The sequence below is a fragment of the Triticum aestivum genome, chromosome 2D (assembly GCF_018294505.1).
Source record: "Triticum aestivum cultivar Chinese Spring chromosome 2D, IWGSC CS RefSeq v2.1, whole genome shotgun sequence".
Classification (NCBI taxonomy): Eukaryota; Viridiplantae; Streptophyta; class Magnoliopsida; order Poales; family Poaceae; genus Triticum; species Triticum aestivum.
This window is the reverse complement of record NC_057799.1, coordinates 650,845,642-650,989,820: the sequence shown is the minus strand read 5'-3', so window position 1 is coordinate 650,989,820 and position 144,179 is coordinate 650,845,642. Positions and strand designations below refer to the sequence as shown.

At 44.0% G+C, this 144,179-nt stretch overlaps 6 protein-coding genes and 1 long non-coding RNA gene across 7 annotated transcripts; 5 read left to right on the top strand and 2 right to left on the bottom strand.

Annotated features, from left to right (window-relative positions):
* The first annotated feature begins 32,809 nt into the window (after window positions 1–32,809).
* LOC123050834 (RHOMBOID-like protein 10, chloroplastic) lies at window positions 32,810–35,152 on the top strand. The gene is made up of 9 exons (XM_044473563.1): window positions 32,810–32,993; window positions 33,119–33,405; window positions 33,546–33,600; window positions 33,763–33,843; window positions 33,944–34,040; window positions 34,291–34,358; window positions 34,446–34,544; window positions 34,667–34,711; window positions 34,815–35,152. Exons 1-9 carry the CDS (start codon window positions 32,886–32,888, stop codon window positions 34,941–34,943), a joined length of 969 nt encoding a protein of 322 aa, XP_044329498.1. The 5' UTR covers window positions 32,810–32,885; the 3' UTR covers window positions 34,944–35,152.
* Window positions 35,153–47,308: 12,156 nt separating this feature from the next.
* Window positions 47,309–51,793, top strand: LOC123050832 (RHOMBOID-like protein 10, chloroplastic). The gene is made up of 10 exons (XM_044473561.1): window positions 47,309–47,464; window positions 48,963–49,183; window positions 49,430–49,716; window positions 49,841–49,895; window positions 50,000–50,080; window positions 50,186–50,282; window positions 50,396–50,463; window positions 51,071–51,169; window positions 51,285–51,329; window positions 51,426–51,793. Exons 2-10 carry the CDS (start codon window positions 49,061–49,063, stop codon window positions 51,612–51,614), a joined length of 1,044 nt encoding a protein of 347 aa, XP_044329496.1. The 5' UTR covers window positions 47,309–47,464; window positions 48,963–49,060; the 3' UTR covers window positions 51,615–51,793.
* A 611-nt stretch (window positions 51,794–52,404) lies between these two features.
* LOC123050833 (RHOMBOID-like protein 10, chloroplastic) lies at window positions 52,405–55,755 on the top strand. Its single transcript, XM_044473562.1, has 9 exons — window positions 52,405–52,550; window positions 52,652–52,941; window positions 53,143–53,197; window positions 53,342–53,422; window positions 53,523–53,619; window positions 53,714–53,781; window positions 54,997–55,095; window positions 55,179–55,223; window positions 55,337–55,755. The coding sequence occupies exons 1-9, from the start codon at window positions 52,464–52,466 to the stop codon at window positions 55,523–55,525; spliced, it is 1,011 nt and encodes a 336-aa protein (XP_044329497.1). The 5' UTR covers window positions 52,405–52,463; the 3' UTR covers window positions 55,526–55,755.
* Window positions 55,756–81,230: 25,475 nt separating this feature from the next.
* Window positions 81,231–90,757, top strand: LOC123055392 (DDB1- and CUL4-associated factor homolog 1). Its single transcript, XM_044479402.1, has 14 exons — window positions 81,231–81,542; window positions 82,357–82,447; window positions 82,548–82,664; window positions 82,791–82,969; window positions 83,074–83,884; window positions 83,998–84,095; window positions 84,199–84,622; window positions 84,729–85,328; window positions 85,421–85,603; window positions 85,717–86,190; window positions 86,715–86,825; window positions 87,196–87,311; window positions 87,392–88,958; window positions 89,686–90,757. The coding sequence occupies exons 1-14, from the start codon at window positions 81,304–81,306 to the stop codon at window positions 90,382–90,384; spliced, it is 5,709 nt and encodes a 1,902-aa protein (XP_044335337.1). The 5' UTR covers window positions 81,231–81,303; the 3' UTR covers window positions 90,385–90,757.
* A 15,073-nt stretch (window positions 90,758–105,830) lies between these two features.
* Window positions 105,831–108,275, bottom strand: LOC123050831 (F-box protein At5g18160). Its single transcript, XM_044473560.1, has 3 exons — window positions 108,126–108,275; window positions 107,510–107,709; window positions 105,831–107,427 (listed from the first exon to the last, which is right to left on the bottom strand). Exon 3 carries the CDS (start codon window positions 107,399–107,401, stop codon window positions 106,799–106,801), a length of 603 nt encoding a protein of 200 aa, XP_044329495.1. The 5' UTR covers window positions 107,402–107,427; window positions 107,510–107,709; window positions 108,126–108,275; the 3' UTR covers window positions 105,831–106,798.
* Window positions 108,276–114,999: 6,724 nt separating this feature from the next.
* On the top strand, window positions 115,000–116,650 carry LOC123050830 (uncharacterized acetyltransferase At3g50280-like). The gene has a single exon (XM_044473559.1). The coding sequence runs from the start codon at window positions 115,055–115,057 to the stop codon at window positions 116,393–116,395; it is 1,341 nt and encodes a 446-aa protein (XP_044329494.1). The 5' UTR covers window positions 115,000–115,054; the 3' UTR covers window positions 116,396–116,650.
* Window positions 116,651–135,330: 18,680 nt separating this feature from the next.
* Window positions 135,331–137,555, bottom strand: LOC123050829 (uncharacterized). The gene is made up of 3 exons (XR_006423855.1): window positions 137,273–137,555; window positions 136,173–136,429; window positions 135,331–135,974 (listed from the first exon to the last, which is right to left on the bottom strand). It is a non-coding gene; the product is annotated as an uncharacterized lncRNA (long non-coding RNA).
* Between the last annotated feature and the right edge of the window lie 6,624 nt (window positions 137,556–144,179).

Sequence of the window (144,179 nt, the reverse complement as noted above, 5' to 3'; positions counted from 1 at the left end):
CTCGATATGGGTTGTAGTCGATCGTTTGACGAAAGTAGCTCATTTCATGCCAGTGAAGACCACTTACACCAGTGCTAAGTGGGCAAAGATATACATGACCAGGATCGTATGTTTGCATGGAGTTCCGACGACCATTGTATCAGATAGAGGAACCCAGTTTACCTCAAAGTTTTGGAATCAGTTGCATGAAACTTTGGGAACCAGGCTAGAGTTCAGTATAGCTTTTCACCCACAGACAGATGGACAGGCTGAGAGAGTCAATCAGATTTTGGAGGACATGTTGAGAGCTTGTGCGCTAGATTACGGATCTAGTTGGGACGACAATTTGCCTTACGCGGAGTTCTCTTACAACAACAGCTATCAAGCCAGTTTGAAGATCGCCCCTTTCGAAGCATTGTACGGAAGGAGGTGCAGGACACCGTTGTTGTGGGATGAAGTTGGAGACCGTCAGTTGTTTGGACCAGATTTGATTAAAGAGTCTGAAGAGAAGGTTAAGCTGATTCACGATAGACTCAAAGTAGCCCAGTCCAGGCAGAAGAGTTATGCGGATTCTAAACGCAAGGAGACAGTTTATGAAGTTGGAGACATAGTGTATCTTCGTGTATCACCACTCCGAGGAGTGAAGCGCTTTGGAGTTAAGGGAAAGCTAGCACCACGTTTTGTGGGACCATGCAAAGTTTTGGAACGTATGGGAGAAGTTGCTTACAAGTTGGAATTGCCCGAAGGATTGTCAGGAGTTCATGATGTGTTCCACGTTTCTCAGTTGAAGAAGTGCCACGCAGAGATGGCTGATATTCCTCTGAGAGATACAGTGCCACTGGAAGCAATTCAGTTGGATAGCGATTTGACCTACTAGGAGAAACCAGTCAAGATTCTCGAGTTCGCCAGCCGAGTTACACGCAGCAAAGTTACCAAGTTTTGCAAAGTTCAGTGGAGCCACCATACCGAGGATGAAGCCACCTGGGAACGAGAGGAAGACCTACGGAAAGATCACCCTCACCTATTTTCTAGCCAACCCGAATCTCGAGGGCGAGATTCATCTTAAGGGGGTAGGTTTGTAACATCCCAAATTTTCAATTTGGAATGTTATGCATTAGATCATCATTGCATATCATATTTTATTGCATTTTGGCCTGATCCTAGAAATTCTACGCAACTCAAGGACCCACGGAGAGAGTTGGGATTTTCGTTATTTTCATATTTGAGTTTTCTCAAATTTTGAAAAGAGGATCGTTTGATTTTAATTATTTTCTTTTCATATATTTCTTTTATGAAAATAAAACAGAGGGGATAACATGACTTCCTCAAAATAAAGAAATATTGGAGATTTAATGTTAAAATCAAATAAGAATTTTATTCGGAGTTTTATCGCTATTTCATTTGAATTACGAAAAATATGTGTTTTTCAAAATTGCATTAGAGTCTCAAATAAATGTTCACCTTGTCCGGTAGAGTTTTAGAGGACGGGGAAAATTTATTTCAGGATTTGTTGAGTCAGTTTAGTATTTCTTTTCTTTGTTTTTGTGCGCGGAATTATTTAAAAAAAACTAACAGACATAACCGGGCCGTGTCCGACCTGGACACTAGCCCGGCCGGCCCTTTAAAGCCGCAGAGGACCGAGGCAGCGCCACCCGAAACCCGCCGCCGCCGCCGGAACCGCGCGCCACCGCCGCCGCGTCGCCGTCCCGAGCCGCCGCCGCACCGCCCGCGCCTCCCCGCAGCGCCGCCCCGTTCCGCGCCCCGCCGCCGCCGGATCCCCTCGTCACCGTCGCCGTTAGCCGCCGGAGCCGCCGCCGACCTCGCTGGACCCCGCCGGAGGTAGCCGCCGCCGCCACCCTCGGTTTTCGTGAGAAAACCGATCGGTTTTTATTTCAAAACCCTAGATCCCTTTTGTTTAGTTATTTAGCGAACGCCCGTTCGTACGTTCAGTTTAACGAACGGTTTTCACTCGTTAACCGCAGACAGCGAACGTTCGTTCGTTAGCCTGTTCGTCAGTTTTTCTTTTTCTCGGATTTTTCGCGGTTATTATCGATCGCGATTTCTGATCTGATTTTCGTTTTAGTTTATCTTTTCGCTCGTTTATCGGAATCAGGCGATTCAAGTGCCTAGTTCTTCGTCTCGAAGCCCTCTTTCTGGTTAATCAACTTAAACAAGTTTTTGCTACTGTAAAATTTGACTTTAGTCCAGATTAGTAATCGAAGCTTGTTTCTTTCGCAGTTTGAGTTTCGTTGCTTCGTTTGATTTGATTCTTTTTGCAAACCGGAGTTCTTAAGTTGAACTTTCTGGTTAGATATTCTTATTTGAGTTTTACCCGTGCATCTTTGCTTGATTGCTTATTGTATGCTTGTTTGCTTGCGATAGAGTACCCGGAGTGCGAAGCGTGCTACTACGAGTCTCTAGGTTTCACGGATCATCAGCAAGGCAAGTAACACTTTGATCATACCTCTTTACTACCCAGTTTTATTGCATTAGATCAATCCTCAAAACAATTGCATGGTTAGGATTTAAATTAAATTGTGGGTTTGGGAAGTAGATGAGGTAGTACCTATTCACCTGTTTATTATCAAACCTATGGGAGTTACTTCTACGTTGCTTATATTGCTATGTTATGCTCGTAGACGTGGTTTGGGTTTGAGTGTATTCATGACAGATGTGAGTATTGTTAATTAATGGTTAACTTAAGGTGGCAACTTTAATACACATCTGGGTGGATTGAGGCACCTGGGGAACCCAGTGTTGCCTGTATTTTTAGAAATCCCGGGGTACCGTGTGATTCTCCTATGGACTGCCACCCAGGCTCAAAGGGGTCATAAGATTATTCATGCTAGAAACTTCTTTGTGCAGCCACATGCCATTATGGGCTCTGGCATAGTTGAGTAAGTTGTGGGAAACCTTTCCATGATGGGCTAGCAGATGTAGGGGATTGTAGGTGTACAGGCCTATCTATCGGTTAAGGGGAACTCTTCGGAAAGACTGTGTCTCGGTCATCCGTTTCTCAAACATTTATGAAGTGCAAGAAATCCAACGGAGGAGATCGAGTCTTGTGAGGAAAAGTGCGCAAACCTCTGCAGAGTGTACAAACTAATCATGGTTAGCCGTGTCCCCGGTTATGGACATCTTGAGTATCTAGTTCTTGGATTATCATGTGGATCTCATCACTCTTAATATAATTTGATTGGGTTTAATGATGATGCTTAATTGGGATTGAGTTGGGTGAACCTTCTCAATGTTTAACAACCACCATGATAGTTAAATAAAATGTATTCATTTTTTTTGGGAAAAATTGGCTTTTCGCAAAACATATTAACCATACAGCCTCCACCAGCCATATATGCATGTAGTGATAGTATTATTCTGTTCATTACTCTCTTGTGTTACCTTGCCAGCATATTCCATGTGCTGACCCGTTTCGGGCTGCAACGTATCATGTTGCAGACTTTTCAGACGACGAGTAAGGTGCCTTAGGTCGTGGTCTTTCACTCGGTGATGCCGTTGGAGTTGATGGACTCACTTTATCTTCCAAACCTTCCGTTGTTATCGTATTAGATGGCCTTAAGCCATATTTATTGTAATAAGTTCTCTTTTGAGACATTCGATGTAATAAGTGTGTGATTGCTACTCTGTTATAAATCCTCAAGTACTGTGCGTGTCAGCATTACCGATCCAGGGATGACACTGATACACAGAGATCAGACTGTTTGAGGTCTGGTCGCTACACCGTGGGTATGATTATACAATATGCATCACACAATCTCAGATTCATCTATTCAACCAACACAAAGAACTTCAAAGAGTGCCCCAAAGTTTCTACCGGAGAGTCAAGACGAAAACGTGTGCCAACCCCTATGCATAAGTTCACGAGGTCACGGAACCCGCAAGTTGATCACCAAAACATACATCAAGTAGATCATGTGAATATCCCATTGTCACCACAGATAAGCACATGCAAGACATACATCAAGTGTTCTCAAATACTTAAAGACACAATCCGATAAGATAACTTCAAAGGGAAAACTCAATCCACTACAAGAGAGTAGAGGGGGAGAAACATCATAAGATCCAACTATAATAGCAAAGCTCGCGATACATCAAGATCGTACCATCTCAAGAACACGAGAGAGAGAGAGAGAGAGAGAGAGAGAGAGATCAAACACATAGCTACTGGTACATACCCTCAGCCCCGAGGGTGAACTACTCCCTCCTCGTCATGGAGAGCGCCGGGATGATGAAGATGGCCACCGGTGAGGGTTCCCCCCTCCGGCAGGGTGCGGGAACAGGGTCCCGATTAGTTTTTGGTGGCTACAAAGGCTTGCGGCGGCGGAACTCCCGATCTATTCTGTTCCCCGATGTTTTTAGGGTATATGGATATATATATATATAGGCGAAAGAAGTCGGTCAGGGGAGCCACGAGGGGCCCACGAGGGTGAGGGGCGCGCCCAGGGGGGCAGGCGCGCCTCCCTGCCTCGTGGCCACCTCGAAGCTTCCCTGACGTCTACTCCAAGTCTCCTGGATTGCTGCCGTTCCAAAAATAACTCTCCCGAAGGTTTCATTCCGTTTGGACTCCGTTTGATATTCCTTTCCTTCGAAACACTGAAATAGGCAAAAAAAACAGTAATTTGGGCTGGGCCTCCGGTTAATAGGTTAGTCCCAAAAATAATATAAAAGTGTATAATAAAGCCCATAAAACATCCAAAACAAAATATATAATAGCATGGAACAATCAAAGATTATAGATACGTTGGAGACGTATCAAGCATCCCCAAGCTTAATTCATGCTCGTCCTCGAGTAGGTAAATGATAAAAACAGAATTTTTGATGTGGAATGCTACCTAGCATATTCCTTAATGCAATTCTCTTATTTGTGGTATGAATATTCAGATCCGAAAGATTCAAGAGAAAAGTTTAGTATTGACATAAAAATAATAATACTTCAAGCATACTAACTAAGCAATCATGTCTTCTCAAAATAACATGGCCAAATAAAGTTATCCCTACAAAATCATATAGTATGGCTATGCTCTATCTTCATCACACAAAGTATTTAATCATGCACAACCCCGATGACAAGCCAAGCAATTGTTTCATACTTTTGATGTTCTCAAACTTTTTTCAATCTTCACGCAATACATGAGCGTGAGCCATGGACATAGCACTATATGTGGAATAGAATGATGGTTGTGGAGAAGACAAAAAAGGAGAAGATAGTCTCACATCAACTAGGCGTATCAACGGGCTATGGAGATGCCCATCAATAGATATCAATGTGAGTGAGTAGGGATTGCCATGCAATGGATGCACTAGAGCTATAAGTGTATGAAAGCTCAACAAAAGAAACTAAGTGGGTGTGCATCCAACTCGCTTGCTCACGAAGACCTAGGGCAATTTGAGGAAGCCCATCATTGGAATATACAAGCCAAGTTCTATAATGTAAAATTCCCACTAGTATATGAAAGTGACAAAATAGGAGACTCTCTATCATGAAGATCATGGTGCTACTTTTGAAGCACAAGTGTGGTAAAAGGTGTTGGAAATATTCCCTAGAGGCAATAATAAAATGGTTATTATTATATTTCCTTGTTCATGATAATTGTCTATTGTTCATGCTATAATTGTGTTATCCGGAAATCGTAATACATGTGTGAATACATAGACCACAATATGTCCCTAGTGAGCCTCTAGTTGACTAGCTCGTTGATCAACAGATAGTCATGGTTTCCTGACTATGGACATTGGATGTCATTGATAACGGGATCACATCATTAGGAGAATGATGTGATGGACAAGACCCAATCCTAAGCATAGCACAAAGATCGTGTAGTTCGTTTGCTAGAGCTTTTCCAATGTCAAGTATCTTCTCCTTAGACCATGAGATCGTGCAAATCCCGGATACCGTAGGAGTGCTTTGGGTGTGCCAAACGTCACAACGTAACTAGGTGGCTATAAAGGTGCACTACGGGTATCTCCGAAAGTGTCTGTTGGGTTGGCACGAATCGAGACTGGGATTTGTCACTCCGTATGACGGAGAGGTATCTCTGGGCCCACTCGGTAATGCGTCATCATAATGAGCTCAATGTGACCAAGTGTTTGGTCACGGGATCATGCATTATGGTACGAGTAAAGTGACTTGCCGGTAACGAGATTGAACAAGGTATTGGGATACCGACGATCGAATCTCGGGCAAGTAACGTACCGATTGACAAAGGGAATTGTATACGGGATTGATTGAATCCTCGACATCGTGGTTCATCCGATGAGATCATCGTGGAACATGTGGGAGCCAACATGGGTATCCAGATCCCGCTGTTGGTTATTGACCGGAGAGTCGTCTCGGTCATGTCTGCATGTCTCCCGAACCCGTAGGGTCTACACACTTAAGGTTCGGTGACGCTAGGGTTGTAGAGATACTAGTATGCAGTAACCCGAAAGTTGTTCGGAGTCCCGGATGAGATCCCGGACATCACGAGGAGTTCCGTAATGGTCCGGAGGTGAAGAATTATATATAGGAAGTCCAGTTTCGGCCACCGGGAAAGTTTCGGGGTCACCGGTATTGTACCGGGACCACCGGAAGGGTCCCGGGGGTCCACCGGGTGGGGCCACCTATCCCGGAGGGCCCCATGGGCTGAAGTGGGGAAGGGAACCAGCCCCTGGTGGGCTGGTGCGCCCCCCTTGGGCCTCCCCTGCGCCTAGGGTTGGAAACCCTAGGGATGGGGGGGCGCCCCACTTGGCTTGGGGGGCAAGCCACCCCCTTGGCCGCCGCCCCCCTTGGAGATGGGATCTCCCAGGGCCGGCGCCCCCCCTATATAAAGAGGGGGGAGGGAGGGCTGTGAAGGAAATATGCCCTAGAGGCAATAATAAAGTATTATATATTTCCTTGGTAGACCCGTTGACTAAAATTATCTCACAATCAAAATATGATCACACCTTAGTACTCTTTGGGTGTTAATCGCATAGCGATGTGAACTAGATTATTGACTCTAGTAAACCATTTGAGTGTTGGTCACATAGAGATGTGAACTATGGGTGTTAATCACATGGTGATGTGAATTATTGATGTTAAATCACATGGCGATGTGAACTAGATTATTGACTCTAGTGCAAGTGGGAGACTGAAGGAAATATGCCCTAGAGGCAATAATAAAGTATTATATATTTCCTTATATCATGATAAATGTTTATTATTCATGCTAGAATTGTATTAACCGGAAACATAATACATGTGTGAATACATAGACAAACAGAGTGTCACTAGTATGCCTCTACTTGACTAGCTCGTTAATCAAAGATGGTTATGTTTCCTAGCCATAGACATGAGTTGTCATTTGATTAATGGGATCACCTCATTAGGAGAATGACGTGATTGACATGACCCATTCCGTTAGCTTAGCACCCGATCGTTTAGTATGTTGCTATTGCTTTCTTCATGACTTATACATGTTCCTATGACTATGAGATTATGCAACTCCCGTTTACCGGAGGAACACTTTGTGTGCTACCAAACGTCACAACGTAAATGGGTGATTATAAAGGTGCTCTACAGGTGTCTCCAAAGGTACTTGTTGGGTTGGCGTATTTCGAGATTAGGATTTGTCACTCCAATTGTCGGAGAGGTATCTCTGGGCCCACTCGGTAATGCACATCACTATAAGCCTTGCAAGCATTGTGACTAATTATTTAGTTGCGGGATGATGTGTTACGGAACGAGTAAAGAGACTTGCCGGTAACGAGATTGAACTAGGTATCGAGATACCGATGATCAAATCTCGGGCAAGTAACATACCGGTGACAAAGGGAACAACGTATGTGATGTTAATCCTTTATGCATCGGTGCTTCGGAGATGGAGATCACAAGCACGGTGCTTCGGAGATGGAGATCACAAGCACAAGATGATGATGGCCATATCATATCACTTATATTGATTGCATGTGATGTTAATCCTTTATGCATCTTATCTTGCTTTGTTTGACGGTAGCATTATAAGATGATCCTTCACTAAATTATCAAAGTATAAGTGTTCTCCCTGAGTATGCACCGTTGCGAAAGTTCTTCGTGCTGAGACACCACGTGATGATCGGGTGTGATAGGCTCTACGTTCAAATACAACGGGTGCAAAACAGTTGCACACGCGGAATACTCAGGTTAAACTTGACGAGCCTAGCATATAAGAGATATGGCCTCGGAACACGGAGACCGAAAGGTCGAGCGTGAATCATATAGTAGATATGATCAACATAGTGATGTTCACCATTGAAACTACTCCATCTCACGTGATGATCGGACATGGTTTAGTTGATATGGATCACGTGATCACTTAGAGGATTAGAGGGATGTCTATCTAAGTGGGAGTTCTTAAGTAATATGATTAATTGAACTTAAATTTATCATGAACTTAGTCCTGATAGTATTTTGCAAATTATGTTGTAGATCAATAGCTCGCGTTGTTGCTTCCCTGTGTTCATTTTTGATATGTTCCTAGAGAAAAATTATGTTGAAAGATGTTAGTAGCAAAGATGCGGATTAGATCCGTGATCTGAGGATTATCCTCATTGCTGCACAGAAAAATTATGTCCTTGATGCACCGCTAGGTGACAGACCTATTGCAGGAGCAGATGCAGATGTTATGAACGTTTGGCTAGCTCAATATGATGACTACTTGATAGTTTAGTGCACCATGCTTAACGGCTTAGAATCGGGACTTCAAAGACGTTTTGAACGTCATGGACCATATGAGATGTTCCAGGAGTTGAAGTTAATATTTCAAGCAAATACCCGAGTTGAGAGATATGAAATCTCCAACAAGTTCTATAGCAAAAAGATGGAGGAGAATCGCTCAACTAGTGAGCATGTGCTCAGATTGTCTGGGTACTACAATCGCTTGAATCAAGTGGGAGTTTATCTTCGAGATAAAATAGTGATTGACAGAATTCTCTAGTCACCATCACCAAGTTAGTAGAACTTCGTGATGAACTATGGTATGCAAGGGATGACGAAAGTAATTCCCGAGCTCTTCGTGATGCTGAAATCGATGAAGGTAGAAATCAAGAAAAACATCAACTGTTGATGGTTGACGAGACCACTTCAAGTGTTGATGGTTGACGAGACCACTAGTTTCAAGAAAAGGGCAAAGGGAAGAAGGGGAACTTCAAAAAGAACGGCAAGCAAGTTGCTGCTCAAGTGAAGAAGCCTAAGTCTGGTCCTAAGCCTGAGACTAAGTGCTTCTACTGCAAAGGGACTGGTCACTGGAAGCGGAACTACCCCTCCTATTTGGTGGATAAGAAGGATGGCAAAGTGAACAAAGGTATATTTGATATACAGATTATTGATGTGTACTTTACTAGTGTTTATAGCAACCCCTCGGTAATTGATACTGGTTCAGTTGCTAAGAGTAGTAACTCGAAACGGGAGTTGCAGAATAAACAGAGACTAGTAAAAGTGAACAAAGGTATATTTGATATACAGATTATTGATGTGTACTTTACTAGTGTTTATAGCAACCCCTCGGTAATTGATACTGGTTCAGTTGCTAAAGAGTAGTAACTCGAAAACGGGAGTTGCAGAATAAACAGAGACTAGTAAAAGGCGAGGTGACGATGTGTGTTGGAAGTAGTTCCAAGATTGATATGATCATCATCGCACACTCCCTGTACTTTCGGGATTAGTGTTGAAACTAAATAAGTGTTATTTGGTGTTTGCGTTGAGCATGAATATGATTTGATCATGTTTATTGCAATACGGTTATTCATTTAAGTTAGAGAACAATTGTTGTTCTGTTTACATGAATAAAACCTTTATGGTCATACACACCAATGAAAAATGGTTTGTTGGATCTCGATCGTAGTGATACACATATTCATAATATTGAAGCCAAAAGATGCAAAGTTAATAATGATAGTGCAACTTATTTGTGGTACTGCCGTTTAGGTCATATTGGTGTAAAGCGCATGAAGAAACTCCATACTGATGGGATTTTGGAATCACTTGATTATGAATCACTTGATGCTTGCGAACCGTGCCTCATGGGCAAGATGACTGAAACGCCGTTCTCCGGAACTATGGAGAGAGCAACAGATTTGTTGGAAATCATACATACAGATGTATGTGGTCCGATGAATATTGAGGCTCGTAGCAGGTATCATTATTTTCTGACCTTCACAAATGGTTTGAGCAGATATGGGTATATCTACTTGATGAAACACAAAGTCTGAAACATTTGAAAAGTTCAAAGAATTTCAGAGTGAAGTGGAGAATCATCGTAACAAGAAAATAAAAGTTTCTACGATATGATCGCAGAGGTAAAATATTTGAGTTACGAGTTTGGCCTTCAGTTAAAACAATGTGAAATAGTTTCACTACTCACGCCACCTGGAACACCACAGTGTAATGGTGTGTCCGAACGTCATAACCGTACTTTATTGGATATAGTACAATCTATGATGTCTCTTACCAATTTACCACTATCGTTTTGGGGTTATGCATTAGAGACAGCTACATTCACGTTAAATAGGGCACCATCAAAATCCGTTGAGACGACGCCTTATGAACTGTGGTTTGGCAAGAAACCAAAGTTGTCGTTTCTTAAAGTTTGGGGTTACGATGCTTATGTGAAAAAGTTTCATCCTGATAAGCTCAAACCCAAATCGGAGAAATGTGTCTTCATAGGATACCCAAAGGAGACAGTTGGGTACACCTTCTATCACAGATCCGAAGGCAAGACATTCGTTGCTTAGTATGGATCCTTTCTAGAGAAGGAGATTCTCTCGAAAGAAGTGAGTGGGAGGAAAGTAGAACTTGATGAGGTAACTGTACCTGCTCCCTTATTGGAAAGTAGTTCATCACAGAAATCTGTTCCTGTGACTCCTACACCAATTAGTGAGGAAGTTAATGATGATGATCATGTAACTTCAGATCAAGTTACTACCAAAACTCGTATGTAAACCAGAGTGAGATCCACACCAGAGTGGTACGGTAATCCTGTTCTGGAGGTCATGTTATTTGAACATGACGAACCTACGAACTATGAAGAAGCGATGGTGAGCCCAGATTCCGCAAAATGGCTTGAGGCCATGAAATCTGAGATGAGATCCATCTATGAGAACAAAGTATAGACTTTGATTGACTTGCCCAATGGTCGGCAAGCCATTGAGATTAAATGGATCTTCAAGAGGAAGACAGACGCTGATAGTAGTGTCACTATCTACAAAGCTAGAATTGTCGCAAAAAGGTTTTCGACAAGTTCAAGATGTTGACTACGATGAGAGTTTCTCACTCGTATCTATGCTTAAGTCTGTCCGAATCATGTTAGCAATTGCCGCATTTTATGAAATCTGGCAAAGGGATAAACAAAACTGCATTCCTTAATGGATTTATTAAAGAAGAGTTGTATATGATGCAACCATAAGGTTTTTTCAATCCTAAAAGTGCTAACAAAATATGCAAGCTCCAGCGATCCATCTATGGACTGGTGCAAGCATCTCAGAGTTGGAATATACGCTTTGATAAGTTGATCAAAGGATATAGTTTTATACAGACTTGTGATGAAGCCTGTATTTACAAGAAAGTGAGTGGGAGCACTACAGCATTTCTGATAAGTATATGTGAATGACATATTGTTGATCGGAAATAATGTAGAATTATTCTGCAAAGCATAAAGGAATGTTTGAAAGGAGTTTTTCAAAGAAAGACCTCGGTGAAGCTGCTTACATATTGAGCATCAAGATCTATAGAGATAGATCAAGACGCTTGATAAGTTTTTCCATGAGTACATACCTTAACAAGATTTTGAAGTAGTTCAAAATAGAACAGTCAAAGAAAGAGTTCTTGCCTGTGTTACAAGGTGTGAAATTGAGTAAGACTCAAAGCCCGACCACAGCAGAAGATAGAAAGAGAGTGAAAGTCATTCCCTATGCCTTGGCCATAGGTTCTATAAAGTATGCCATGCTGTGTACCAGATCTATTGTATACCCTACACTGATTTTGGCAAGGGAGTACAATAGTAGATCACTGGACAGCGGTCAAAATTATCCTTGGTGGAATAAGGATATATTTCTCGATTATGGAAGTGACAAAAAGGTTCGTCGTAAAGGGTTACGTCGATACAAGTTTTGACACTAAATCTAGATGACTCTAAGTCTCGGTCTAGATACATATTGAAAGTGGAAGCAATTAGCTAGAGTAGCGCCGTGCAGAGCATTGTAGACATAGAAATTTGCAAAATACTTACGGATCTGAATGTGGCAGACCCGTTGACTAAAATTATCTCACAATCAAAACATGATCACACCTTAGTACTCTTTGGGTGTTAATCGCATAGCGATGTGAACTAGATTATTGACTCTAGTAAACCCTTTGAGTGTTGGTCACATAGAGATGTGAACTATGGGTGTTAATCACATGGTGATGTGAATTATTGATGTTAAATCACATGGCGATGTGAACTAGATTATTGACTCTAGTGCAAGTGGGAGACTGAAGGAAATATGCCCTAGAGGCAATAATAAAGTATTATATATTTCCTTATATCATGATAAATGTTTATTATTCATGCTAGAATTGTATTAACCGGAAACATAATACATGTGTGAATACATAGACAAACAGAGTGTCACTAGTATGCCTCTACTTGACTAGCTCGTTAATCAAAGATGGTTATGTTTCCTAGCCATAGACATGAGTTGTCATTTGATTAACGGGATCACCTCATTAGGAGAATGACGTGATTGACTTGACCCATTCCGTTAGCTTAGCACCCGATCGTTTAGTATGTTGCTATTGCTTTCTTCATGACTTATACATGTTCCTATGACTATGAGATTATGCAACTCCCGTTTACCGGAGGAACACTTTGTGTGCTACCAAACGTCACAACGTAAATGGGTGATTATAAAGGTGCTCTACAGGTGTCTCCAAAGGTACTTGTTGGGTTGGCGTATTTCGAGATTAGGATTTGTCACTCCAATTGTCGGAGAGGTATCTCTGGGCCCACTCGGTAATGCACATCACTATAAGCCTTGCAAGCATTGTGACTAATGAGTTAGTTGCGGGATGATGTGTTACGGAACGAGTAAAGAGACTTGCCGGTAACGAGATTGAACTAGGTATCGAGATACCGACGATCAAATCTCGGGCAAGTAACATACCGGTGACAAAGGGAACAACGTATGTTGTTATGCGGTCTGACCGATAAAGATCTTCGTAGAATATGTGGGAGCCAATATGGGCATCCAGGTCCCGCTATTGGTTATTGACCGGAGACGTGTCTCGGTCATGTCTACATAGTTCTCGAACCCGTAGGGTCCGCACGCTTAACGTTACGATGACAGTTTTATTGAGTTTTGATGTACCGAAGGAGTTCGGAGTCCCGGATGAGATCGGGGATATGACGAGGAGTCTCGAAATGGTCGAGACGTAAAGATCGATATATTGGACGACTATATTCGGACTTCGGAAAGGTTCCGAGTGATTCGGGTATTTTTCGGAGTACCGGAGAGTTACGGGAATTCGTATTGGGCCTTAATGGGCCATACGGGAAAGGAGAGAAAGGCCTCAAAAGGTGGCCGCACCCCTCCTCATGGTCTGGTCCAAATTGGACTAGGGAAGGGGGCCGCACCCTTCCTTCTTTCTCCTTCCCCCTTCCCTTCTCCTACTCCCACAAGGAAAGGAGGAGTCCTACTCCCGGTGGGAGTAGGACTCCCCCCTATGGCGCGCCTCTCCCCTTGGCCAGCTGCCTCCCCCTTGCTCCTTTATATACGGGGGCAGGGGGGCACCCCAGAGACACAACAATTGATCCTTGAGATCTCTTAGCCGTGTGCGGTGCCCCCCTCCACCATATTACACCTCGATAATACCGTTGTGGAGCTTAGGCGAAACCCTGCGTCGGTGGAACATCATCATCGTCACCACGCCGTCGTGCTGACGAAACTCTCCCTCAACACTCGGCTGGATCGGAGTTCGAGGGACGTCATCGAGCTGAACGTGTGTAGAACTCGGAGGTGCCGTACGTTCGGTACTTGATCGGTCGGATCGTGAAGACATACGACTACATCAACCGTGTTGTGATAACGCTTCCGCTGTCGGTCTACGAGGGTACGTGGACAACACTCTCCCCTCTCGTTGCTATGCATCACCATGATCTTGCGTGTGCGTAGGAAATTTTTTGAAATTACTACGTTCCCCAACAGGCAGCCGCACCACAGCCCCTGGCGCCTCCCTCTCCCTCCCGTAACACCTCTCCCTCTCCCTGAGCTTGGCGAAGCCCTGCCGAGATCCCCGCTACTTCCACCACCACGCTGTCGTGCTGCTGGATCTCCATCAACCTCTCCTTCCCCCTTGCTGGATCAAGAAGGAGGAGACGTCTTCCCCAACCGTACGTGTGTTGAACGCGGAGGTGCCGTCCGTTCGGCGCTCGGTCATCGGTGATTTGGATCACGACGAGTACGACTCCATCAACCCCGTTCACTTGAACGCTTCCGCTCACGATCTACAAGGGTATGTAGATGCACTCCTCTCTCTCGTTGCTAGATGACTCCATAGATTGATCTTGGTGATGCGTAGAAAATTTTTGATTTCTGCTACTATCCTCAACAGTGGTATCAGAGCCAGGTTTATGCGTAGTTTCTATGCACGAGTAGAACACAAACTTGTTGTGGGCGTAGATGTTGTCAATTTTCTTGCCACTACTAGTCTTATCTTGTTTCGGCGGCATTGTGGGATGAAGCGGCCCGGACCGACCTTACACGTACGCTTACGTGAGACAGGTTCCACCGACTGACATGCACTAGTTGCATAAGGTGGCTAGCGGGTGTCTGTCTCTCCCACTTTAGTCGGAACGGATTTGATGAAAAGGGTCCTTATGAAGGGTAAATAGAAATTGGCATATCACGTTGTGGTTTTACGTAGGTAAGAAACGTTCTTGCTAGAAACCTATAGAAGCCACGTAAAAACTTGCAACAACAATTAGAGGACGCCTAACTTGTTTTTGCAGCATATGCCTTGTGATGTGATATGGCCAAAAGGATGTGATGAATGAAATATATGTGATGTATGAGATTGATCATGTTCTTGTAATAGGAATCACGACTTGCATGTCGATGAGTATGACAACCGGCAGGAGCCATAGGAGTTGTCTTTATTTTTTGTATGACCTGCATGTCATTGAATAACGCCATGTAAATTACTTTACTTTATTGCTAAACACGTTAGCCATAGAAGTAGAAGTAATCGTTGGCGTGACAACTTCATGAAGACACGATGATGGAGATCATGATGATGGAGATCATGGTGTCATGCCGGTGACGAAGATGATCATGGCGCCCCGAAGATGGAGATCAAAGGAGCAAAATGATATTGGCCATATCATGTCACTATTTGATTGCATGTGATGTTTATCATGTTTTACATCTTATTTGCTTAGAACGACGGTAGCTTAAATAAGATGATCCCTCACAATAATTTCAAGAAAGTGTTCCCCCTAACTGTGCACCGTTGCGAAGGTTCGTTGTTTCGAAGCACCACGTGATGATCGGGTGTGATAGATTCTAACGTTCGAATACAACGGGTGTAAGCCAGATTTACACACGCAATACACTTAGGTTGACTTGACGAGCCTAGCATGTACAGACATGGCCTCGGAACACGGAAGACCGAAAGGTCGAGCATGAGTCGTATAGAAGATACGATCAACATGAAGATGTTCACCGATGTTGACTAGTCCGTCTCACGTGATGATCGAACACGGCCTAGGTGACTCGGATCATGTTTCACTTAGATGACTAGAGGGATGTCTATCTGAGTGGGAGTTCATTGAATAATTTGATTAGATGAACTTAATTATCATGAACTTAGTCTAAAATCTTTACAATATGTCTTGTAGATCAAATGGCCCACGTTGCCCTCAACTTCAACGCGTTCCTAGAGAAAACCAAGCTGAAAGATGATGGCAGCAACTATACGGACTGAGTCCGGAACCTGAGGATCATCCTCATAGCTGCCAAGAAAGATTATGTCCTAGAAGCACCGCTAGGTGAAGCACCAATCCCAGAGAACCAAGACGTTATGAACGCTTGGCAGCAGCGTGCTGATGATTACTCCCTCGTTCAGTGCGGCATGCTTTACAGCTTAGAACCGGGCTTCCAAAAGCGTTTTGAGAAACACGGATCATACGAGATGTTCGAAGAGCTGAAAATGGTTTTCCAAGCTCATGCCCGGGTCGAGAGATATGAAGTCTCCGACAAGTTCTTCAGTTGTAAGATGGAGGAAAATAGTTCTGTCAGTGAGCACATACTCAAAATGTCTGGGTTACACAACCGCTTGTCCCAGCTGGGAGTTAAGCTCCCGGATGACGCGGTCATTGACAGAATCCTTCAGTCGCTTCCACCGAGCTTCAAGAGCTTTGTGATGAACTTCAATATGCAGGGGATGGAAAAGACCATTCCTGAGGTATATTCAATGCTGAAATCAGCGGAGGTGGAGATCAAAAAGGAACATCAAGTGTTGATGGTGAATAAAACCACTAAGTTCAAGAAAGGCAAGGGTAAGAAGAACTTCAAGAAGGACGGCAAGGGAGTTGCCGCGCCCGGTAAGTCAGTTGCGGGGAAGAAGCCAAAGAATGGACCCAAGCCTGAGACTGAGTGCTTTTATTGCAAGGGAAGTGGTCACTGGAAGCGGAACTGCCCCAAATACTTAGCGGACAAGAAGGCCGGCAACACCCAAGGTATATGTGATATACATGTAATTGATGTGTACCTTACCAGTACTCGTAGTAGCTCCTGGGTATTTGATACCGGTGCGGTTGCTCATATTTGTAATTCAAAACAGGAGCTGCGGAATAAGCGGAGACTGGCGAAGGACGAGGTGACGATGCGCGTCGGGAATGGTTCCAAGGTCGATGTGATCGCCGTCGGCACGCTACCTCTACATTTACCTACGGGATTAGTTTTAAACCTCAATAATTGTTATTTAGTGCCAGCTTTGAGCATGAACATTGTATCTGGATCTCGTTTAATGCGAGATGGCTACTCATTTAAATCCGAGAATAATGGTTGTTCTATTTATATGAGAGATATGTTTTATGGTCATGCCCCGCTGGTCAATGGTTTATTCTTAATGAATCTCGAACGTGATGTTACACATATTCATAGTGTGAATACCAAAAGATGTAAAGTTGATAACGATAGTCCCACATACTTGTGGCACTGCCGCCTTGGTCACATTGGTGTCAAGCGCATGAAGAAGCTCCATGCTGATGGACTTTTAGAGTCTCTTGATTACGAATCATTTAACACGTGCGAACCATGCCTCATGGGTAAGATGACCAAGACTCCGTTCTCCGGAACAATGGAGCGAGCAACCAACTTATTAGAAATCATACATACTGATGTGTGCGGTCCAATGAGTGTTGAGGCTCACGGTGGCTATCGTTATGTTCTCACTCTCACTGATGACTTGAGTAGATATGGGTATGTCTACCTAATGAAACACAAGTCTGAGACCTTTGAAAAGTTCAAGGAATTTCAGAGTGAGGTTGAGAATCAACGTGACAGAAAAATAAAATTCTTACGATCAGATCGTGGAGGGGAATATTTGAGTCACGAATTTGGCACACACTTAAGGAAATGTGAAATAGTTTCACAACTCACGCCGCCTGGAACACCTCAGCGAAATGGTGTGTCCGAACGTCGTAATCGCACTCTATTGGATATGGTGCGATCTATGATGTCTCTTACCGATCTACCGCTCTCATTTTGGGGCTATGCTTTAGAGACTGCCGCATTCACTTTAAATAGGGCTCCGTCGAAATCCGTTGAGACGACACCGTATGAATTATGGTTTGGGAAGAAACCTAAGCTGTCGTTTCTAAAAGTTTGGGGATGTGATGCTTATGTCAAGAAACTTCAACCTGAAAAGCTCGAACCCAAGTCGGAAAAATGCGTCTTCATAGGATACCCGAAGGAAACCATTGGGTATACCTTCTACCTCAGATCCGAAGGCAAGATCTTTGTTGCCAAGAACGGGTCCTTTCTGGAGAAAGAGTTTCTCTCGAAAGAAGTAAGTGGGAGGAAAGTGGAACTTGATGAAGTACTACCTCTTGAACCGGAAAGTAGCGCAGCTCAGGAAGATGTTCCTGTGATGCCTGCACTGACTAGAGAGGAAGCTAATGATGATGATCAAGGTACTTCGGATCAAGTTACTACTGAACTTCGTAGGTCCACAAGGACACATTCCGCGCCAGAGTGGTACGGCAACCCTGTCTTGGAAATCATGTTGTTAGACAACGGTGAACCTTCGAACTATGAAGAAGCGATGGCGGGCCCAGATTCCGACAAATGGCTAGAAGCCATGAAATTCGAGATAGGATCCATGTATGAAAACGAAGTATGGACTTTGACTGACTTGCCCGATGATCGGCGAGCCATAGAAAATAAATGGATATTTAAGAAGAAGACGGACGCGGATGGTAATGTGACCATCTATAAGGCTCGACTTGTCGCTAAGGGTTATCGACAAGTTCAAGGGGTTGACTACGATGAGACTTTCTCACCTGTAGCGAAGCTGAAGTCCGTCCGAATCATGTTAGCAATTGCCGCATTCTATGATTATGAGATATGGCAAATGGACGTCAAAACGGCATTCCTTAACGGCTTTCTTAAGGAAGAATTGTATATGATGCAGCCAGAAGGTTTTGTCGATCCTAAGAATGCTAACAAGGTATGCAAGCTCCAGCGCTTCATCTATGGGCTGGTGCAAGCATCTCGGAGTTGGAACATTCGATTTGATGAGATGATCAAAGCGTTTGGGTTTGCACAGACTTATGGAGAAGCCTGTGTTTACAAGAAAGTGAGTGGGAGCTCTGTAGCATTTCTCATATTATATGTGGATGACATACTATTGATGGGAAATGATATAGAATTCTTGGAAAGTATAAAGGCCTACTTGAATAAGTGTTTTTCAATGAAGGACCTTGGAGAAGCTGCTTACATATTAGGCATCAAGATCTATAGAGATAGATCAAGACGCCTCATTGGTCTTTCACAAAGTACGTACCTTGACAAGATATTGAAGAAGTTCAATATGGATCAGTCCAAGAAGGGGTTCTTGCATGTATTGCAAGGTGTGCAATTGAGCACGGCTCAATGCCCGACCACGGCAGAAGATAGAGAAAAGATGAGTGTCATCCCCTATGCCTCGGCCATAGGGTCTATTATGTATGCCATGCTGTGTACCAGACCTGATGTAAACCTTGCCGTAAGTTTGGTAGGAAGGTACCAAAGTAATCCCGGCATGGAACACTGGACAGCGGTCAAGAATATCCTGAAGTACCTGAAGAGGACTAAGGATATGTTTCTCGTTTATGGAGGTGACGAAGAGCTCGTCGTAAAGGGTTACGTCGATGCTAGCTTCGACACAGATCTGGATGACTCTAAGTCACAAACCGGATACGTGTATATTTTGAATGGTGGGGCAGTAAGCTGGTGCAGTTGCAAGCAAAGCGTTGTGGCGGGATCTACATGTGAAGCGGAATACATGGCGGCCTCAGAGGCAGCACAAGAAGCAATCTGGGTGAAGGAGTTCATTACCGACCTAGGAGTTATTCCCAATGCGTCGGGCCCGATGACTCTCTTCTGTGACAACACTGGAGCTATTGCCCTTGCCAAGGAGCCCAGGTTTCACAGGAAGACCAGGCATATCAAGCGTCGCTTCAACTCCATTCGTGAAAGTGTTCAAAATGGAGACATAGATATTTGTAAAGTACATACGGACCTGAATGTAGCAGATCCGTTGACTAAACCTCTCCCTAGAGCAAAACAAGATCAACACCAGAACTCTATGGGTGTTCGATTCATCACAATGTAACTAGATTATTGACTCTAGTGCAAGTGGGAGACTGTTGGAAATATGCCCTAGAGGCAATAATAAAATGGTTATTATTATATTTCCTTGTTCATGATAATTGTCTATTGTTCATGCTATAATTGTGTTATCCGGAAATCGTAATACATGTGTGAATACATAGACCACAATATGTCCCTAGTGAGCCTCTAGTTGACTAGCTCGTTGATCAACAGATAGTCATGGTTTCCTGACTATGGACATTGGATGTCATTGATAACGGGATCACATCATTAGGAGAATGATGTGATGGACAAGACCCGATCCTAAGCATAGCACAAAGATCGTGTAGTTCGTTTGCTAGAGCTTTTCCAAATGTCAAGTATCATTTCCTTAGACCATGAGATTGTGCAACTCCCGGATACCATAGGAGTGCTTTGGGTGTGCCAAACGTCACAAGGTAACTGGGTGGCTATAAAGGTGCACTATGGGTATCTCCGAAAGTGTCTGTTGGGTTGGCACGAATCGAGACTGGGATTTGTCACTCCGTATGACGGAGAGGTATCTCTGGGCCCACTCGGTAATGCATCATCATAATGAGCTCAATGTGACCAAGTGTTTGGTCATGGGATCATGCATTACGGTACGAGTAAAGTGACTTGCCGGTAACGAGATTGAACAAGGTATTGGGATACCGACGATCGAATCTCGGGCAAGTAACGTACCGATTGACAAAGGGAATTGTATATGGGATTGATTGAATCCTCGACATCGTGGTTCATCTGATGAGATCATCGTGGAACATGTGGGAGCCAACATGGGTATCCAGATCCCGCTGTTGGTTATTGACCGGAGAGTCGTCTCGGTCATGTCTGCATGTCTCCCGAACCCGTAGGGTCTACACACTTAAGGTTCGGTGACGCTAGAGTTGTAGAGATACTAGTATGCGGCAACCCGAAAGTTGTTCGGAGTCCCGGATGAGATCCCGGACGTCACGAGGAGTTCCGAAATGGTCCGGAGGTGAAGAAATATATATAGGAAGTCCAGTTTCGGCCACCGGGAAAGTTTCGGGGTCACCGGTATTGTACCGGGACCACCGGAAGGGTCCCGGGGGTCCATCGGGTGGGGCCACCTATCCCGGAGGGCCCCATGGGCTGAAGTGGGGAAGGGAACCAGCCCCTGGTGGGCTGGTGCGCCCCCCTTGGGCCTCCCCTGCGCCTAGGGTTGGAAACCCTTGGGGTGCGGGGGTGCCCCACTTGGCTTGGGGGGCAAGCCACCCCCTTGACCGCCGCCCCCCTTGGAGATGGGATCTCCCAAGGCCGGCGCCCCCCCCCCCCCGGGGGGGGCCTATATAAAGAGGGGGAGGGAGGGCAGCCGCACCACAGCCCCTGGCGCCTCCCTCTCCCTCCCGTAACACCTCTCCCTCTCGCTAAGCTTGGCGAAGCCCTGCCGAGATCCTCGCTACTTCCACCACCACGCCGTCGTGCTGCTGGATCTCCATCAACCTCTCCTTCCCCCTTGCTGGATCAAGAAGGAGGAGACGTCTTCCCCAACCGTACGTGTGTTGAACGCAGAGGTGCCGTCCGTTCGGCGCTCGGTCATCGGTGATTTGGATCACGACGAGTACGACTCCATCAACCCCGTTCACTTGAACGCTTCCGCTCGCGATCTACAAGGGTATGTAGATGCACTCCTCTCTCTCATTGCTAATGACTCCATAGATTGATCTTGGTGATGCGTAGAAAATTTTTGATTTCTGCTACGATCCTCAACAAAAGGATAGTAACATTGTCCCTTCTCTCTTTTTCTCTCATTTTTATTATTTGGGCCTTTTCTCTTCATTTTTTATGGCCTCTTTTTTTCGTCCGGAGTCTCGTCCCGACTTGTGGGGGAATCATAGTCTCCATCATCCTTTCCTAACTAGGACAATGCTCTAATAATGAAGATCATCACACTTTTATTTACTTACAACTCAAGAATTACAACTCGATACTTAGAACAAATATGACTCTATATGAATGCCTCCGACGGTGTACCGGGATATGCAATGAATCAAGAGTGACATGTATGAAAGAATTATGAATGGTGGCTTTGCCACAAATACGATGTCAACTACATGATCATGCAAAGCAATATGGCAATGATGGGGCGTGTCATAATAAACGGAACGGTGGTAAGTTGCATGGAAATATATCTCGGAATGGCTATGGAAATGCCAGAATAGGTAGGTATGGTGGCTGCTTTGAGGAAGGTATATGGTGGGTGTATGATACCGGCAAAAGGTGCGCGGTATTAGAGAGGCTAGCATTGATGGAAGGATGAGAGTGCGTATAATCCATGGACTCAACATTAGTCATAAAGAACTCACATACTTATTGCAAAAATCTGTTAGTTATCGAAACGAAGTACTACGCGCATGCTCCTAGGGGGATAGATTGGTAGGAAAAGACCATCGCTCGTCCCCGACCGCCACTCATAAGGAAGACAATCAATAAATAAATCATGCTCCGACTTCATCACATAACGGTTCACCATACGTGCATGCTACGGGAATCACAAACTTTAACACAAGTATCTCTCAAATTCACAACTAATCCACTAGCATGACTCTAATATTACCATCCTCATATCTCAAAACAATCATAAGGAATCAAACTTCACATAGTATTCAATGCACTTTATATGAAAGTTTTTATTATATCCCTCTTGGATGCCTATCATATTAGGACTAATTTCATAACCAAAGCAAATTGCCATGCTGTTTAGGACTCTCAAAATAATATAATTGAAGCATGATAGTTCATATATTTCTTCAAAATAAAACCACCGCCGTGCTCTAAAAGGATATAAGTGAAGCACTAGAGCAAACAACAAACTACTCCGAAAGATATAGGTGAAGATCAATGAGTAGTCGAATAATTATGTAACTGTGTGAAGATTCTCCCATTTAATAATTTCAGATCTTGGTCTTTTATTCAAACAGCAAGCAAAACAAAAGAAAATAAAATGACGCTCCAAGAAAAACACATATCATGTGGTGAATAAAAATATAGCTCCAAGTAAAGTTACCGATGAACGAAGACGAAAGAGGGGATGCCATCCGGGGCATCCCCAAGCTTAGGCTCTTGTTTATCCATGAATATTACCTTGGGGTGCCTTGGTCATCCCCAAGCTTAGGCTCTTGCCACTCCTTATTCCATAGTCCATCAAATCTTTACCCAAAACTTGAAAACTTCACAACACAAAACTCAACAGAAAACTTCTAAGCTCCGTTAGTATAAGAAAATAAATCACCACTTAGGTACTGTTGTGAACTCATTCTAAATTCATATTGGTGTAATATCTACTGTATCCCAACTTCTCTATGGTTCATACCCTTCGATACTACTCATAGATTCATCAAAATAAGCAAACAACACAATGAAAACAGAATCTGTCAAAAATAGAACAGTCTGTAGTAATCTGTATCAAACGTATACTTCTGTAACTCCAAAAATTCTGAAATAAATTTGTGGACCTGACTAATTATTCTAGTAATCATCTGCAAAAATAATCAACTAAATAGCACTCTCCAGTAAAAAGTTGTATCTAATCTCGTGAGCGCTAAAGTTTCTGTTTTTTACAGCAAGATCATAAAGACTTCACCCAAGTCTTCCCAAAGGTTCTACTTGGCACAAACACTAATTAAAACAATAAAACCACATCTAAACATAGTCTAGATGGATTATTTATTACTAAACAGAAGCAAAAAGCAAAGAACAAAAAATAAAATTGGGTTGCCTCCCAACAAGCGCTAACGTTTGAGGCCCCTAGCTAGGCATGATGATTTCAATGATGCTCACATAAAAGATAAGAATTGAAACATAAAGAGAGCATCATGAAGAATATGACTAGCACATTTAATTCTAACACACTTCCTATGCATAGGGATTTTGTGAGCAAACAACTTATGGGAACAATAATCAACTAGCATAGGAAGGCAAAACAAGCATAACTTCAAAACTTTAAGCACATAGAGAGGAAGCTTGGTATTATTGCAATTACTACAAGCATAAATTCCTCCCTCATAATAATTTTCGTAGCATCATGAATGGATTTAACAATATAACCAGCACCTAAAGCATTATTTTCATGATCTACAAGCATAGAAATTTTATTACTCTCCACATCAGCAAAATTCTTCTCATTCAGAGTAGTGGGAGTATCATAAGAAACTCGAATACTATAAATTGTTTCCACATAAAAAGGGTAATGTTCAGAAAAAGGGTAATCATAATCATGACAAGTTTTATGAATATAATCATCACTAATTTTTATAGCATAAGTGTCATCACAATAATCATCATAAGTAGCAACTTTGTTCTCATCATAATCAATTGAAACCTCTTCCGAAATAGTGGATTCATCACTAAATAAAGTCATGACCTCTCCAAATCCACTTTTATAATTATCACAATAAGATTCAACATCCTCCAAAATAGTGGGATCATTACTTCCTAAAGTTGACACTCTTCCAAACCCACTTTCATCAATATAATCATCATAAGTAGGAGGCATGCTATCGTCATAACAAATTTGCATATCAAAACTTGGGGGACAAAACATATCATCTTCATCAAACATAGCATCCCCAATCTTGTGGCTTTGCATATCATTGGCATCATGGGTATTCAAAGAATTCATGCTAACAACATTGCAATCATGCTCATCATTCACATATTTTATGCCAAGCATTCTATGTAATTCTTCTTCTAGTACTTGAGCACAGTTTTCCTTTCCATCATACTCACGAAAGATATTAAAAAGATGAAGCGTATGAGGCAAGCTTAATTCCATTTTTTTGTAGTTTTCTTTTATAGATTAAACTAGTGATAAAACAAGAAACTAAAAGATTTGATTGCAAGATCTAAAGATATACCTTCAAGCACTCACCTCCCCGGCAACGGCGCCAGAAATTGCTTGATGTCTACTACGCAACCTTCTTCTTGTAGACGTTGTTGGGCCTCCAAGCGCAGAGGTTTGTAGAACAGTAGCAAGTTCCCCTCAAGTGGATGACCTAAGGTTTATCAATCCGTGGGAGGCGTAGGATGAAGATGGTCTCTCTCAAACAACCCTGCAACCAAATAACAAAGAGTCTCTTGTGTCCCCAACACACCCAGTACAATGGTAAATTGTATAGGTGCACTAGTTCGGCGAAGAGATGGTGATACAAGTGCAATATGGATGGTAGATATAGGTATTTGTAATCTGAAAATATAAAAACAGCAAGGTAGCAAGCGATAAAAGTGAGCGTAAACGGTATTGCAATGCTAGTAAACAAGGCCTAGGGTTCATACTTTCACTAGTGCAAATTCTCTCAACAATAATAACATAATTGGATCATATAACTATCCCTCAACATGCAACAAAGAGTCACTCCAAAGTCACTAATAGCGGAGAACAAACGAAGAGATTATGGTAGGGTAAGAAACCACCTCAAAGTTATTCTTTCTGATCTATCTATTCAAGAGTCCGTAGTAAAATAACACGAAGCTATTCTTTCCGTTCGATCTATCATAGAGTTCGTACTAGAATAACACCTTAAGACACAACTCAGCCAAAACCCTAATGTCACCTAGATACTCCAATGTCACCTCAAGTATCCGTGGGTATGATTATACGATATGCATCACACAATCTCAGATTCATCTATTCAACCAACACAAAGAACTTCAAAGAGTGCCCCAAAGTTTCTACCGGAGAGTCAAGACGAAAACGTGTGCCAACCCCTATGCATAAGTTCACGAGGTCACGGAACCCGCAAGTTGATCACCAAAACATACATCAAGTAGATCACGTGAATATCCCATTGTCACCACAGATAAGCACATGCAAGACATACATCAAGTGTTCTCAAATCCTTAAAGACGCAATCCGGTAAGATAACTTCAAAGGGAAAACTCAATCCATTACAAGAGAGTAGAGGGGGAGAAACATCATAAGATCCAACTATAATAGCAAAGCTCGCGATACATCAAGATCGTACCATCTCAAGAACACGAGAGAGAGAGAGAGAGAGAGAGAGAGATCATAGCTACTGGTACATACCCTCAGCCCCGAGGGTGAACTACTCCCTCCTCGTCATGGAGAGCGCCGGGATGATGAAGATGGCCGCCGGTGAGGGTTCCCCCCTCCGGCAGGGTGCCGGAACAGGGTCCCGATTGGTTTTTGGTGGCTACAGAGGCTTGCGGCGGCGGAACTCCCGATCTATTCTGTTCCCCGATGTTTTTAGGGTATATGGATATATATAGGTGAAAGAAGTCGGTCAGGGGAGCCACGAGGGGCCCACGAGGGTGGGGGCGCGTCCAGGGGGAGCAGGCGCGCCTCCCTGCCTCGTGGCCACCTCGAAGCTTCCCTGACGTCTACTCCAAGTCTCTTGGATTGCTTCCATTCCAAAAATAACTCTCCCGAAGGTTTCATTCCGTTTGGACTCCGTTTGATATTCCTTTCCTTCGAAACACTGAAATAGGCAAAAAAACAGCAATTTGGGCTGGGCCTCCGGTTAATAGGTTAGTCCCAAAAATAATATAAAATTGTATACTAAATCCCATTAAACATTCAAAACAGAATATATAATAGCATGGAACAATCAAAAATTATAGATACGTTGGAGACGTATCAACGGCTAGGGTTTAGAACCCGGAAACTGATACCATGTTAGAAGGGAGAGAGAGGTTTGGTGGAATAGTTGTTGTATTGCTTGAGCCTCGTGGGCATACATATAGGAGTACAATCATCTACTTGGAGTACAAGACAAGCCAGAACAAATCCTAGTCTATCTCGTCTTTCCTAATAAACATTATACTCAACAGTTACGATGCAGTAAAGCAGTTCTTCCAGTCTCACCAGTCTAGACTTGCTCTCTGAACTCTTGGGGAATTTTGTAATGTTTAAGGATTTTGAATTTTGATCTCATGAACAAAGCCTTGTTAGCTAAATGGTTTTGGAAACTAGAAACTGAAGAAAGTGTATGAATTGATCTTCTGCTTAATAAATATGTGAAGGAAAAATGCATTTATTTGATTAACAAAAGAGTGGGGGACTCTCAATTTTGGCTAATCTCCTGAAAGTTAAAAATTCATACTGTCAACATGTTAAAAAATGGGGGATCGAAGAAACACCAGATTTTCGGAGGATTGGTGAGTATGATCCAAACCACTAAAAGATGCTTACCCCAGGTTGTACAATATAAATTTTGATCATGAGATATTTGTTGCCAAGGCCATTAATAAGGGATGGGACAATTTTTTCCTGTACAAGAAATCTTATTGGTGATTCTGCTAACTTGTGGGCTAGTCTTAAAAGTAGATCTGAGGAGGTTAGAATGTATGGGGGGAGGGCAGGAAAAGAATTATATGAGACCAGGTCTCAGGGCCTAGCATGTGAGACCCACCCTGATGGATGACACGTGGCATTTACAAATCACAAAGCATCTACCCCACCCACCCCCACTTGAAATTAGGGGGGAGAGATTAGATGCTTTATGATTTGTGAATGCCACGTGTCATCCATCAGGGTGTGTCTCACCTGCTAGCCCGTGAGACCTGGTCTCATATAATTTTTTTCGGAAGGGCAAACCCCAGTGGATGTTAATTAGTGATAGAATCTTTTCTGTTAAATCTTTATACATGTTTCTGTTAAAACTGAGGTGGGTTTTCCACACAAATTTCTTTGGAAGGTGAAATCTCCAACTAAAATCAAAATGTTCTTCTGGTTGATTGATCGCAGCACCTTTGTTAGTAAAGATAATCTGGTTAAGAAACGATGGAAGGGAGGAAAAGAATGTGTACTTTGTGGGCAGGATGAGAATATAAATCACGTGCTTTTTGAATGCTCTGCTGCTAGACTTGAATGTCCAGCTAAATACATTCCAGAAAACTTACAAAAGACTTATTATGGTTGGAATTTCTGCTATGTTTTGTTATTTATGGAAAGGTAGAAATGATATTATTCTCAAAGCAAAAAAAGATTCATGATCCCATGATCCTTGTGAGACTGACGTGTAATTGGATCGTGGGCTGTTCTGTTTTGCAAAAGAAAAAACACAGAGCAAAAAATACTAATGTTGGGGGCAAAGCTAATCGAGGAGGTGGCAAGTGAAGTTTATAGAGTGTTGGAGGGATGGAGACCGGCGTTCAAAGACTACGGGCTTGAAAAATGTATGAAGTAGGTGTTGTGTTACTGGGCAACTCCTCTATTCTGGCCTCCAGACCCTGACTGCGCGGGCGATGTTGCTGGTGTGTCGATACCTGCCTATTTACGTAGATTTGAAATAAACTCAAAAGGCCACGGTGAAACAAATAAAAATGTTATTAATGCATTGTGGAGTAGTTATTAGATGATGGGTTGCTAGAGTGACAGAAGCTTAAACCCTAGTTTATGCGCTATTTCGTAAGGGGCTGATTTGCATCCATATGTTTAATGCTATGGTTATATTTTATCTTCATACTTTTCTCGTAGTTGCGGATGCTTGCGAGGGGGTTAATCATAAGTGGGAGGCTTGTTCAAGTAAGAACAGCACCCAAGCATCGGTCCACACATATCAAATTATCAAAATAGCGAACGCGAATCAAACCAACATGATGAAAGTAACTAGATGAAATTCCTGTGTGCCCTCAAGAATGCTTTGCTTATTATGTGAGACCGTACCGGCCTGTCCTTTGCCGTCAAAAGGATTGGGCTACCTTGCTGCACTTATTGTTACTATTGTTACTTGTTACTTTTTACAAATTATCTTGCTAACAAACTACCTGTTACCGACTATTTCAATGCTTGCAGAAATTACCTTGATGAAAACCACTTGTCATTTCCTTCTACTCCTCGTTGGGTTCGACACTCTTACTTATCGAGGGGATACATGATGACAGGAAATGCAGCCCTACCTGTTCAATTTCTCCTCCTTGTGATGTTGATCATACTATATAAATGCAGAATTTAACTTATATTTGTCTATGTACTATTGTAAATCTTCACTTCTGCTTATTTATTTTAGCTTCAAATGTTGTTGGTGAGACCAGGGGTAATTTGGATTGCTTGTGTCATTTTACCAAGTCTTGGTTTTGCTTCGTGCCCCGTTGTTATATTTCCTTTATGAGCAAACAATTTCATTTGTACAGTGAGAAGAGAACATTGATTAACATCTTGATGCCTCATAATATGACAGCAAGTTCTGTTAGTGTATTTTGATAAAGAAACTTGATGAGGATCTCGGAATTTGCATGTGGAAATTGATATAGACTTTAGATGTTAGGGATTGTAAGAGATCTTATATTGTATATATGTAGTTAGTAGCGTCGGATAGATATACGAAAACTTGTTGTTCGACCAATCTCTCGGAGAAAGAGAGGTCATTTCTCTTTATATATGTTCATGACGATCTTGTGTAATTAATGGTTCCTTCATTTGCTTACTAGCTAGCGTGTTGAGTTCTCTCTATATGTATAGTAGATAGCGTCGACCAAGCACGGAGAAAGAGAGGACACTTCTCTCTATTAGCTAGCTAACACAATATGAAACCCCTAAATTAACCCTCCAAAACCCCCTAACCCCCCCCCCCCCCCTCTTCAAAAAAACAAAAACCCCAGCTCCTGCCAGCTGCTGACGCATGGATGCCTTTTGGTCCCGGTTGGTGTTACCAACCGGGACTAAAGGACCTCTGACTGGGCGCCCCGCTGCGGCCACGTGGAGCCCCTTCTGTCCCGGTTCGTAAACGAACCGGGACTAAAGGTTTTGGGCTTTAGTCCCGACCTTTTTGTCCCGGTTCCAGAACCGGGACTAAAGGCCCTCTGGAACCGGGACTAGTTCCCTGTTTTCTACTAGTGTGATCATAGGATCCGCCTCATCAATTACAAGATCATCAAACTCCTCCTCTATGAGATCTAACTGGCCAAAGAAATCATCCAGATCGCTCGTACTACCATCCTTCGCCCCGTAGCTTGTCGTCGAGTTTGCGTCCGAGACCGATGCCATTGTTCCCAGGGGAAGAAACAGCTGCGGGGCGGCGATAGGGACTGGAGGTCGACGAGATCGACCGAGGAAGTGAAACCCTAGCCGCCACCAGGAGAGAAGTTTTTAGTCCTCTCATTTGTATTCGCCCATTCATTGTCACTAGTCTATCGCACGGTTGCTACACATGCAAAGACGTGTTAGCTTTTGTAAAGTGGGGATTAGGGATCACGTAGAGACAGAAACGACTGCATGCAACCTCCCAAACTCTCTCTCTCTCTCTCTCTCTCTCTCCATGCAAAAAGGCATACCTTTTCTTATTAGGGATATTTTAGATGATTGACATTCTTAACTAAAATTTAGTTTCGAAAGTTTTACATATTTTAATTTATGACGACAAGACATATAGAACAAGACCAATCTTGAATATATTTTATAATAATTACAATTTTAAGGTTTCAATCATATATTTAAAATGGAGTATGTGTTAAATATTGTTTGAAAACTGTTATCTTATAAATAAAATATTACAACTTCGGAAAAAAGCTGCAAACACATTTCACACATATCTAAATCACTTCAATAATTTTTAGTGCTTATTTATGAATTGACTAAAATATGATACAAATCCAAACTTTGAAAGAAACTTCAATTACTTGACTCGTATTTCAATAAAATTTATAAGTAAGCACTTAAATTGTGTACAAAACTGGAAGTAGGTGCTAGATGTTTTCTGAAATTAATAAAAAAAATAGAACCGGAATTTTCAATTTTCTTGAAATATGTCACACAGACATTTCAATTATATCATTCAATTGTGGAAAAAGTTTCACACAAACTTCATGTATTTCAATCAACTTCATAATTTCAAAAATCTTTCAAAAAATCTAGTATAACTTATAAATACACACATCACTTTCATACCTTTCATTTGATTGAAACCGTGACATGCAAGACATTTTAAACCATATCTAATTTAGTTGTTTCCATTATATTTGAGGACATGAAACATGTGCTAAATATATTCTAAAATTGAGTGTTATATTTGAAAATAGTTTTTAAGTGTGTTCTAAAATTGATTGAAATCTAACTAAATCATTTAATTTCATAAAAATCACATACATTTCAATTGCTTCACTCAATTTCAGGAAACAATTTGCGCAACATTAGCTATTTCACTCAATTTTGGAAGAATTTTAACACAACCATTTTTGGTTAGTTATAATTTTGTTGTTTAAATGTTTTAGAATAGAACTTAAATATGTATTAAAAATCCCAAATTGACTATAATAACTGTAAATATATGTTGAATGTGTTTTTGATTTTTTTGAATTGTAGGTAAAATAATTTAATTTCAAAAAATATTTCACATACATTTTAAGGGTTTTACACAATTTCCAAACAGAAATTTTTAACTTGCTTCAACCGAGTATAAAAAATATGACTTTTTTCAATTGAATTTGACAAATAGTTTGAAGTTGGAATGTAAACTTTTGAGTTTTTAAAAATATCAACTATTCAATCATATTTGTGAACCAACAAGTGATTGGATGGTTAGGTGGACAGTGCTATCCTCAACCCACCAGCGTTTAAGTCCTAGACTTGACATTAATGCCCGCATTTTCTGAATATATTTCAGGCCTTCCGGAGATGCGCGCTCAATGGTCCCATTGAATATGAAGACATCTTTTTTTAATGAAAAAATATATTCATCATCAATCATGATAGTACAACGGATACAAGAAATAATAAAAGTTACATCCAGACCCGTAGACCACCTAGCGACGACTACAAGCACCGAACTGAGCCGGAGGCATGCTACCGTCATCTCCCCTCCCTCCCTGGAGCTGGACAAAACATCTTGTAGTAGACAGTCGGGAACTCGTCGTGCTAAGGCCCTATAGAAACAGTGCATCAAAACAGCAACCGCATCCGTTGAATAGAAGGTTAGATTGGAAGGATCCAACTTGTAGACACATGAACACATAGGAACAAATACCGAATCCATGTGAATCCACCGTAGACAAATGCCGACCGAATCCAGTGAGATCTGCCGGAGACAAACCTCCACACGCCCTCCGATGACATGAGAAGCACCACCGGATAGGGGCTAGGCAGGGAGAACCTTATTCTATCTTCAGAGGGCCGCCGCCGCCTCATCTATCTGAGCAAGACACATACCCTAAGAAAACTTAGAAAAAACATCAAAAAACGAAGCCCTCCCGCCCGCAAGGGCCGAGATCCACCACGCCTCCATGGCCCTAAGGCTACAGGAGACGAGGCAGACAGGCGCCGGCGCCGGCGGGAAGCAGGAGGAACCCTAGCGGCAGCTCGGTACGAGCGCTCTTTCCCTGGCGGCTTCTGAGATTGGCTGAGTATCTCAAGATAATGTGTCGGCTCAGTCTCTCAGAGATGTTCATACGGGTAGGGTATGCATGCGTGCGTTCATAGGGTGAGTGTGTGTGTATGTATGAGCATCTACGTTTGTACTATGTTAAAAGAAAACTATTCAATCATGTGTGAATCAATTAGAAATCATTTAGCACATATTTCAGTTAATTCACTCAACTTCAGAATAATATTTTACATATCTAACCTCATGTTCACTATGTTTGTGGTTTTTTTTTTGTCTCAACTAATATTTTTTGTCCCTTGTTGCTGCGTTATTTATGGGAGCTTAGATGTGACATCCTTATAAAATATCTAGATGCGAATTAGACAAACTGTTATCCAAAAGGCGTTAGAAATGTTTTTCTGTGGGGCATCGTTCTGCACGTCCGGCCTATTCAGACCATGGCACAATCTCCTTTCCTGTTAGAATATGGAGAACTTTTTGTTTCCCTCTTCCTCGATCGGACTGACACGGCCGGAATCATGTTGGAAACAGTCAGTCCGAACCTTTATCTGAATCATAATCCCGGCCGGTCTCCGCATTGATCACGATGATCGAGTCCATGACTCCTCCTCCGATCCCCAAGAAGGCAAAGCCGGACCGACCTACACAATCTCCATCGTAACGATCAAAACGAAAAAGGCCGACCTGCTAGTACGATCGAAAGTTCGAAACGATCTTGCGCCCATGGCGTCACGGTTGCTGCTCCGGCTCCGCACCTTCCGCCGGGCTCCTCCTTCTCCCGCGCTTCCTCGCCTCGCCGGCGCTGGCGGTCTCCACCATCGCTCGCCGCTGGTACGTGCAGTTCCCCAAACTGCAAAGCCTACGCCATAGCTTTTGTAAATTAGCAAAAAAAAGGTATCTTACTTTCGAGCTCGATCTTTCATCTTCTTATGTTCCCGCGCGGTTGGCATGCGTAGGAGGTGCGGCATCATCTTCATGTCATGTTGCCGCCGAGAGTAGCAGCCAACGGCAGGCGGTGGTTTGGAGGAGGATCACATGCCCATTCGTGGTCGTCTTCCAAGTCAAAGCCACTCGGCCGCCTCATCGTTGGGAACGTGATCTCCGCCGCGTCCTTCTCCGCCGCCGGCCTTCTCACTGCCAACAAGAAGTCAGACAAGGAATCGCCGCCCATGGGGCCAAATAACCATGGAAGCAACAAGGACAAGAGGAACTGCACCGACGCTCTTATCGCCATCAATTTCCTGTACGTACGTGAGCCAATGCATGCACCATGCATCGTTTGGTTTCCCTCCATTAGAATTTATGTAGGGTCAAAGTACCCAGCTTCTTTATATAATCTGTGCATTTATTGATCTTTTTGTGTTTTGCTTGCTTGCGCCCAAGGGTTCATCTGGTGGACGTAGCAACAAAACGAAAGCTATGTATGCTGGGAGCTAAGGTACGTGCAAGCCCTCTATATCGGTTGAAAAATAAATTACAGTGCACCTATATTTATCTCTAAATCTATATATTCAGTAACTATTTTTTTGCGGGGTATATATTAAGTAACTAATTAATTAATGCTAAACTAATGCGACGATCATTTCACCATGGATCGCAGAGCAACGACTTGATAAAAAAGGGGGAGATATGGCGTCTGGCAACAGCAGCCGTTCTTCATAAGGATTTTACTCACTTTGCTGTACGTGTTCGATGGTCCTGTTTTTGGTTTTCAGTTCTACCGAATTAAAAGCGATCGCTGACTTGCTAGCTATCATCATATATACTACGGGGTGATGCAGAATAACAATCGCGCTTTGGAGGAGCTTGGGCCTATGGTGGAAGAGGTTACCGGAACTAGAAGATTTCTAGCTATTTATTGCACCTCGGCATTATCAGGTCTGCATTTTCTTACTCCCTCCGTTCGAATTTAGAAGGCTCGCACACATTTATGAGGAAACACTTTGATCGTTAATCTGGTCAAGAAAATATGAGTTGTGTCCATAAAATGTATATCATTAGATTCCCATTCAAGAGAAATTTTCAATGGTAGGATTTCTGTTGTATCTTACTCATATTTTGTTGACAAAATTAATGGAATGTGTGTGAGCCTTTTCAATGGTATAGTAACTAACAAACTATGTAACAGGTTCGCTGATGAGTTACTGGTTTAACCCCGCACGTTCTATTGGTGCATCCGGTGCTATTTGTGGATTGGTATGTCCATTTACCTTACATCCCTAATGAATTTATTTAGGACTTATTCACCATTGATCATGGTTGAACCTTTATCTTGATGATCAGATTGGTGCAAAAGCAGTTTATATGTGGAGGCACCGGGAGTTTGTGGACAAGGCAAATGAAACTCTAGTGGATATTGCACTTGTGGTTCTCATTAATCTGGTCCGTATACTGATTTAAGCCTTTACTCGTTTTATTTTTATCTTAATTTGTTACTGTTTTTGCCAAGAAAAATGTTGCATTCCGCCTGTAGAGGGATTTCATATGTTTTGTTTGGCATGCAGGCAATTGGCCTCTTCTTAAAGCACGACATTGACAACTGTGGACATGTAGGTCTCCTAATGAACTCTCGACACAATTGATTTCATCATTTGGCAACAAAAAATAACAAAATGCTTCATTAGCTTACCTGGATTGATTTGCATGATGCAGTTGGGAGGCTTGCTTGGGGGAGCGGCTGTCGAATGGTTTGTAGGTCCACATTGGAAGAAGCATGCTGGGCCGTATGCACGGGAGGCGTTCCAAGATAGGGCACCCCTTGTTTGGTTCACGAACAATTAGAAGACCATAGTTACTTCTTGGCTTGTACATTGAATCAACATGCCCCTACACAAATACCCATATTAATTAAGCAGTTGGAGTGTCGTTTACAAAGTGCAGACATCTCCTAGTAGTCTCCAGAATCTAGCTAGATTCCACACTTGCAATGGAGCCTACTGTACTAGTGTTTAGATGCAGTTGTGGCCGTTTTTTGTTAACCAATACTACAAAGTCACATGCAATTGTTGTATTTACCTTGTTTAAAAGTGTAAATAATGTCTGATGTTTTGTTTCATGGTTCACACGGCTAACTATTTGTTATCAAGTACATCCATTCTCAAAAGAACATTGTTAACATTAATGTACATCATAGACTGTCTATATATGCTGGCTGTGAGCTATCCAAAACACAATCTTTTATCTGCTCAACCAACTCAAATAAAGAGAACTCAGGGGCGATTTGACTCCAAGGCCAAGTGTATGTATGTCATCTTTTTGAATGACAGCCAAAATTAGATCAAGTTTTGGGCCTGTTTTCTCTGGACCCAAATAAATCACATGAAACGCATGCCCAACTTCCCCATGATTGAAGATGGCCTTTAAAATGTAAATCACATATGGTCATGGGTTGATGTGGTGTGTAACATTGTTTTTCACCATGCCATGCAATAAATTAATACCAACTCAACTAAGCTCTACAAATTCAAACTGTGTGATTTGTGTTATAAAACGTACATGGAGCCAAAATCAAATTTAAGAATGGAAAATCTTGCGGAAAAGCAACATATAGGGGAAAAAGTGTAGTCTCACTAGTAGAAAAAAGGGCTTTCGTTCGGGCCTGGCCAGCCCATTAGTCTCGGTTCTTATACGAACCGGGACCAATGGGTGCATTCGTCCCGGTTCGTGAGCCCAGGTGGCCGGCCGGGGCCTCGTGGGCTTTGGTCCCGGTTCATCTGGACCCATTTGTCCCGGTTCTAGGCACGAATCGGGACCAATGGGCCTCCACATCCATTGGTCCCGATTCCAGCCACGAACCGGGACAAATGAGTTGCCTATATATAGCCCATCGCCGGCGAGCAGAGCACTCCATGCTGCTCTGTTTTTTGCTGGCCGGCAAGGGGAGGGCATTTGGGTGCTCTAGCTCACCTCCTATGCAAATGAGGTGTTCTATGAAATGTCCGAGCCACACTAGTTAATATTTCTTCTCTCGAAAGTCGACCTCCGAGCTCCATTTTCCCCGAGATTTTTCTAGGTTTAGCGGTCCGTCACGTCCCGTCCCCGTCTTCACCGCCGTCGATCGCCCGCGCCGATCTCGTCGCCGGCACCACCGTGGTGAGCCTCTTGTTCTTATCTTCTTTCTGAAAGAAAAAAATTCTTACTTCAGATAGATACTTGTCTAATTTTCTTACTTTTATTATTCCTTGTTATTATATAGTGCGATGGTTCTGGTATCCGCCCCCGTCGGCCCTCGTCCTGTCTATGATTCGGATGTGGTATATATTATCTTTTTATAACTATTTGGTTCATTTATTGTTTATGACAATTATGCCGACCAACATGACATAGATTTTATTTATGTAGGAGGTGGTTGAACCAGAAATTCCAACTGACCCTATTGTCTAGAGATTAAATTTAGTTGAAGAAGAAAACAATTACTTGAAGGAAAAAATAAAAAAATTGAGGAGGAGGAGATGATATTGGAGTTGCATGTTGCGGATGTCGTCGATGATCACAAGATCAAGATGGATGCAATGCGGTTGAAGATTAGAAAGATTAGAAAATATGCCATTCATACCGAGGCTTGGTATCATTATGCCGTTGGATCAATTGTTACCTTAGTTGTGATTATGATCGCATTTGTTGTTGCATTGAAAGGTTTTACATAGTTTCAATGTATGGTTTAACTAGATGCTCTGGAGAGCTATATGTTGTTCAATTTGAACTATGTATGTACTTTGGTTTTAATGTGATGATGAACTATTATTAATTTGGTCACTTATCTATCCATCTTCATTTGTAGTGCTTTTCAATTTCAGGGTCTTATAGCTGGAAAAAATCAGTAAATGCATGAAAAATAACAAATGAAGTCAGAAAGGGTTGACAATTGATGATGTGGCTTTGAAGCATTTTGAACACAGAAAAACTATGGACTTCAAATAAGTTCAAAAAAATGAAATCCCTTTGTAACAGACGAGTTTCCGTATGAAACCCTGATACTTCGAAAGAGATTGTCCGTTTTGTACACGAAGTGCATACAGTTTTTGCCGTAAGCCTCTCTACTTTCTTGCACATGCTATGTGGGTCAAATGATGATACCATGCCAACTTTCAACCTTTTCAGAGTTTATTTGTAGTGCTTTTCAATTTCAGGGTCTTATAGCTGGAAAAAATCAGTAAATGCACGAAAAATAACAAATGAAGTCAGAAAGGGTTGAAAATTGATGATGTGGCTTTGAATGGTGCATTTTGAACACAGAAAAACTATGGAGTTCAAATAAGTTCAAAAAAATGAATCTCTTTGTAACAGACGAGTTTCCGTATGAAACCATCATACTTCGAAAGAGATTGTCTGTTTTGTACATGAAGTGCATCCATTTTTTGTCGTAACCCTCTCGACTTTCTTGCACATGCTATGTGGGTCAAATGATGATACCATGCCAACTTTCAACCTTTTCAGAGTTCATTTCAAATGTTTTTCAATTTCAGGGTCATGTAGCTCAAAATAATCAGTAAATGCATGAAAAATAACAAATGAAGTCAGAAAGGGTTGAAAATTGATGATGTGGCTTTGAATGGTGCATTTTGGACACATAAAAACTATGGACTTCAAATAAGTTCAAAAAAATGAAATCCCTTTGTAACAGATGAGTTTCCGTATGAAACCCTGATACTTCGAAAGAGATTGTCTGTTTTGTACACGAAGTGCATCCAATTTTTGTCGTAACCCTCTCTACTTTCTTGCACATGCTATGTGGGTCAAATGATGATACCATGCCAACTTTCAACCTTTTCAGAGTTCATTTGAAATGTTTTTCAATTTCAGGGTCCTATAGCTCAAAATAATCAGTAAATGCATGAAAATAACAAATGAAGTCAGAAAGGGTTGAAAATTGATGATGTGGCTTTGAATGGTGCATTTTGAACACAGAAAAACTATGGACTTCAAATAAGTTCAAATAATGAAATCCCTTTGTAACAGACGAGTTTCCGTATGAAACCCTCATACTTCGAAAGAGATTGTCCATTTTGTACACGAAGTTCATCCAATTTTTGGCGTAACCCTCTCTACTTTCTTGCACATGCTATGTGGGTGAAATGATGAATTATCAAAGTATTTTCTATTCAAAATCATTAAAAGCAAAATGAATTTTCATAAACAACTTTTTTGTTACAAACTTTAATAGCAAAAGGAATTATCATAAAATAAAATAACTGAGTAATTAGAAACAAAATAATAAAACTATAATAAAATATATAAGTAGAAACAAAATAAAATAAAATAAAATAAATTTTAATAAAATAAATGAAATTTATGAAACTAAAATTATCAAAGTATTTTCTGTTCAAAACATTATAAGCAACCTCTACTAAAATTATATAAAATTCATGCAACTAAAATTATCAAAGTATTTTCTATTCAAAATCATTAAAAGCAAATAGAATTTTCATAAAGAACTTTTTTTGTTAGAAACTTTAATAGCAAAAAGAATTATCATAAAATAAAATAAATAAGTAATTAGAAACAAAATGAAATAAAATGAAATAAATAAGTATTTTGTTGTAAGTAGAAACAAAACAAAAAAAGCAAAAAAGAAAACAAAAAAACTGGGGAAAAAATTTGCCACCTACTAGGCCACCACGGCCCGAATACGACTAAAAACCCATCAATGTGCCAGGATTCAGGCCCGCAGAAGGCCGAGTAGGCCCATCTGGCATAGCAGTGACAATTAGGCCCGTAAGCCTGCAATAGAGAGGAGTTCGAGAGGGGTGCGGCAGTGGGGCTTATAAACCACTGCGCGCCCTCTCAACTAGCGAGGTGGGACTAAACTCCCACCACCACGCCGCTGTGCGCGGCCTTTAGTCTCGGTTGGTGGCACCAACCGGGACTAAAAGGGTGGCATTGGTACCGGTTCGTGCCACCAACCGGAACCAATGCCGCCCTTTAGTACCGGTTGGTGCCACCAACCGGGACCAAAGGCCGCCGCTTCTCGCCCTTTGGGCTGCTGAAAAGAGACCTTTGGTCCCGGTTGGTCGCACCAACCGGTACTAAAGGGGGCATTGGTTCCGGTTGGTGGCATGAACCGGTACTAATGCCCTTGGTATATAAGAAAACACTTTGCGTTTTTCACACTCATCTCTGCAGTTGCCCCGCCCCGACGACGCCGCCAGGCTGCCCGAGCTCGCCCCGTCGACGTCATCGCCGCCCTCTGCCCCGTCGACGCCGCCGCCCCTCCCCCGACCACGCCGCCGTCGGCCCGCCCGACCACGCCGCCGTCGCCCCGCCCCGAACACGCCGCCGTCGCCCCTGCCCCGACCCGACCACGCCGCCATCGCCCCACCCCGACCACACAGCCGTCGCCCCTGCCCCGGCCCGACCACGCCACCGTCACCCCTGCCCCGCCCCGACCACGCCGCCGTCGCCTCTGCCCCTGCCCCGACCACGCTGGTCAGGCCGGCGCCGCCCCCTTCCTCCCTGTTTTTTCCCACATTTATATGATGTTTTTTCTAGATTATATGTATATGTGTGAGTATATGTATGTGTGTGTATATGATTATATGTCCTATTTTTTTCAGATTTTTTGTTCATATATATGATGATTTGTTTTTTGCTTTTTTATAAAAATGTATATATGTATGTATGTTCTCTGTATATGTTCATATATGCAAAAGTTAGATTTTTAGAAAAGTTTTATCTATATATGTTCTCTGATTTAGTACATTTTAGGTTAGTTTCATTTTTAGAAAAGTTTTATATATTTAGGAAGAAGGAAGCGAGAAGGAAGAAGGAGAAGATGAAGAAAAAGTTTTATATATGCACAGAAAAGTTTTATATATATGCAAAAGTTACATTTTTAGAAAAGTTTTATATATCTAGCTAGGAAGAAGGAAGAAGGAAGAAGAAGAAAAAGAAGGAGAGAAAAAAGGAAAATAAGAAGAGGAAGAAAGGAGAAGAAGAGGTGAAATACATAAGAAGAGGAAAAAAGAAGAAAATTCTATTTTTTCTTCTTCTCTTCTATCCTGATAACTTCAACACGAGGGGGGTCGATATACCCCCTCCCTGATAACATTATTTTCCCATGTATGTATGTCGTCGTTGTCGATATAACCCCCTCCCGGATAACTTCGACATGAGGGGCGGTCGATATATATACCCCCTCTCGACCGTGATAACTTATACCACGGGAGCACCCCCCGGCCCTCTCGCTCGACCAAAACTCTCGAGGACACCCAAACCCTAGAAAAAAATGATGTCGGTCTCCTACCCCCTCCCGCCGCGCCCCTACCCAATCAACAAACTCTCTTGAGGCCACCCAAATTTACCAAGTTAAAAGAGCGTTGTCGTCGAGGCCACCCCAAACCCTTGAAGCGTTGTTGAGGCCACCCCAAACCCTTGAAGCGTTGCCGAGGCCATCCCAAACCCTAGAGAAGCGTCAAGGCCAGGCCACTAATATGATTCCTTATTGTGCTGCTAGCTAGTTCTATGTTTGCCACTAATATATCCATCTGTCATGTTTGAATAATAATTGCCATGTTGTAAATATTTGCAGAAACTATGGATCCGCACCCCCGAGACGAAGCAAAAGAAGCGGTGTTGGGGGAGATAATCGCACACGGAAGTGATGCCGTCTTGTCGTTTCTCAACGACACATGCACCGATGGTCTGGAAAGACAGGATGAAGAAGCAGGCTACGACGATGATCAAACAATGGAGGAGGAAGGACACCGTGATGACAGCTCCAGTGACCGAATGGAGGAGGAAGGACACCGTGATGACGGCTCCAGTGACCGAACGGAGTCTGGCCAGGTATATATATTAGTTAATTAAGCATGTGCTGACTATAGAGCTAATTGATGCATTAATTGTTTTTGGTATGTACACATATTAACTCTCTTCTTTTTTTTCTTTTCTAGCCCTCCGGATCGAGCAACACTTCGGTAACGAGACGAGGCCCGAAGAGAAAGTTGCGCACGGATGAAAGGTACACGATCATCGGAATTGATCGCGCTGGCCAACCGATTGAACCCCTCCGGACCAAGCAAAAATTTAATGCTCAGTGCGGGGTTCTAGTTAGGGACATGATCCCGATCAGCATCGAGCAATGGTTGAAGCCTAAGGACATAGACTCTCAGGTGTCTTATGCCAGCGATAGGCAGAAAGCTGATCTTTGGACCGCGCTGCAGGAAAATTTCACCTTCCCGCCAGAGGAAGATCCGGAGAATCCAGTTAAAAAGCCAATGATCAAGGCTTATGCTCTTAGGAAGATGGCTGAGCTATTCAGGAGGTGGAAGAATGAGCTAAAATCATCGTTTGTCGACCAAGACAAGACTCCAGCATTCATCGGCCGATTTGAGAAGATCAAAGATCAGTGGCCCGCATTTGTCACCAAAAAGAAATCTGAGAGAGCAGCGAAGATGTCAGCGACAAACAAGAAAAATGCTGCAAAGAAGAAGCATCACCATCGCACGGGGTCAGGTGGCTACCTGAAAGCCCGGCCATTGTGTGACAAGGCTGAGAATGGCCTCATTGATAAAGGGATCGAACCAGCGACGCGACGCTGGCCAGACCGTTGTAGGACTTGGTTCTTCGGGGTTGGGGGAAAATTGGACCCTGTAACAGGGAAGTGCGTTTGGACCAACGAGCAGCTGAACACACCCATCGAGAAGCTTCAGGAGTATATCGAAAAGGCGCAGCAAGGGACGTTCATTCCGGACAGAGAGAACGACGAGCTCATAAAGGCCCTCGGGAATCCTGAGCACCCCGGACGGACACGAGGCACGCCAGGCTCCCTTTCGTGGAAGGCTGGATTTCCCGACGCAGGCGGTTACAAACGCTGGGAGAGGAAGAAGAAAAAGGAGTTGACCCAACTAGAGGTGCTGCACGCAAGGGTACAAGCGCTAGAGGAATGAGACGTGGTTCGCAGCACGCGACCTGCCGAAGCTACACCCGAAGCTACCCCGCCATCTCAGCGGAGAAGCAGCGTGGCTTCCACGGAGCTGCTTCAGGAGCCTGTCTTCACGGCTCCTGCTAGCTACCCCGTGGATGCTATCACGGAGTCTCAGCATTGCCACCTTATGACGCAGTGGATGGAATTGAAATTCAAGGCGGCTGTTGGCTCTGTTGCACCTCCTGAACCTGGCGCAACTTTTCACTGCCGGCCGATTCCAGAAGGATATGCTAGGGTGATGGTGGATGAAATCACAGAAGGATTTGAGGACCTCCAGCTTGACCACCCTACGGGTGACGGGGAGACTCGGCTGGGTTCTTGTTTGAAGACTCCATGCCTATGGCGGAAGGAGCTCATCAACCTTCCGAACTGGACGCCTCCGCCTCCTCCTCCTCCTCCAGCGAGTCAGGGCACTCCGCCTCCTCCACCGACTCCTCCTCCGGCGAGTGATCAGGGCACTCAGCCTCCTTCTCCGGCGTGGGGCGGCACTCCGCCTCCTTCTCCGCCTGTGCCGGCGCGCCCGAGCAGCCACCAGCCTCCTCCTTCTCCGCCTCGCCAGCAAGGGCGGAAGAGACCCGCCGCCGCCCCGGCTGCTCCGGCGCGTCGTAGTCCTTCTCCTCCACCTCGTAAGCAAGCACGAAAGAAGACAGCCGCAGCCGCTCCGTCTGCTCCGGCGTCTAGCAGTACAGCCAGAGGCGGGGGGCAATACAGATACGGTCCACCTCTCAAGCCTCTAGAGAAGTTACCGTACGAGAGGACCGTGGAAGAAAACAAGAAGATCGTGGAAAAAGAAGTGAAGGACTTCTTTGAAGGGGTGAAAGCAAAGAGACATCCACCTCCGGAGGAGAAGGTAGATCCGGTGAAAGCAAAGCGCACTATCGATGCCCTTAGGAAACCACCAAAGTCTACGCCGAAAACCAACTATGAGCGCGTTACTGAAAAGGTATATCTCAAAGCGGAGCGGTCGGGAAGTACTGTCAGTGACCAAAGGTTAAAAGAACGACGAGCAGCTGGGAAAAAAATTGCCCAGCTCGGCGAACAAGCGAACCAATCGTGCCTCCCGCTCAATGTGTCTAGCGACATCGTCGCTAATGATCCGGGGATGGTGCCCGGTTATAGCAATCTTGGAGATTACCTGCCCGACGATGTACATGATGCGAAGATTCCATGATTGGTACATGAAAACCTGCAGAGAGTCTGGGGGGCGGATACTTTGTATCTGAGAGTTAAAGAGGAGCACGACCTCGTTGAAATTGATCTGTTGTATGTTCCATTTGAGGAGTTCTTCCAGTTCTTCAATCAAAAGGCCCTCGATAAATTAACGTTCACTTGGTACTGTCTGTAAGTACTACTTCTGTCATTAAGTCTCTATATATAGCTCAGCTATTTCATTGCATGTATTTATAATTATCCTCACTATATTATGCAGATTGAAGATCGTCGAGTGCAGAAAAGTAGAAATGTATGGTATTGGGTTCATTAACACAAATCTCATAGATGAATTTCAGGTTAAAAAGAGCGCCAAAGATGTCGAGGCCAACTTGCTCAAATCATTGATAATAAATCAAAACAAAGATTGAATACTCTTTTCTTACAACTTCGAGTGAGTGTTACTGTCATGTGCATATTCGGTTTCCCTTTTACTCGAGCGAGGTTATAGTAATGTAATTGATGAGTTATGCATGCGTGTGCAGCTTCCACTATATTCTCCTGAAGATTAAGCTTGAGCAGGGACTAGTAACCGTCTTAGACTCGAGACGAAAAGATCCCGAGACCTATGCGGACATGACTAAAATTCTCAACAAGTAAGTTCAATCGATCATTATCACACCATATCGGCAACTTTTTGTTCATTTCCTGATATCTCAAGTAATAATTATTTTCTTTGTCTTGCAGGGTTTGGAAAAAGTTCACCGCAGAAGCTCCGGGACTGCCGAAGCAGCTGCGATATACATACCCGAAAGTAAGTACTACTAGCTAGCTAGTTGTGCGCATCTCCCATTGATTCTAGCTACTTTCATCAATGCCATTTATAATGCTTCATTATCAGTTTGATTGACCTCTATTTCTCGTAAAGTGCTTGTGGCAGGAACAAGGGAATGATTACTGTGGATACTACGTGTGCGAGTTCATCTATAACGCGCCTTGCAAAGATAAGCGGGGCTACTCTAAAAGACAATATGAAGTGCGTAAGCAATAATATTCACAATTTCATTTTATTACACCATCATTTCTGTTGAGTTTTATTCATATATATGTATTAACCCCCTTCTTCAAATTAGACGTGGCAGATGCGGAATGAACTCCTACCACAAGATCGCATGAAAGCAATTCAAGAGGAATTGGCGGGATTCTTTCTTGGCCACGTCATCAGTAAAGCCGGAGAATACCATGTGGAACTTGAGTTCAAATGCTAGGGGATTGTAAGAGATCTTACATATTGTATATGTATGTAGCCAGTAGCGTCGGATAGATAATACGAAAACTTGTTGTTCGACCAATCTCTCGGAGAAGGAGAGGTCGATCACTTCTCTCGGTATGCATGACAAACTTCTGTACTTAATGGTTTCCTTCATTTTCTTACTAACTAGTGTGTCGAGGGCCTCTCTATACGTATAATACGTAGCGTCGACCAAGCACGGAGATAAAAGAGGACACTTCTCTCTATTAATTAATTAGCTACCTAACACAATCATCAAAACAGCAATCCATTACAAATATGTGATTTATTTACCATGTCGAAGCTATTTGGAGAGATGCCACTGATACGTCTCTGTCGTATCTATAGTTTCTAATTGTTTCATGCCATTATCCTACTACTTCCACATACTTTTGGCCAAAATTTACATGGTTTTTTAGACTAACATATTAATCCAGTACCCAGTGCCAGTTCTTGTTTGTTACATGTCTTTTGTTTCGCAGAAAATATATATCAAATGAAGTCCAAACGCGAGAATTTTCTATACTGCGCTCTGCGCACTGGTAGAAGACACACCGTGCATGTTATGGTAAGCCCAAGTCAGGGCGGCCTTTTTTAAATTTGTTTTTTATTTTTTGTTTTCCTTTTCCGTCTTTGTTTTTTTATTTAAATAATTTGGGACTTTAAGAAAGTTCCAAACATTAACAAATGAATTTTGAAATAAAATATTGGATAATTCATAAATGTGGATGGATTCAGAAAATATTCATGATTTTTAAAAATGTTCGCATATTCAAAAAATGTTCGCACTTTTGAAAACAAATGTTCGGGAAATCATAAAATGTTGATGATTTCTTAAAAAAGTTCGTGTATTAAAAAATATTAATGAAATTGAATAAAATTTCGCCAATTCATAAAATCTTCATGAATTGAAAAGTATCCTAGAAATTAAAAAAAATATGTGGCGTATAAAATAGTTTGTTGATTCATAAAATGCTCACAAATTGAAAAAAGATCATGCATTTCAAAAATGTTCGTTAAATCAAAAAAATGTTCGTGAATTTCCAAAATTGTTCCACCTATTTTCAAAAAAATGGTCGTCAATTCTAGAAATATTCACAATTTAAACAAAATGTTTGCAAATCGTATAAAATGTTCATGAATACAATTCCTTTTTCATGATTTTAGAAAATGTTCGAAAATCTGTAAAAATCTGCATGAATCTGAAAATTGTTTACAATTTCAGATATGTTCACGACTTTAAAAATTGTTCACAATTTCACGAAAATGAGAATGAGTGTATCTCGGTGATGCAGCAAAATATGGTCATGACGATTGAAGATTATAATTTTTTTTTCTTCCGTTACAACATACGGGCCGTTTTGCTAGTCTGGATTATAAAACATGCTGACAATCGATTGTGGTTCTGATTCATGAGGGTCAATTACCGGAGCGGGTCGGAAGGGTGCAATTACACGTGTGTAGTGCGCACGCGCACCATGCATGCACGTACAAGCGTGGGGCTGCTCGATGGATGGATGTATCTATATTCTCGTAGCATCATCATGTTCCATATGCATGGAGTGAGATGCTCTTTGGTTTGCTCATTGGTTCATCCAAATATGCATATGCAGCAGGTGATGTCGCATTTGTTCATCTGCATAACCTAATTAATGATGCCCTTGGGCTGTGGTCATAGCAAACAGAAGGCAATTAGTAAGGGCATTTTCAAGGCTGACCCACAAATTCTTTCCCGCATCCGTCTGAGGACCCGCGGGGGGGGGGGGGGGGGGGGGGAGTCCACGGACACAAATGCGGGAGCCGGCCATCAAACGCTAACCACATGCATTTCAAACCGGGTTTCAACTAAGCGGATGAAATTCATGCGAACCGGCTGGTTTTCGTATAAACCGAATGAAATTCATTAAATTTTGGATAATTTTTAACTGAATCATACTCTAAACTTAATCTAAATGATCATCGGCGCCCGTTCGCATGTCCAACCGTGAGCCTCGAGAAGTGAAGCCTCCGGCTCTTGCCTTCACCTTCTCCAGTTCCGCCGCGGCGCTCTCCAGTTCTGCCTCCACCACCGCAGCCTGACCGGCTAATCGGTCGGCGATGATCAGTCCGCCAAACTTAGTTTCAGCGGGAGGGAAGGAGCGATGGCCTTATTGGGACCTAAGCGACGGCGACCTACCATGCACTACTCTTCCTTGCTGCCAACGGCGCTGCACACGTGCTGGCTTCGTGGTCGTGATGGCAGGTTGCGGCCGTTGTGGAGCTGAAGTTGTCCTCCTCGTCATCGTTCTTGCCGAATACCTCGTCCGCCGCCTCGACAATCTCCCTGTAGGCGGCCTGTAATAATTCCGCCAGATGTGGTACCGCCAGCGGTAGCGATGGATGTCGAGTGCGGAGCGGTAGGATTCGAGCAGCGCCTTCTGTTCCGCCACGTCCACCTATGGCGCGATGGTCGTGCCCAGGGGTGGAGCCAGCGCAATTCGACCCAATGGATTTTTCACGCCACGTACATGCATACACCTTGTCGCTGGTATGAACCCAGTAGAAAATCTTAGTTCAACCCATCAAGCTAGCACCACGGCCAGAAGCCTCTCAGCCCATAAATTCTTTTTTTTTACTGGCTCCGCCCGTAAACTCTTTAAAACATCAATGGTCCAACCAAAAGCCCACAGCTATTTCTCAAAAAACAAAAGAAGCCCACAGGTAAATGTGAAGGCATAGGATGCCATCCGCCGCGCAGCAGGCTCGGCCGTTCGATTACATACCATGTATACGCAAGTAACGCAACAGGCTACACGCCTCGCGTCTCCTTCTCGTCTCTCCCATTGCGGCGGCTAGCCGGCAGGCCGAGCCGACCGCGGCCGGCAACTGAAGTACAAACTGAAGAACGAGGTTACATCGGCCCTCTGCGCATGTGTTTTAGCCCAGTACACCTTTACGGTATTACTCTTTGCCCTAAGTTTCTTACTGCGTTTTCCCTGAACTGATCTAGGTTTTGAAACGATGTTTTTCAAAGAGAAATTGATCACCACGTTCAGATAATGATGCAGACTCTTCAAGGCCACCCGTTAGATGTAAACAAACTGCATCAAAAGTCATTGCTTCAAATAATCTTCCAAGGCCTTCTGTGTAGAGAGAAACTAATTTAGATGCTTGGCCGATCGGAAGAGAATCTAATATTAGACCAGAAATCCTAAGATGCTCGTCGAGGAGATGGAGGTTGTAGCTAGGCCTGGTCGGCCTGCACCTGCCGGAACTTGGCCTCCCGCTCCTCCCGCACCATGTCCGTGTAGTGGGCACGGGCCTCACCGATGGTGATGCCGGCCTGCACAGGCGAGGAGGATGGCGCCGGCTCATCCTCGGCCGCGTCCTCCATTTGGACGTCGTCGGCCTCCGTCTGCCTGCCGGCCTACCAGCCGGCAACAATGGCCGTCGTCTCCCTCTTATGCTCAGACGAGAGGCTGTCCCAGACGGCTTTGAGTGTGAGGAGACCATGGCAGGCGTGGTGCCGTGAGGAGAAAGAGACCGGAGGAGGATGACTGTGGCTATGGCCGGGGATGGAGTTTATATAGCGGGCGGATTGCAATGGGTCGCGGTAGTATGGTTAATGGTGGGCAGCAGACAGACGGACGGGTGGCACCAGAGTAGGTTCCTCGGCACCGCATATCATTAATGTAGGGCGGCGGATCGACGGGGTGTCGTTTGACGCAGAGCAGTCGCCTGCATCGGGAAGCGGCACGGGCGGCGCTCTCGGTCGGTGTGCCACTTTAATGCCGGCGCACTCAGAGGTCGCGGCCGCTCTGACCGGTCATGAATTTGGCATTGACGCTCTAGAGTAGCGCCGTTTTGGGAGGGAAGCGCGCGCGGGCGAGGGAGGGGTTAATGGTGGGCCAAGGCAGTCAGAAACGGACGTGGTAGCGGTCCGGACGCCCGCAAAGCCCCCTAGTTTGTCTTGGTTTATGAGGAAAAGTGTGTCCGGACCATCGAATGGGCCGATACAAAACCGTGTTGGATGGCACAACACATTGAGACCGCATGGTCCGAACAGTTATAGATGGTTTAAGGGTCTGCGTTGGAGATGCCCTCCTAGTAGGAGTAAGTTGGCTAAAGATGGCATATATAAAGAAAATAAAACCAAACAATCAGACTGTCCTCTCCGATGGAAAGACAAACTACTATTCGTAAAGTGAACAGTCCCGTTCGAAACGCTTATGGAGTATAACTTTTTGGATCTGTTTAGGACATATCTAGATGTGCTCCTGCTATTGCACATCTAAATGACTCAATCAAATATAAATAAAATGGGAAGAGAATAAAGAAAAATACCTACATGAATTGTTGCGTAAGATCAATGATGTTGAATTTAAATGTACAATATTTATAGCACATCTAGACGTGCTTTAGCAAAACTTTAACTTTTTCATCCTTGACTTCCAAGCTAAGCGAGATACACAACATATTAATTGATCTCCGTCAAAACGAGAGGCCTGCCTGCACGTACGTGGTATTCTTGTCTACAACGCCGTCCCCATTGCCATGGCGACGCGGCTGCTGCTCCGACTCCGCTCCATCAGCCAGCCTCTTCCTCCGGCACATATTCCCGTCTCCTGCTCTTCGGCTGCCCAACTCGGAAATTGTGTCCTTCACTGCTCGCCGCCGGTACGTTTCTACTAAAGCAAAGACACTTTTTTGAAACTCATTTTGAGACGGAGGCAGTATATGCCTTACATATTTACTGTTACATGATTGCTTGCACCGGGCCACATATGGACCTATAATATATATATTTGGGGTACATTACTTGTCATGCAACTTAATTTCATGCTCTTTCACGCTTTCATGTGCATGGTTGCTTGGTTTATTTACTTTTATGGGCGTTTTTATTGATCATCTGTTTAATCATAGGGCATGCGGGAACTTCATGTCTTGCCAAGAGCAGTACCCAACAACAGTCGGTGGTTTGGAGGAGGATCACGTTGGCATTCTTCGTCGTCCAAGCCACCCCGCCCTCGCCGCATCCTCACGAATGTGCTCTTTGCTGCGTCCTTCTCCGCTGCCGGCCTTCTCATCGATGACACATCATCGGAGGATAAGCAGAAATCGCCGCCCATGGGCCCAATTGATACTGGAAGCAACAAGAAGAAGACTCACAAGAGGGACTGCACCAACGCTCTTCTCGCCATCAATGTCATGTACGTGACCCAGTGTTAAACTTTAGTTATCCTTCTATTTTTTGAATCAAAGTGGCTTCTTAATTTAGGCATCCGCTTGTTGAAATCTTGTTCCTCCTTTTTTGCTTGCTCGCTCGCGTCGAAGGGTTTACGTCATGGATGTAGCAGCAAGAGGGAGGCTTTCTCTGTGCGGAGCTATGGTAGGTTTGTACAATCTGTGGGTTCAAACTCCATTCAAGTGTATTTGCAGGTCAATATTAATTAATGCTGAACTAATCCGAGATGATTTTGCCATGGATTGAAGGTCAACGAGATGGTCAAGAAAGGGCAGATCTGGCGTTTGGTGACACCATGTTTCCTTCATGGTGGTCTTATTCATCTTGGGGTACATGTTCCTGCTTGTTTCAGTTGGCATTAATGTTACACTCTTAGATAATTCATTGCAGCTGCTAACTAACTACATATATATCATCGTGATGATCCATGCTAGGTAAATAATCTCGCTTTGCATGATATTGGGCCTATGGTGGAAGAGGTCACTGGCCCTGCAAGATTTCTAACTATTTATTTCACTTCGGCATTGGCAGGTAGGTGTTTCTTCATCCTTTACCTCTCCCCTTTGGATAACGCATAATATTTGCTATTTTTGTAGTATTCATGTGATAACCGACTCTTTGTATTGTCAAAATTGTTATAACAGGTTCATTCATGAGTTACTGTGCTGGCATCGGATCTTCTGTTGGTGCGTCCACTGCTATTTGTGGATTGGTATGTTCGTTTATTGGAAAGCATACATCTTTAGAAATTTGTGCTTAACCGCTTAACCCCATAGTGATTTATAATTTGCCTAGGAATATGACATTATTGTGAACTAGCCACTTACAGATGAGAACATGGGCTTTGTTTCCACAGTTTTCTATAATTAAGCTTCTATTGACTAAAACCGTCACATCAAGGTGCATGATTCAACTGATCAGAGATTGCTCTCGTCCTCTACATAGATAGAATGCACATTATCAAAAGCATGGAAATAAAGTGTGAGCCCTCTTGTTCTATTGAACCAAATATAGTGCCTTGGAACCTAAGTAATTTGTTCTGCATTAATAGGTATTGCCACACCACACATTTAGTCAACAACCTAAAACCCACATGCATAATATAGATATATTCTGAATGTCAAAATCTTGTATCCCTCACATGGTTTTTTTGTATGACATATTTTTCTTCTAAAGGTAAATGTTAAAAGAATTATGTGACCTACATATACAACATATTTCCTACTTGTGATTACCACCATTGTATTTTGTAACCGGGCCAAGTCATTAAGATGGAATTTCTTGCTTCTCACTACACTACCTTCTATCTTGATGATCAGATTGGTGCACAAGCTGTTTATATGTGGAGGCACCGAAACCATTTGGAGAAAACAAATGTAACTTTAGGGCGAATTGCATTTGATGTTGTAATCAATGCGGTACGTAGTGATTTACTTCTTCGATCATTTGATTATAAGCTTAGTTTGTCTTCTCTTTTCTGCCATGCGTTTGTTGAATTTCATGTGCAGATCTCATATGTTTGTTTGTGTGCAGGGCGTTGGCCTCTACGTAATGAAACGCATAGACAACTGGGGTCATGTAGGTCTCCTAATTAATAACTCTATCCATGTAATCCATGCAGCGATATTGTATGAAATGCTTAATTAGTTTATACTTGGGTTGATTCACATGCAGTTAGGAGGCTTGCTTGCGGGAGTGGCTGTTGAATGTTTTGTCGGTCCACATTGGAAGAAGCTAGGTGTTGCAGAGGATAGAACGAAGGTGATCCAAGACAGGGCACCTCTTGCTCGGCTAACCAATGGTGGTATAAGACCACAAAAAACAGTCTTTACTGAGACAGAAGAAGGGTTGTTCGCAAAGTGAAACACATGCATATTCCAGCCTCGAAAGTTGACTTGTTTTGGTGAGACTAGTCGATGGATTGGAGCTAACCCATTGTACTGCTTCGGAAGAGTCCAGACTACTTATGATATTGTTACTAGTCCAAAGTCACCTGATATATATAGTATTTACCTTGGTTAACTATGTAGGAGTAACTAAAGCCTGCTTTTAGTTCATGAATAATTCATGGTTCATACAGCAAATTGTGTGTCTATCTATGTTCTTCAAGTACACCAGTTCTCAAAAGGAAGAGTTAAAATGTGCACCATATAGAGTGAATTATGGAAAACACGATCTTCTATATATCCATCTAAAGTAGACACTGGTAACAGATAAATATTTCACTGTCGATACCCAAGTATGTTGAGAATAACATCTCAAAAAAAGTATGTTGAAATAACATACCCTGATTTCACCCGAAAACATTAGATCTATGTGTTTTGGGTCTATTTAGTTCGTGGCCAGATATAGGGAACGGGTATCGGCACTGAAAAAAAAACAAATTGCTTGCATTTGCGGATTTCTAGTGTCTAGAGGAGTGCCCATGGCAAGCGTGCACTCGCCGCTGCCCAGAAGGAAAGGCCGGCGCTGCGTGTATCGATTGATGCAGAGCCCGAGATGATCTCCTTTTTTCTGAAAGAAAAATAGGGCAGCGCAGATATGACTACTCTAAGCGGAAATACCCTTCCTAGACAAAAGAGTCCCGTTGGAAACGGTCCTAATAAAACCATCTCTATCCGCCGACATTACATTATTACCATGATGATAATAATCATAACGAACGGCCTGCGGGCACACACGTAGGCTATCTCGTCTACTTCGCCCGTGGCCATGGCGACGCCGATGCGGCTGCTGCTCCAGCTTCACTACTTCAGACGGCCTCCTCATGCCGCCCATCTCCTCCGCCGCTCGTCGCCGGTACGTACCGTTTCTTCTTTCTATACGCATGCCCGCTCTTTCACTTTAACCGATCTGGACCCATGGTTCGCGGCTGAACTTTGCACTCCATGGATGCGCAGGCCATGCGGCACCTTCACGTCGCCTCGCCGCGGGCAGCAGGCAACAGCAGCATCCGGTGGTTCGGACGATCACATGCCCATCCGCCGTCGTCGTCGCCGCCGCCACTGCCCCACAACCGCATCCACAGGGCGTTAGCGAATACCTTGGCCTGCACTTCTGCTGCTGCCCTCCTTGCCGGGAGCGGGAACGGGAACGACGACACATCAGATGACCAAGAGCTACCACACGACCATGGAGGTGACAGGGAGAAGAGGCGGTGGACCGATGTTCTCATCGCTGTTTGCATCATGTACGTTAGTGATCGAGTCAGTCAATGCTAAATATATTGTGCATACACGATGGTTTCATTTTCCTTTTTTACATGCATGCATGGTTTCCAATAGCATTGACTCTCAGCATCCTCTCAATCTTCTGCTTTCTCATCACCAAATAAATGAAAGGAGCTTATTTCTTACGTTGATATTTTTTTCCTGCTTACCTCGAATTGAAGGGTTCATGGTGTGGATGTCGCAACAAAAGGAAGGCTTGATGTGTGGGGAACTAAGGTAGGTTTGTCATGTCCGTTTTTCTTTCTGATCAACCGGAATTAGCGTTGAAAATTCATTCTAGTGTATTTACTATGTGTATTGTATGTGGATTGTCATGCACCAATGATGCTGAATGCAACAATTAATGATTAATAATTGAAGGACAACGCCCTAATCAGAAAAGGGGAAATATGGCGTCTGCTCACATCATCTTTTCTACACGGGGGTATTATCCACATCGGAGTACGTGTTCCTTCCTCTTTATTTTTGTCCAACTGAGAGTACAGACATGGCGCCCCATTGCTAACTTCATCTATATCATCGCGATCGGTGATGGATGCAGTTAAATATGTTCTCTTTGGATGATATCGGGCCTCTGGTGGAAGAGGCTATTGGCCCTGCAAGATTTCTAGCTATTTATTGCACTTCAACACTGGCAGGTACTCCTATTTATTTGTCCTTCACCTGTTTTCAATAATCTTGTGTCAAAAAGAATCCATGAATGTACTTATGTTTCTCTCTGTATTCATACAGGTTCACTGATGAGTTATTTGTTTACTCCCAAACCCTCTGTTGGTGCCTCCGATGCAATATGTGGATTGGTATGCCTCTTGTTGCCAAATGCAATTTTTAGCTTTTTCGTTTCTTGTTGCAGTACGAAAATCGTATGTGCTTAACTCTACAATGCTTCATAATTTAATATGAATAGGACATTATCATGAACTAGCCGCTTACAGGTTGTAACACTGATGGATAATCTATTGATTGTTGTTTCACGTTTTTGGGTAATGGAAGCTTCAATCGACTTAAATCGTTACGTTCAAGGTGATGCAACTGACCACTGATCACTCCTGCAACCCTGCCTTCTGCATAGCTAGATTGAATGTTGCCAAAAACAAGTAGAGAGTTTATTACATGATAATAATCCCATCAAGGAGAAAAAATATCTTCACCTGGTTACTATTTCGACTGAACACAAGGCAGAACCTGCACCACATGCACATATCTGCACTAGCGTATGTCTTTGACATCAATCACAACACCACCCTCTTCGAGATTTCGACCCTTGGAAATTCATTCCACCAAATAACTTTGAACTTCAACTGTGCAATCATATCCTACTTAAGGTGTTCTAAAAATTTTGGGATGCAAGAAATGCAATAGTCATCTGCAAAGTGGGTCAACATAGCTATCGTTAATCAAGAACATTTTACAAGGTTTTATTCTCTACCTCATTGATATAGATAACAAAGCCATAATGATGTTGCCAATTCTTAGCTAACGTACCTCTCATCACGCACAAGCGTACCTATGTTATTCTTGGTTGTGTGCCCGCGTTGATTTTTTAAAAAGGTTCCAATCTACTAAAGTAGATTATATGGATGCAGAAAAAGCTTTTTATTTTAGGATTAAGTCATTTATGCTTTGCTAGATCTACATAAGGTGGTAGAGCACCAATACAAAGCTACTACCACCATCCATGATATATAAGACACACTCCTTAACTAACCACTGCATGCTGAAGGGCACGTAAGATGGTTATTTTGATGGATTTAGTTGTATGATGAAACACGAATGTTTGGTTAAGCATATGAGGACTAAATCGAAAAATATGGTTTACTGTATTAGTTATTGTAGTGGGTCTTTTACTATGCATAATAATGTTTGCATTTTGAGGTGGATCTTTTCTATGCATGCTTGCATGTTGAGGTGGCATGTGTGCATGTTGAGAGAATTAGTTTACTGGGAAACTATTTAGTTTTATACATATATAGGATCTCATTGTTTCATCCACCTTTGTTTCTCTCGATGGCCAGATTAGCGCGCACGCTGTTTATATGTCGAGGCATCGAGGGCATTTGGAAAAGGCACAAGAAAATCTAGAGGAAATCGCATTTGTGATTTTCATGAACCTGGTACATGCCGATTTATTCACAATTTCACTTGATTGATTTTGATATTTGTCCCCCATATGCCGATCTCATGTGTTTTTTTACAGTGCATTGGCCTCCTCTTACGGCGCATCATTGACAACTGGGCTCATGTAGGTCTCCTTAATGATTAATCTTTTCTCTACACAATTTATGATTCATTCGGCAACAATTTAGATGAAATGAAATGATTGATTAGCTTATACTTGGGTTGATTCACATGCAGCTAGGAGGCTTGCTTGGGGGAGCGGCCATGGGATGGTTTGTCGGACCAAATTGGAGCGGCGGACCAGTGTATGTTGCAGAGGATGGAGCAATTGTGTTCCAAGATAGGGCGCCTCTTGCTCAGCTAATCAAGGGTACTAGAAGGCTAACCAAATGGAATGATGCATGTAACGAACAACCTGACACCTAATTTGCTCCGATGTGTGCAAATACCTAATGTATATCAGGAAGATAGAGACCTAGCAAAGTGCAAACAGTCGTTACATACTCTAGATTTCTCCCAGTAGAACAGTTGGAGCACGTCGCAGTCTCCTAACCAAGTCTATACTTGCTGCGTGACAACACCGGGGGATTGTTGTACTTTTGTTTTGGACGGCCATCTTGTACCTATTAAAGCCACGTGACATATTTTTGTTAGTCAACAATGTAGTCACCTCCGCACGTGGTGTGCTATTGTATTCACCTTGCTTATAACAATATAACCAACACATGTCTTTGTTCATCGATAATTCATTGGCCGTACAGTGTTTGCGAGGACTGCTATTACGCTCTTCACGTATATCACGCATGGTCAAGAATACTGGAAGTGGTATGTTGACAAACCACACCAATCACCTGAGAACAACAACAACAACAACAACAACAACAAGATGAGAGAGAGAGAGAGAGAGAGAGAGAGAGACTAGTAGAAAAAGGCCCATTTGTCCTGGTTCCAGAGGCCCATTTGTCCCGGTTCTGGAACCGGGACTAAAGGGTCGGGACTAAAGGCTATGACCTTTAGTCCCGGTTCGCTTACGAACCGGGACAGGTGGGGCTCCACGTGGCAGGAGGGCCTTTGGTCCTGGTTGGTAACACCAACCAGACCCGAAAGCATCCACGCGTCAGCAGCTCAGGAGCTGGGATTTTTGTTTTTTTTTGAAGGGGGGGTGGAGGGTTAATTTAGGGGTTTTATATATTGTGTTAGCTAGCTAATAGAGAGAAGTGACCTTTCTTATCTCCATGCTTGGTCGATGCTACGTACTATACGTATAGAGAGAACTCGCGACACGCTAGCTAGTAAGCAAATGAAGGAAACCATTAAATATACAAGATTGTCATGAACATATACAGAGAGAAGTGATCGACCTCCTCCTTCTCCGAGAGATTGGTCGAACAACAAGTTTTTGTATATCTATCCGATGCTACTAGCTACATATATACAATATAAGATCCCTTACAATCCCTAACATCTGAAGTCAAGTTCCACATGGTATTCTCCGGTTTTATTGATGACGTGGTTAAGAAAGAATCCCGCCAATTCCTCTTGAGTGCTTTTATGCGATCATGTGGTAGGAGTTCATCCCGCATCTGGCAGAGCTAAATTGAAGAAGAGGGTCAATACATGTGTATGAATGAAACTGATCAACACAAATGATGATAATAAAATAAAATTGTGAATATTTTTGCTTACGCACTTCATATTGTTTTTCAGAGTACCCCCGCTTATTAGAGGCCGTCGCGTTGTAGATGAACTCGCAAACGTAGTATCCACAGAAATCATTTCCGGATTCCTGCCACAAGCACTTTATGAGAAATAGAGGTCAATCAAACTGATAAGCAAGAAGGCTAAATGGTATTGATGAAACTAGCTAGAATCAATGGGAGATGCGCGGAACTAGGTAGTAGTACTTACTTTCGGGTGTTTAAATCGCAACTCGGTCGTAGTCCCGGAGAAATTGTGGTAAACTCTTTCCAAACTCTGCCAGACAAAGAAAATAATTACTTGATATCAGGAAATGAACAAAGTTGCTGATATGGTGCGATAATGATCGATTGAACTTACTTCTCGAGCATTCGAGTCATGTTTGCATACTCATTGGGATCTTTTCGTCTGGAGTCTAAGACGGTTACTTCTCCCCGCTCAAGCTTAATCTCTAGGAGAATAAAGTGGAACCTGCGCACGCATGCATAACTCATCAGTTACATTACTATAACCTCGAGTAATAAGGGAAACCGAATATGCATAAGACAGTAACACTCACTTGAAGTTGTAAGGAAAGAGTATTTTATCTTTGCTTTGATTTTTGAGCAGCGATTTTTAGCAAGTTGTTCTCGGTTTATGAGACATTGTGTTTAACCGTAAATTCATGTATGACATTTGGGTTAATGAACCCAATGTCATAGATTTGTGCTTTTCTCCATTCGACGATCTTCAATCTGCATAATATAGTGAGGATAATTATATATACATGCAATGAAAGAGCTGAGCTATATATAAAGACTTGATTACAGAAAGTGTACTTACAGACAGTAGCAAGCCACGAGTGATTTGTCGAGGGCCTTTAGATTGTAGAACTGGAAAAACTCGTCAAAATCAACAGTTAACACATCTTGTCCAATGAAGTCGTGGTCATCTTTAATTCTCATCGTCAAAGCATCCTTCCCAGACTCGCTGCAGGTTTTCATGTACCATTGATGGAATCTTCACATCATCGTTGTTAGAGGAGGACTTCCATCTTTGACGAGAGGCTTCCCGTAATGGTATCTGAATTCGTCCACCTCCCTTGTATCAAAATGTGCATCGTCGGGCAGGTAATCACCAGGATTGGCACCGGGCACCATCCCCGGCAGATTTGCGATGATATCGCTAGACACATTGAGCGGGGGGCACGATTGGTTCTCCTGTTCTCCGAGCTGGGGAATTTTTTTCCCACTTCTTCATTCTGCTAACCTTTTGTCACTTGAAGTAGTTCCCGACCGGCGCGCTTCTTGCAATGTCTTTTTAAGACAGCGGGCATGGTTGTCATTCGGTGGAGGCGGTGGTGGTCGCTTCAGGGCACTGATAGTGCGCTGAACTTTCACGGAATCTATCTTCTCCTCCGGAGGTGGATGTTTCATAGCTCTTCGCATTTCAAAGAAGTCCTTCACTTGGGCTTCACCGATCTTCGCGTTTTCCTCCACGGTCATCTCGTATGGTAACTTCTCTAGAGGCTTGAGATATGGATCGAATCTGTATTGCCTCCCGCCTCTGGCTGTACTGCTAGACGTCGGAGCGGCGGCGTCTCTCTTCCGTTGCTGCTGGCGAGTAGTAGAAGGAGGCGCAGTGCTCCGACGCGCCGGAGCAGCCAGAGCGGCGGCTTTTGTCTTCCGCCGTTGCTGACGAGGCGGAGGAGGAGGCGGGCTGCTCGGACGCACCGGAGCAGGCGGAGTGCCGCCCTCACGTGCCGGAGAAGGAGGCGGAGTTCCCTGATCACTCGCCGGAGGAGGAGGAGGCGGAGTGCCCTGACGTGCCGGAGGAGGAGGCAGAGGCGTCCAGTTCGGAAGCTTGATGTGCTCCTTCCGCCATAGACATGGAGTCTTCAGAGCAAGACCCAGCTGAGTCTACCCTTCACCTTAGGGTGGTCAAGCTCGAGCTCCTCAAATCCCTCTGTTATTTCATCCACCATCACAACAGCATAGCCTTGTGGAATCGGACGGCAGTGAAAAGTTGTGTCAGGTTCAGGAGGTGCAACAGAGCCGACACCGCCTTGACTTTGAGGTTCTGCCATTGCGTCATAAGCTGGCAATGTTGAGCCTCCGTGATAGCATCCACGGGGTAGCTAGGAGCCGTGAAGTCAGGCTGCTGAACGAGCTCGGTGGAAGCCACGCTGCTTCTCTGCTGAGATGGCGGGGTAGCTTCTGGGGTAGCTCCGGCAGGTCGCTAGCTCTCAACTTGTGCCTCTAGCTTTTAGTACCCTTGCATCCAACTTCTGCAGTTCGCTCTGCTCCAGTTTCCTCTTCCTCTCCCGGGTTTTGTAACAGCCTGCGCCGGGAAACCTAACCTTCCACACAACGGAGCCTGGCGTGCCTCGTGTTCGTCCAGGGTGCTCAGGATTCCCGAGGGCCTCGGTGAGCTCGTCGTTCTCTCTGTCGGGAACGAACGTCCCTTGCTGCGCTGCGGCAATATACTTCTGAAGCTTCTTTACGGGTATTTCAAGTTGCTCATCCGTCCAAACACACTTCCCTGTTTCAGGGTCCAAGGTTCCCCCAACCCCGAAGAACCAAGTCCTTGAACGGTCTGGCCAGTTGAATGTCTCTGGTTCACCCCTTTAGCAAGCAGGTCATTCTCAGCCTTGTCCCACAATGGCCGGGCTTTGAGGTAGCCACCTGACCCCGTGCGATGGTGATACTCCTTCTTTGCAGCATTTATCTTGTTTGTCTCTGACATCTTCTTACTCTTCTCCGATGTCTTGTAGGACACAAATGCAGGCCAGTGATCTCTTATCTTCTCAAATCGGCCGGTGAATTCTAGAGTCTTCCCTTTGTCGACATACGTTGATTTCAACTCATTCTTCCACCTCCTGAATAGATCTACCATCTTCTTAAGAGCATGAGCCTTGACCAATGGCTCTATAACTGGCTTATCTGGATCCTCCTTTGGCGGTAGGGTGAAATTTGCCTTCAGCGTGGTCCAAAGATCATCTTTCTATCTATCTTTGACATAAGAAACTTTAGGGTCTTCGTTCTTAGGCTTATTCCATTGGTGGATGCTGATCGGGATCATGTCCCTAACAAGAACCCCGCACTGAGCAGAAAATGCTTCCTTGGTCCGGCTGGGTTCAATCGGTTGGCCATCGTTCGCGATTGCTGTGATCGTGAACCTTTCATCCTGGCGCAACCTTTTCTTCAGGCCTCGTCTCGTTACCGAAGTTTGGCTCGATCCGGAGGGCTAGAAAAGAAGAAAGAAGAGTTAATATGTGTACATACCAAAACAATTAATGCATCAATTAGCTAGTCAGCACAGGCTTAATTAATATATATACCTCACCGGACATTGCAACAGCTCCCTCCTCCGTTCGGTCACCGGAGCCGTCATCACGGTCTCCTTCTTCTACCGGCATTCAGTCACCGGAGCCATCATGATCATGTCCTTCCACCTCCATTGTTCGATCACCGGAGCCTGCTTCACCCTCTCCTTCCAGGCCATCGGTGTCGTTGAGAAACGACAAGACATCACGTCCGTCGCGGATTATGTCCCGCAACAACTCTTCTTGTTCTAAGTCTCTTTGATCCATAGTTTCTGCAAATATTACAACATGGCAATTAATATACAAACATGGCAGATGGATATATTAGTGGAAAACATAGACCTAGCTAGCTAATCACAACAAGGAATATTAATTAGTGGCCTCGACGCTTCTACGGTTTGGGGTGGCCTCGACAACGCTTCTAGGGTTTGGGGTGGCCTCGGCAACGCTTCTAGGGTTTGGGGTGGCCTCGACGCTTCTAGGGTTTGGGGTGGCCTCACGGCAACGCTTCTAGGGTTTGGGGTGGCCTCGATGCTTCTAGGGTTTGGGTGGCCTCGCGGCAATGCTTCTAGGGTTTGGGCCGGACTGCCTCTCTCATGAATGTCCGACGTCCGGACCGACAAGGCATTTAACAAAATGGCACCATTCTGGATGTGCAGAAAATGGTCCCTATTTTTCCTGATCTCATCTACCCTTCTATATGTCACGTTGTCTAGTGTCAAAGGATTCAAGAAAACCATGGCTTCATCATTAGCCGGAAGTAACAGGCGCATGATGGTATGAAGCTCTCCAACATTATTTTGGAACAGAGTCCTGATAGGATAATTCGCTTTTTGGCACGAAGTTCAGCAAGAGCCTTTCGAATATCGCTATTTGGAAGACCTTTGCTGAACTTCGTACCAAAAAGAGAATTATCCTATCAGGACTCTGTTCCAAAATAATTTTGGAGAGCTTCATACCATCATGCACCTGTTACTTCCGGCTAATTATGAAACCATGGATTTCTTCAATACTTTGACACAAGAGAACGTGCACATATAGAATGGTAGATGAGATAAGGAAAAATATGGATCAACTTAATTATGCACATCCATAATGGGGGCATTCTTGATAAATCTCTTATAAATCTCGAGAGAGTTTGTCGGGTAGGGGCGGGAGGGGGTAGGAGATCGATAATGTTTTTTTCTAGGGTTTGGGTGTCCTCGAGAGTTGGTCCAGCGAGGGGGTGCTCCCGTGGTCTAAAATCGGTCTATGCACGATAGAAACATTTTACCTTAGTAACTTAGAAAAAATGTTATCGGGGAGGGGGTATATCGACCCCCCCTCATGTCGAAGTTATCGGGGAGGGGGTATATCGACAACGACATACCCGATAAAAAATAAGAAGATGAAGAAGAAGAAAAAAAGAGAGGAGAAGAAGAAGGGATAGATCTATCCCTTCTTCTTCTCCTCTTTTTTTTCTTCTTCTTCCTCTTCTTATTTATTTCTCCTCTTCTTCCTCTCCTCTTCTTCTCCTTCTTCTTCTCCTTCTTCCTCTTCTTATTTTCCTTTTTCCTCTCCTTCTTTTTCTTCTTCTTCCTTCTTCCTTGTTACTCTTTTCTTCTTTTTCCTTATTTTCCTGTTTCCTCTCCACTAACCTAAAATGCACTAACAGTACAACTAACCTAAAATGCACTAAATCAACTATCATCTATCATATGAACAAAAAAAGCATATATATATGGAAAAAATCATCATATGAACAAAAACATTTAATACATATATGAAAAAAATCATCATATGAACAAAAAAAGCATACATCATCTATCATCAACATCATCATATCTATCATCAACATCATCTAACAAAATCTTATGAAAAAATGCATATATGAACAAGTAGGGTCAGACAAGGAGGCCGGTCGGACCGTAGCGCGGCGCGGCGCGGACCGGGGCGGTGACGGCGAGTGGGCGGTGACAGCGCGGGGCCGGTGACGGCGTCGGGCGTGTCGGCGAGGGCTCGGGCCGGGCAGGGGCGGCGTGGCGACGGCGTCGGGCAAGGGCGCGCGCGGCGACGAGAGCTCGGGGCAGGGGCGCGGCGACGGCGTCGTTGGCAGGGGCGCGGCGACGGTGTCGGAGGCAGGGGCGACGACGGTGACGGTGGGGTAGAGGGGCAGCCTGGCGGCGTCCTCGGAGGGATCAAAGAATTGAAACGAAATTTTTACAAGTGCTGCTTATATAGACAAAGCATTGGTCCCGATTCGTAGCACCAACCGGGACCAATGCACTCCTTTAGTCCCGGTTGGTGCCACCAACCGGGACCACGGGAAACAGAGACCTTTGGTCCCGGTTGGTGCCACGAATCGGTACCAATGCTCCCCTTTCGTCCCGGTTGCTGCTACCTGAAGGAAATATGCCCTAGAGGCAATAATAAAGTTATTATTTATTTCCTTCTATCATGATAAATGTTTATTATTCATGCTAGAATTGTATTAACCGGAAACTTGATACATGTGTGAATACATAGACAAACAGAGTGTCACTAGTATGCCTCTACTTGACTAGCTCGTTAATCAAAGATGGTTATGTTTCCTAGCCATAGACATGAGTTGTCATTTGATTAACGAGATCACCTCATTAGGAGAATGACGTGATTGACTTGACCCATTCCGTTAGCTTAGCACCCGATCGTTTAGTATGTTGTTATTGCTTTCTTCATGACTTATACATGTTCCTATGACTATGAGATTATGCAACTCCCGTTTACCGGAGGAACACTTTGTGTGCTACCAAACGTCACAACGTAAATGGGTGATTATAAAGGTGCTCTACAGGTGTCTCCAAAGGTACTTGTTGGGTTGGCGTATTTCGAGATTAGGATTTGTCACTCCAATTGTCGGAGAGGTATCTCTGGGCCCACTCGGTAATGCACATCACTATAAGCCTTGCAAGCACTGTGACTAATGAGCTAGTTGCGGGATGATGTATTACGGAACGAGTAAAGAGACTTGCCGGTAACGAGATTGAACTAGGTATCGAGATACCGACGATCGAATCTCGGGCAAGTAACATACCGATGACAAAGGGAACAACGTATGTTGTTATGCGGTCTGACCGATAAAGATCTTCGTAGAATATGTGGGAGCCAATATGGGCATCCAGGTCCCGCTATTGGTTATTGACCGGAGACGTGTCTCGGTCATGTCTACATAGTTCTCGAACCCGTAGGGTCCGCACGCTTAACGTTACGTTGACAGTTCTATTGAGTTTTGATGTACCGAAGGAGTTCGGAGTCCCGGATGAGATCGGGGATATGACGAGGAGTCTCGAAATGGTCGAGACGTAAAGATCGATATATTGGACGACTATATTCGGACTTCGGAAAGGTTCCGAGTGATTCGGGTATTTTTCGGAGTACCGGAGAGTTACGGGAATACGTATTGGGCCTTATTGGGCCATACGGGAAAGAAGGAAAAGGGCCTCAAGGGTGGCCGCACCCCTCCCCTTGGTCTGGTCCGAATTGGTCTAGGGAAGGGGGGCGCCCCATTCCTTCCTTCTCTTTTTTCCTTCCTCTTTTCCTATTCCATATGGGAGGTGGAATCCTACTAGGACTAGGGAGTCCTAGTAGGACTCCACACTTGGTGCGCCCCCTCCTAGGGCCGGCCTCCTCCTCCCTTGTTCCTTTATATACGGGGGCAGGGGCACCCCATGGACACAACAATTGATCCTTGAGATCTCTTAACCGTGTGCGGTGCCCCCCTCCACCATATTACACCTCGATAATACCGTTGCGGAGCTTAGGCGAAGCCCTGCGTCGGTGGTACATCATCATCGTCACCACGCCGTCGTGCTGACGAAACTCTCCCTCAACACTCGGCTGGATCGGAGCTCGAGGGACGTCATCGAGCTGAACGTGTGTAGAACTCGGAGATGCCGTACGTTCGGTACTTGATCGGTCGGATCGTGAAGACGTACGACTACATCAACCGCGTTGTGATAACGCTTCCGCTGTCAGTCTACGAGGGTACGTGGACAACACTCTCCCCTCTCGTTGCTATGCATCACCATGATCTTGCGTGTGCGTAGGAATTTTTTTGAAATTACTACGTTCCCCAACAGTGGTATCAGAGCCTGGTTTTATGCGTTGATGCTATGCACGAGTAGAACACAAGTGAGTTGTGGGCGATATAAGTCATACTGCTTACCAGCATGTCATACTTTGGTTCAGCGGTATTGTGAGATGAAGCGGCCCGGACCCACATTACGCGTACGCTTACGCGAGACTGGTTTCACCGTTGCGAGCACTCGTTGCTTAAAGGTGACCGGCGGGTGTCTGTCTCTCTCACTTTAGTTGAACCGAGTGTGGCTATGCCCGATCCTTGCGAAGGTTAAAACAGCACCAACTTGACAAACTATCGTTGTGGTTTTGATGCGTAGGTAAGAACGGTTCTTGCTAAGCCCGTAGCAGCCACGTAAAATATGCAACAACAAAGTAGAGGACGTCTAACTTGTTTTTGCAGGGCATGTTGTGATGTGATATGGTCAAGACATGATGTGATATAATGTGTTGTATGAGATGATCATGTTTTGTAACCGAGTTATCGGCAACTGGCAGGAGCCATATGGTTGTCGCTTTATTGTATGAGATGCAATCGCCATGTAATAGTTTTACTTTATCACTAAGCGGTAGCGATAGTCGTAAAAGCAATAAGTTGGCGAGACGACAACGATGGTACGATGAAGATCAAGGTGTCGCGCCGGTGACGATGGTGATCATGACAGTGCTTCGGAGATGGAGATCACAAGCACGGTGCTTCGGAGATGGAGATCACAAGCACGGTGCTACGGAGATGGAGATCACAAGCACAAGATGATGATGGCCATATCATATCACTTATATTGATTGCATGTGATGTTAATCCTTTATGCATCTTATCTTGCTTTGATTGACGGTAGCATTATAAGATGATCTCTCACTAAATTATCAAAGTATAAGTTTTCTCCCTGAGTATGCACCGTTGCAAAAGTTCTTCGTGCTGAGACACCACGTGATGATCGGGTGTGATAGGCTCTACGTTCAAATACAACGGGTGCAAAACAGTTGCACACGCAGAATACTCAGGTTAAACTTGACGAGCCTAGCATATAACAGATATGGCCTCGGAACACGGAGACCGAAAGGTCGAGCGTGAATCATATAGTAGATATGATCAACATAGTGATGTTCACCATTGAAACTACTCCATCTCACGTGATGATCGGACATGGTTTAGTTGATATGGATCACGTGATCACTTAGAGGATTAGAGGGATGTCTATCTAAGTGGGAGTTCTTAAGTAATATGATTAATTGAACTTAAATTTATCATGAACTTAGTCCTGATAGTATTTTGCAAATTATGTTGTAGATCAATAGCTCGCGTTGTTGCTTCCCTGTGTATATTTTTGATATGTTCCTAGAGAAAAATTATGTTGAAAGATGTTAGTAGCAAAGATGCGGATTGGATCCGTGATCTGAGGATTATACTCATTGCTGCACAGAAAAATTATGTCCTTGATGCACCGCTAGGTGACAGACCTATTGCAGGAGCAGATGCAGACGTTATGAACGTTTGGCTAGCTCAATATGATGACTACTTGATAGTTTAGTGCACCATGCTTAACGGCTTAGAATCGGGACTTCAAAGGCGTTTTGAACGTCATGGACCATATGAGATGTTCCAGGAGTTGAAGTTAATATTTCAAGCAAATACCCGAGTTGTGAGATATGAAATCTCCAACAAGTTCTATAGCTAAAAGATGGAGGAGAATCGCTCCACTAGTGAGCATCTGCTCAGATTGTCTGGGTACTACAATCGCTTGAATCAAGTGGGAGTTAATCTTCCAGATAAAATAGTGATTGATAGAATTCTCTAGTCACCATCACCAAGTTAGTAGAACTTCGTGATGAACTATAGTATGCAAGGGATGACGAAAGTAATTCCCGAGCTCTTCGTGATGCTGAAATCGACGAAGGTAGAAATCAAGAAAAACATCAAGTGTTGATGGTTGACGAGACCACTTCAAGTGTTGATGGTTGACGAGACCACTAGTTTCAAGAAAAGGGCAAAGGGAAGAAAGGGAACTTCAAAAAGAACGGCAAGCAAGTTGCTACTCAAGTGAAGAAGCCCAAGTCTGTACCTAAGCCTGAGACTAAGTGCTTCTACTGCAAAGGGACTGGTCACTGGAAGCGGAACTACCCCAACTATTTGGTGGATAAGAAGGATGGCAAAGTGAACAAAGGTATATTTGATATACAGATTATTGATGTGTACTTTACTAGTGTTTATAGCAACCCCTCGGTAATTGATACTGGTTCAGTTGCTAAGAGTAGTAACTCGAAACGAGAGTTGCAGAATAAACAGAGACTAGTAAAAGTGAACAAAGGTATATTTGATATACACATTATTGATGTGTACTTTACTAGTGTTTATAGCAACCCCTCGGTAATTGATACTGGTTCAGTTGCTAAAGAGTAGTAACTCGAAAACGGGAGTTGCAGAATAAACAGAGACTAGTAAAAGGCGAGGTGACGATGTGTGTTGGAAGTAGTTCCAAGATTGATATGATCATCATCGCACACTCCCTGTACTTTCGGGATTAGTGTTGAAACTAAATAAGTGTTATTTGGTGTTTGCGTTGAGCATGAATATGATTTGATCATGTTTATTGCAATACGGTTATTCATTTAAGTTAGAGAACAATTGTTGTTCTGTTTACATGAATAAAACCTTTATGGTCATACACACCAACGAAAAATGGTTTGTTGGATCTCGATCGTAGTGATACACATATTCATAATATTGAAGCCAAAAGATGCAAAGTTAATAATGATAGTGCAACTTATTTGTGGTACTGCCGTTTAGGTCATATTGGTGTAAAGCGCATGAAGAAACTCCATACTGATGGGATTTTTGGAATCACTTGATGCTTGCGATCCGTGCCTCATGGGCAAGATGACTAAAACGCCGTTCTCCGGAACTATGGAGAGAGCAACAGATTTGTTGGAAATCATACATACAGATGTATGTGGTCCGATGAATATTGAGGCTCGTAGCAGGTATCATTATTTTCTGACCTTCACAGATGATTTGAGCAAATATGGGTATATCTTCTTAATGAAACAGAAGTCTGAAACATTTGAAAAGTTGATATAATTTCAGAGTGAAGTAGAAAATCATCGTAACAAGAAAATAAAGTTTCTACGATTTGATCGTGGAGAAGAGTATTTTAGTTACGAGTTTGGCCTTCAGTTAAAACAATGTGAAATAGTTTCACTACTCACGCCACCTGGAACACCACAGCATAATGGTGTGTCCGAACATCGTAACCGTACTTTATTGGATATAGTGCAATCTATGATGTCTCTTACCAATTTACCACTAATCGTTTTGGGGGTTATGCATTAGAGACAGCTGCATTCACGTTAAATAGGGCACCATCAAAATCCGTTGAGACGACGCCTTATGAACTGTGGTTTGGCAAGAAACCAAAGTTGTCGTTTCTTAAAATTTTGGGGTTGCAATGCTCATGTGAAAAAAGGTTTCATCCTGATAAGCTCAAACCCAAATCGTAGAAATGTGTCTTCATAGGATACCCAAAGGAGACAGTTGGGTACACCTTCTATCACAGATCCGAAGGCAAGACATTTGTTGCTAAGTATGGATCCTTTCTAGAGAAGGAGTTTCTCTCGAAAGAAGTGAGTGGGAGGAAAGTAGAACTTGATGAGGTAACTGTACCTGCTCCCTTATTGGAAAGTAGTTCATCACAGAAATTTGTTCCTGTGACTTCTACACCAATTAGTGAGGAAGTTAATGATGATGATCATGTAACTTCAGATCAAGTTATACCAAACCTCGTAGGTAAACCAGAGTAAGATACGCACCAGAGTGGTACGGTAATCCTGTTCTGGAGGTTATGTTACTAGACCATGACAAACCTACGAACTATGAAGAAGCGATGGTGAGCCCAGATTCCGCAAAATGGCTTGAGACCATGAAATCTGAGATGAGATCCATGTATGAGAACAAAGTATGGACTTTGGTTGACTTGCCCGATGATCGGCAAGCAATTGAGAATAAATGGATCGTCAAGAGGAAGACGGACGCTGATAGTAGTATCACTATCTACAAAGCTAGAATTGTCGCAAAAAGGTTTTCGACAAGTTCAAGATGTTGACTACGATGAGAGTTTCTCACTCGTATCTATGCTTAAGTCTGTCTGAATCATGTTAGCAATTGCCGCATTTTATGAAATATGGCAAAAGGATAAACAAAACTGCATTCCTTAATGGATTTATTAAAGAAGAGTTGTATATGATGCAACCAGGAGGTTTTGTCAATCCTAAAGGTGCTAACAAAATATGCAAGCTCCAGCGATCCATCTATGGACTGGTGCAAGCATCTCGGAGTTGGAATATACACTTTGATAAGTTGATCAAAGCATATAGTTGTATACAGACTTGCGGTGAAGCCTGTATTTACAAGAAAGTGAGTGGGAGCACTACAACATTTCTGATAAAGTATATGTGAATGACATATTGTTGATCGGAAATAATGTAGAATTATTCTGCAAAGCATAAAGGAGTGTTTGAAAGGAGTTTTTCAAAGATAGACCTCGGTGAAGCTGCTTACATATTGAGCATTAAGATCTATAGAGATAGATCAAGACGCTTGATAAGTTTTTTCAATGAGTACATACCTTAACAAGATTTTGAAATGGTTCAAAATGGAACAGTCAAAGAAAGAGTTTCTTGCATGTGTTACATGGTGTGAAATTGAGTAAGACTCAAAGCCCGACCACGGCAGAAGATAGAAAAAGAATGAAAGTCATTCCCTATGCCTCGGGCATAGGTTCTATAAAGTATGCCATGTTGTGTACCAGATCTATTGTATACCCTACACTGATTTTGGCAAGGGAGTACAATAGTGATCTAGGAGTAGATCACTGGACAGCGGTCAAAATTATCTTTACTGGAATAAGGATATGTTTCTCGATTATGGAAGTGACAAAAGGCTCGTCGTAAAAGGTTACGTCGATGCAAGTTTTGACACTAAATCTCGATGACTCTAAGTCTCGGTCTAGATACATATTGAAAGTGGGAGCAATTAGCTAGAGTAGCTCCATGCAGAGCATTGTAGACATAGAAATTTGCAAAATACTTACGGATCTGAATGTGACAGACCCGTTGACTAAAATTATCTCACAATCAAAACATGATCACACCTTAGTACTCTTTGGGTGTTAAGCACATAGCGATGTGAACTAGATTATTGACTCTAGTAAACCCTTTGAGTGTTGGTCACATAGATATGTGAACTATGGGTGTTAATCACATGGTGATGTGAATTGTTGATGTTAAATCACATGGCGATGTGAACTAGATTATTGACTCTAGTGCAAGTGGGAGACTGAAGGAAATATGCCCTAGAGGCAATAATAAAGTTATTATTTATTTCCTTATATCATGATAAATGTTTATTATTCATGCTAGAATTGTATTAACCGGAAACATAATACATGTGTGAATACATAGACAAACAGAGTGTCACTAGTATGCCTCTACTTGACTAGCTCGTTAATCAAAGATGGTTATGTTTCCTAGCCATAGACATGAGTTGTCATTTGATTAACGAGATCACCTCATTAGGAGAATGACGTGATTGACTTGACCAATTCCGTTAGCTTAGCACCCGATCGTTTAGTATGTTGCTATTGCTTTCTTCATGACTTATACATGTTCCTATGACTATGAGATTATGCAACTCCCGTTTACCGGAGGAACACTTTGTGTGCTACCAAACGTCACAACGTAAATGGGTGATTATAAAGGTGCTCTATAGGTGTCTCCAAAGGTACTTGTTGGGTTGGCGTATTTCGAGATTAGGATTTGTCACTCCAATTGTCGGAGAGGTATCTCTGGGCCCACTCGGTAATGCACATCACTATAAGCCTTGCAAGCACTGTGACTAATGAGCTAGTTGCGGGATGATGTATTACGGAACGAGTAAAGAGACTTGCCGGTAACGAGATTGAACTAGGTATCGAGATACCGACGATCGAATCTCGGGCAAGTAACATACCGATGACAAAGGGAACAACGTATGTTGTTATGCGGTCTGACCGATAAAGATCTTCGTAGAATATGTGGGAGCCAATATGGGCATCCAGGTCCCGCTATTGGTTATTGACCGGAGACGTGTCTCGGTCATGTCTACATAGTTCTCGAACCTGTAGGGTCCGCACGCTTAACGTTACGATGACAGTTTTATTGAGTTTTGATGTACCGAAGGAGTTCGGAGTCCCGGATGAGATCGGGGATATGACGAGGAGTCTCGAAATGGTCGAGACGTAAAGATCGATATATTGGACGACTATATTCGGACTTCGGAAAGGTTCCGAGTGATTCGGGTATTTTTCGGAGTACCGGAGAGTTACGGGAATACGTATTGGGCCTTATTGGGCCATACGGGAAAGAAGGAAAAGGGCCTCAAGGGTGGCCGCACCCCTCCCCTTGGTCTGGTCCGAATTGGACTAGGGAAGGGGGGCGCCCCCTTCCTTCCTTCTCTTTTTCCCTTCCTCTTTTCCTATTCCATATGGGAGGTGGAATCCTACTAGGACTAGGGAGTCCTAGTAGGACTCCACACTTGGTGCGCCCCCTCCTAGGGCCGGCCTCCTCCTCCCTTGCTCCTTTATATACAGGGGCAGGGGGCACCCCATGGACACAACAATTGATCCTTGAGATCTCTTAGCCGTGTGCGGTGCCCCCCTCCACCATATTACACCTCGATAATACCGTTGCGGAGCTTAGGCGAAGCCCTGCGTCGGTGGTACATCATCATCGTCACCACGCCGTCGTGCTAACGAAACTCTCCCTCAACACTCGGCTGGATCAGAGCTCGAGGGACGTCATCGAGTTGAACGTGTGTAGAACTCGAAGGTGCCGTACGTTCGGTACTTGATCGGTCGGATCGTGAAGACGTACGACTACATCAACCGCGTTGTGATAACGCTTCCGCTGTCGGTCTACGAGGGTACTTGGACAACACTCTCCCCTCTCGTTGCTATGCATCACCATGATCTTGCGTGTGCGTAGGATTTTTTTTGAAATTACTACGTTCCCCAACAAATTTTAGTTTCAATAATACTAGAGGTTTATAAAAGCTTTTTAGTTGATTCCTTTTGCTATTAGAGTTTCATTAAAGTTTTATAGTTCATTCTTTTTGCTATTAGAGTTTCATTAAAGTTTTCTAGTCCATTATTTTTTCTATTAGAGTTTCATAAAAGTTTTCTAGTTCATTCTTTTTATATTAGTTCATTCTTTGAGCTAAATGACCCTGAAATTGAAAAGCACTTCAAATGAACTCTGAAGAGGTTGAATGTTGGCATGGTATCATCATTTCACCCACATAGCATGTGCTAAAAAGTTGAGAGGGTTACGGCAAAAACTGGATGCACTTCGTGTACAAAATGGACAATCTCTTTCGAAGTATCAGGGTTTCGGACGAAAACTCATCTGTTACAAAGGGATTTCATTTTTTTGAACTTATTTGAACTTCAGACTTTTTGTGTGTTTAAAATGCATCATTCAAAGCCACATCATCAATTTTCAACCCTTTCTGACTTCATTTGTTATTTTTCATGCATTTACTGAGTTTTTTGAGCTATATGACCCTGAAATTGAAAAACACTACAAATGAACTCTGAAAGGTTGAAAGTTGGCATGGTATCATCATTTCACCCACATAGCATGTGCTAAAAAGTTGAGAGGGTTACGACAAAAACTAGATGCACTTCGTGTACAAAACGGACAATCTCTTTCGAAGTACCTGGGTTTTATACGGAAACTCATCTGTTACAAAAGGCATTTCATTTCTTCACATGTAACTGCAGTGATATTCTAGATCAAAGGCATCATCATAATAGTTGTGGAGAGAAAGTCTTCACTTTTTCTTCGCTTGTGTCCTTTGCTTATTGCGCTGTAACCATGGACAATCTTCATCGTTTAACAGGGTGCTTGGGTCAGCCTTGACTTTGAAGGGAGGAATTTCATGAAACTTTTCATAATCTTCAGACATGTCTGTCTTGCCCTCCAATCCCACGATGTCTCTTTTTCCTGAAAGAACTATGTGGCGCTTTGACTCATCATATGATGTATTCGCTTCCTTATCTTTTCTTTTTCTCGGTTTGGTAGACATGTCCTTCACATAGAAAACCTGTGCCACATCATTGGCTAGGACGAATGGTTTGTCTGTGTACCCAAGATTGTTCAGATCCACTGTTGTCATTCCGTACTATGGGTCTACCTGTACCCTGCCTCCTGACAGATTGACCCATTTGCACTGAAACAAAGGAACCTTAAAATCATGTCCGTAATCAAGTTCCCATATGTCCACTATGTAACCATAATATGTGTCCTTTCCCCTCTTGGTTGTTGCATCAAAGCGGACACCACTGTTTTGGTTGGTGCTCTTTTGATCTTGGGCGATCGTGTAAAATGTATTCCCATTTATCTCGTATTCTTTGTAAGTCAATACAGTCGAAGATGGTCCCTTGACCAATGAGTACAGCTCATCAGAAACAGTGTTGTCACCTCTGAGACGTGTTTCCAACCAACTGCCGAAAGTCCTGATGTGTTCACATGTAATACAGTCGTCACACTGCTCTGGGTGTTTGAAGCGCAGAATGTTCTTGTGTTCATCGACATACGCGGTCACCATGGTAGAGTTCTGTAGAACTGTGTAGTATGCTGGAGACCAAGAATGCCCGTCCCTACATATTATTGAGTCCCCTCCTAGCATGCCTTTTCCAGTCAATCTCCCCTCATACCGCGATTGAGGGAGACCAATCTTCTTAAGGTCAGGAATGAAGTCAACACAAAACCCAGTGACATCCTCTGTTTGATGGCCCATGTAGATGCTTCCTTCTGGCCTAGCGCGGTTATGGACATATTTCTTTAGGACTCCCATGAACCTCTCAAAGGGGAACATATTGTGTAGAAATACAGGGCCCAGAATGACAATCTTGTCGACTAGATGAACTAGGGCGTGCGTCATGATATTGAAGAAGGATGGTGGGAACACCAGCTCAAAACTGACAAGACATTGGGCCACATCACTCCTTAACCTTGGTAGGATTGCTGGATCGATCACCTTCTGAGAGATTGCATTGAGGAATGCACATAACTTCACAATGGCTAATCGAACGTTTTCCGGTAGAAGCCCCCTCAATGCAACCGGAAGCAGTTGCATCATAATCACATGGCAGTCATGAGACTTTAGGTTCTCGAACTTTTTCTCTGCCATATTTATTATTCCCTTTATATTCGACGAGAAGCCAGACGGGACCTTCATACTGAGTAGGCATTCAAAGAAGATTTCCTTCTCTTCTTTGATAAGAGCGTAGCTGGCAGGACCTTCATACTGCTTTGGAGGCATGCCGTCTTTTTCATGCAAATGTTGCAGATCCTCCCGTGCCTCCGGTGTATCTTTTGTCTTCCCATACACGCCCAAGAAGCCTAGCAGGTTCATGCAAAGGTTCTTCGTCACGTGCATCACGTCGATTGAAGAGCGGACCTCTAGGTCTTTCCAGTAGGGTAGGTCCCAAAATATAGATTTATTCTTCCACATGGGTGCGCGTCCCTCAGCATCATTCAGAACAGATAGTCCGCCGGGACCCTTTCCAAAGATTACTTGTAAATCATTGACCATAGCTAGTATGTGATCACCGGTACAGATGGCGGGCTTCTTCTGGTGATCTGCCCCGCCTTTGAAATGCTTGCCTTTCTTTCGACATTGATGGTTGGCCGGAAGAAATAGACGATGCCCCAGGTACATGTTCTTCCTGCATTTGTCCAGGTATATACTTTCGGTGTCAGCTAAACAGTGTGTGCATGCGTGGTATCCCTTGTTTGTCTGTCCTGAAAGGTTACTGAGAGCAGGCCAATCATTGATGGTTACAAATAGCAACGCATGCAGGTCAAATTCCTCCTGTTTGTGCTCATCCCACACACGTACATCGTTTCCATTCCACAGCTATAAAAGTTCTTCAACTAATGGCCTTAGGTACACATCAATGTCGTTGCCGAGTTGCGTAGGGCCTTGGATGAGAACTGGCATCATAATGAACTTCCGCTTCATGCACAACCAAGGAGGAAGGTTATAGATACATAGAGTCATGGGCCAGGTGCTGTGATTGCTGCTCTGCTCCCCAAAAGGATTAATGCCATCCACGCTTAAACCAAACCATACGTTTCTTGTGTCACCTGCAAACTCCTCCCAGTATTTTCTCTTGATTTTTCTCCACTGCGACCCATCAGCGGGTGCTCTCAACTTCCCGTCTTTCTTACGGTCCTCTCTGTGCCATCGCATCAACTTGGCATGCTCTTTGTTTCTGAACAGACATTTCAACCGTGGTATTATAGGAGCATACCACATCACCTTGGCAGGAACCCTCTTCCTGGGGCGCTCGCCGTCAACATCACTAGGGTCATCTCGTCTGATCTTATACCGCAATGCACCGCATACCGGGCATGCGTTCAAATCCTCGTACGCACCGCGGTAGAGGATGCAGTCATTAGGGCATGCATGTATCTTCTGCACCTCCAATCCTAGAGGGCATACAACCTTCTTTGTTGCGTACGTACTGTCGGGCAATTCGTTATCCTTTGGAAGCTTCTTCTTCAATATTTTCAGTAGCTTCTCAAATCCTTTGTCAGGCACACCATTCTCTGCCTTCCACTACAGCAATTCCAGTACGGTACCGAGCTTTGTGTTGCCATCTTCACAATTGGGGTACAACCCTTTTTTGTGATCCTCTAACATGCGATCGAACTTCAGCTTCTCCTTTTCACTTTCGCACTGTCTCTTTGCATCAACAATGACCCGGCGGAAATCATCATCGGGCACATCGTCTGGTTGCTCTTGATCTTCAGCTTCCCCCATTGCAGCATCACCGTATTTAGGGGGAACATAGTTGTCATCATCCTCTTCTTCTTCGTTGTCTTCCATCATAACCCCTCTTTCTTCGTGCTTGGTCCAAACATTATAGTGTGGCATGAAACCCTTATAAAGCAGGTGGGTGTGAAGGGTTTTTGAGTCAGAGTAAGACCTCGTATTCCCACAGCTAGGGCATGGACAACACATAAAACCATTCTGCTTGTTTGCCTCAGCCACTGCGAGAAAATTATGCAGGCCCTCAATGTACTCGGAGGTGCGTCTGTTACCATACATACATTGCCGGTTCATCTGCGTGCATTATATATAATTAAGTGTGTCAAAAACCATTACAGAACATGATGAATAGATAAGTGACCAATCTTACAAGTAAGAATTTTTTTCTTTTAGAAAGAAGATAAGAACAAGAGGCTCACCACGGTGGTGTGCCGGCGACGAGATCGGCGCGGGCGATCGACGGCGGTGAAGACGGGGACGGGACGTGACGGACCGCTAAACCTAGACAAATCTTGAGGAAAATGGAGTTTGGAGGTCGAGCTTGGAGAGGAGAAAGCTTAAGTAGTGTGGCTCGGGCATTTCATCGAACACCTCATGTGCATAGGAGGTGAGCTAGAGCACCACAAAGCTCTCCCTCGCTGGCCAGAAAAAACAGAGCAGTGGAATGCTCTGCTCGCGGGCGAGGGGGTATATATAGGCACCTCATTGGTCCCGGTTCGTGGCTGGAACCGGGACTAAAGGCCCCCCTTTGGTCCCGGTTCCAGACATGAACCGGGACCAATGGGCCTCGCTCCTGGCCCACAACCATTGGTCCCGGTTCGTGGCTGGAACCGGGACCAAAGGGGACAGATGAACCGGGACCAATGCCCCACGAGGCCCGGCCGACCCCCTGGGCGCACGAACCGGGACCTATGCCCCCATGGGTCCCGGTTCATGACTGAACCGGGACTAATGGGCTGGTCAGGCCTGGACCAAAGCCCTGTTTTCTACTGGTGGAGAGAGAGAGAGAGAATGGGAGTCAGAGGCGGTTGTGGCAGCTGGAGGACAGCATCTATTTTGGTCAAAACCATCTAACCCATTTACCACATCAACTAAAAAAATGCTTAAGGGGGCGATTTAAATGTCGTTGCATGTACACTCGCATAAACCAGACTAAATTTCACTCCAGGAGTTATTTATCGGCTTCAAATAGACTTATCTTTACTGTTAAAGGGGGTTTGCGGTTGTGATGGTAGGTTTGATGTTTATACGTTCGTTGGTCACCCCTCCTCCTATCAGTGTTGTCCTTTCCTTGGAAACAAACATTACCAGCAACTGCCACCGTACCGACCTAAAATGCTTTAGCGATGCGTATGGCAACCAACACACCTCGTACCCCCGCTAAAGCCACTGTATCCCCCTCCAGGAATGCGCATGGCTACTGTGAAGGAGGCGCAGTGCTTCCGCCCGCTCGATGAGGCTACATCTGGGCCATCTGGCTCTCCCTGCCACGACGCGCTCACTTTCAGGGAGGCTCGGCGACAGCAACCTCAACTTCATGTACAACTCACCTCTGACCCTGGCGTCGTCGTCACAAGTAGGTTTGTGCCTCTGCCCACCGGTGCGCCACCGTCTGCTCCTTGCCCATGTCTTATCAACCTCTTTGATCCCATGCATGGTCGCGCTCACACCCGTCCTTGTCGTCGTAGCGTACATCTTCCACGTGGACCCCACCTCCGTCATCAGGGGTGATTGGTCAACGGTGCTGCGCAAGCATGTGCAAGCTAATGTTGTCGTGTACTCCCTCCGTTCCAAATTACTCGTCGCAGAAATGGATGTATCTAGAACTAAAATACATCTAGATACATCCGTACCTGCGACAAGTAATTCGGAACGGAGGGAGTACATCCCAGTGATTCCCCGACATCAAGTCCGGTGATGCACATTGGAGTTCGCGGTTGTCCGCCTATGTGTTGCACCAAAGGACACAATCGCTAGGTGATGTACTAATGTCCACTGTACCTATAAAAACTGGACTGTATTTGAAGTTAGAAGTAATTGAACCCAATCTGTTACTTGCACCTTACCTAAGTTTTGTTCTTGCATTTTGTCCTTCGTTTCCCTTATCATCTACTCCCTCCGTTCCAAAATATAAGTCTTTCTAGAGATTTCAATACGTGACTACATACGGAGCAAAATGAATGAATCTACACTCTAAAATATGTCTTCGAAATGTCTAAAAAGACTTATATTTCGGAACGGAGGGAGTAATTATCTGTAGAAGCTACTACATCAAATTAAGTAAGTACATCCTTCTTTCTTCTCCAAGTTTGTTCTATTATGTTCATCGGAAGTCTGTAAAGTGGAGTTGGGACCAAGAGAGTGGCGTAGATTTGCTTGAGGTTTTGAATTATTTTCTACTGTCATATTTGCATGTTATATTGTTTGCATAATGATTAGTGTCAAAAAGTAGTGGCAACCATTTGGTTGAGTAAGCTCATGTTTTTACTCAATCCAGAATTACCGGTAAAACACAGAAGTTTATTGTGATATGATTTGCATGAAAACGCTCATTTGACTTTGGTGAATGCTTCATCTAATGTATATTCCTCCATACAAATAATTTAATTTAATTTGAGCAGAATACTTTATGGATGGATGCAAGAAGAGGACTACTAAACATGATTCTTTTATAGTTAGTTGGCTCTTTTATTTGGAGTGAAATATAAGTTGCAACCCAATTAGTTATTTTATCTGCTATCACATGCTTCATGTGAGAAATTGCAAAGAATATGTTTTGAATTAGCACTTTAGCTCTTGATGCACCGTCATTCATTGCCACCTCATAGAGATTATTGGCAAGATAGCTGAGAGGAAGAGAGTGAAACTATGATAACATATATTATAGAGATTTCAGACCCAATAGTATTTGCAGTCTTGTTGTGGATCGTTTGCAAGTTTTTTGGCTAATAAGTGTCAGCATTGCATGCCTGATTGGGTTAGTCAACCCCAATGTTCTCTATTGCAAGTTAGAAGAATTTAAGATGATGATCCTAAGCTATGAAATCAACAACGTCAAGCATAAATATAATATCGATGTCGTCAATAAATGTTCTTGACAAAGCCTTTTCAGATAACATAATGGAGCTTTATTTGCAAAGTGGTAAATGGATCTAGTAAAGGTTTTTTGGACCATTATTCGTTTGATACAATTTTGTAATCTACACATGGTCGCATTTAAAACAACACTACGTTTGAGTGAGGTGAGCATTAGTGAACAATCATAGCTGACAAGGAGGAAGATGGGACAACTATGAGGAGCTCGTCATAGTGGGATCTAGGTTGTCGGTTGGCCTTGGTCAGGAGGTCGGAGGAAGGGGCGAGAGGCACCGATGATGGAGGTGTACATCCTGCTTCCCCCTCGTCTCCCTAGACATGGAAGACCTCCTTGACAAGAGCCATGGTTAAATTTGTAAATTGCAAGACATTGTGCATCAATGTGCACATATCATAATGTACTGTGAGAAGTTTAAAGAAAGAGGGGAGAGTGTAGCTAATCATGTTTTTTTTCACTTTGATTTTCTTAGCTACGCATCATGTTTGTTTTTCTTTATATTCCTTTGGTGAGTGTAGCTCATCATGTTTTTTTTTACTTTGATTTTCTTAGCTACGCATCATGTTTGTTTTCCTTTATATTCCTTGTGGTCACTAAATGATGTCAAAGAATAAGGAGGGACAAACATCATTACGTGCATACGTCACCAGACAATGTGCCACCATCTCTTGGTGAGTCAGAACCTTTTTCACTTGTATGACACGTACAATACAGCAGCATCTCTCGCCGAGGACCATTTCATAGAGTTGTTATTAAAGTTATAAAAATGTGCCCACTCAATGGTAAGCTGAGATGGCCAACTTTTGAAACGACAATGTTGTGCGTCAAATGTAACACCCCCCCCCCCCCCCCCCCCCAAAACGCAACACCTTCCCTATCTGGTTTTCTCTTTTTTGGTTTTGTTTGCAAGGTTTTTCTTTTCTCTTACTATTTCATTTTCTTTTTTTTTAAATTCATGAACCTTTTTCTCAAATTCATGAACCTTTTTCAAATCCATTGACATTTTATTAAATCCATGAACTTTTTTTCAAATGCATGAATGTTTAGCAGATCCATGATCTCTTTTCAATCTGCATGAACATTTTCCAAAGTCCATGAACATTTTCAAATTCGTAATCAGTGAAGTTTTTCAAATTCTATGAACTTTTTTCAAATGTCATGAACTTTGTCAATATTTTGAACTTTTCTTACATTTGTAAACTTATTTTCAAATTTCATTTTTTTTCAAATCTCACAAAGTGTTTCAAATTTGTGGAGCCTTTTCCAAATTTGTGAATTATTTCAAGTTCTTGATGTTTTTCTCAAAATAGTCATTTTTTTGTAATTTTTTTCCATTCTTTGTGATTTTTTTCGAATTCAGTTTTTTTGCAACTTCGAGAACTTTTTTGAAAACCGCAAAGTTTTCTCAAATTCATGAAATTCTTTTAAATTCATAAACTTTTTTCAAATCCACAAACTTTCTTTCAACTACACGAAACTTGTGATTGTTTTCAAATTCATGAACTTTTATGAAAGCAACCGAAATCCTCAAAAAAGTCAAAATTGCACGGTTTTTTAAATTCATAATTTTTAGATCTTTTTTGTGCTCAAATTTTAAACTGTATAAAACCAATGGTCATGCCAGTAACATTAGGAAACAGCTAACCTAAAAGAACAACCAATGATCCTCATTTTTTTGAGGAACAATGATCCTTGTTTTTCTTTTTGAGCGGTACCAATGATCCTCTTTTTTTTAGGAAGCAGCTATCCTCGCGTGAGGGAGAGGTGGGATAGTGGGTTGCGTCCTAACCCAACGAGACACATTTTTTTTTCAAATGGCTGAAGTATGGGAGCAACTAACCAAGGGGTACCCCTTGTGGGAGCCCCATAAGAGTCACTAGTGGTTGAGGGGCCACCCTGTGGCGCCGCTTAAGAGGAAGTTATGTGCATGTTTTCATTTAAGAAAAGCATGTGGTCCTCGCCTCTATCTAAAAAACATCTCAGAAAAAAAATCCTCACTTCCATGTAAAAGAAGAAAAGAAAAGAAAAATACCACCGTAGCCTACCGGCGAGCGCCACTTTGCATAACCCTTCATTTTAAAAAATACGTGGGTTTCTGACCACCATCCAAAAACATTTCAGAAAAAATCTTCGCCTCTATCTAAAACATATTCCAAAAGTTTTCTCATCGCGGTCAACCAGCTTGCGCCATGTGGCATGGCTGGTTGGCCGCCAATCTCGCGATGCTTAATAGGTTTAATTTTTGGTGGGCAGAGAATGCGTCACTTGGCGCGCTTTCAGCAGTTGCCATGTGTCGCGTGCTAGACGTTACCTTGTGTTTTTTATATTTTTTGTATGTGTTTTTGGGTATTAGATTTTTTTGGTTTCTTTTTGAATTTTTGATTTTCTTCGGTTTTTCTTAGGTTTTGGTGAGAAAGAAAACGTGTTTTTTTATGAGAGACACAGATTTGATTCTCGTGAAGGCACTGGTTTGCTTCCGCTAGAGGCACATATATTTTTCTCATGGAGGCATTGGTTTGATTCCTCGACAGGCACCGATTTGCTTCTGGTGTAGGCACATGTTTTGCGTGGAATTTTTTTTCGTCAAAACATATCAACGTGGGATACAGTTTCGAAGATCTCGACGCTAGAAATCCATCGATAAAAATGATTCGTAATTTGGACCCATGGTTTAAGAAATAAAATATTTTAAATAAACGAATCTATGAAAAAAAACTAGCAGGTTGTACACATATATTGCGTTCCTTGTGGCAACCTGAGAAGAAAGGTGGGAGTGCGCGAACGTCTTGGACGCAGCAGCAAAGTCTCTGTGGAGGACGTTGCTGCTGGGCCTGCACGCGCCCGGCCCCGAGACTTCGGGCCTGCGCACAGCCGGCCCACGCAGCCCATGGCCCGCGGGCGATAAGAGAAGGGAAAACCTGGCCCTGGCCGCTAGAAAGTTGCGTGTCCGGCTCCCCCACCTGCGCCGAGCCGCGCCGCAACGCCACCTCGCCTTTCCCTCCCCCCCTTCCCTTCTTCCTCCTCCCTTTCTCTCTCGCCCGCCACCATTACCGCCGCCGCCCCCCCACGCAACCCTAACCCTACCCCGCGCCCCCGCCCACCGCCGGTACCCCGGCCGGTGCCCGAACCCGCCCGCGCCCATGGAGCCCGAGCAGCCGGCGGCCGACCCCGCCGCCGCCGAGCCGGAAGACGAGGAGGAGGAGGAGGAGGAGGAGGAGACGGAGGCGCCCGACGCGGAACAGGAGGCCGCGGAGGACGAGGAGGACGCGCTGCTCGACCGCGCGCAGGCCCTGATCTCCCGCGTCGTCGAGCAGGAGAGCAACCCCAACCCGCGCCTCATCCACACCCTCGCCACCATGTGCGAGGTCCAGGAGGCCAGGTACTCTCTCACCCATCCCCTTCCTGCCCTTCCGCCCGCCGCGGCGGGGAATTCGGCTCCGCCCCGCCGCGCCCCGCCTGTGTCGAATTGATCGATTGGTTGGTGTCTAGGGCTTCCCCTCCCCGCGTTCGCGACACGGCTTGTTTCTCTCGCGGGAGAGAGGCATCAGGTGTTCTTGGGCGCCTTCTCGCAAAGTCTTGATACTATTTTTTTTGTTCTGTTCATACGACATTTATGCCGTTTGCTTGCGGGCTAGGAAGCCGATGTAGTGAAGAAAGGCATAAAGATGGAGTGGCTATGCAAGTCAAGCCCAGCGAGTGGAGTGGATTGTAGTGGTTGATAAATAAAAACAAAAAAAATAATAGTACTGTCGTGTGCTTGCCAGTGTGTCATCATGCGTACAAAGCAGTTGGGGTTGACCCTGTATTTTTGTCTGATTTGATCTCGGCAAAATCAGTGATATGTTGTCGAGGTTTTCAGAACCCGGTGCAAGTTTAATCTCTCTGTCTTTTTTTATATAATCCACAGTAAGTACATATATGAAAGCACCTGTTTGATTGAGATTTGTAGGCTTGTAGCACATAGTGTTTGCCGAGTCACATTGCTCCTGAGACATTCCTTATAAATTCCTTTAGATGGTGCTCAGTTCGAATAACATTGATGAGCTAAGAAGCTGTATGAAATCTGCTATGTGGTTTACAGTATGGAGCCTCGTGCTTGATCGAGATGTATAGCTCATAATGTTTTTGGTGAATCACATTGCTCCTAATATTTCTCATTTCGCTCATCATAACCATGCCTATGTCCCCTGCAGGCACCTGCAGGAATGCGCTAGTGATCCGTCCTTCAATAACACAAACACAAGGGGCTCCCATACTATAGGCAAGCTGGCGAGTTTGATCAGGGTGCGTCTTCTGCTTCTTTTCTGCGTCCATCGGCCTAATAACCCGAGTCTTACCTGTTTATTGCTGAGATTAATCGTTGCTGCCTCGACTGTGTCTGCAGGAGAATGATGATTTCTACGACCTAGTGTTTTCTAAGTTCTTGTCAGATACATCGTACCCTTTGCCAGTACGCTGTGCTTCTGCTAGGCTGCTCCTAAGCATCCAGGATGCATTTTCGGTTAGCTTACTGCCCCTACCTCCCTCCCTTCATGCATGCACACTCTTTTGCATTGCGATCATACTTCAGTCTTCTTCTGTTTCCTACACTACATTCTATTAACTTGACGCGTGTTTGTGTCCTCAGCCTCAGTTTTCTCATCCTTTTGAAGATGCTACCCTAGAAAATATAAAATCCTGGATAAAGGAAGATGGTGAAGCATCGGATGAATGTGATTGGAAGCATCTAGGAAGTGGTAAAAAACCCACAGATACTGAGATGATGAGAACATATGCTATTGGGTTGCTCTCGATGGCGTTGTATGGGTACTGTCATGTCTTACCAATATGAGATCTTATAGCATTCTTCTTTTCTTCATCAGCCTTTCTGTTATCAGTAATCTGATTGTTGCACTTTGTTCTTTTGCCAGTGGTGGGCGTTTGGTAGAAGATGTCTTGAACATGGGAGTATCAGCCAAGCTCATGCGTTTTCTGCGAATACGAGTCTTTGGTGATGCCACATCTCCAGAGAAAGATGCCAATCTTCCACTAGATACCAAGCATCCTCGGGGTAGAGATGAGAATAGGGGCAAAGTACGATTGCTTCAAGACAGTTCTATACTGGACGGAACAAGGGCTGGAGATGGAATATCGACTGACCCAACTTTGGAAAAACAGTTTGATCGTGATGTTGGGATGAGGCAAGCACACGGAGAACAGGGGATGGATGACACTGGTTACCTGCTACGTGATGATGTTGATTCTACAATGGATCCTTTTGATGCAAAGTCAGTCGATGGGGAAAAGTATCCTGCAGGTGAAAGCCTGAGAGATGAACTCTTGAAGAGAAAGTTCAGCCGTACAGGATCTCGACTAAGAGGGAAAATCAAACCAGGTGAAGGCTTGCCTGAAAGTGAACGGACACCTTTATCGCCAACAGGATTGAGAATGGGAAGTCGGACTAGCAAAGAAAAGAATGCGGCTAAGGTCGAGGACCCAAAGAAAGCAATCGATTTGAACAATAGCTCTGCAGCCCCCGAGTCTGATATTCTTAGTATTTCTAAAGAAGAGTATGAGGACCGGTTCAGGGATTGCATTATCGGCTTGAAGGATATAACTGACATTGTCTTGAAGGCAGTGAGAGCTGCAGAAGCGGAAGCCAGATCAGCGAATGCTCCTGAGGAAGCTGTGAAAGCAGCAGGTGATGCTGCTGCTGAGCTTGTGAAATCTGCTGCTTTAGAGGTATGGAATAAGACATCTCTGCACCTCCCACAATAGGAATACTTATACTTGACACTGATTCATTTTCTGCTTCACTATATGTTAGTAACTTTTGAGACGCTGTGTTTTTGAAGGCTTGGAAGAGTGAAAATAGTGGCGATGCCGTTGTATTAGCCGCTGAGAAAGCTGCAGCTACTGTAGTCGATGCTGCCATGTCCACTAGCGTCTCAAGGTAATGGAAGAAACACATCCTCTCTGTGTGTGTCTGTTTGTGTTTGTGTCGTCTTATTTCATTATATTATTGTTCCTTTTCTGAGTTTTGTTTGGTATTGCAGAAGCTCTGACCAGGTTAATGAGGAGCATGTTGTTGAAGAAGCTGTGAAAATTAGTGAGGACCAGGATCTGGAAGATTTTGTTATCATTGACCAGGAGCAGCTCTTGCTACTTAGGGAAAAATATAGCATTTTGTGCTTGCAGTATCTTGGAGAGTACGTTGAAGCTTTGGGTCCTGTTCTTCATGAAAAAGGTGTTGATGTTTGCCTCGCATTGCTGCAACGGGGAATCAAAGACCAGGAGGGATGTGGCCACGTTTCACTACTTCATGAAATTCTTAGATTGATTTGTGCCCTGGCCGCACACCGGAAATTTGCTGCGCTATTTGTTGACCGGGGTGGTATTCAGAAGATCCTCTCTGTCCCTAAGATTACTCAGACATACACTGCTCTGTCTGCATGCTTGTTTACTTTCGGTTCTCTCCAGGTAAACATATAAACCTAAACTGGCTGGTCATGCATTCTGTTGATCTATCCATGGTTTCCCTTGACCGTTCATTTATCTTATTGCTAAGCATCCTCTGTTCTTGCAGTCTACCATGGAACGTGTTTGTGCGCTTTCACCTGACACACTCAACAATGTGGTTGAACTAGCGCTGCAACTCTTAGAATGCCCACAAGATGCAGCTAGAAAAAATGCAGCCATATTCTTTGCTGCTGCATTTGTGTTCAAAGCTGTTCTGGATTCATTTGATGCACAGGATGGGATGCAAAAACTTCTGAATATATTACAAGTTGCTGCATCCGTAAGGTCGGGTGGTAACTCTGGAGCATTAGGATCCTCCAATGCGAATCAAGGGAATGACCGATCGCCTGCTGAAATTCTGACTCAGTCAGAAAAGCAGGTCGCGTATCATTCATGTGTTGCACTACGTCAATATTTTAGAGCTCATCTCCTTCAGCTTGTTGATTCCATCCGGCCAAGCAAGAGCATCCGTAGTATTGCTCGGAATACTTCCAGTGCAAGAGCTGGTTACAAACCTTTTGACATCGGCAACGAGGCTATGGATGCTATTTTTCGTCAGGTCCAGCGGGACAGAAAGTTAGGACCTGCTCTCGTAAGAGCTCGCTGGCCCGTGATGGATAAATTCTTGGCCTCTAATGGTCATATTATCCTGCTAGAATTATGCCAGGTAAAAATATGGTATTGTTTTTCTTTTCTACTTCCTCTGAGAAATAGAATGTTTGCAGTTAAGCTGATTTGATTTACAACAATCTGTTTCAGAGTCTACCTGCTGATCGGTATCTTCATGACTTGGCTCAGTATGCATTTGGAGTTCTTCACATCATAACTCTTATGCCACACAGCCGCAAATTGATGGTGCATGCTACATTAACTAACAACCGTATTGGTATGGCTGTTATACTAGATATAGCAAACAGTGTTGTTGGCTATGTTGATCCTGAGGTGTGTTTTTCCTTCTCAAGCTATGCATTAACTAAGCTTTACAAATCCAACAGTATTTGCCTTGCTGAAATTCTTCCAAATAATGTATCCTTTTACCATCTTTTGTGCATTAGGTGATTTGTCCAGCATTGAATGTGCTTGTCAATCTTGTATGCCCCCCTCCATCGATCAGCAACAAGCCGTCCTCAGCTGTTAATCAGCAGCCTGCAGGAAGTTATTCAGAGAGCAGAGACAGGAATGCTGAAAAAAGCACTTCAGAAAGAAATGTTGCAGCGAACCAAAGTGAATCTCGGGAACGATATGGCGATGGCACACCTGTTGTGTCATCTGGAGTTGTTGGTGACAAGAGAATATCGCTAGGTGTAGGAGCTGGGGGTCCTGGTCTTGCTGCTCAATTGGAACAAGCTTATCGCCAAGCTCGAGAAGTAGTCAGAGCCAATAATGGTATAAAGATTCTTTTGCAGCTTCTTGGCACTCGGATGGTTACACATCCTTTGGCTATTGATCCTATTCGAGCCCTTGCCTGTCGTGTACTGCTTGGCTTGGCTAGAGACGATGCTATTGCACATATACTGACGAAGCTCCAGGTATCGTGGACATCAGATCAATGCACTTCTTTTCATGCTCTAGCTATGACCTGTAATGTAGAAACTTTATCTTACTATTGCATGACTACTATCTCAATAATGAGCAACTGCTAGTGACTACTCCCTCTGTTTCACATATAGGGGTCTATCCCTTCCCCCCTCTTGCCTTGTTTCGAAATGTAAGTCTACTACAGAATTAGTAGTGTAGTTAATGAGGTATTGCTGTCTTACAAAGGTTGAACACTACCTATTCAAACTAAATCATGGGATAGTTGGCTAAACATGTTCACCTTTCCCTTTCCCCCTCAATTTCTCTTCCTTTGTCTGTGTGAAAAATGCCATGAGATGAAAGGGAGTGAGTGGCAACCAAGCCTATTCTTTGTTCTGATAATAGGGCTGGCAAACTGCCCCTCTCTGATATCCTTCTTTTATCATCTCTTTACACGTCTCCTATTCCTGGGCAACTTTGTTTTTGCGGATGTGCCTCCTAGGTCAGTAACTTAATTATTAACATGTTATTTCAGGTAGGGAAGAAATTATCAGAACTTATTCGTGATACGAGTACCCAGTCATCTGGAGGTGATAATGCAAGATGGCTAAATGAACTGACCCAAGTGGCAATTGAGCTCATTGCGGTAAGGAACACATATTGTATTGTGTTACTTTGAGTTGCCCAAGATTTAATATTTGTTGAGTTTTTTGCTGGTATTTTGCTGTTCATCAAGTCAACGAACACACTGCTTGTTTTATCTGTTTGATATTCCTTGGTTACTATGGATATTGTATAATCAAGCATGCTTATTAAAGGTAAAAGTAGTGCTGATGTGGGAGTACAACTTGTGGTCCTTTGACGTTATCCAGTTATGCTTGCTTCCAGTGGGATGTTTTATGTGATAGACTTCCCTAATTTAAGATTTTAATGTGTGCCTAACATACTGTGTTTTGAATTTGCACAGCTGAAATGGGAAAGATGAGCTGAATGAATGTTTTTTTTTCTCCTGATAGGTCTTGACTAATTCTGGTAAAGAAACAACCTTAGCAACTGATGCTGCTGCTCCAGCGTTGAAGCGCATTGAGCGAGCTGGCATAGCAGCTGCTACTCCTGTCTCTTACCATTCCAGGTTTGACTTCGTGTGATATTTTCCTTTTTAATTACCTTTCCAGCTTCAGAATCCTACATTTGCTCTTCTTTTGTGTGTAGGGAACTGATGCAACTGATACATGAACATCTCGTTGGATCTGGTTTGGCTGCTACTGCTGCCATGTTGCAGAAGGAGGCTGACCTTGCACCTTTGCCATCAACTGCTGCAGTGCTACCTGTCCACCAGCCCGCTGCCCTGGAACCATCATCTGTTCAAGTTCAACAACAGTGGCCTTCTGGCCGTGTTCAGGGATTTCTGTCCGACAAAACAATGATTGCTGCAGATCAAGCTGGCCAACGATCAGATTCTGTTGTGCCTTCGTCTAAGAAGAAGGCACTGGTATTCTCATCCAGTTTCTCTAAACGAAATCAACCCTTTGTTTCGTTTTCTGGTAATAGAGCAAGCAATAGCCTGAAAAGTCCTGTACCTGCCGGAAATGTGGACGGTATGACTTGCTCTGCCTCTGCTGCCAATACTGGAGATGTGGAGACATCGCATAAAACACCAATGCCCTTGCCACTTAAGAGGAAGCTTGCGGATATGGAGTTTAGTTCTGCATCAGCAGCAAAGCGCCCTGCAATAATGGATCAAGCATCCCAATCTCCTGTGTTCCAAACTCCTGCTCCTACTCGCAGAGGCCTCTCTGTGGCAGTGGATTCTCCTACTGCAGCATTTCATCCAGGAAGGACAAACTTCAACAACATTTCCACTGAGAACTTTGAAGATTCTCAATGCACACCTGGAGTGGTAACAGGCACACCACATCTTGGTGTAAATGATCAACAACCAGGAACTTCGGAGCGCATGACGCTCGACTCATTGGTTGTACAATATTTGAAACATCAACACCGCCAATGTCCTGCTCCAATAACAACTTTGCCGCCAGTCTCTCTGCTGCACCCTCATGTTTGCCCCGAGCCTAGCCGCAGCATTAGTGCACCAGCAAATGTAACTGCTCGCATGGGAAGCCGTGAGATAAACAGGGAGTTTAGCGGGATCAAAGTGCCCCGCAGGGATCGCCAATTTATATACAGCAGGTTCAAGCCATGCCGTGTTTGCCGTGATGAGGCCTCGCTGTTGACTTGCATGACTTTTATTGGAGGTGCATCAAGGGTGGCGGCTGGGAACCATAGTGGTGAATTAAGAATATTTGACAGCAACCTTGCAAATCTCATAGAGACGCACACTTGTCACCAAAATCTTGTTACTATGGTGGATTCAACATCTATTGGTGGAACTGAGCTGATTCTCTCATCTAGCATAGATGAGGTTAAGCTCTTTGATGCTTTCTCACTGCATACGGGGCCTTTGCACACATTTGAGAACTGCAAAGCTGCCAGGTTTAACCATGCTGGGACTTTATTTGCCGGCCTTTCTACGGATGCAAATCACCGGGTGGTTCTATTGTATGATGTCCAGACGCATAATGTTGATATGCAGCTTCCTGATAACTCCAGCCTGCCAGGTTCAGGCCGGGGTGTACAACCCATTATACATTTCAGTCCTTCAGATGATATGTTGCTGTGGAACGGGGTCCTGTGGGATAGACGAAGTCCCACTCCTATCCATCAGTTTGACCAGTTCACAGACTATTGTGGCGGTGGCTTTCATCCAGCTGGAAACGAGGTAATCTTTTTCTTTGACTGCAGTAATTGATTATTCTTTCAATTTATATTCCTTCAAACTTGTATCAGGCATGCATTTTTGCCCTCACTAGGCCACCACTTTTCTTGCCATGACGTTTGTGTCAGTTTGCCGTTCTCAAACCACAACAGTCGTAGATGGAAATTAAGTTATTTTATTATGCTCACGAAGTTACATTTATGCATATATTTTGGATGCACTATTTGTGTTTCTGGGATTCTACACTAACAAGTTACAGCCGACACAAGTCCAATCAAGTGTGGTGTGAGATCTTCTGAGCAAACTTGTTGGCCTTTCCTTAAAACAATAAAATTTGCTGTTAAGTTCAACAACATGACCAGCTGAAGTCTATTCCAACTCAGCCACTGTGCCATTTATACTGCAAGAATGCCTAAGCATAGTAAGAGAAGCATGGTAGTCAGATATTTATCGCCTGTAGGTTTACATGCACTGAAAAGTGTAAAAAAATATGACATGGCTCGGGAACGACGCATAAGAGTACTTTCTTATAGTATTTGTGTCAAATAGGATGTTCAGCATTTGATTGCTTATTCAGAAGTGTATGACCGTACTTGTTTTGATGGAATACTGCTGTGAATAAATTTGGTTTCCTGAATGTCACTGTAAAATCTTCCTTTACTCTGTTGTTTAGGGGGGAATTCGTGTCTACTGCACACATCTTCTCATCTCTGTCCACATTGTTTTGCAGGTGATTCTAAATTCAGAGGTGTGGGATCTGAGAAAGTTTAAGCTTCTGAGGAGTGTCCCATCCCTGGACCAGACAGTAATCAAATTCAATGGAAGTGGTGATGTTATCTATGCTATCCTCAGGCGTAACCTTGAGGATGTAACATCATCCATCCAAACCCGGAGGGTCAGACATCCCCTGTTCCCTGCATTCCGCACGATCGATGCTGTCACTTACGCAGACATTGCAACTGTCCAAATAGACCGTGGCGTCCTCGACCTTGCCACTGAGCCCAATGATTCCCTTCTCGGAGTTGTTGCCATGGACGATCCTGACGAGATGTTCTCCTCTGCTCGCATATTCGAAGTTGGCAGGAAACGACCAACTGATGATGACTCGGACCCGGAGGATGGAGGGGACACGGAGGATGAGGATGATGACGACGACGACTCGGACGTGGATGTCCTCCTCGGGACCGATTTAGGGCTTGGGGACACGGATTCTGAGGATGATCCAAGTAACAGCAGCGGTGATGATGGCGGTGACGATGAAGACGAGGAGGATATGGACAGTGGGGATGAAAACGATGACGACGATGAGGAAGGTGACTTTGATGTGGGAGGGGGCTTGCTGGAGATGATGGGTGGCGGGGATGGTGATGAGAGTGGTGACATGATTGAGTCCTTCAGCAGCGGTGAGGATGAAGGGTGGCTCATGTGAGAGCAGATGATGATTCTCTTTTCTTTCTACGCATGGTCGCATCGCGGTGGCGAGGGCGTCGTGTGGGGATTCAGGAGGCGAAGGAGGCAAGGCAAGGCTAGGAGCTGGACGAGAAACGGCGTCTTTGGGTCACCGACAGGGCGCAAACAACAAATGCAAATCTGTATGCTCAGATTACAGTTGTAAATTATTGCCTTGTTGGGAGAAAGTTTACGTTACGTGGGTTGGGAGTAGTAGCTGTTGTTACCTGTGAGAGCGCAACGCAAGTCTGAGGCATTAGGTGTTGTATGTAAAAGCAAGCTGGTAATTTTTCGCTGTTTCTCATCAGTTGAAAATTTTGGAAATATCATGTGTTGATGCTGTGCTGTCTGAAGAGTTCTGTTCCTTTTTACTGTTTACTTGGGTTGTTTCATTTCATGGCAATTGTTCTGAGACGCTTTTTATAATTGCTGCACACCAAGTGACTTCAAAAGCTCTTGACCCAGAGCCAGAGCCATACTTGATTTTTATATGGTGTTTGTTACTAGGAGCATTATTATCTACATGTATGTATGTACCAGAGCCAGAGCCATACTTGATTTTTATACGGTCATCAGTCCAGTGGGCTGCTGCCACCCAAATCCTTTCTTTACAATCTCTCTACCTTCAAACAACACAGAAAGGGATTCAAAATATCTATTAAAAACTGTAGAAAGGAATGTCGGTACAACCCAACAAGTAAATAAATGTACTGAAAGCTGATACATGCACACACAAACACAATGCTTTAGTTTAAAAGAAAGAAAAGCGAGACACTTTGCACAAGCATCAGGTTCTTCGCAGCTGACGAAGACCTGAAAGCGGGTGAACAGAACACTCAACAATTTTTTGAAGACAAACATTCTTTTTGAAATGCATGAACATTTTTCAAATTTGTGAACATATTTTGAATCAACAAACAATTTTTGAAGCGGTGAAATTTTTTGCATTTTTTGGAACATTTTTGAATTTTGTGAATATCTTTTTACCGTTCATGAATATTTTTTAAATTCATGAACATTTGTTCAAATTCACAAACATTTTTTTGAATCCACGAACAATTTATGATTTCCCAAACAGTTTTCAGAATCATGAACAATTTTTTAATTCAGAAACATTTTAAAATATCTTGATTTTTTTAGAATTCAAATTATTTTGAAATTTGGAACTTTTTTAGTCCCTAATTATTTTAAAATCATATCTGAAAATAGAGAAAGGATTTTTTAAAGAAAGTATGAAAAAACCAAAAATAAAACCACACACAGAAAAATAAAAATAAAAGCCAAAGCGAAAAAATGGAACAAAAATCCCCAAAAGAAAACATATCTACCGAATGGGCCGGCCCATTTGGTTGCGGCATGAGAGAAGCCTCGCTTGGAAAATAGGGTTGGCCAGTCCTAGCGACCCAATGGGTCGAGGCCTGATCCGCGCTACAATGTACGCCCCGGATTGGAGTAAGTTATCGGCTGCCTTCACTAAGGGCATGTACAATGGTTGATAAGATAGTCTTATCTTAAGTCTTGCATGTAAGTTAGAGATGACAAAAAAACATGTCTACACTAGGTCATCTCTTAGCTTTCTCTTAAATAAGAGAAGACAAGCCTTTTCTTATGATTTCTCTCTCCTCCCCCTCGTTATTTATCCTACAGGATACCGGAGGAATACCTTCTGTGCTATCAAACGTCACAACGTAACTGGGTGATTATAAAGATGCTCTACAGGTATCCCCGAAGGTGTTTGTTGGGTTGGCATAGATCAAGATTAGGATTTGTCACTCCGAGTATCGGAGAGGTATCTCTGGGCCCTCTCGGTAATGCACATCATAAGAAGCCTTGCAAGCAATGTGACTAATGAGTTAGTTGCGGGATGATGTATTACGAAACGAGTAAAGAGACTTTTCGGTAACGAGATTGAACTAGGTATGAAGATACCGACGATCGAATCTTGGGCAAGTAACATACCGATGACATAGGGAATAACGTATGTTGTCATTACGGTACGACCGATAAAGATCTTCGTAGAATATGTAGGAACCAACATGAGCATCCAGGTTCCGCTATTGGTTATTGACTGGAGAGGTGTCTCAGTCATGTCTACATAGTTCTCGAACCCGTAGGGCCCGCACGCTTAACGTTCGATAACGATTTTGTATTATATGAGTTATGTGATTTGGTGACCGAATGTTGTTCAGAGTCCCGGATGAGATGACGGACATGGCGAGGAGTCTCGAAATGGTCGAGAGGTAAAGATTGATATATATAGGACGATGGTATTGGGACACCAGAAGTGTTCCGCAGGGTACCAGGTACATATCGGGTCACCGGAAGGGGTTCCGGGCAACCCCGACAAAGATATGGGCCTTATTGGGCCAAGAGAGGGACAGACCAGCCCACAAGGGGCTGGTGCGCCCCCATATAGGCCGAATTAGGAGGAGAATGAAAGGAGGGAAGGGAGAAGGAAAGGGGAGGATTCGGCCTCCCCCTTTCCTTCCCTCCCCCTCTCTTTCCTCCCCCCTCCGATACTTATGGAAGGAGGGAGGCCGACTTGGAGGAGGCACCCAAGTAGGATCCCTCCTACTTGGGGTGCCCCTTGCTGCTCCCCTCCCTCTCCCACCTATATATATGTGGGCGGGGGGCACCGCTAGAACACACAACATTGATTCCTAGCCGTGTGCGGCGCCCCCCCTCCACAGTTAACGCCTCCGGTCATATATTTGTAGTGCTTAGGCGAAGCCCTGCGCGGATCACTTTGAAGGAAATATGCCCTAGAGGCAATAATAAAGTTGTTGTTTATATTTCCTTATATCATGATAAATGTTTATTATTCATGCTAGAATTGTATTAACCGAAAACTTAGTACATGTGTGAATACATAGACAAACAGAGTGTCACTAGTATGCCTCTACTTGACTAGCTCGTTAATCAAAGATGGTTAAGTTTCCTAGCCATAGACATGAGTTGTCAATTGATGATCGGGATCACATCATTAGAGAATGATGTGATTGACAAGACCCATCTGTTAGCTTAGCACTATGATCGTTTAGTTTGTTGCTATTGCTTTCTTCATGACTTATACATGTTCCTATGACTATGAGATTATGCAACTCCCGAATACCGGAGGAACACTTAGTGTGCTATCAAACGTCACAATGTAACTGGGTGATTATAAAGATGCTCTATAGGTGTCTCCGATGGTGTTTGTTGAATTGGCATAGATCGAGATTAGGATTTATCACTCCGATTGTCGGAGAGGTATCTCTGGGCCCTCTCGGTAATGCACATCACTATAAGCCTTGCAAGCAATGTGACTAATGAGTTAGTTGCTGGATGATGCATTACGGAACGAGTAAAGAGACTTGCCGGTAACGAGATTGAACTAGGTATGATGATACCGATGATCGAATCTCGGGCAAGTAACATATCAATGACAAAGGGAACAACCTATGTTGTTATACGGTTTGACCGATAAACATCTTCATAAAATATGTGGGAGCCAATATGAGCATCCAGGTTCCGCTATTGGTTATTGATCGGAGATGAGTCTCGGTCATGTCTACATAGTTCTCGAACCCGTAGGGTCCGCACGCTTAACTCAATGACGATCGGTATTATGAGTGTATGTGTTTTGATCTACCGAAGGTAGTTCGGAGTCCCGGATGTGATCACGGACATGACAAGGAGTCTCGAAATGGTCGAGACATAAAGATTGTTATAATGGAAGACTATATTCGGGCATCGGAATAGTTCCGAGGTGTATCGGGTATTTTCCGGAGTACCGAGGGGTTACCGGAACCCCTCAGTGGGTTATTGGGCCTCATGGGCCTAGTAGTGGAAGAGAGGAGGCAGCAGCCAGGGAGGCGCGCGCCCCCCAAGCCCAAACCGAATTGGACTAGGGGTTGGGGGGCGGCCCCCCTTTCCTTTCTCTCCTCCTCCTCTTTCCCCCTTCTCCTAGTAGGAATAGGAAGGGGGGGGGGAATCCTACTTGGAGTAGGACTCCCCCCCTTGGGAGCGCCTCTTCCTGGCCGGCCTCCTCCTCCCTCCCTCCTTTATATACGTGGGAGTGGGGCACCCCAAAGACACACTCAAGATTTGTCTTAGCTGTGTGCCCCCCTCCACAGTTACACACCTCGGTCATATCATCGTAGTGCATAGGCGAAGCCCTGCGCCGGTAACTTCATCATCACCGTCACCACGCCGTCGTGCTGACGGAACTCTCCCTCGGCCTCAACTGGATCAAGAGTACGAGGGACGTCATCAAGCTGAACGTGTGCTGAACACGGAGGTGCCGTACGTTCTGTGCTAGGATCGGTCGGATCGTGAAGACGTACGACTACATCAACCGCGTTGATAAACGCTTCCGCTTTCGGTCTACGAGTGTACGTGGACACACTCTCCCCGCTAGTTGCTCTGCTTCTCCTAGATAGATCTTGCGTGATCGTAGGAATGTTTTGAAATACTACGTTCCCAACAATGGCATCCGAGCCAGGTCTATGCGTAGATGTTATATGCACGAGTAGAACACAAAGAGTTGTGGGCGATAATAGTCATACTGCTTACCAGCATGTCAAATTTGATTCGGCGGTATTGTTGGATGAAGCGGTCCAGACCGACATTACATGACCGCGTTCATGAGACTGGTTCTACCGCCGTGCTTCGCACACAGGTGGCTAGTGGGTGTCTGTTTCCCCAACTTTAGTTGAATCGAGTGTGAGTACGCCCGGTCCTTGTTGAAGGTTAAAACAACACACTTGACGAAAAATTGTTGTTGTATTGATGCGTAGGTAAGAACGGTTCTTGCTAAGCCCGTAGCAGCCACGTAAAACTTGCAACAACAAAGTAGAGGACGTCTAACTTGTTTTTGCAGGTCATGTTGTGATGTGATATGGTCAAGATGTGATGAGATATAAATTGTTGTATGAGATGATCATGTTTTGTTAAAGTTATTAGCAACTGGCAGGAGCCTTATGGTTGTCGCTTTATTGCATAAGATGCAAGTGCCATATAGTTGCTTTACTTTATCGCTATGCGATAGCAATAGTTGCAAAAGCAATAGTCGGCGAGACGACCATGTGACGACACGTTGATAAAGATCAATATGATGGAGATCATGGTTTCATGCCGGTGATGATGGAGATCATAATGGTACTTTGGAGATGGAGATCAAAGGCACAAGATGATGATGGCCATATCATGTCACATATTTTGATTGCATGTGATGTTTATCCTTTATGCATCTTATTTTGCTTAGTACGACAGTAGCATTATGAGATTTCTAAAATTTCAAGGTAGAAGTGTTCTCCCTGAGTATGCACCGTTGCGACAGTTCTTCGTGCTGAGACACCACGTGATGATCGGGTGTGATAAGCTCTACGTTCACATAAAACGGGTGCAAGCCAGTTTTTCACACGCAGAATACTCGGTTTAAACTTGTCGAGCCTAGCATATGCAGATATGGCCTCGGAACACTAGAGACCGAAAGGTCGAACGTGAATCATATAGTAGATATGCAGAATACTCGGTTTAAACTTGTCGAGCCTAGCATATGCAGATATGGCCTCGGAACACTAGAGACCGAAAGGTCGAACGTGAATCATATAGTAGATATGAATATATGATAAACATAGTGATGTTCACCATTGAAAACTACTCCATCTCACGTGATGATCGGACATGGTTTAGTTGATATGGATCACGTGGTCATTAGATGACTCGAGGGATGTCTATGTAAGTGGGAGTTCTTAAGTAATATGATTAATTGAACTTTAATTTATCATGAACTTAGTCCTGATAGTATTGCATAACTATGTTGTAGATCAATAGCTCGCGATGTAGCTCCCCGTTTATTTTTGATATGTTCCTAGAGAAAAATAAGTTGAAAGATGATAGTAGCAATGATGCGGACTTGGTCCGTGATGTGAGGATTATCCTCATTGCCGCACAGAAGAATTATGTCCTTGATGCACCGCTAGGTGATAGACCTATTGCAGGAGCAGATGCAGACTTATGAATGTTTGACAAGCTCGGTAGGTAAGAACGGTTCTTGCTCAGCCCGTAGCAGCCACGTAAAACTTGCAACAACAAAGTAGAGGACGTCTAACTTGTTTTTGCATAAGATGTGATGAGATATAAATTGTTGTATAAGATGATCATCTTTTGTTAAAGTTATCGGCAACTTGCAGAAGCCTTATGGTTGTCTCTTTGTTGCATACGATGCAAGAACCATATAATTGCTTTACTTTATCGCTATGCGATAGCAATAGTTGCAAAAGCAATAGTTGGCGAGACGACCATGTGACGACACGTTGATAGAGATCAAGATGATGGAGATCATGGTGTCATGCCGGTGACGATGGAGATCATGATAGTACTTTGGGGATGGAGATCAAAGGCACAAGATGATGATGGCCATATCATGTCACATATTTTGATTGCATGCGATGTTTATCTTTTATGCATCTTATTTTGCTTAGTACGACGGTAGCATTATGAGATGATCCCTCACTAAAATTTCAAGGTATAAGTGTTGTCCCTGAGTATGCACCGTTGCGACAGTTCTTCGTGCTGAGACACCACGTGATGATCGGGTGTGATAAGCTCTACGTTCACATACAACGGGTGCAAGTCAGTTTTGCACAAGCAGAATACTTAGGTTAAACTTGACGAGCCTAGCATATGCAGATATGGCCTCGGAACACTGAGACCGAAAGGTCGAGCGTGAATCATATAATAGATATGATCAACATAGTGATGTTCACCATGAAAAACTACTCCATCTCACATGATGATCAGACATGGTTTAGTTGATATGGATCACGTGATCACTTAGATGATTAGAGGGATGTCTATCTAAGTGGGAGTTCTTAAGTAATATGATTAATTAAACTTTAATTTATGATGAACTTAGTCCTGATAGTATTTGCATAACTATGTTGTAGATCAATAGCTCGCGATGTAGCTCCCCGTTTATTTTTGATATGTTCCTAGAGAAAAATAAGTTGAAAGATGTTAGTAGCAATGATGCGGACTAGCTCCGTGATCTGAGGATTATCCTCAATGTTGCACAGAAGTATTATGTCCTTGATGCACCACTAGGTGACAGAACTGTTGCAGGAGCAGATGCAGACGTTATGAACGTTTCACAAGCTCGGTATGATGACTACTTGATAGTTCAGTGCACCATGCTTTACGGCTTAGAACCGGGACTTCAAAAATGTTTTGAACGACATGGAGCATATGAGATGTTCCGAGAGTTGAAATTGGTATTTCAGACTCATGCCCGTGTTAATAGGTATGAGACCTCTGACAAAATACTTTGCCTACAAGATGGAGGAGAATAGCTCACCTACTGAGCATGTGCTCAGAATGTCTGAGCACTACAATCACTTGAATCAAGTGGGAGTTAATCTTCCAGATAAGATAGTGATTGACAGAATTCTCTAGTCACTATCACCAAGTTACTAGAACTTCGTGATGAACTATAATATGCAAGGGATAACGGAAACAATTCCCAAGCTCTTCGCGATGCTAAAATCGGCGAAGGTAGAAATCAAGAAAAAGCATCAAGTGTTGATGGTTAACAAAACCACTAGTTTCAAGAAAAGAGCAAAGGTAAAGAAAGGGAACTTCAAGAAGAATGGCAAGCAAGTTGCCACTCCCATGAAGAAGCCCAAAGCTAGACCCAAGCCTGAAACTGAGTGCTTCTAACTGCAAAGGAAATGATCAATGGAAGTGGAACTGCCTTAGATACTTGGCAGATAAGAAGGATGTCAAAGTGAACAAAGGTATATTTGATATACATGTTATTGATGTGTATTTTACTAGTGTTTATAAGCAACCCCTCGGTATTTGATACTGGTTCAGTTGCTAAGAGTAGTAACTCGAAACGGGAGTTGCAAAATAAACAGAGACTAGTTGAGGGCGAGGTGACGATGTGTGTTGGAAATGATTCCAAGGTTGATAAGATCACCATCGCATACTCACTTTACCTTCGGGATTAGTGTTGAACCTAAAATAAATGTTATTTGGTGTTTGTGTTGAGCAGGAATATGATTGGATCATGTTTATTGCAATACGGTTATCCATTTAAGTTAAAGAATAATTGTTGTTCTATTTACATGAATAAAACCTTCTATGGTCATACACTCGATATAAATGGTTTATTGAATCTCGATCGTAGTGATACACATATTCATAAATATTGAAGCCAAAAGATGCAAAGTTAATAATGAGTGCAACTTATTTGTGGCACTGCCGTTTAGGTCATATTGGTGTAAAGCGCATGAAGAAACTCCATGCTGATGGGCTTTTGGAATCACTTGATTATGAATCACTTGATGCTTGTGAACCATGCCTCATGGGAAAGATGACTAAGACTCCGTTCTCCGGAACAATGGAGCAAGCAACTGACTTATCGGAAATAATACATACTGATGTATACGGTCCGATGAGTGTTGAGGCTCACGGAGGGTATCGTTATTTTCTGACCTTCACAGATGATTTGAGCAGATATGGGTGCATCTACTTGATGAAACATAAGTCTGAAACATTTGAAAAGTTCAAAGAATTTCAGAGTGAAGTGGAAAATCATCGTAACAAGAAAATAAAGTTTCTACGATCTGATCGTGGAGACAAATATTTGAGTTACGAGTTTGGTCTTCATTTGAAACAATGTGGAATAGTTTCGCAACTCACGCCACCTGGAACACCACAGCGTAATGGTGTGTCCGAACGTTATAACTGTACTTTATTAGATATGGTGCGATCTATGATGTCTCTTACCGATTTATCACTATCGTTTTGGGGTTATGCATTAGAGACAGCTCCATTCACGTTAAATAGGGCACCATCTAAATCCGTTGAGACGACACCATATGAACTGTGGTTTGGCAAGAAACCTAAGCTGTCGTTTCTTAAAGTTTGGGGCTGCGATGCTTATGTGAAAAAGCTTCAACCTGATAAGCTCAAACCCAAATCGGAGAAATGCGTATTCATAGGATACCCAAAGGAGACTCTTGGGTACACCTTCTATCATAGATCCGAAAGCAAGATATTCGTTGCTTAGAATGGATCCTTTCTAGAGAAGGAGTTTCTCTCGAAAGAAGTGAGTGGGAGGAAAATAGAACTTGATGAGGTAATTGTACCTTCTCTGGAGTTGGAAAGTAGTTCATCGCAGAAATCAGTTCCGGCGATGCCTACACCAATTAGTGAGGAAGCTAATGATGATGATCATGAAACTTCAGATCAAGTTACTACCGAACCTCGTAGGTCAACCAGAGTAAGGTCCACATCAGAGTGGTACGGCAATCCTGTTCTGGAGGTCATGTTACTTGACCATGACGAACCTACGAACTATGAGGAAGCGATGATGAGCCCAGATTCCGCAAAATGGCTTGAGGCCATGAAATCTGAGATAGCATCCATGTATGAGAACAAAGTATGGACTTTGCTGGTTGACTTGCCCGATGATCGGCAAGCCATAGAGAATAAAATGGATCTTCAAAAGGAAGACGGACGCTGATAGTAGTGTTACTATCTACAAAGCTTGAATTGTCGCAAAAATGTTTTCGACAAGTTCAAGGTGTTGACTACGATGAGATTTTCTCCCTTGTATCTATGCTTAAAAGTCTGTCCGAATCATGTTAGCAATTGCCGCATTTTATGAAATTTGGCAAATGGATGTCAAACCTGCATTCCTTAATGCATTTCTTAAAGAAGAGTTGTATATGATGCAACCAGAAGTTTTTGTCGATCCTAAAGGTGCTAACAAAATGAGCAAGCTCCAGCGATCCATCTATGGACTGGTGCAGGCATCTCGGAGTTGGAATATACACTTTGATGAGTTGATCAAAGTATATAGTTTTATACGGACTTGTGGTGAAGCCTGTATTTACAAGAAAGTGAGTGGGAGCACTACAACTTTTCTGATAAGTATATGTGAATGACATATTGTTGATCGGAAATAATGTAAAATTTTCTGGAAAGCATAAAGGAGTATTTGAAAGGAGTTTTTCAAAGAAAGACCTCGGTGAAGCTGCTTACATATTGAGCATCAAGATCTATAGAGATAGATCAAGATGCTTGATAAGTTTTTTGAATGAGTACATACCTTGACAAGATTTTGAAGTAGTTCAAAATGGAACAGTCAAAGAAGGAGTTCTTACCTGTGTTGCAAGGTGTGAAGTTGAGTAAGACTCAAAGCCCGACCACGGCAGAAGATAGAGAGAGAATGAAAGTCATTCCCTATGCCTTAGCCAGAGGTTCTATAAGGTATGCCATGCTGTGTACCAGACCTATTGTATACCCTGCCCTGAGTTTGGCAAGGGAGTACAATAGTGATCTAGGAGTAGATCACTAGACATTGGTCAAAATTATCCTTAGAGGACTAAGGAAATATTTCTCGGTTATGGAGGTGATAAAGAGTTCGTCGTAAAGAGTTACGTCGATGCAAGCTTTGACACCGATCTGGATGACTCCGAGTCTCGATCTGGATACATATTGAAAGTGGGAGCATTTAGCTAGAGTAGCTCCGTGCAGAGCATTGTAGACATAGAAATTTGCAAAATACATATGGATCTGAATGTGGCAGACCCGTTGACTAAACTTCTCTCACAAGCAAAACATGATCACACCTTAGTACTCTTTGGGTGTTAATCACATAGCGATGTGAACTAGATTATTGACTCTAGTAAACCCTTTGGGTATTGGTCACATGGCGTTGTGAACTATAGAGTGTTAAATCACATGACGATGTGAACTATTGGTGTTAAATCACATGGCGATGTGAACTAGATTATTGACTCTAGTGCAAGTGGGAGACTGAAGGAAATATACCCTAGAGGCAATACTAAAGTTGTTATTTATATTTCCTTATATCATGATAAATGTTTATTATTCATGCTAGAATTGTATTAACCAGAAACTTAGTACATGTGTGAATACATAGACAAACAGAGTGTCACTAGTATGCCTGTAGTTGACTAGCTCGTTAATCAAAGATGGTTAAGTTTCCTAGCCATAGACATGAGTTGTCATTTGATGAAAGGGATCACATCATTAGAGAATGATGTGATTGACAAGACCCATCCGTTAGCTTAGCACTATAATCGTTTAGTTTGTTGCTATTGCTTTCTTCATGACTTATACATGTTCCTATGACTATGAGATTATGCAACTCCCGAATACCGGAGGAACACTTAGTGTGCTATTAAACGTCACAACGTAACTGGGTGATTATAAAGATGCTCTACAGGTGTCTCCGATGGTGTTTGTTGAGTTGGCCTAGATCGAGATTAGGATTTGTCACTCCGATTGTCGGAGAGGTATCTCTGGGCCCTCTCGGTAATGCACATCACTATAAGCCTTGCAAGCAGTGTGACTAATGAGTTAGTTGCGGGATGTTGCATTACAGAACGAGTAAAGAGACTTGCCGGTAACGAGATTGAACTAGGTATGATGTACCGACGATCGAATCTCGGGCAAGTAACATACCGATGACAAAGGGAATAACGTATGTTGTTATGCGGTTTGACGGATAAAGATCTTCGTAAAATATGTGGGAGCCAATATGAGCATCCAGGTTCCACTATTGGTTATTGACCGGAGATGAGTCTCGGTCATGTCTACATAGTTCTCGAACCCATAGGGTCCACACGCTTAACGTTCGATGACGATCGGTATTATGAGTGTATGTGTTTTGATGTACCGAAGGTAGTTTGGAGTCTTGGATGAGATCACAGACATGACGAGGAGTCTCGAAATGGTCGAGACATAAACATTGATATATTGAAAGACTATATTCGGACACCGGAATAGTTCCGAGGTGTATCGGGTATTTTTCGGAGTACCGGGTGGTTACCGGAACCCCCCGTGGGGTTATTGGGCCTCATGGGCCTAGTAGTGGAAGAGAGGAGGCAGCAGCCAGGGAGGCGCGCGCCCCCCAAGCCCAAACCGAATTGGACTAGGGGTTGGGGGGCGCCCCCCTTTCCTTTCTCTCCTCCTCCTCTTTCCCCCTTCTCCTAGTAGGAATAGGAAGGGGGGCGGGGGCGAATCCTACTTGGAGTAGGACTCCCCCGCCTTGGGCGCGCCTCCTCCTGGCCGGCCTCCTCCTCCCTCCCTCCTTTATATACGTGGGAGGGGGGCACCCCAAAGACACACTCAAGATTTGTCTTAGCCGTGTGCGGTGCCCCCCTCCACAGTTACACACCTCGGTCATATCGTCGTAGTGCTTAGGCGAAGCCCTGCGCCGGTAACTTCATCATCACCGTCACCACGCCGTCGTGCTGACGGAACTCTCCCTCGGCCTCAACTGGATCAAGAGTACGAGGGACGTCATTAAGCTGAACGTGTGCTAAACACGGAGGTGCCGTACGTTCGGTGCTAGGATCGGTCGGATCGTGAAGACGTACGACTACATCAACCGCGTTGATAAACGCTTCCACTTTACGTGGACACACTCTCCCCGCTCGTTGCTATGCTTCTCCTAGATAGATCTTGCGTGATCGTATGAATTTTTTGAAATACTACGTTCCCAACACACTTCACCATCATTGTCACCACGCCGTCGTGTTGACGGAACTCTCTCTCGACACTTTGCTGGATCAAGAGTTGGAGGGACGTCATCGAGCTGAACGTGTGCAGAACTCGGAGGTGCAGTACGTTCGGTGCTTGATCGGTCGGAACGAGAAGAAGTTTGACTACATCAACCGCGTTGTCAAACGCTTCCGCTTTCGGTCTACGAGGGTACGTGGACACACTCTCCCCCTCTCGTTGCTATGCATCTCCTAGATAGATCTTGCGTGAGTGTATAATTTTTTTGAAATTGCATTCTATGTTTCCCAACACAAGGTTGTAAGATGAACTTCTCTCTCAAAGTCCAATGATGCAAAAATCTTTTTCTCTTGCATAAGTAACAGTAGCAAAACCAAATATTGAATCATGACGTGCCATGAGAGAAAGCATGACTTGGTTAGGAGCACCTAAGAAGGACCAGGATGTGCCCGCCCACAGGTTGAAACCGTGAACCTTAATTTTGGGAGAGAATTCCTTATTTAACATTATTCTAAAATTTGTTTCCTTATTTGACACGGAAAAACTTTTCCTGGCTTATCTAACACCGAGTCTAAATGACACCTGAAAAGACCTATTTGTCCCTCATGTATGGGATCAAAATCTCTGCTATCAAAGGGCAGTACGTAGGTTGTTTCGTTCATTCATGAGCATCTTGTCGCCGAGAACTCAGTTGCGGGGAATGTATAGCTGACCAACCGTGGATCTGCGACGCTTTCTCTCCAGGCCCTTCTCAAATTTGTCCACGAGATGCAACAACATTAGGTTGTCGACATCGTCGTGCAAGATCATCTCTTCTATGTTTGAATCATCCGACAAAGACGATGACGAAGACAAACTCCAATCCATCTAAAAAGATGCCCGACCATGAATTTCTCGCGGTCAACATTGAATTAAAATATTCGGCAAGCATTGAACATACCTTCTGCCGAAGCAAAGTCGGGCGCCCCTTTCTTCTCTTCGTCAGCCGAAGCAAAGCCGGCCGCCCCTTTCTTCTTCCCCTCTGGCCAAAACCCCTTCTTCCGTTGCACGCGGCTGTCCCTCGAGCGATTTCAAGGCTCACCGGTGCCGGAAACAACCAGATCCGCCGGCTACAAGCCCGCGCGCCAAGCTCCGGGGTGGATCCATGGCGCCGGTGATGGCCACTAGCCTGCGGACACAAATGGGCACCCCTGGTCACCAAATTTGGTGGAATTTATGTGGCGTGGGGTGGTGGATCTAATGGACAGCGCGGGGCAGCATGGGGCACCAAGAACTGGCTGGGAGATGCGGCGGTGGCGGCGGGGAGTGAAGCGGGAACGGAAGCGGGCGGAAATGGCCTTCACGCCAAGGAAAAAGGATCCGGCAAAATAGTGGTGAATCCTGTAGGTATGGCGGAAACGACACGAAGTATGCAGGATCACGCAAAAAAAAATTTGGGACGACCGATTTTGCGGCATCTATTCGGGCTGGAAAAATCGCCCACATCCCGTAAACCGGCGGTTTTTATTCCGGATGGCCCGGTTTATGGGATATGCTAGAGATGCTCTTAGACCGCTCGTATGTGGGGGTGAATATTTGGGATATGCTAGAGATGCTACGAAACTGAAATTTTGAAGGATAATAAATTTCAAAAAAGTTTGTGGATGTTCAAAGGTAACTGTGTACAACCTTTGAAATATTAAACTCTAAACATGAATAGTGTCACAAGAAGACAAGAGACAATCCCTACATTTTGGTACCCTCTAGGTTGAGTTTTGTGGTACCTTTCAGGAAATGTAGCAAGGATGATGAGTCCCTGCCCAGCTAGCTAGTACCTCGCTATTCCTAGTTGATACTCTTCAGCAAGTTTTCACTTCGATTGTAAGATGAGATGTGCTAGGAAGGGAGAAATCCTATAAATTCTAACAAAAAATAAAATAAATCCAATTAGAAATTTAGTGGGCCTGGCGTAACCATCCTTGACAACAAGTCATTTGAAGTAACATCTGTATATAGCTAGGTGTTAGGAGTATTTAGCTATTATATGTACCAACCCCTCAGAAAAGAAAAGAAAAAACTATGTATGTACCAGAGCCATACTTGCTATAGACATGTCTGACCATACATGCTAGTAGTCCCTCCTTCAAGGTTTTGAGGAGGCCCATTCAGTCAAGCCCATCTGGTTAATACAATTTTTCCCAATCATGTTGTATACATGCACAAAGGTCTGGAGCAGTCTTAAACATTCAATCCAGTCGGCTGCTGGTTACTACAGTATGCCACCAAAATCTTTTTCTACAACCTCTCTAGAGTTTTCAACTTCAAACAACAGAAACAAGTGGATTGAAAATAACATACCTTAACCAGTTAGTAAAACTCTAGAAAGAAATGTCGCTACAACCGAACAAGTAAATAAATGTACAGAAAGCAAATGGTTGCTATTTGTTTCTGGAAAAAAGGTGGTCTCCTTTATTAAAACATCAAGCTCATACATGCACACACCAACATGATGATATACTGTAGTAACCAGCAGCCGACGAAGGAAAAAAAAATCTCTTTAGCTTCATGGCGAGACACTTTATACAAGTACCAGGTTCTTCGCCGCCGATGAAGAGGTGGACTCCGAAATGATGTCTCTACGGCCACCACCTCAACTGTTAAAGTGCCTAAGCTCAGCATTCTTATCTTAAATCGGCAAAACTGACACCATATGTAAGAAAGATGAACCAAAAACAAAGCGCGTATTTATCTTGCTCCAGGACTGCACACCTTCAAGTCGACCGTTTCTACGCAAAACAAAAAGCAGCAAGCAAATTAAACTCCAGCCAATACTCCCACCACATGACCAAAGGTTCTTTCTTCCATCATAGCTTGCAGCACCAAGGTAACAATCAGATGCAAATTTGTGCTAATTGACTGCCATAATACACACAGTTACATATGCAATCATGGCCCCGATGAAAACATGGTGACACAAGCAGCAGGATCAACCGAGTGCTACAAGCAACAAGTAATACTCAAGAGTTTGCATTCTGAACAACCAGCCTTGCAAGGAGAGATCCAGACTAACCATAACATTTCCGCAACTAAAAATGCAGTAACTAACATCTAAGGAAATGCTAGAGTGCGACTCTGTCAGCCAAAAGCAATAACTGAAAAAAAAGACAAGCTCTGGGCCCAATGGCAAAGAAAGCCAGGGAAGGAGTCTTTGAACCTTCAGAGACACCCCGTGGAGAACGGAAGTCTCCTCTTCTGCTTGCATCTCAAGGGACGGAATTGGAATAATGCTCTCTTGGAAGCGGCGGGGAGTAAGCGACATACAGTATTGACTCTCTCCAATCTTCACCAAACCTAAGACCTTGCCATCAGTGCCGCAACGCAACACATGCTTACTGTTAAACATGATCAGCAGCTCACGCTCGTTAAGCGCAACCATATCATTGAACCATCGCACTTTTGAATGAAGTGGTGTTTTCTTTTTCCTTTTGCAAGAGGTCAGCTAAAGTTGCCGTGATGCGTCGACCGTTGCCAGGTCAATCCGGTGCTTGAAATCCCAGATTCCAGCCTTGTAGTCCTGCATCACCCAAATATCCAAAGCGGTGAAACTCAAACAACCATCTGCATCACCCTCGATTGAGCTGCCCCAGAAACCAAGTGTCCCATTCATATCGAACAAGCTCCTATTAGGGTACAGCTGGTCAGGACTGCACATCCACCGGAATAGCTCCGCTTCTGTGTCGAACACAACAATGTCTCCGCTGCCTCCAGTAATGTCGGCGACACCGCAAACAGAAAAAGGACACCAGTGCAGGCTGCCACGGTGGTGAACTGCTGGTGGACAATGGTTCAAATAGCGCAACACGCTCATTAACTTATGTTTCATGGAAGGTGACGAGACTGTTGGCATTCTGACTGACGTGCCTCCGCTCATCGGATCCCACTGCGAGGATGTATAAGCTGGGTCTGACCACCGAGAGACGACGGAATACGGCCCAGAGCACCCTGTATTCTCCAGTTGGCTGGTGCCGATAGAAACCAATTATGTCTCTCCACCCAGCGTTCCTAGCTCGAGGGTCCGGTAGGAGAGCACGCTTGTCGATGACCGGGTTGTAGATGTAGTATTCATTTCCCTCTATGAGGATGAGGAAGCCATCACAGGCGACTGAGAGCCGAGGTTTTTTGCGGTAGTGCTTGAAACCCGGGATGAAGGGCCAGAGCTGTTGACTGGAGGCGCCGGCGCCAGGGCCTTGGAAGACGACGAAACTGGCAGGCCGCCCGCGCCCGTCGATGATGGGGAGCGATGGCTGGCGGTGGTGGTGTTCGAGCATAAATTCGGGCGTGGAGGTGGCACTGCACCATGACGTACTGACAGCACGGCACTGGCCGACATCCTTGGGCGGCAATCGGATGAGTATCCTGTCAATGATTTCCTCAGGGAGGTCCTCGAGCAGGGTCGCTCCTCTCCTGTCCGGCATGGTGCTCTGCTGTCGAGTCCGGTCAACTAAACAAAGCAGCAAGCTGTCCTTATTGATTTGCTTCGGCGACCAGCTTAAACGAAGGAAAACAAGTAGAAAAGCACATACATGTCCCTGGGAGGCGAACGCACAGAGCAGCAGGTTCCAGCGACGACGGTGAGAATTGCGGCTGTGGACAGGAACACAGGAACCCGGTTGAGTGCCAAGGGGGAGTAAGGTGACGTGCTTGTCCGAAATCAGGCCAAGAGGAGAGAGCTCGGACAGGAAGCCATTGCAGGAGGTTGAGCCAGAACCAAGGGCACTCCAGACTGCAACTTTTCACAAGAAGAGAATCAGCACAGAGCAAATTATAAGTAGAACAGAGTATTGAAGCAGAAACTGAACATTTACAAGAAGATCATTGCACAGAAGACCAGATTATACTAGAGCAGGTTAGACAAGAAGCAGATTATATGGAAGCAAGAATTGAATAGTTACAGAGCAGACTATACAAGAAGCAACAAGAACAAACACTACAGGGAAGAACCGAACGAACCACAAACAACATTTAACACATTATTAGGAGGGTTCAATTCGGTAGCAGCATCTGATAGGAACTCAGGCCATTTCATAACAGTACTCTCGTCTCGCCCACAAGATGCTAAAACATCTGCTGGGTCAATGCGTCGAACGGTTGGCGTGCGCCAGAGAAGATGCATGAGCACGATGAGGTGGCAGCGTTCACCTGCCCCTGCGAAGCTCGGGGAGAGGTGGACGGGTGGCGCAGGAGGATGGCAGGACAGCCGAGGGCGCGTCGGGGATAAGGGCGCGCGCAGTCGGGACAAAGCTCCTGTGGAGTGCGCAGGCTGTGCTGTGCGGAGAAGGCGACGGAGGCAGCACGCCCTACGCGGCGGCCCGCGCCATGTCGAGCATGGTGCGGAGAGAAGAGGCCACGCGAGGGTGCCGAAGCGGCGGCCGCCGGAGTCGAGGGTGGCGGAGGTGAGGACGGGCACGGGAACGGCAAAGCCCAGAGGAGCTCCTGTTGCGCGCTGTGGCTAGGCCGGCCAATCTTCCTGGCTCCTGAGAAACAGAGCCCAAGAAGAACTTCACTACTCTAGTCGACTTTGTTACATCATTCTAAAAAACCCCAACTTTTCCATACAAAAATTTCAGAAAAAATTGAAAAGTATTAGAAAATGTTACGATTTAAATAATATATATATACATGTTTAAAAATGTTCAAGAATTTTACAAAATGTTTGGGAACTTAAAAAATGTTCATAAGGCCCTGAATATAAAAATGAGCAGGTAAAAAAGCAAAAACCCAAAAGATAATCGGCAGAACACACAAAGAAGAACATTGAGAACGAAGGAAAAACAGAATCCCAGATGAATAAGCTTTTAAAAACTTTCCATAAAAAGTGGAAAAAACAGAAAGAAAGAAGAAAAAAACCTGCCCTGCTACGACATCCAACAGAATTATTCTTCCACCAGAATCATGGTCCTTCGACACAATTATAATGTCAACATTAACCATGAAAAAGCCCTCCGCCGCCAGGGTCCCACATACTCTTCTTTTGATCCGCTGGTACATTCATTTCTGGCCTATAGGTGGTAAAGCGTCTTTGTAAATTGTTGTACGCGGCCTTGGCACCGGTGTACGTGAAATACTCCTGAAGATGCCATTACACATAGAATTTACATCATAAAGAGGGTAAGCATATATGGCTGGTTGTAAAATCTTGCGGAGGGTAATCTTCGTGTGTGCAAGCTGGATGACTACATAGATGGGATTCTTGACGTGGTAGGAGACCATGTAGGGATCAACAAAACCTAATTGCTGGTCTTTCTACTCTGTCTAGAGAATGGCTTATAACAGGTGGAACCTTCCATCTATTGCTCCCACTGAGTTGGCAAAATGTTGTTCTCTGCCTGTTACTGAGACTAGATTACGGAACACGTTTTGGAAAGGGGTTACTGAAAAAATAGAAAAGAGATGCGCATGCTGGCAGGGGAGGCTGTTGAATATGGCAGGGAGAGTTACCCTGGTACAATCCCGCATATCAAACATGCCCATGTATATGATGTCGTTTTACCCCTTGCTAGTAGGGGTCAGAAAGAAAGCTGATTTCTTCAAAGCTAGACTAGTGTGGCAGGAGAATGAAGATAAGAAAAAATATCACCTGGTTAATTGGAAAACCTGCTGTCTTCCAAAAGACTTGGGGGGACTGGGGATTTTAAATCTAGAGCTAATGAATAAAGCACTCTTAGCTAAATGCCTGTGGAAACTGGAAACAGAGGATGGGATGTGGATAAAAATCCTTCTTAACAAGTATGTGGAAGGAAAATGTATCTCTGGACTAAAAAAGAAAACGGGAGATTCCCAATTCTGGGGGAGCCTCATGCAGATCAAAGACGTATATTCTCGAAACGTTAAGAAAAAACTTGGAGATGGCAAAGGCACACGCTTCTGGAAGGATTGGTGGGTGGGGGCTAAACCTCTAAAAGAGGCCTACCCAAGTCTTTGCTACATCAATTTGAATCATAACATTTGAGTGGCTGAGGCCATTCACATGGGATGGGCTGGGTTTAATTTCAGAAGAAACCTATCTACAGACAAAATTGCTTTGTGGGATAGTTTGAAATCAAGATGTGAGAGAGTGAGAATGTATGAAGGTAAAGATCAGCCACAGTGGATGCTGACAGCGAACAGACAATTTTCTGTTAGATTGCTATATCACTCCTTGATTAAAACGGAGGTGGGATTCCCACAGAAATTTCTTTAGGAAATTAAAATACCAGCTAAAATCAAAATGTTCTTCTGGCTTATTGCTAAAAAATGTGTGTTGACCAAAGATAATCTAATAAAAAAAGGGTGGCGAGGGAGGCAGGGCTGTGTGTACTATGGACAAGATGAAACCATAGATCATCTGTTCTTCACTTGCTCTGCTGCTAGACTTTTGTGGAGCCTAATAAAATGTTTATTTAATTTGAACAATCCCAAATGGGGTGGACGATTGTTTGGGAACTTGGATCAAAAAATTTGTTAAGATTGAGAAGAAACTTGTGCTAGTTGGAATATCTGCCCTATTATGGGCCGTCGGGAAATGCAGAAATGATATTACTTTTCGAGATAAGAAAAATAATGATCCTATGAAACTGATAAAACTAACATGCAACTGGATCGTGGATTGGTCTGTTTTGCAGAGAAAAAACCCAGAACAAAGCTTACTGATGCTGGGGGCAAAGCTAATCGAGCGAGTAGCAAGTGAGATCTACAAGGCATCACAAGGATGTAGGCCTGGAGTGCTGCGTCTGACAGGCTGAAGCGGACTTGTTCTCTATTCTTGTTCGAAAAGCTAGTCGTTTTTGCTTGTATTTCTCCAATTCGGGGGCTGCGTCCCCTTTCTATCCTTGCCGCCTGTGGCCTAGGCAGTTAGTTGATCTATATTTGAACTGCTAAGGTTGGTAATTCCCTCTTAAAGGGTTAGTCATCTAGGGATCTGTAAGAACCTGCTATCTGAATCTGTTCTCGTGCGTTGGTTTCGTTAATGAAATCGGAGGGGAGCCCCCCCCTCTTTTGCTAAAAAAACTAACTTTTGAAAGGAAAAACAAAGCATATGGTATTAAAATCTGATGTTCAGTTTCTCATCGATCCCCAAGAACAAATACTCAAAGTCAAACTATGAGCATAAAAGGTAAACAATATTCTGCAGTAACTATTAACCCATGATTTGCAATCACAGTATTACTACTCCATATCAGTAGCTGACTTGGGAACTTCACCAAGCAATGCAACTTGTTTGAATTGTATTGCATTTAGAACAACAATTACCTGCAAACAAAATCACCGAGAATAAAGGGTATCAGATGACAGGAGGAAGAAATAATTGTGCTTCGAATAAAAGGATATCAATGACATACCTTTGGTAGAGAAGAAATCATACAAACATGAAGAAAAATAAATCATATCCAAGCTTGTGCAAGCTGAACCTGTTTATGCCACTGGAAATTAGAAAACAATGTACACCATAAAAAAATGAAGGTCTCCTTCCAGGGAACCAATGGATATTTATTTTACTTAAGTGGTCATAAAAAATCCTGCGGCAGGCGGGATCAGCAATCTACAAATCTTTCTATGATATATGATTTCAGAAGTGGTCATAAAAAATGCTACTAATTTAATATGCAAGAATAGTGTGCCATTTAAAGAATTTTGTTGATAAAAAATAGTCATCATATAATATATCATCTAGTATATGGCACGGATTTTGCAGTACCATTTGAACAATCTAGTTGATTATCGTAACTTCTAAACCGAGTCAAAACAAATTACATGTCACATCAGAATCATTTTGTAGCCTACACCTATTAAAAAGTTTCTATACTACGTATATATTTTGTAGAGAGAATTTATGAGTGATCAATGTATACAATAGATTTATCAGTGATCAATGTATACAATAGATTCAACCATCACTCACTTTTCTATCATAAAGTCAGGCACATTGGTTATCAAGAAAAACTTGTCCATCTTCAGTTAGAGGAGAAATTTTGTTTGAAAAATCACGGGGGTGAGGGGAGCTCCCCACCTGAATATATTTCTCAAGTTTTGTAATCCATCGTATGACTGATTACAAAGAGGTGAATTACATAAGCACGTGTAAGCATGAGGACAGGTAAGAACGCCACGAGGAGACGGCCTGTTTTTCTTCTGGCTTCTTCATCCGGTGGATCCAAAGTATAAGGTCTTGTACGATGTTCTTGAGGGTGGTGATGCCGTGGTGATTCTGCTTCCTGAAGGTCATGGCATTCCTGGAATCCCATATCTTCCATAGAATGATGAGCAGCACTGAGTTCCAGATTCTGTGATCGGTGTTGGCAGGTATGTGGCAAAATATCACTAATCAAACCAAAGTTTAGAAAGAACATAATTACCTCCGAGCACAAGGACAAACTCCCTTGTCCAGTGTAGTAAAAATCAGTCAACAACACTATTGCAGTGTTCAGATTTCAGATAAAGCTTATACAGCGTACTTCTAGCTTTTGTTTATGACAAAAGTCTGCAATGAAAAAGAAGATAATATTATCACTTCGATGATATGAGACTGCAACGAAAAGAAAGTACTCTCACCGAAAATAAAACACAACTCATCGCATTGACAGCAATAGAGCATAGCAGTTTGAGAAGTGGATCAGATAATCGCAGCCTGGACATAGTAATCGTGCAACGTCCGGAGAGCAGTCGAGGCGAGAGAGGTCAGTCCTTCTGATGATTAAGAGAAGACCGACGGGAGCCGCGACTAATGGTGAGTAACAAAGAACCCGCCAGGATTCAACTCCTCGAGAAGAATTACTCCAGCAAGAAATCTAGACGAGCTCATGGGCTACTGACGGTGTGCTACACCCTGGGTGTCCCGTCGAATGTTGTTCCATGTGCTGGGCTGGCCCTAGGGGGGAATGTATCCGGTGCACCCGCACTTGTGGTGCTACTGGTGCACCGGATGCCATAAAATATTTTAAAAAAACTAAAAAAAATCTAGCACGTTAACGCAACATCAATGTATGATGCCACAAAATTACATATAAAAATTCAAAATAGTTTTTGAGATACAAAAATGACAAGTTTGACATCAGTGTGATAATGGGCCAAATATAAAGCTCAAGTTGTGTTATGTGCTATTCAGTGTTGAATTTATCATTTTTGTTTTCCGAGTTATGTTTCAAATTTTGATTTTAAATTTACTGACAACCTACATTGGTGTTGTGTAAGTGTGCTAATTGTTTTAGAATTTTTTGAACATTTTAAAAGCACAATATGAATTCGGTGCACCGGTAGCACCACAAGCTCCGGTGCACCAGATATTTTCCGGCCCTAGGGGCTAGCAGGACGTGATAATTCTACGGGCCTCTAGCCAACGTAGGAAGCCCCACCAAGGCACGAACTCGTCCACCGGCTTAGGATTCTTGTAACCCTAGGTCTCGTCGTCCTTTATAAGGTGATGAGAACAGGGACAACTCGGGGCATCCACTCCATGGTCATCATCTCGGTAGCTATAACCATCTTACATTTGTAACTTCCTCATGCATGTGTTTTCATCATCAATTTAATCAAGGCAGGAGTTGGGTTTTACCTCAACCATGAGGACCTGAACCTGGGTAAACTCCCCGTGTGCCATCCCCTTTGGTACATCCAGTCACACTCTCCACACCCTACCGAGGCTATTGACGATTTTCGGCACCGTCGCTTTTAGTGTTGTATTTTTGAACCTGGTTTAGTTGTAAGATAGGGTGTTCTAACTGAACATGGTTGTGATTACATTTGACATGGAACCAGGGAATCGACGCCCGATGATCTTAAAAAAGGGCAAGACATAAGGCGTAAACTAAAATAATGTAAAAATGTTGGTGATAACGGCTCCAAGATGGACTTAAAATTGACGTTTTCAGAAGTTTGTCTAGGTGACAATAGAAAGCACAAAGATCAAAAAACAATTAATAAATAGTAATGGCTTGTATTACAATGAGCTACTGCTCAACCAGCCCAGATGGACCAATTTATGTTGGGAGCTTCAACGTAACTCAAATAACAACATGATTCAGATAATTAAACACTTTCAGATAAATTACAACCAGGTAAAGATTTCAGATACCTTCCCTAGTTCGACAGCTTATGTATGCGTGTTTGGCTTCAAATAAGAGAAAGCGACGCTGCCAAAATTTCACTCGATGCAGTTCCTATATTACCCAAGAAAATTGGCTTCAAAATATGCCAAAAAAGAAAGGAACAACTAATCTAATCTATTTCCCTAAAAAAACTAATCTATTCTATGAACCAAGTGACCGATAACAGAAACTCTAAAAAACTCAGCTAAAATATAATTAGCAGACAAATTAACGAACCGTAAAACTCACTTTGCCAATCGCACTTGAAGAAAAAAGAAAAGCATGGAAACGACCAAAGTTAGTCTTGCGCTGAGATTTGCGTTGGACAAAAAATTCAACTGAGTGCCAATTGAAATCGGGCGACTGGAATTAGGGAAAAATGAAACAAGGAACAACCGTTCATGGTAGTGTACGGTAGAGAAACCACTCTAATATCATGTTCGAGCATACACATACTCCTCTATAAGGTTTACGCACTGATTCTTGGAAGAAGAAGAAACTGATAAGGTGGAGAACCAACTTGTGATTGGAGGGTGGTTGTATCCTCTATCCACAAGGGATCAAACTTTTAGCTTGACACATGCGTGTCTTGTTAAGGATGAAATATTCTCTTAGTAGAAGACGTTGTTTCCGGCAATAACGAGGAGCCTGTGGTGACATCCTTAATTTCAGTCTCTTAGGGCCACTCATAAGGGTAAGACGTGCATGCATATGTTTTTATGAGTGAATGTACATGCTTATATTTGAGCGTTTGTAAGTTGTTTTAAAAAACTGCAAAGGACCACATGACAGATGTGGTAAGCAATCCAAATAATTAAAAAAAAGGAAAAAAAAAAGCTGCAAAGGAAAACTAAACTACGGATATGAAAGTTTGCCCGTGCACGTGACAAGTTCTTCATCGCTGGGATTATATAGGGATGCCCGGCCGGCCTCCACCCCAAGCCACACCACAGTACCCCAACTCACATTCTGGTTAGATTCTGGCTGAGTACTGCTCCGGCCATCAAAATGGACGGCGGCGGTGTGCAGATCATCTCCCGGCGTATGGTCAGGCCGGAGTACCAAAAGAGGGAGCCTGAGACCACCGTCCACCTCACGCCATGGGACCTGCAGCGGATCACCGTGGACTACGCCCAGAGGGGCGTCGTCCTGCCCAAGCCTCCGCCCGGCGTGCTCCAACACCTCTCATCGTCCTTTGCACGCGCCCTGGGCCGCTTCTACCCCCTCGCCGGCCGCTTGACCGTCTCCGACGGACCGGGCCTCACGATCTCGCTCCGCTGCAGCGACCAAGGCGCCGAGTTCGTCCACGCCGTGGCGCCCGGGGTCACCATCGCCGACATCACCAGCACGCTCTGCATCCCACGCGTGGTCTGGTCCCTGTTCCCTCTCAACGGGGTGGTCGGCACGGACGCCGCCGTGGACCCCAGCCTGCCCGTCCTGGCAGCGCAGGTCACCGAGCTCGCCGACGGCCTCGTCGTCGCCATGTCGCTCAACCACGCCGCCGCCAACGGCACCACGTTCTGGGACGTGTTCAACACGTGGTCCGAGATCAGCCGCAACGGAGACACCTCACTGTCCACGTCCACGTTGCCACTGCCCCTGCCCAAGAGGTGGTTCCTCGAGGGCTGCACCGTGCCGATCCCGCTCCCCTTTGCCAAGGTGGAGGACATGGCCAGGAAGCCGGAGTACCCGCCGGTGAAGGAATGCTCGCTCCATTTCTCCACGGAGAGCGTGAGGAAGCTGAAGGCGAAAGCGAACAATGAGATGTCGGCCGGCACAGGAGCCACCATCTCCTCCCTGCAGGCCGTGCTCGCGCACCTGTGGCAGGCCACGTGCCGTGCCCGGGGGCTCGTGCAGGACCAGGAGACGACGTGCTCGCTCGCCGTCGGATGCCGGGCGCGCCTGAAGGGCATGCCGCAGGTCTACGTGGGCAACGCGGTAACGGGCGCCGTCGGCAGGGCCGCCGTGGGCGAGATCCTGGGCGACGGCCGGCTGGGCTGGGCGGCGTTGCTCCTGAACCGGGCCGTGGCTGCGGTGGACGAGGCGAGCGTGAGGGAGGAGCTCGCGGCGTGGCCTGGAAACCCCAGCTTCAAGTACCTGGCCGGCGGCGGCGCGGCGATCATGGCCACGGGGTCGCCGCGGTTCGACGTGTACGGCAACGACTTCGGATGGGGCAGGCCGGTGGCCGTCCGGAGCGGCCCCGCGAACAAGGTGGACGGGATGGTCACGGTTTACGGGGACGGCGGAGGGAGCGGGGGCTTGGAGCTGCAGGTGTGCCTCGCCCCTGACGTGCTCGACAGGCTCGTCGCCGACGAAGAGCTGCTGACCTCGTACGGTACGCCGGTCTAGGATGATGTGCTCGCCGACGGACGACACGCCGTGGAAAGTTACCATGCATGCAGCTGCATTTCTTGTGTGGGAATAAGAATCCTCCCAGCGTAATTTTAAGGTTTCACTTTTGAGTCTGTCACGTCTGCTGCACACTGTTAGCCACAATGTGGCGTTTGCCTGTATCTAGTCAGCAAAAAATGTTGGGGTGGACTGTAAAATTCTTCTGTTTTTCATATGATGATGAAGCTCAAACAAACAAAAATTCTTACACAACCTCTGTCCAAGATTACTTGTCTTATAGATTTGTCTAGATAGAGATGTATCTAATGTGTCTTGATACACAAATCTAAAATAAGTATTTTAAAATAGTCTTGCTAAGTCTTAATCGACTGACATTCAGCACCCCTTCATCAAGGGGATAGGAGTAGCGATATGTGTTGCCAAGATGATGGTTTCAGACTTACTAATGTATTACTTTGTAAGGTCACTATGAATAATTAATAAAATGGCTGCATGCATCGTTCAGATGGAGAGGCCGGGGGTATATCCTCCTTTATAAAAAAAGTCTTCGTCGATTGAGTCGATGCTATATCCGTGAGATTTACATAGTGTCCGTGCAAAAGTTTCTTTTCAGTTTTTCCTTTTTCTCTTTTACATGTTATATCAGTTAACTGAGACTTGGTGGAATAGAGAGGGAGTATTTTCTTATGATCCATTCGTTCCAATTGGCATGGATGTCTGCAAACCGCACATAAACGAGCGTGCCCATGGAATGGATGTGCTCTTTTTTTTAACACGTATGTTCCATTTCTTTAACCCAAATAAACGAAGGTCGTCCCCTATGCTTTAGACGTAGGCTCTACAGTATGCTATGCTGTGTACTGCACATGAAGTGTGCCTTGCCATGAGTTGGTCAAGGGGTACAATAGTGATCCGAGAATGGATCACATGACAGCGGTCGAACTTATCCTTAGTATCTAGTGGACTAAAGAATTTTCTCAATTATGGAGGTGAAAAGGAGTTCGTCGTAAAGGGTTACGTCGATGCGAACTTTGACACTAATCCGGATGACACTGAGTAGTAAACCGGATTCGTATAGTAGAGCAGTTATTTGAAATGGCTCCAAGTAGCGCGTGGTAGCATCCACAAGATGACATAGATATTCGTAAAGCACACACGGATCTGAAAGGTTCAAACCCGTCGACTAATAACCTCTCTCACAAGCATAACATGATCAAACCAGAACTCATTGAGTGTTAATCACATGGTGATGTGAACTAGATTGTTGACTCTAGTAAACTCTTGGGTGTTGGTCACATGGTGATGTGACCTATGAGTGTTAATCACATGGTGATGTGGACTAGATTATTGACTCTAGTGCAAGTGGGAGACTGTTGGAAATATGCCCTAGAGGCAATAATAAATAGGTTATTATTATATTTCCTTGTTCATGATAATCGTTTATTATCCATGCTAGAATTGTATTGATAGGAAACTCAGATACATGTGTGGATACATAGACAACACCATGTCCCTAGTAAGCCTCTAGTTGACTAGCTCGTTGATCAATAGATGGTTACGGTTTCCTGACCATGGACATTGGATGTCGTTGATAACGGGATCACATCATTAGGAGAATGATGTGATGGACAAGACCCAATCCTAAGCCTAGCACAAGATCGTGTAGTTCGTTTGCTCAGAGCTTTTCTAATGTCAAGTATCATTTCCTTAGACCATGAGATTGTGCAACTCCCGGATACCGTAGGAATGCTTTGGGTGTACCAAACGTCACAACGTAACTGGGTGGCTATAAAGGTGCACTACAGGTATCTCCGAAAGTGTCTGTTGGGTTGGCACGAATCGAGACTGGGATTTGTCACTCCGTGTAAACGGAGAGGTATCTCTGGGCCCACTCGGTAGGACATCATCATAATGTGCACAATGTGACCAAGGAGTTGATCACGGGATGATGTGAGTTACGGAACGAGTAAAGAGACTTGCCGGTAACGAGATTGAACAAGGTATAGGGATACCGACGATCGAATCTCGGGCAAGTAACATATCGATAGACAAAGGGAATTGCATACGGGATTGATTGAATCCCCGACATCGTGGTTCATCCGATGAGATCATCGTGGAACATGTGGGAGCCAACATGGGTATCCAGATCCCGCTGTTGGTTATTGACCGGAGAACGTCTCGGTCATGTCTGCATGGTTCCCGAACCCGTAGGGTCTACACACTTAAGGTTCGATGACGCTAGGGTTATAGGGAAAGTATGTACGTGGTTACCGAATGTTGTTCGGAGTCCCGGATGAGATCCCGGACGTCACGAGGAGTTCCGGAATGGTCCGGAGGTAAAGATTTATATATGGGAAGTCCTGTTTTGGTCACCGGAAAAGTTTCGGGTGATATCGGTAATGTACCGGGACCACCGGGAGGGTCCCGGGGGTCCACCAACTGGGGCCACCGGCCCCAGAGGGCAGCATGGGCCAAGTGTGGGAGGGGACCAGCCCCAGGTGGGCTGGTGCGCCCCCCCACCAGGGCCCAAGGCGCCTAGGGTTTGGGGAGGGGGCGCCTCCACCTTGCTTGGGGGGCAAGTTTCCCCCTCTCCCCCCTTGGCCGCCGCCCTAGATGGGTTTTGGGGCTGCCGCACCCCTTGGGGTGGAAACCCTAGAGGGGGCGCAGCCCCCTCCCTCTCCCCTATATATAGTTGAGGTATTGGGGGCTGCAAACACATGAGTTTTCCTCTCCCTGGCGCAGCCCTACCTCCTCCTCCTCCTCTCCCGCGGTGCTTGGCGAAGCCCTGCGGGATTGCCACGCTCCTCCATCACCACCACGCCGTCGTGCTGCTGCTGGATGGAGTCTTCCCAACCTCTCCCTCTCTCCTTGCTGGATCAAGGCGTGGGAGACGTCACCGGGCTGCACGTGTGTTGAACGCGGAGGCACCGTTCTTCGGTGCTCAGATCGGAATCAACCGCGATCTGAATCGCTACGAGTACGACTCCCTCATCCGCGTTCTTGCAACGCTTCCGCATCGCGATCTACAATGGTATGTAGATGCACTCCCCTTCCCCTCGTTGCTAGATTACTCCATAGATTGATCTTGGTGATGCGTAGAAAATTTTGAATTTCTGCTACGTTCCCCAACAGTGGCATCATGAGCTAGGTCTATGCGTAGTTTCTATGCACGAGTAGAACACAAAGCAGTTGTGGGCGTAGATGTTGCCAATTCTTCTTGCCGCTACTAGTCTTATCTTGTTTCGGCGGCATTGTGGGATGAAGCGGCCCGGACCGACCTTACACGTACGCTTACGTGAGACAGGTTCCACCGACTGACATGCACTAGTTGCATAAGGTGGCTAGCGGGTGTCTGTCTCTCCCACTTTAGTCGGAACGGATTCGATGAAAAGGGTCCTTATGAAGGGTAAATAGAAATTGGCATATCACGTTGTGGTTTTACGTAGGTAAGAAACGTTCTTGCTAGAAACCTATACAAGCCACGTAAAAACTTGCAACAACAATTAGAGGACGTCTAACTTGTTTTTGCAGCATGTGCTATGTGATGTGATATGGCCAGAAGATGTGATGAATGATATATGTGATGTATGAGATTGATCATATTCTTGTAATAGGAATCACGACTTGCATGTCGATGAGTATGACAACCGGCAGGAGCCATAGGAGTTGTCTTTATTTTTTGTATGACCTGCGTGTCATTGAATAACGCCATGTAAATTACTTTACTTTATTGCTAAGCGCGTTAGCCATAGAAGTAGAAGTAATCGTTGGCGTGACAACTTCATGAAGACACAATGATGGAGATCATGGTGTCATGCCGGTGACAAAGATGATCATGGTGCCCCGAAGATGGAGATCAAAGGAGCAAAATGATATTGGCCATATCATGTCACTATTTGATTGCATGTGATGTTTATCATGTTATGCATCTTATTTGCTTAGAACGACGGTAGTAAGTAAGATGATCCCTCACTAAAAATTTCAAGAGACGTGTTCCCCCTAACTGTGCACCGTTGCGAAGGTTCGTTGTTTCGAAGCACCACGTGATGATCGGGTGTGATAGATTCTAACGTTCGAATACAACGGGTGTTGACGAGCCTAGCATGTACAGACATGGCCTCGGAACACATGCGAAACACTTAGGTTGACTTGACGAGCCTAGCATGTACAGACATGGCCTCGGAACACAAGAGATCGAAAGGTCGAACATGAGTCGTATAGTAGATACGATCAACATGGAGATGTTCACCGATGATGACTAGTCCGTCTCACGTGATGATCGGACACGGCCTAGTTTGACTCGGATCATGTATCACTTAGATGACTAGAGGGATGTCTATCTGAGTGGGAGTTCATTTCATAATCAGATGAACTTCATTATCATGAACATAGTCAAAAGGTCTTTGCAAATTATGTCATACGCTTTAGTTCTACTGTTTAAGATATGTTCCTAGAAAAATTTAGTTGAAAGTTGGTAGTAGCAATTATGCGGACTGGGTCCGTAAACTGAGGATTGTCCTCATTGCTGCACAGAAGGCTTATGTCCTTAATGCACCGCTCGGTGTGCTGAACCTCAGCGTCGTCTGTAGATGTTACGAAACATCTGACATAGACGTTTTGATGACTACGTGATAGTTCAGTGCGTATTGCTAACGGTTTAGAATTGTGGCACCAAAGATGGTTTTGAAACATCGCAGAACATATGAGATGTTCCGAAGACTGAAATTGGGATTTCAGACTAGTGCCCACGTCAAGAGGTATGAGACCTCTGACAAGTTTCTTAAGCCTGCAAACTAAAGGGAGAAAAGCTCAATCGTTGAGCATGTGCTCAGATTGTCTGAGTACCACAATCGCTTGAATCGAGTGGGAGTTAATCTCCCAGATGAGATAGTGATAGCTCTCCATAGTCACTGCCACCAAGCTAGTAGAGCTTCGTGATGAACTATAACATATCAGGGATAGTTATGATGATCCTTGAGCTATTCGCGATGTTTGACACCGCGAAAGTAGAAATCAAGAAGGAGCATCAATTGTTGATGGTTAGTAAGACCACTAGTTTCTAGAAGGGCAAGGGCAAAAGGGATACTTCATGAAACAGTAAGTCGTTTGCTGCTCTAGTGAAGAATCCCAAGGTTGAACCCAAACCCGAGACTAAGTGCTTCTGTAATGAGGGGAACGGTCACTAAAGCGGAACTACCCTAGATACTTGGTAGATGAGAAGGCGGGCAAGGTCGACAGAAGTATATTGGATATACATTATATGAATGTGTACTTTACTAGTACTCCTAGCAGCACCATGGTATTAGATACCGGTTCGGTTGCTAAGTGTTGGTAACTCGAAATAAAAGCTGTGGAATAAACGGAGACTAGCTAAAGGTGAGATGACGATATGTGTTGGAAGTATTTCCAAGGTTGATGTGATCAAGCATCGCATGCTCCCTCTACCATCGAGATTTGGTGTTTGCGTTGAGCATGATTGGATTATGTTTATCGCAATACGGTTATTCATTTAAGGAGAATAATGGTTACTCTGTTTATTTGAATAATACCTTCAATGGTCTTGCACCTAAAATGAATCTCGATCGTAGTGATACACATGTTCGTGCCAAAAGATATAAAATAGTAATGATAGTTCCACACACTTGTGGCACTGCCATTTGAGTCATATTGGTATAGAACGCATGAAGAAGCTCCATGTAGATGGATCTTTGGACTCACTCGTTTTTGAAAAGATTGGGACATGCGAACCATGTCTATTGGTATATATGCATGAAGAAACTCCATGCAGATGGATCGTTTGGACTCACTTGATTTTGAATCACTTGAGACATGCAAATCATACCACATGGGCAAGATGACTGAAAGGCCTCATTTTCAGTAAGATGGAACAAGAGAGCAACTTGTTGGAAGTAATACATTTGATGTGTGCAGTCCAATGAGTGCTGAGGCATGCAGTGGATATCGTTATGTTCTTACTTCACAAATGATTTGAGTAGATGCAGAGTGTATTTACTTGATGAAACACAAGTCTGAATTATTGAAAGGTTCAAGTAATTTCAGAGTGAAGTTGAAGATCGTCGTGACAAGAGGATAAAATGTCTGTGATATGATCGTAGAGGTGAGTATCTGAGTTACGAGTTTGGCACACAATTAAGACATTGTGGAAAGTGTTTCACAATTAATACCGCCTGGAACACCATAGTGTGATGGTGTGTCCGAACATCATAACTGCACCCTATTGGATATGGTGCATGCCATGATGTCTCTTATCGAATTACCACTATCGTTTATGGGTTAGGCATTAGAGACAACCGCATTCACTTTAAATAGGGCACCACGCGATTCCGTTGAGACGACACCGTTTAGAGAAACCTAAGTTGTCGTTTCTTAAAAGTTTGGGGCTGCGATGCTTATGTGAAAAAGTTTCAGGCTGATAAGCTCGAACCCAAAGCGGATAAATGCATCTTCATAGAATACCCAAAACAGTTGGGTGTACCTCCTATTTCAGATCTGGAAGCAAAAGTAATTGCTTCTAGAAACGAGTCCTTTCTTGAGGAAAAGTTTCTCTCGAAAGAATTGAGTGGGAGGATGGTGGAGACTTGATGAGGTTATTGAACCATAACTTCAACTAGTGTGTAGCAGGGCACAGGAAGTTGTTCATGTGGCACCTACACCAATTGAAGTGGAAGCTTATGATAGTGATCATGAAACTTCGGATCAAGTCACTACCAAACCTCGTAGGACGACGAGGATGCGTACTACTTCAGAGTGGTACGTGATCCTGTCTAAGATATCATGTTGTTGGACAATACTGAACCTACGAGCTATGAAGAAGCGATGGTGGGCCCATATTCCGACAAATGGTTAGAAGCCATGAAATCCGACATAAATGGATCTTTGAGAAGAAGACGGACGTGGACGGTAATGTTACCGTCTATGAAGCTCGACTTGTGGCAAAGAGTATTTCCACAAGTTCAAGGAGTTGACTACGATGAGATTTTCTCATCCGTAGCGATGCTTAAGTCCGTCGGAATCATGTTAGCATTAGCCGCATTTATGAAATCTGGCAAATGGATGTCAAAACAAGTTTCCTTACCAGTTTTCGTAAGGAAAGGTTGTATGTGATACAATCAGAAAGGTTTTGTCGATCCTAAGGATGCTAAAAGGTATGCTAGCTCCAGCGATCCTTCCATGGACTAGAGCAAGCATCTCGGAGTCAGAATATACGCTTTGATGGAGTGATCAAAGTTTTTGGGTTTATACAAAGTTTGTTAGAAACTTGTATTTACAATAAAGTGAGTGGGAGCGCTACAACATTTCTGATAAGTATATGTGAATGACATATTGTTGATCAGAGATGATGTAAAATTTCTGGATAGCATAAAAGGTTGTTTGAAAGGAGTTTTTCAAAGGAAGACCTGGATAAAGCTGCTTACATATTGGGCATCAAGATCTATAGAGATAGATCAAGACGCCTGATGATACTTTCAAAGAACGCACACCTTGACATGATTTTAAAAGAGTTCAAAATAGATCAGCAAAGAAGGAGTTCTTGGCTGTGTTACAAGGTGTGAGTATTGAGTAAGACTCAAGACCTGACCACAGCAGAAGAGAGAGAAAGGACGAAGGTCGTCCCCTATTCTTTAGACGTAGGCTCTACAGTATGCTATGCTGTGTACTGCACATGAAGTGTGCCTTGCCATGAGTTGGTCAAGGGGTACAATAGTGATCCGAGAATGGATCACATGACAGCGGTCGAACTTATCCTTAGTATCTAGTGGACTAAGGAATTTTCTCAATTATGGAGGTGAAAAGGAGTTCGTCGTAAAGGGTTACGTCGATGCGAACTTTGACACTAATCCGGATGACACTGAGTAGTAAACCGGATTCGTATAGTAGAGCAGTTATTTGAAATGGCTCCAAGTAGCGCGTGGTAGCATCCACAAGATGACATAGATATTCGTAAAGCACACACGGATCTGAAAGGTTCAGACCCGTCGACTAATAACCTCTCTCACAAGCATAACATGATCAAACCAGAACTCATTGAGTGTTAATCACATGGTGATGTGAACTAGATTGTTGACTCTAGTAAACTCTTGGGTGTTGGTCACATGGTGATGTGACCTATGAGTGTTAATCACATGGTGATGTGGACTAGATTATTGACTCTAGTGCAAGTGGGAGACTGTTGGAAATATGCCCTAGAGGCAATAATAAATAGGTTATTATTATATTTCCTTGTTCATGATAATCGTTTATTATCCATGCTAGAATTGTATTGGTAGGAAACTCAGATACATGTGTGGATACATAGACAACACCATGTCCCTAGTAAGCCTCTAGTTGACTAGCTCGTTGATCAATAGATGGTTACGGTTTCCTGACCATGGACATTGGATGTCGTTGATAACGGGATCACATCATTAGGAGAATGATGTGATGGACAAGACCCAATCCTAAGCCTAGCACAGGATCGTGTAGTTCGTTTGCTCAGAGCTTTTCTAATGTCAAGTATCATTTCCTTAGACCATGAGATTGTGCAACTCCCGGATACCGTAGGAATGCTTTGGATGTACCAAACGTCACAACGTAACTGGGTGGCTATAAAGGTGCACTACAGGTATCTCCAAAAGTGTCTGTTGGGTTGGCACGAATCGAGACTGGGATTTGTCACTCCGTGTAAACGGAGAGGTATCTCTGGGCCCACTCGGTAGGACATCATCATAATGTGCACAATGTGACCAAGGAGTTGATCACGGGATGATGTGAGTTAGGGAACGAGTAAAGAGACTTGCCGGTAACGAGATTGAACAAGGTATAGGGATACCGACGATCGAATCTCGGGCAAGTAACATATCGATAGACAAAGGGAATTGCATACGGGATTGATTGAATCCCCGACATCGTGGTTCATCCGATGAGATCATCGTGGAACATGTGGGAGCCAACATGGGTATCCAGATCCCGCTGTTGGTTATTGACCGGAGAACGTCTCGGTCATGTCTGCATGGTTCCCGAACCCGTAGGGTCTACACGCTTAAGGTTCGATGACGCTAGGGTTATAGGGAAAGTATGTACGTGGTTACCGAATGTTGTTCGGAGTCCCGGATGAGATCCCGGACGTCACGAGGAGTTCCGGAATGGTCCGGAGGTAAAGATTTATATATGGGAAGTCCTGTTTTGGTCACCGGAAAAGTTTCGGGTGATATCGGTAATGTACCGGGACCACCGGGAGGGTCCCGGGGGTCCACCAAGTGGGGCCACCGGCCCCAGAGGGCTGCATGGGCCAAGTGTGGGAGGGGACCAGCCCCAGGTGGGCTGGTGCGCCCCCCACCAGGGCCCAAGGCGCCTAGGGTTTGGGGAGGGGGCGCCTCCACCTTGCTTGGGGGGCAAGTTTCCCCCTCTCCCCCCTTGGCCGCCGCCCTAGATGGGTTTTGGGGCTGCCGCACCCCTTGGGGTGAAAACCCTAGAGGGGGCGCAGCCCCCTCCCTCTCCCCTATATATAGTTGAGGTATTGGGGCTGCAAACAGATGAGTTTTCCTCTCCCTGGCGCAGCCCTACCTCCTCCTCCTCCTCTCCCGCGGTGCTTGGTGAAGCCCTGCGGGATTGCCACGCTCCTCCATCACCACCACGCCGTCGTGCTGCTGCTGGATGGAGTCTTCCCAACCTCTCCCTCTCTCCTTGCTGGATCAAGGCGTGGGAGACGTCACCGGGCTGCACGTGTGTTGAACGTGGAGGCACCGTTCTTCGGTGCTCAGATCGGAATCAACCGCGATCTGAATCGCTACGAGTACGACTCCCTCATCCGCGTTCTTGCAACGCTTCCCCATCGCGATCTACAATGGTATGTAGATGCACTCCCCTTCCCCTCGTTGCTAGATTACTCCATAGATTGATCTTGGTGATGCGTAGAAAATTTTGAATTTCTGCTACGTTACCCAACAGTTCGATACAAGTTCGTAAATTGAACTAAGATAAAATAAAAAATGCCACAATTAGTAAAAATAGGACAAGATGACTATACACAATTCTTATTGTTGGATGGACATACATATCGGTTGTAGGTATCCCGTGCTAGCGTCTCCCAACAGTTACACGCAAATGCCATATGCTCTTTGATTTCCACACGGGAGTTACGACCACATACGAATCCAGCTAGTTGCCCTGAACATGACCCGGAAATTTTTTATGATGTTTTGTCTATTAAAGGTCACGTCATTCCAACAGTTTCCATATAGCCCAAAGTAATGCCACACTCCGACTCAAATATGCGCCACCGTTTTAGGTTCTACCCCATCTAGTCATGTCCCAAATAAAGTGACAATGCTATTAGGAGGACTGACATTACATGACACATGTAATGTACTCCACAATAATTTGGCTAGTAAGCATTAGATAAAATAAATATTGGATAGATTCATCCTGATCACGGAAACAACACCGTTTACTACCCTGCCAACTACGCTTTGTCAAGTTGTCGTTGGCCAAGATCACTTCCTTGTAAACAAATTACATAAAGAATTTTATTTGTAAAGGAACCTTAATTTTTCAAATTTGAAGCGACTTTTGGAATGTACCAGTGTTTATTAATTTTATATAGATTGACTTAACTGAGAATACCCCTGACATCGAATTTTTTTAGTGCAGTATATCTGGCTCATGAGAAAGGTTAACCCCCATTAACCTACGCACAAGATGTAGCCTAGTATTCCATTGTTCAACCAGTAGGGATCTTCTGAACTGAATGTTGGGAACCGATCCTAGTATTGTACTAACAAAAGTATTTTTATGTTGTATAATATTATAGAAGGTGGATATTGTATGGCCAGCGGCGTCTCCCAAGCCATGTATCTTCCCAAAATCTAGTAGTATTACCGTTCCCTACAATGAATTTGGTCCTATTGAAGAAGGCAACCTTTGCTCTCATCAGTCCCTTCCAAAAAGGAGAATCATTCAGTTGCGCCATCACTTGTGCGAGGGTTTTCGATTGCAAATATTTGTTATACAATAACGCAATAACAGTATCAACACACCCTCCCCTCTACAGATAGCATATATAGTAATTTACTGAACAAGCACCTGTTTTTTACCTCAAGGTTTTCAATCCCTAAACCTCCTTGGTCCTTCGGCCTACAGATTATATCCCACTTGACCAGCCTATACTTGGATTTATTCTCATCGCTTTGCCAAAAAAATTGTGGTCGATAAAAGTCCATCCTCTTCCGTACCCCCACATGTACTTCAAAGAAGGACAATAGGAACATCGACATACTTGTAAGCACGTAATTTATCAGAATTAGCCGACCCACTTAAGACCTAAGGTTGCCCTTCCAGCAACTTATTTTCTTCTCCAATCGATTCTCGATGCACTTTCATTATTATGTTGGTTAATTTACAGTGATGAATTGGGATTCCCAGATAAATGGCGGTAGAGACCTCAACTCACAACCAAACAACTTTTTATAATTTTTCTGTTCTTCCTTGACACGCCCAAAACAGAAGAGTTCCCTTTTGTTGAAATTAATTTTCAACCTAGACAGTTATCTGAAGAGACATAAAACCAGTTTCATATTTCAAGCATTTGCCAAATCACGTTCCATGAAAGTAATTGTATCATATGTGTATTGTGATATGGACAGCCCACCATCTACAAGCTGAAGGATGAGCCGACCCACCTAACCGTCCTCATTGGCTCGACCAATGTGAACTGCCAATATATCAGCAACGCCTTTAAACAGGATATGAGACATCGGATCCTCTATATAGACCCTTTTGCTTCTGGAAATAATGACCTTATCATCATTCACCTTGATCTCTATGCTGCCTTTTTTTTAATGGATTCGACCTGCTTTCCGCATGCAAGATTTAGTGTTTGTTAGGTTTTGAAATAGCTAAACCGCTCATACCATGTCAGAGCATGATGGTTAATTAGAAAGCCTGCTGCTAAGCCTATAAAAAAATATACGTTGGTAAGAGAAGCACCAGATAATTAAATAGTCACAACCTGTCAAGTCCCGATGAGATAGGTACATGGAGAAATCGCATCTAACTTGATATAACTAAATAACTAACTTGAGATGCCGATGAGATCTGGGACCGCAGATTATTTTTCATGTCCAGTCGCTACGTGGCTCGCTCGTGACTGATGGATGCGCTTCCCGGACAACGGGACGACGTGTCTGCATGCAAGCGTGCATTCCTTTTTTGGAATAAAAAAGTTAAGACCTTCTATATGGAGCTCCGGCAATGGCGAGTTTGATGTGCGGCGGCGGGAGAGAAATGGGGTGGGCCAGCGACTAGAATAAGGAGTGAGAGAGGTGGGTTGGTAACAGGTGGGGCAGGCCCGGACACAGACGGAGGGGCACATTAAACGTCCATTTTGTGTCCGTCTTCGATCCAAATTTGACCCAAATTTAAAACAAAATGAGTTCGAGCGGACACAAAACGGACAGGAAATGAAAATTGGTCTCTGCATTGAGCTGTGTTTTTTTGTCCGTCCAGACACAAATGGATAGGCGTGGACGAAATGGGTCACCGCGTTAGAGGTGCTCTAATGGTGGAGTAGTGATACGTGGACCCAGTAATGCAAAAGTCATCCTTGTGCGTAACTAATCTATCCATATAAAAGCTAGCATTTTATTTTCTTGTGACATATTCATTCGTTGATATCTTTTGAATATAAACCACATTTCAAAATCTTCTTATATATTTGAATTCTTGACGACATGATCTTTAAAACAAGATCAATCTTGAATACATTTTAAATGATTTTAAATTTGATGAACAAATTTCACTCATTCCAAAAAACTGATTTGATTCATCAAAAAACATATTATACTCATTGAAAAAAGTCGCTTATTTCCAAATTCCGAGTTTACTCATTCTAAACACTGCTTTTACTAAGTCAAAAAACTAATTACATTTGATCCAGAAAATAATTTCACTAATGTAAATTAATTAATTTGACTCACTTTTATTTGTATTATAAGAATTAATAATCATTCCAGCTATTGCCAAAAACTGATTTAACTCATTCAAAAAACGAATTAGTGAAATAGATTTCGTGAAAAGTGTATCCAAACATTAGAATTTTAACTTGTTCGAAATGCTTCCAAGATTGATCTTGTTGTAAAGGTCTTGACGTGAAGAGTTCAAACAGATAAAAGCTTTCAAAAAAGGAGTTTTGATTTCAAAGATATAAACCATCTAAATTGTGCTAAGGGAACTAAAAGTGATGGATTTTGAGAGAAAGGGAGGAGAGATATTAATTGTCAAACATGCATGTATGTTGAGAAATTCACTTTGGCTCATAGGTGTAGATGCACCCATTTTCTAAATACACATTTTGAGAAGTTAAAAAACATCGAGAACAAAAATCCCGTGTGTACATCTGGACATTATATGTTCGTGCACAAAGTTTGGTGAAAAAGGGGATTTTTGTGGCTTGTGTAAAAAATAAAAATTTTGATGTTTGAATATAACTATTCAGGAGACATTTTTTAAATCTTTTTTATACATGCCACAAAAAATGTTCTTTCTTTGCAAAATTTTGTGTGCGAATATAGAATGTCCGGATGTACACGCGAAATTATTGTTTGGAACTTTTTAACATATTGAAATGTGTTCTTTATATATATTTCGTAATAGGTGTATCCACACCAATGAGCCAAAACACCACTCTCATTTATAAGGACGCATGCATGGCATAAAGTGGATTGATGACTGACGTGGTAATACGAGACTATATCTTCTATATCTAAATAGCTAGTCCCCACTAACTATTTCACTCAACATGCAAGCATGCCATATCATCCTACAACATGCATGAGAAAAAGACCCACCTTCATTACCATATGTCTCTCAACATGCAAGCATGCCACTTCATCACGACATGCATGGGAAAGAGACCCATCTCAAAATACGAACATACATGAGGATTTTCATTTTATTATGCTATATATAAACATTTTACAACTATATAATAATCAAGCATAATAAATTATATGTATTTTTAGTTTTAGCTTTTTATATTATTATTTCAAATATTCATGTTTCATACAACGGATCGTATTAAAATATGTTGCAAAATATTCCGGCGACAACGTGCAGGGTATCATCCGGTTAGTGTGAATGGCAAATAGCACGTGTATACAAGGAAGGTTAGTTTGCATGCGCTCGTATCTCCAGCAGAACCAACTGCGCATACATGCACGAGGGCTAGTTTGCATGCACTCGGATCTCCAGTAGAACCAACGACACATGCACGCATGGGACGTCCCGTGCATGTGAGAATAGCTTTTCTCACACCAACCGCCTTGTTTTGAGAATTTGCCACCGCACCATCGACGTTCAACTTCATGTATTAATGTGGCAGGGGGATCCAGTGTGGTACAACATCAGGAGCAGCTTGCCGTGATCCCCTGCCTGTGTCTTATCAAGGTTGGTAATCTCATCAATGTACCTGAACATGTGGGTTGACAATGGACTTTGATATTCCAGTTCTTGGATCGCATGCCTCCTCGCATACCAAATGGAACATAGGGTGACAAGAACCTCTATAAACTTGTTGCTAAGAGTTTTGCTGAGACCCAATAAAACGGTAATGTCGAGCGTATCATCTCCATAAAACGGTAATGACGAGTCATCATCCCTTAGTGCCCAAACACTTTTTGCCAAGTTACAGCCAAGCAATGAGGACCTCGATAAACTTGTTGTTGCTAAGAGTTTCACTAAGAGCCAATAGCCAAGGCTTCTGGTCTGGCGTCTCATCTCTATAAATCAGTAATGACGATTCAGCATCCCTTGGTGCCCAAACACTCTTTGTCATGTTACACTCAAGCAATAAATGACTCCATGTGTCATCGGTTGCCCCATAGATCTCGCAAACCGGCGGTGTTCCCATTTTTCTGTGTGCACGGACTTCGCCAATTGGGAGGGATTCCCGGGCAAGGCGCCATGTGCATCAACCAAGAGTGGCTTTGCTGAAGCCAATCCCAAATGGGGCGGCCCACTTTGCTTGTGAGCTATTTACTTGATGGAAGATTATATGTACAGATTATTAATTAAACATTTATATCCTCTGATCATAAACATGAATATAATTTGTGAGTAGTTCCGTTTTCTCTGGAGGACATGGGAGAAGTCTTGTTATAAGTAATCATGTGAAGTTGGTTTTCGTTCAATGTTTTGATGATGTGTTATGTTGATCTTCCTCTAGTGTTGTCATGTGAACGTCAACTACATGACACATTAGCATGGTTGGGCCTAGGGGAAGGCATTGTGAAATTAGTTTGTACATGATTGGTTATAGGAGTGACTGAAGCCTAAACCGCACTTTATGAGTTGTTTCTTAAGGTGCTGTTTTGCATCCATATGTTTAATGCTGTGATTAGATTTATCTTCATTCTTCTCTTGTAGTTGTGGATGCTTGCTAGAGGGGGTAATCATAAGTAGGTTTTTTGTTTACATAAGAACAACACCTTAGCTCTGGTCCACCCACATAACAAGTTATCAAAGCAGTCATGTGAATCCATGAATCGGGTGAATCCATGAATCGGGGTGAAAGTAACAAGATGAATTCCTATGTGTCCTCGAGAACGCTTTAATCACTATAAGAAGTACTTCCGGTTTGTACTTTGCGATAAAAAGGATTAGGCCACAGTGCTGCACCTTGCTACTCTGAGAACCGCTTATTATCACTAGTACAAAACAGGGCTTTGGTCACAGGGCAATATTCACATTAGTCCCCGTTCAGTCACGAACCGGAACTAATGTGAGCATTGGTCCCGGTTTGTGCGGCTAAGGCATTAGTCCCGGTTCACCTGGGCCCTTTAGTCCCGGTTGGTGCCACGAACCGGGACTAAAGGATGCGATGCCTCGTACGGTACGGTACGCCGGTCTAGGATGATGTGCTCGCCGACGGACGACACGCCGGTGGAAAGTTACCAAACGCTCCTACTAGAAAATTCCATGCAATTGAGAGCTTATGTGTTTCCCCGCGAAATACAGTAAATCAGAGCTTATGCAAATGGTTAACACAAAAATAAAATGGCATGGCTCTGTTCTACTACTTGCCACCGGTGAACAAATGGAACTCATGCATGTCCTCATCGACCGTTCGTTCAGTCCCCATGCCCCCCAGCATCGACCGTTCGTTCGTTGGTTCGTTTCGTATGAAGCATTGAGCGTGAAACCAACGAGACGCATCACCTTTCGCTCGCTCGAGGCCCTTTTCTGACGCCAGTGTTATGAGCTGGGACGGTGACCAGGCACCTTAATTTGATGGCACATGTCCCACCTACTAGCCAGCGCCATGATCGTGTAACAAACAAGTAACACATGCATGCTCTGGCGCGCGGCGAGAACCGTCACGAGGAAACCAAGCGCCAAATGCGCCTTTGATCTATTTACAAAGCAAGCAAGCAAAGCTGGACGGCCGATCGATGATTCAGGTCAGGAGGAGAGACGTCCCCGTCCTGAATGCGAAACGCAGGCGCAGGCCCCCGGCTGAAGCATCGTAGGATGCAAGTCTTCTTGGGTTCTGCAGGTGCGACCGACCCATCGCAGGACTGATCGCGCTAGCACCGTCAGTGTGGAGAAAAATGTGGCCGTCGCCGTGGAATCTACTAGCTAGGTTTTTTGTTCTCGACCGCCGGAGCCTGGTGTTGCTAAGTTCCGGGTAGATGGTGCCGAGAAACCAAAATGAAGGATCAATCAGTGCTGTTTGCAGGACGTCAGAAGGTGATTTCCTGGGAGCCTCATGCATGAAATATAGAGGTATTTCGGAGCCAGCCACTTTGAAGGCTCTTGCCTGTCGCGAGGCTCTAGCGCTGGCAACTGACCTACACCTGGATAGACTACTGATTGCATCCGACTATCAAGCCGTGGTACGAGATATCCAGAGTCGGACGAGAGGTGCATATGCGACTGTTATTAAGGAAGTTAATGCGAGAGCGGCAACCTTTCAGCAATGCTCCTTCATCTTTGAAGGAAGAGATTCTAATGTCGAGGCACATAGCCTCGCTAAACATGTTTTTGGTCTGGAACCGGGGCGCCATGTGTGGCTCTTAAACCCCCCAGACTTAAATTGTATCCCTATGAACATTATTATAAATCAATAAAGCAAGTGTGTTTGGATTCAAAAAAAGATGTCAAAAATAAATTTGGGCAAAAAAGTGACTCAAGAAAAAACAAGTACAGTATGTCCTGCCTTTCCGGGTTGTTGTTTTGATGATCCGATTCCGAATCAGGCCGTATCCGTGCCGTATTCAGAAAAGGCTGAGCACGGAACATATAAGCACCCGGCCGGACCGAATAATCGCGAGTGGACATGCCATCACGCGTGGTCGGTATCCACGCCGCACGTTGCCGCGCGATTCGTGCTAATTAAATACACTTCCGTCGTATAATGATCTCCCCTCTGCGTATAGCAAACGGTATAGACGCGTATTCCCAGCTGACACATGCAGCCGTGCCCCGTGACGCAACACACGCATTGAACTCTGCTCCTGGCCAGCATCTTAGCCCCAACGGCCACCCGCGAGGTAGCACACAGTGTGGACTGGGTTCTGGCACGACAGCATGTCAGTTTTTAAACGACGGGACCAGCATAAACTTTTTCAGCCTGGCTCCATTCGTTTACTGTAAATGGCTGACAGGACGTGAAGGCACCCATCATCTTTTAAATGCAACATGCAGACCCGAAAAATGCGAATGGAGGCCGAGCATCAGGCAGGCCGCTATCCCTGCCGCCCGACCACCATCTAGATTCCCGCTGCCATCGTATAGAGGCGGTATTTGAATTTTTTTTGGCTTGTATTGATCCAGCGCTGGCCCACCCACCTAGGGTGTCTTACAACCTGCCTGACATGTATGCACAAGTTTTGACTTGTCAGCACCGATGCTCCATGCCATCTCAGTTGTGTACCACCCGGAAGTGGACCTCGTGGTCGAGTCGTGGCCACAGTAGAGCCAATGGAGGCACAAGTGCATTCGTGGCGCTTCCCTGACCAGCGAAAACACTCAGTAGTGTTCGGAGTGCACCTAATTATCCCCCCCCCCCCCCCCCCCCCAAAAAAAAGAGTGCACCTAATTAATCATCGTTAATGACGTTGTTCGTTCTTGTTTTTGCCGGTAGTGTTTTTCGCCAGGTTATGCCTAATGAGCTGAATCAATCATTTTGCACATGTGTCATAGCACTAGTCAGCAACTTTTTTTCGTCTTTATACTTGAACTTTTATAAGCATTTAGTTAAACACGCACTTGACCACGCTCTAATGAAAATCTGTCCCTAATTTGTTCTTCATGATCTACACGCCGCCCTCTGTGTCCCACTTTTAGAGTCGTGTCACATGTCGAAATTTTCTATTCCCTCACATCAACCTCACCCCGTTGTCATCTACCTCCCCCCACCTAACCTAGTTCTTTGTCACTCTTATCACTCCTAAATAAATAGCTATATTTTTGGAGGTCGCGTGCTAACCACTGGCGCCTGGGTGCACAGTGCAATGGAGCACTCTATTGCAAGCTACCAACTCTAGCCTTTGTCACTTGAAAAGACAACAGCAGCGACATCAGCGCCGTCCTCTGTGTACATTTTGTTGACTTCGGTCTCCATGGTGGTACGTGGGTGAGACTGAAGCTAGCACAAGCACAACTTGCCAGCTTACACATGACCCTTGCACAATCACGTTATCCCCCAATCAATACATGTCATTACTTGTGCCAATGTTACTGACTTGTGTGGCACTAACAGATGCAAAAAATCAAGACGTAACAGCGACATCTTTGTTTGTTTTCGGCCTCAACATAGATCCACACATGCTGATTTACTAAAAGAACATTACCTAATTAATCCCTTAACACATATGATCGATTTCTTTCGTGCACCCACAACATAAAACTTGACCAACCACAATATTTCAACCGGACACATGCAAGGGAAGAAAATTGTCTCACATTGGAGGCAGTTAACGAAAATGGTTGGATCCTGAAGAACTCATACCGCCTACAGGAAGTTTCTTAGTCCCGCAATTATTGCGCCCATGTCCGACGACACCACAGTTTGTGCATTTCGGCAACTTCTTGGAGCCTTCGGCAAATCACCTCGCTGCGACAAGTTGTACATTTGTGCCCCTGCTCTCTGCAGATCGTGCAAAACCGCAGCCTCTTAAGTTGTTGCTCATACGGAGCCTTGTCCCTGCTGGTCGTTGGCCTTCCCCTTTGCCTCTTCTTCTCATTCAGCCCAACAGCTGAGCAACTGGATTCACCATCACCTGTAGTTTTTTGCAGCACAACATTGCCATCCACAGATGCATGTTCCTTTTGCGCTACAATCTGCTGCTGTTTCTCTCTCTCTCTCTCTCTCTCTCTCTCTCTCTCTCTCTCTCTCTCTCTCTCTCTCTCTCTCTCTGCAAGCCCCATTCCATCTTTATCGACACTAAGTGGAAGCAGAGTTGCATGCACCTCCTTCATCATGGCCATGAAAACATCATAGCACTTGACATTGCTGTCGCCAAGCACGACACACTCATCCACACCTCGACGAACGGCTGTTCTCTTTCAATGGGGAACCCTGCAGAAAAAAAATAGGTGTCAACCACAATTTCGACCGATACTTGACTACATCCTATTATACTCCATCCGGCTCAAACAAAGTTTCACACAGATGCATTCTAACTACAATTAAGATATTGTACTAAGATTCAGGAAACTAGCGGAGTATATCAGAGGCAAAGATGCATGGTAAAAATGCTTTTTTCCGCACACGTACCACACAGGCACACACAATCTCTTGCATACATCTTGTTCTTTGCACATTGAGTCTGCTTTTTGCCAGCCGTACACCAAACCCAGTTTCCCATGAATAAAGGTTGTAAAACTCATCCAGTGAGTCAAATTCTGTGCCAATTTTTGGATTGATGACATGGCCTTCACGATTTTCAGCATAAGCACGGACAGACGACTCAAGTGTTGTTTTCCTATCAGGGTTCATCTCCCTCTCTTCAGGTTGCCTTCACTAGCCTCACCCTGTACCGGTGTGTCACACAAAAAACAAACACTTAGCAATTTGATACATTTTTCTACTTATTTGCATTTCTTCTGCCACTACCGGGATCCAGCTCTAATTTCAAACTCTATATTTCCACAATCATAATTACGATAATCCTCTTTTTCCGCATCCAACTAAATACACATGTAGTTATTTATTCTAAGCTAAACAGAACATCATAGTATACAAAACAAAGCAGACATTGTGTGCGCATGTGGGGGGTCGTTCTCGTTAATCAAACTATATTTACATCAGCTAATGAATGGCTCCCTCTTCCCTAATATTGAAACGCAACAGTTGAGCTCACACATACATATTTCACTGTCAGACACCTTTTCGGATTTTTTTTCCTCTGACCATCACAAAACAGATCTAATTACATAATCCGATTAGCATATTGTCTAACTTTGCACCCTCCTAAATTCCACGAACAGCCTGCTAAATGCAACAGATGATCCTAAAAATTCAGAGAAGACATGGATTGTGTGTTACGTGCGCTGGGGGCCTCGGTAATCCTGGAATCCAAAAAAAATACACACTCCAGAGCAGACGACTATCCAAATGAAAACATTGTAGTGGTAGAGTGGTTTGTGCCACTCTGAAATCTAAAAACCTAAATCGAACGACCTGAAACATTGTGCTGTGCGTCAGTTTAGAGGAGCATGCATACAACAGCACACTTACTCCATACAATTAACTAGTTGAAATTGCTGCTGCCAAAAACGTATCACTGGGGTGTACAGCCAAAATCTTTGCGAGATTCATTTCCCAATCTAAACAGGTGCGAATGAAGCATGACGGGGGAACAGAAAAAAACGGACCTCCTCGTCTAGCCGCTAGTAGCTTCAGAGCACACCTCGTATCTCTGCCCATGTCCACCAACCAGTGCTTCGTCGCCCTTCTCGAGCTCTAGAGCTGGAGAAGTCATGGAATCCTGGGACTCCACCGGGAACACACCACAATTCCTGCGGTCCAGGGTAGCGCCGTCAGTGGATGAATTTGCAAAGAAAATGGGGGGAGGAATTCGGTGGGGAATAGCCGCCGCCGCGCGACCTTGTGCAATAATAGAGCCGCCGCGGACGCAAGCTTTCTGTGGAAGAGAGGGTGATGCCGATGACACCTACTCGCGTGGATCTACCTGCGCCACATATCCCCCCGGGCCCATACACCTGTTCTGTTTCGAAAAGATCCATCGTGTACCAAAATGCCGGCCCAGGCAAATGAGTTATCCAGGGGGCTGGGGGACAGGAACTGGTGATGGGCCGAACAGCATACGCCTACGTGAGCCTAGCTGTATCAAGGACCGTATTTCACCCCATAGGCCTGCCACACAGCTGGACTGAAATGACTGATCCACAATCCCAAAGCCCATCCCAACGCACCAGATTGCGGCCTGCCTGTAGCCCGGCCACCAAAAGCCCTCACTCCATGCAGACCATCCTTTATCCACCCCGCAGCTCTAATTCTTGCGACTTTGTTCGTCTGCATAGCTAGCTGAACCCAACCATGGAGATATCCGGAAAATCAATTCGGCTCCCGGGTGCATTTGCACACGGGCCCACTTTTGTTTTTTTCAAATGTTGAAAAAATTGAGACAAATTTTTTTTGTCATCTTTGTCACATACAAATGCGACCTGCAAATTTTGAGACAAAAATGTCAATCATTTTGGCTTGCGCAAAAAAAATCAAAGACCAAATGTCACCCCAAATTTGTTTTTTTCGCCGACGAAACACTGCTGCTCCGTTCCGCGCGAATTTTGTCAAGCATGTTTGTGACACCAACACGATCATCTACAATTTTTTCAGAATTTTTTGAAAACATTTAATTTGTTTTTTGGGATACTGTTCATCCGGGTGCAAATGCACCCGGGAGCCAAAACGCCTGCCCCGTAGTGACAAAGTCTTGCATGCACTTGCCATGCAGAAGATAACGATGTGCAGCTAACAGGGATCAGGATTTCCATGCCATGGTTTCCTTTATTATTATTCTCCAAATGGATTTTTTTAAACGGGAATAAATATCCCACTACCAACAGCCATTTAATTGATCACAAAGGAAAATTAATACCGGCCTGCACCCCCATCAATCCACCCATGACTGTCCTGCAGCCCATCAGGACACCCAGGAAGTATTAATTGCTGCATTTGTGTGGAGAAAACAAGTTTATAATCGAAACAAAACATAAGCGTCAATGAGACTTGCGCAGGGTAGCTAAGCAAACGCATAAGCCACACAGTACTCACTACTCATAATGTTCCAGGAAGCACAAGATGAAGAAGGATCAAGCGGTAACCAAATAAACAAAAGAAGCAGAATAGGGCACAGCTTGAAGCGATCAAATAAACAAAAGAAGGATCAAGTAGAGTCTCGATAGGCTAACCTGTTAACATCTGTTTCCGCTGGAGCTATCTCCTCTTGTTATACGGATACAAAATGAGCTTAGGTAAAACAAACCACAGCAAAAACGGCAGGCCCACACTAATTAAGTGCCATTCAAGACGTACAACAGGTGAGTCGGACACGTTTAAATGCCAACCAGTGCCTAGACCACCAGTCTATTTAAGATGCCTGTCACATACGCGTATTCATCAAATTAACTCATTGTATCACTTTGGTATTCATTAATTCGCTATATTAAGTGCTAATCTTGCAGCATGCATGGACTGCCCAGATTTCATCCTCGCGTGGCACCATGTCCCAAAAATCCGCGTCGCCGGCCGGACCTCCTTTTTTCCCTCGAAACCCGACCACCAGGCATCAACCGCAACAAATATTCAGCCATGGAGCTGGAGGCAGATACCAATGAAGCGGCGTTGTACGTTTCCACACTATTCGACACGGAGGATGAGTCGCCGACAGTCGAACCCGCTGATCTTCCTCGTGGCGCCGAGATGCAGAGCGGCGATCAGTCCCGTCAAGGGAAGGATCTCCGGAGCCTGCTCAGGCAGCTCAAGAAGGAGAAGCAAAAGCTCGAGGAGCAGCGTGGTCTCATGGAGGCCGCGCTGGACCGAGTCAACTCCCTCCAGGAGGAGGCCAAGGCAGTGCAGCAGCAGTGTCGTCGTGGCAGGAAGAAGAAGGGGGAACACGCTGCTGCCGCCTGTCCTCAGCCTGCGAGGCCCCAACACGACGACGATAAGCCAGCCATGGAGGCCCAGCAGCAGGTCCAAGGCGACGATGACATGAGGAAGGAGATGGACAGGGGCAAGTCGGCCAAGCAGATCGCCGAGGAAGAGGAGATGGCCTTTGAGGCGGAGGACTTCGCCTTGTACCGTCGCAACTGGGAGTCCGCGTGGGGAGCGTGTGGCTACGGGTTCTTCGAAGACATGAGTGAGTACTGACCACTGAACAAGTAGTAGCTAATTAAGGGAAACTCCTAATTAAACATATTAATGCATGCATGCTTACACTTTGATCCATTCATGTTAGATTTCTGTAAACATTCATGCATGAACTTCTCTATTTGGTTGGTGTTTGCAGCGACCGTGAGCCCCATGCACTTCACCCACTGGACGCCCGGATGGAGCCCACATGATGCCGCCATTGCCCGCGCCACCCTGCAGATCTTCACCATCAAGCTCACGGAGATAAAAGGTGGCCTTGAGTGGCCGTTGTCTGTGTACGGCGTCATTGCTGCGCGGGACTGCGTGGATCGCAATCGCAACCCCCTCTTCTCTTGCGATAGGTGGAGCTCCCAGATGCTAAGCCAAGAAGTACATAAGCTCCTTACATTAGTTGGGTAAAATATGCTAGCGTTGTTTTGGTCAATCTTCTCTTCTTTTGCTAACATGTTATGTTCGTTGATGCTTGCAGGATCCTTTCTTCCGGTTGATTGGCCCGTCTCGCGCCATCGTGTTTACTGATCCAGTTGACTTTGAAATCCAACTAACTGAAGGAAATATGCCCTAGAGGCAATAATAAAGTATTATTTATTTCCTTGTATCATGATAAATGTTTATTATTCATGCTAGAATTGTATTAACCGGAAACATAATACATGTGTGAATATATAGACAAACAGAGTGTCACTAGTATGCCTCTACTTGACTAGCTCGTTAATCAAAGATGGTTATGTTTCCTAGCCATAGACATAAGTTGTCATTTGATTAACGAGATCACCTCATTAGGAGAATGACGTGATTGACTTGACCCATTCCGTTAGCTTAGCACTCGATCGTTTAGTATGTTGCTATTGCTTTCTTCATGACTTATACATGTTCCTATGACTATGAGATTATGCAACTCCCGTTTACCGGAGGAACACTTTGTGTGCTACCAAACGTCACAACGTAAATGGGTGATTATAAAGGTGCTCTACAGGTGTCTCCAAAGGTACTTGTTGGGTTGGCGTATTTCGAGATTAGGATTTGTCACTCCAATTGTCGGAGAGGTATCTCTGGGCCCACTCGTTAATGCACATCACTATAAGCCTTGCAAGCATTGTGACTAATGAGTTAGTTGCGAGATGATGTATTACGGAACGAGTAAAGAGACTTGCCGGTAACGAAATTGAACTAGGTATCGAGATACCGACGATCGAATCTCGGGCAAGTAACATACCGATGACAAAGGGAACAACGTATGTTGTTATGCGGTCTAACCGATAAAGATCTTCGTAGAATATGTGGGAGCCAATATGGGCATCCAGGTCCCGCTATTGGTTATTGACCGGAGACGTGTCTCGGTCATGTCTACATAGTTCTCGAACCCGTAGGGTCCGCACGCTTAAAGTTACGATGACAGTTTTATTATGAGTTTATGTATGTTGATGTACCGAAGGAGTTCGGAGTCCCGGATGAGATCGGGGACATGACGAGGAGTCTCGAAATGGTCGAGACGTAAAGATCGATATATTGGACGACTATATTCGGAGTTCGTAAAGGTTCCGAGTGATTCGGGTATTTTTCGGAGTACCGAAGAGTTACGGGAATACGTATTGGGCCTTATTGGGCCATACGGGAAAGAAGGAAAAGGGCCTCAAGGGTGGCCGCACCCCTCCCCTTGGTCTGGTCCGAATTGGACTAGGGAAGGGGGGCGCCCCCTTCCTTCCTTCTCTTTTTCCCTTCCTCTTTTCCTATTCCATATGGGAGGTGGAATCCTACTAGAACTAGGGAGTCCTAGTAGGACTCCACACTTGGTGCGCCCCCTCCTAGGGCCGGCCTCCTCCTCCCTTGCTCCTTTATATACGGGGGCAGGGGGCACCCCATGGACACACTTGATATACGATATTTTAACCGTGTGCGGTGCTCCCCTCCACCAGATTACACCTCGATAATACCGTCGCGGAGCTTAGGCGAAGCCCTGCGTCGGTGGAACATCATCATCGTCACCACGCCGTCGTGCTGACGAAACTCTCCCTCAACACTCGGCTAGATCGGAGTTCGAGGGACGTCATCGAGCTGAACGTGTGTAGAACTCGGAGGTGCCGTACGTTCGGTACTTGATCGGTCGGATCGTGAAGACGTACGACTACATCAACCGTGTTGTGATAACGCTTCCGCTGTCGGTCTACGAGGGTACGTGGACAACACTCTCCCCTCTCGTTGCTATGCATCACCATGATCTTGCGTGTGCGTAGGAATTTTTTTGAAATTACTACGTTCCCCAACAGTGGCATCCGAGCCTGGTTTTATGCGTTGATGCTATGCACGAGTAGAACACAAGTGAGTTGTGGGCGATATAAGTCATACTGCTTACCAGCATGTCATACTTTGGTTCAGCGGTATTGTGAGATGAAGCGGCCCGGACCGACATTACGCGTACGCTTACGCGAGACTGGTTTCACCGTTCGGAGCACTCGTTGCTTAAAGGTGACTGGCGGGTGTCTGTCTCTCTCACTTTAGTTGAACCGAGTGTGGCTACGTCCGGTCCTTGCGAAGGTTAAAACATCACCAACTTGACAAACTATCGTTGTGGTTTTGATGCGTAGGTAAGAACGGTTCTTGCTAAGCCCGTAGCAGCCACGTAAAATATGCAACAACAAAGTAGAGGACGTCTAACTTGTTTTTGCAGGGTATGTTGTGATGTGATATGGTCAGGACATGATGTGATATAATGTGTTGTATGAGATGATCATGTTTTGTAACCGAGTTATTGGCAACTGGCAGGAGCCATATGGTTGTCGCTTTATTGTATGAGATGCAATCGCCATGTAATAGTTTTACTTTATCACTAAGCGGTAGCGATAGTCGTAAAAGCAATAAGTTGGCGAGACGACAACGATGCTACGATGGAGATCAAGGTGTCGCGCCGGTGACGATGGTGATCATGACGGTGCTTCGGAGATGGAGATCACAAGCACAAGATGATGATGGCCATATCATATCACTTATATTGATTGCATGTGATGTTAATCCTTTATGCATCTTATCTTGCTTTGTTTGACGGTAGCATTATAAGATGATCCTTCACTAAATTATCAAAGTATAAGTGTTCTTCCTGAGTATGCACCGTTGCAAAAGTTCTTCGTGCTGAGACACCACGTGATGATCGGGTGTGATAGGCTCTACGTTCAAATACAACGGGTGCAAAACAGTTGCACACGCGGAATACTCAGGTTAAACTTGACGAGCCTAGCATATAACAGATATGGCCTCGGAACACGGAGACCGAAAGGTCGAGCGTGAATCATATAGTAGATATGATAAACATAGTGATGTTCACCATTGAAACTACTCCATCTCACGTGATGATCGGACATGGTTTAGTTGATATGGATCACGTGATCACTTAGAGGATTAGAGGGATGTCTATCTAAGTGGGAGTTCTTAAGTAATATGATTAATTGAACTTGAATTTATCATGAACTTAGTACCTGATAGTATTTTGCTTGTCTATGTTAATTGTAGATAGATGGCCCGTACTGTTGTTCCGTTGAATTTTAATGCGTTCCTTGAGAAAGTAAAGTTGAAAGATGATGGTAGCAATTATACGGACTGGGTCCGTAACTTGAGGATTATCCTCATTGCTCCACAGAAAAATTACGTCCTGGAAGCACCGCTAGGTGTACCACCTGCGCCAGCAACTGCAGACATTGTGAATGCCTGGCAGTCACGTGTTGATGACTACTCGATAGTTCAATGTGCCATGCTTTACGGCTTAGAACCGGGACTTCAACGACGTTTTGAACGTCATGGAGCATATGAGATGTTCCAGGAGTTGAAGTTAATATTTCAAGCAAATGCCCGGGTTGAGAGATATGAAGTCTCCAATAAGTTCTATAGCTGCAAGATGGAAGAGAATAGTTCTGTCAGTGAGCATATACTCAGAATGTCTGGGTATAATAATCACTTGATTCAACTGGGAGTTCAACTTCCGGATGATTGCGTCATTGACAGAATTCTTCAATCACTGCCACCAAGCTACAAGAGCTTCGTGATGAACTATAACATGCAAGGGATGAATAAGACTATTCCCGAGCTCTTCGCAATGCTAAAGGCAGCGGAGGTAGAAATCAAAAAGGAGCATCAAGTGTTGATGGTCAGTAAAACCACTAGTTTCAAGAAAAAGGGCAAAGGGAAGAAGAAAGGGAACTTCAAGAAGAATAGCAAGCAAGTTGTTGTTCAGGAGAAGAAACCCAAGTCTGGACCTAAGCCTGAAACTGAGTGCTTCTACTGCAAGCAAACTGGTCACTGGAAGCGGAACTGCCCCAAGTATTTGGCGGAAAAGAAGGATGGCAAGGTTAACAAAGGTATATGTGATATACATGTTATTGATGTGTACCTTACCAA

What these genes read in the sequence shown, in the direction of transcription:
- LOC123050834 (XM_044473563.1), top strand. Translation starts at nt 32,886, where the DNA reads ATGGCGTCACGGTTGCTGCTCCGGCTCCGCACCTTCCGCCGGGCTCCT. An exon ending in TCCACCATCGCTCGCCGCTG is followed by an intron (nt 32,994 to 33,118) that starts GTACGTGCAGTT and finishes TGGCATGCGTAG; the next exon opens with GAGGTGCGGCATCATCTTCA. An exon ending in ACATTGACAACTGTGGACAT is followed by an intron (nt 34,712 to 34,814) that starts GTAGGTCTCCTA and finishes TGCATGATGCAG; the next exon opens with TTGGGAGGCTTGCTTGGGGG.
- LOC123050832 (XM_044473561.1), top strand. Translation starts at nt 49,061, where the DNA reads ATGGCGACGCGGCTGCTGCTCCGACTCCGCTCCATCAGCCAGCCTCTT. An exon ending in TCCTTCACTGCTCGCCGCCG is followed by an intron (nt 49,184 to 49,429) that starts GTACGTTTCTAC and finishes GTTTAATCATAG; the next exon opens with GGCATGCGGGAACTTCATGT. An exon ending in TTTCTCTGTGCGGAGCTATG is followed by an intron (nt 49,896 to 49,999) that starts GTAGGTTTGTAC and finishes CATGGATTGAAG; the next exon opens with GTCAACGAGATGGTCAAGAA.
- LOC123050833 (XM_044473562.1), top strand. Translation starts at nt 52,464, where the DNA reads ATGGCGACGCCGATGCGGCTGCTGCTCCAGCTTCACTACTTCAGACGG. An exon ending in TCCTCCGCCGCTCGTCGCCG is followed by an intron (nt 52,551 to 52,651) that starts GTACGTACCGTT and finishes ATGGATGCGCAG; the next exon opens with GCCATGCGGCACCTTCACGT. An exon ending in GGGGTATTATCCACATCGGA is followed by an intron (nt 53,423 to 53,522) that starts GTACGTGTTCCT and finishes TGATGGATGCAG; the next exon opens with TTAAATATGTTCTCTTTGGA.
- LOC123055392 (XM_044479402.1), top strand. Translation starts at nt 81,304, where the DNA reads ATGGAGCCCGAGCAGCCGGCGGCCGACCCCGCCGCCGCCGAGCCGGAA. An exon ending in ATATACTGACGAAGCTCCAG is followed by an intron (nt 86,191 to 86,714) that starts GTATCGTGGACA and finishes ATGTTATTTCAG; the next exon opens with GTAGGGAAGAAATTATCAGA. An exon ending in TGGCAATTGAGCTCATTGCG is followed by an intron (nt 86,826 to 87,195) that starts GTAAGGAACACA and finishes TTCTCCTGATAG; the next exon opens with GTCTTGACTAATTCTGGTAA.
- LOC123050831 (XM_044473560.1), bottom strand. Translation starts at nt 107,401, where the DNA reads ATGCCGGACAGGAGAGGAGCGACCCTGCTCGAGGACCTCCCTGAGGAA.
- LOC123050830 (XM_044473559.1), top strand. Translation starts at nt 115,055, where the DNA reads ATGGACGGCGGCGGTGTGCAGATCATCTCCCGGCGTATGGTCAGGCCG.